The 144179-nt window shown below is 40.7% G+C and overlaps 1 protein-coding gene across 4 annotated transcripts; it reads right to left on the bottom strand.

The window, feature by feature from the left end:
* Nucleotides 1-32639: 32639 nt before the first annotated feature.
* On the bottom strand, nucleotides 32640-112673 carry EML1 (EMAP like 1). 4 transcript variants are annotated; one of them, XM_084288558.1, is made up of 24 exons: nucleotides 112502-112673; nucleotides 85234-85416; nucleotides 82476-82538; nucleotides 79278-79410; nucleotides 70425-70559; nucleotides 65196-65224; nucleotides 63783-63809; nucleotides 60478-60607; nucleotides 56175-56324; nucleotides 54172-54241; nucleotides 52318-52428; nucleotides 50363-50458; nucleotides 49701-49835; nucleotides 48088-48187; nucleotides 45659-45813; nucleotides 44880-45005; nucleotides 44500-44631; nucleotides 42071-42138; nucleotides 40711-40799; nucleotides 40099-40196; nucleotides 39892-39979; nucleotides 39616-39711; nucleotides 34406-34536; nucleotides 32640-34134 (listed from the first exon to the last, which is right to left on the bottom strand). In XM_084288558.1, exons 1-24 carry the CDS (start codon nucleotides 112566-112568, stop codon nucleotides 34009-34011), a joined length of 2538 nt encoding a protein of 845 aa, XP_084144684.1. In that variant the 5' UTR covers nucleotides 112569-112673; the 3' UTR covers nucleotides 32640-34008. The 4 variants fall into 4 exon arrangements, with proteins under 4 accessions (XP_084144684.1, XP_084144685.1, XP_084144686.1 ...); XM_084288559.1 differs by lacking the exon at nucleotides 63783-63809; XM_084288560.1 differs by lacking the exon at nucleotides 82476-82538.
* Between the last annotated feature and the right edge of the window lie 31506 nt (nucleotides 112674-144179).

Here is a 144179-nt window from a genome sequence, read left to right as displayed (position 1 = left end):
ACACGAGCACAGGTTCGCACAAGCAGGCACCACGGGGCGGCCACCTCTCCAGCCTGGTGCTTGGCTCCTCAAGCCACATCAGTGCACCAGAGGACAGAGACAGCCGTGCTTCTGCAAGATGCACGTGAGCACCCACGGGCAGGTCACAGTCGGGCTGCCGGGCAGGGCAGGTAGTGCTTGTGGTTTATGCACGTGGGAAAACGCTAGTTGTGAAGAGCACAGGACCTCCAAGCACCAGGGGCCATCAGTCCAGAGAAGGCTGCCATCTACTGATTCCTCCACTGCACCCATTGGCTCATGGGGGCTCTTCCCCCCCCACTACTCAACTTGACCAACCCTCTTCTCTTTCTCTTGCAAGATACATTTTGACCCACCAAAACCTAATACAGCCAAGGGCATGAGAATAATCATACCATAAAAAAAAACATCACCATGCAGACACAACCTTAACAAACCACCGCTGAAATGCCCAATAAAACAAATGTCATTTAAACGCTGCCATACAGAAACCACAGTGCTCAATATTCCAGAGAAAAGGTCTAGCATTCTGCACATCAAATGTTAATACTATTTTCAAAGCAAGTCTAAGGGAAGACAAGTAATTTAATAATCCTAATGGGTGTGTAATTGGCATTTGACCATTCTTGCCATAAAAGTAGGTGCCTTCCTGGCCCAAGATGTCTAGGAACACCACCGAACAACAGAGAAGGCTTTTAAAACAGATTTTTTAAAACATTTTTTTTCCCTTTTTTTCTTTGGGTAGATTTATTGGGAGTTTCACTCTATTAAGAGCAGGATCGATTCAATTGGGTGAAATACAAATCACTCTGCAGGCACAGTAAGCAGCACAGTAACTTTGGGGCCCATTTGCAGCTTAATTTACTGCCAACAATCAGCGATGTCAAGATTTGAGGCATCTCCTGACAGCCCTATGACAACTGCAGTTACACAGCATTATCTGGCCTTCCAGTAAAATCTTTTCAGTCAGATGGCATCACGCTGCATTTCACAACAGAAGCACACACCGCTAGCTTGGGTCTCCTCAGCTTTTCGGGCTGGCATCAGGACATTCGGGGGGTCCTGCAGCTGCTTTTCCTGCTTCTGACACTGATCCCTTCCATGTAGGACCGATCAGCAAAGCATGAAATAAGGCAAATTGCCAATACATTAAATGTTTGACACAGGATAGAAATAATGTTGGTGATACTCTGTCTGATGCTAGAAAGTTTAATTTGAAAATATTTGGTACAAAGTGTTCCTTGTGCATACAAGGGCAATCCAACCTCTCATCTGGTTACATACTTGGTCAAACCATCTCTTTTTGGAATCGAAAAGGACAGAGTATTTTTAAGGTACATGATGATGGTGATATACAGAGTGACATATCATGAGGTGACCCCTAATGCTGCTACAACATTGTCACCATTTGATCCAGAAATTTTATAACACAAGTTATGAGAAACTGAACACACCAAGCAAAATTAGGAAAAAAATGTGATACCCCCCTACCCTGCAACTGACCAGAAATTTTTAGAGCCCAACATTGTTTTACTGCAGATAAAATAATCAATTTCTGTAGAAATTCTGTTGCTTGCATCTCTACAAAAATTGTTGAGGTTTTAGGAGCCCTCAATACTTGCATAAGGATGGAGTTACATTGGGGGTGGGGATGGAGGAGGAGAGGGGGCAGCGGCAGTGCTGAGCAGAACCAATATCAAATAAAAGGTGCTAATTTTACACTCTAACAATCACAGTTGCTCAAATGTTTGCAAACATGAAACCAAGCCCACCAAACTCAGCCATATCGTCACTTTAAACATCGTTCCCGTGGAATTCTGCAGCCACAAGATTACGACAGACAGACATGCACACTCTGCAGCAGCATAAAATATAATCCTATACACAACCCCAGCATCAATTTTCCCTTCTCCATCACAATCCGTATTCCATCTCGCAGGAGCATCTGTCAGATCCCGAGCCACCAAAAATAGCAAAGACCCTTTTAAACAGAACGGTTCTGGTTTATATTTATAACTGCACTGTGCTCGCTGCTTCTGGCTGCACGGCTATGAAATTCGTGCAAGATATAATCAATTCCCCGGCTTTGCACTTCATCGTGCAGTTAGCTGCCGTTACCTGCATCCTGCCCTTCAAGCACTTCTCCCCATGCAAAGGGTAGAGGTTTTAAAAACCACCAGAAATATCTGCACATTGAAGAGCTAACTGTAGAGCTGACTGACATTACACAGCAAAAACCTTGTGAGAACAAAAACCGAGCACACTGATGGATAAAACAGAGAGCCTACCTGAATTCTTCAAATGCATACATGGCCTAGTAACTACACCAAGGCTCTGAAATGTAAAACGATCTTCTTAACGTGCAGGAGGACCATTTAGTTTGTCAAACCGCAGCAAAATGCATACTGACGAGACAGGATATTTGAAATATTCTGAAGAGAAAGGGTATGCAGATACTGGCCTGCAGCCTACAGCTCAGCCAGCTGCTGACAAGCAGCAGCTACCAGGGAAAGGCGATAGAGGACCATGTGATCATTCCTGCAAGTCTGATTAATGCAGCACACTCCGAGAATACAGGCTGATAGCTTTATTATCCCAGCCAAATAAGTCAAATACTCGACACGACAGGCTACGTTAACGTTCACATGCTACATCAAAATCGGTAAACGCAAGCAGAGGACGAGAAAAAACTAAATATATAGCATAACCCAAGAGATTAATCAGGCCCACTCGAGCTGATTTTCTTACCTTGCCGTGAAATTTTAGGCTGTGCTTTTAGTCATTTACACCACCCGGGATGCAACAAAAGACTGCAGCCACCAACCTCCCCTTCCATGAATGCCAGAACATTTTAAGTAGTTTATCTACTAGAAATCATTTCCTCTGTAGTCTATCCCCAACCACTTTAACTCCTTCAGCCCTGAATTCGTTGCCATCGATGCCACTGGCGATACCCGCGCGGGCTTTTTACGTTTTATAGGGTTAACCCCGACACCTCGCAGCAGTGCCGCGGGACGAAGCGGGGTGAGAGCCATCTCTGCCAAAGAGAAGGAGGGCAAGAGGAGCGAGGAAAGTTAGGGACTGGCGGCATTGCAGCAGGCAGGGAAGATGCTCCAGCCGCCTAGCAACAGCGCACGCAATCGCCACGGCAACGGCGAGGATGCTGCGGGGGGGGCACCCCAAAAGGCAGAGAACCGCGGGACCCCGCTTGTTTGGGACCTGCACGGACTCATCCGCGGGGTTGCCGGCAGCCCCAGGGGAGCTCGGCAGGGCTTGAGGAAGGGTTCGTGGGGTGGCTGTGCACGCCCGGGTGAGCCTCAGGGGTAAGGGTGTGGGCTTAGCTGGGCAGAAGGGATCGGGCGCTGCTGCTGGGCTGCTGGCCAGGTTAAGGGAAAGGACTGCTGGAAACGGTGGAGGTTCAGCTGCTGGGGAGGCAGCCCCACACCTGGGAGGGGAAGGTGATGGGGTAGGGGGAGAGCGCTGCTGGGGAAGTCAGGGGGAGGCAGTGGCTCCGGGGCTGCTCCCCACCTTGGCTCGCCTTTCTTCTCCTGCTAAAGCTCGTCCCCAGCACAAGGGAACATCTTCTTGCATGGATAGTCTGGCTGAAGGCTGAAGCATCCACCCAGACCCAGCTACAGCCCCTGGAAAGCCTCAGGTCACCCTGCCTGGCGACAGTGGCTGCCCCACTGAGCTACAAGATTCGGAGGCTGGCAAAGCAAAATACAGGCAGCAACATCACTGGGACACAGCGAACTGTGCCACCGCAGCATCTGACCCCACAGTCGTGAAAAAGTGGAGACAGAAGGGCTTAGAGTGCAAGGGAAAAGCACCCATGGCAAAGAGTCACCCCTGGGAACAAAAGGAATCTGAATTTACTTGGGACGTGGTGTCTTTAAAGCAGTAACGACCTTGGGATTGGTTTTATTTTCCTTTAAGCAAATGTGATAGTGTTAAGAGATAATAAGGGCACGCTGTAGGAACACAGAAACACACGCGGTCACACCATCTGATGCAAATGAATTATTCCACAAGCACCCAGAGAGAGAGGGACTGCAAAGTAGCTGTTTCTGGTTACAGCCTAATAAGACATTAAAACCTCCAGAGAGAACACAACCGTTAAGAAAAGTCATCTTCCATATTTAGGACGCACTTCACGACAAGTATGCTCACTGTACACAGCACCCACGCAGCCGGCACAGATGAGGTAGCCCCGTGCAAGCCACTGCTCGGCCTCTCTCTTTGTAGGAAAGGGGATTTTACCTCCAAAGTCAGAGTTAACCAAAATCCCTCCCAGGTGAAAGAGGAAAGGCTGAACCTCACTTTTCTTGCTCACCCCAATCTCACTCTGCCTTGAATTCAAGCGCAGCAGGGCTGTTTGTCACTTGAGATGTTCACGTTCACTTTTGATGCTGGTCAAAACAAAAACCTTTCTACACCACTCGCAGCAAACACAGTGTACGGTTCCCCCAAGTATTCATTCTCTTTGAAATGGAGTTTACCACATCACTGTCTGGTCTTCCAATTCCTGCAAGCGCCGCTATGCAAATAAACAGCCAACTGTTCGGCTCGAGGCGTCCCTCGTCAATGAGCTCACTGTGCTCCCAAGGCAAACACGCTCCAGAAGCTTTCAGAGCAGAGGTCAGCTGCTGAAAAGATTCAGTGGGATAACTTTTTTTAACTTTGCATTTTTAGCCAGCACTTTTACAACTGTTCACAGCGTTACAGGCAGCAAGAGCGGGGCTGCTATCCTGTAAGATAAGCGATAGTGTCATTTCTGGTTAATTAATTAGTAGGATTCCCATATTAGATTGGAAGATCTGAGACCATCATGTCACCTTGTCCACGTCAATGAGGATCAGCATGACACTACCTAGCAGGAATCACAGGGGCTTTTAAAAGTCTCATGAAAGGTAAAATACCTAAATTAATGCAGGATTATAATATCTCCTTACGACTTCTTTAATGAAGAAGACTGCAGTTTCTCGTGCCCTAGAGGTGTCTAGAAGATTCGAGGTGTCTAGAAGCAGACAGAAAGCACGTCAGAAGTTGCAACTAGCAACAAAAACGTGATGCAGGGAAGAACTGTTTGTTCCCTGCGTGGCTGACTGATCAGTCCAGACCTGCGATGAAAACGTCCCACACTTTACCACAAAATAAGAGTTATGTCATGGAAAAGGAAAACGCCACTAACCGTAGGGTGGGGAGAGCAAATAAAGCAACAGGCACTGAGGGACGCACATCCCACCTCCCGATCTAGCCCCAGGCAGATGCAGCAAGGAGGGGTCCCACTGAAGCAGCTCCATAACTTTTGGAAAGCAATTTGTGAGTCCAGGCTCCAACAAACACGTGAGACTGTGACAGAAACAATTATCCGTGATGAAAACTTGACAAAGAAGTGTGCAGAAAGACTGGAAATATGGCCAGAACAAGGACAGTGGTGAAATTTCTGAATTTGGCTACTACTTAAGTGGCATACAACAGCCTTGCGTTGACACTCTGTATAAGAACTTATTCTCCCCAAGAGTAATAGCTTGCATTATTGGTACTCAATACATCACTGCATCACTACTGGTCCTGTCACCCTGAGATTCCACCAAAGCCTTGGCCAGATGCTAGGTGACATTATCTGATCACAGACAGGCCGAGGTATTTTAATGGGGTAACTATTTATTCCCTTGCTTAAGCGAGGGAAAAGACACTAATGTAGTGGACTGCTGTCATTAAGCCTCTATTATCATTATGCTGAAGTGACATTTAGACCATTCTAAAAAAAAAAATACCGCACAGAAAAATCCAACATCCACTTCATGAGGAAGAAAATAGAAGGGGAAGGGAGAAGTGAAATGAGCCACCAAGAGCATATATAATCGGCATATACCCACGGCAGCTCCACCATCTCTGCACCGTGGAAGATATGGCAAACACAGACTCCATCCCAGAATATGCCGAAAAATCTCCTTTCAATAGGATTTTCTCTGAGTTCAAAAGTCTTTCCTGGGCTTAAGAAAATAAGATTTAAAAGGATTATTGGAGCAGAAGGAGGAATGGCTACCTGAATTTGTTCAGGTACTGAGAAAATTGTGGAAATAATTATACTACCCTGAAGTTGACCGAACAATGGTATATTCAATATTGGTGTATTGACTCAAACCTTCAGCTGTTAAAGGAAAGGGCGGAGAGGAAATGAACTATTTTTTTTTTCCTCTTTTCATCCATGGGATTTCTATTATATGTTGCCTTTAAACATTACATCAATTTTGCTGCACAAGAATAGCCTCCTTATCCACATTTCAGGCTGCTCCTTTCAATCTGTGGTCTTCAGTTTGATCACTAGCGTGAATTTGTGAAGTTAACATTCACAAAAAAAAATAATATATATATATATATATCCTACCTACGTTGCCTCCTTATTTATATAGCTTTAAATATAACAGCACATGAACAGCATAGCAAATTTCTCCCTCCCAGATTTGACCCCAACACACTTCCCACTTTGCAAATCTAGAGGCTTGGCCCAACCGTAGGATGGCCAATGTGAGGTTTTCCCCGTGTTTTTCTATGTTTTTGGCCCCCACGTTTACTCTTACAATACTGGGAGTACCACATACCATTTTCATTGCTACTCTGTTCCAGATGCAAACAGGCATACAGGATCCCACATTGCTAAAATGGAAAGTTTTCAAAACACAGCCCCGTCTGCCTTACCCTAGGGCGTAGGGAAGGCGCAATGCGGTGAATTAGAGAGAATGGGATTCTTACTGATTTCCTAATGAGCCCCTGGGGATAACACCAAGTGACAACCTGCAATCCAACAGAGCTGAGCCAGTCTGGACGAAAACTAAAAGTTGCACATGGATTATTAAATTATCACTCACTGCAACAGTGCCTGAAATATCGAGTCCAGTTTAGGGCTGCGTGGTGCTGATTGCTATATAAAGCCAAAAGTGGAAAATGTCCTTAGCAGTTTAAATACATATGACAGACAGCAGAAAACAAGCATATTTGAGATAAATGTCAAATTAGTAAAACAAGAAATATGGTCATACCACCAAACATCCCCCAAAAAAATAAAATTCAGCCTGTATAGACTACAAATATTGCTTGGTATGACTAAGACTTGGGTATTCCTGTCTGAGTTTCTGCCTGCTTATGAAGAACGATTTAAAACCATGCAAAATCTCTTCCAAGGAAAGGCATAGGGCTGCATGAATTTGAAGTGAAAGGCAGTAATGTATTATTTACACCTAGATAAACAATTATCAACCATAGCTTTTTCAATACAGCAGAGATTAATTTGAATCATATTGCACACAAAAGTCGCCTTAGCAATTACTAGTTATGCTACTTCAATATTCACCTGACAGCCACAGCATCTTATTCCTGCTACGCCTTTGCTGATTAGTATTTTAGTCCGTATAAACACCAAGCAGACGATATAGAGGACTCTTTCAGAGCAAATAAAAGGAGCTACAGACTTCCATTTGGAAACATCCTTTAAACCAACTTTAATTAGTCGATTTGACTTTTTTCCAAGTTTTGAAGGATTAAATGTAAAAAGAGAAGAGTGGGAGGTTGAAATTAGACCTGCATTATCACCACTACCAAACGAAATGCCAAAGGATATGAAAACAGTATCTGAATAAAGTGAGGTCATGCAGGTTCGTGAAAGCATATATTGACAATAAACCATTCGGACACTGATGTGTAGTGCGTACGTCATATATAAACGAACACGGAATTGTGTACTTTAGACACTAATACAAATAAAGGTATTCACATACCACATACCACACTGACTTCTTGTTATTCTCAAGGAAGCAAATGACCCAGATCTTAAAATCATTTAAATCATATACTGGCATGTTTGCAGTCAAAAGTATCAACCATGAAGTAAGCAACTGCCCACCCACAGATGAGCACAGTAATGCCTACTGAATTTGGGACCCATTACCAAGTACACTGCCAGGCCAGAAGTTATACTTGCATGGAAAATACCAGAGTTTACTTGTCGTCTTCTCTGGTAAACATTCAAAGAGTACAGCTATTAACAATTGAGCCTTCTCATATCTCTGCACTCCCTATTTAAATGGTAGGATGCAGAGAGGAGAAAACTCAAGGCTAACTTCTATACTTCTGCTTCTATCTGACCAAAGTAACCACACTGCTGTCAAGAAGAAGACCCCATGGGTGCAATGAATCTGTTGAGCATGCTCTTTCCACCACAAGATCACAGTGCCAAGGTCTTAGGAGCTGCTAGCTTGTGGAGATTTTACACAGACACAATATCAAAGCTCAGATCTGACCATAACGCAGCATTTCATCCAGGGCACATATGGATTATCCACCATGAGGCACTAATAGTACAGAATTTGTTAAAATTTACCCATGTTGATGTCACATTAATACCTATACTGCTCCTGTTTCCGTAACAAAACACTGAAGTACTAGAGCTGTACTTGATACTTGCTTGTTCTTAGAAATGAGCATGTTCAGGGCAGGCCAAGAAATATACAAGAATAATTTTTTTCTTGCCCTCATAGCTGATGTTAGAATAAACATGTGAAGGAATTATTTATTATATGTTGGGGAATCCTTTGTTCAGGAACAGCTTCTGACAGCAGCAGCAGATTTAAGCTGTGGCAACTTCAGAGTATTATTTGCTCAGTCCTATGAGCACACACAAAAGTTGTGACTGCTCCAAGGCTTGGGGATAGCCTAGCACCCAGGAGCAGTTTCACACATGAGCCCGTACTACTCTACTGGCAGGTGGGACGTGCTAGTGGTGGGATGCCCCTGGAGCTCAGCTTCCACCCAGGGGAAGGTGAGGACACGGCACTGGGCTGGTTCTGGCCTACTCTGTACCAAGTCAAGGCCTCTGGCAGCACCTCCCATCACATCCTCACAGACAAAGTCATCAATGTCCATAAAAACTTGATGAGGGAGTAAAGAAGACAGAGTTGGACTCTTCTGAAGTGCCCTGTAACAGGACACGAGGCAATGGGCACAAGATGAAATACAGGAAATTCAGCTCAACATGAAGCTTTTCCACCATGAGGGTGGTCAAGCACTGGAGCACGTTGCCCAGAGAGGCTGCGGCATCTCCATTCCTGGAGATACTCAACACTCAACTGGACAAGGTCCAGGGCAGCCTGCTCTGGGTGGCCCTGCAGGGGGCAGGGGGTTGGACCAGATGATCTCCAGAGGTCCCTTCCAACCTCATTGACTCCCCGTGACTCTGTGAGCAGGAATGTCCCTTCCCATGGGCACTGCACAGTTTGCTCCCAAAGTGTGCCCGGCTGCTACAGCAGCTGCTGCGCGAGGAGCATTGGGTCATCCCCACAACTTCTCCTCACCTCACGTGAAGTTCATTTATTGACAACGTACACTCCATAACATACACGTAGTACAGAAAGATTCAGTACAGTCTTTACCAAAAAACAGGATATATATCTGGCTTTTGAGCCAGATATAGCAAGGAGATACCTTGTATGACATTCCACAGCAAATCAAAACCAGAGAGGAAGTTTAAGTTGCAAAGTATTATTTGAAATATCAGGTTTGTACCACTTGTTCGTTCTTCACATGAAGTAAGAGTGAAGATTGAAAAACTAATTTATTTTTTTAAGGACCAGAGAAATACCAGAGCTCCTGCAGGACATTTTGAAGAGGGAGGGGTTGTCTCCAGTGAAACATTATTAGGTTTGACACTTTAATTAAAGGAGGTGTCAAAGTTAACACAAAAATATCTTTTTCACATAAGCAGCATGTTCCAATTTGGAGGTAAACACACACAAATTACAAAAATAGCATCACAGCAAAATCCTTTACAGAATCCATCAAACTGGGCAGCTTTCAGGACCTCCCATCAGCTGAACATCACCAGTGCTCCAACTTCCAGTGTCAGCGGGGAAGAGATTCAGTTTCCTAATGGAAGGACAAGCACTAAGAGAGAAGCAAAGCAGTAACACAAACCCTATCTTTAGGGCACCTTTCTTTGCTTTCCACATCCAGAGTATTCCAACCCTCTCCTAATCTTCCTGTGAGTTACAGAATATGATCTGGATTTCTAAGGTGGAAGGTGCATGATGGGGAAAGCCACACCACTTGCTCCAGGATCTGATATCTTGGAGAGAGGGAAATTTCGCACCATTTGTGAGTGTAAAATCCCAAGAATAAGCTGTAGTCCCACAACCAGACTGTGCTGACCCCACCTCTGTCTTTTGATTGCTCAGCCTCTTCAAATGCTATTATTATTGATGCTCAAGGGTACCGGTGTCATGACAGATCGTGTGGCATTATTGCACATCACTGTGCCCCAGGCCTCCAACATGAGAACATCCTTGAGGTTCTCTTCCCTCAGCACTCCACTAAGTTGCATGGCTTACATTTCTGCAACATTTCTACATTCTGTTATATTTTCATATAGACAAGGATTCAGTAACAGGCAGGGTAATTTTTAGCTTATAATCATAACTTTCTTCTCCAAACCCTCTTTCTCTTGCAACTATCTTTACAGAAACCGTTTCAAAATGCTGCAATGAAAATTTTCTGTCTCTTCTCTCACTCTCCCCACATGACTATGTCTAAAATGCTTCTATCGCTCATGCCTTCCCTTCCATTTATTTTTTTTATCTCTACAATGTAGGCTCTTTTATCCCACCACAGTTCCCAAGGAGTTACTAACAAGAAGTGTTAGAAAAAAAAAAAAAAAAAGGTGATGGCAGACGGAGTAATTTCTAAACAACCCCACATTTACATAAACCAAAGGTGGCTCTCAACAAATAAGTAATGGAAAAATTGGTAATGCAGAAATAACCGTAATAAAAGCATATATGAATCTGCTCAGGAATTCTGAAGTATCTTGAGTTTTTCAAAGTTCACCTTTGAAATCCTTCTTTCTCTACACTGGACCAGAGAGAGGTCCAGAGGGGTCTTTGGTCTCTTTTGACCACCACACTGGGTTCTCCTCCAGCAAATATTCCTGGGGAGAAAGAGAGACATGCAACACTTGCAAGTTATCACTGCACAAACACAAGAGATTCCTCGCTGGAGAACCGTATAAAGGAAACTGTCACGGAGCCAAAATATTCTCTTGTGACAGCCAAGCTTCTTGCAACTTCCCAAATAAGGCCCTGACTTTAAAGAGCATGTCTTTTCAAAGCCTCATTGATTTTCATCGCCTCATGAAGAAGCACATTGTTTATGTGTTTGGATGTGCTGATATTCAAACAGGATGAGATGGGCATAATTCAGTGGTTTCAGAGCCTGGTTTCCAGACAGAATGAACGAAATAATCATGGGAAGTTTCGAGACACTAACAGCATCCCTTTGGCCACTATTTTGGAGTCATTCCCTGACCAAGTTGAAACTAGAAGGTGTAAAGAGGCTGAGGGACAGCCAGCATTTCCCAGTACTCTGGGAAAAGACTTCAAGGGAATTTCGAAGCACAGTAATGTATTCCTTCCAGCCCCCCATAGTCCAGAGACTTTAGCATCAAAACTAGGGTTTGTGTTAGCGTTCAGGCCTGGTTTTGGGTCATTTCTCTGTTTTTCAAGTATTAGTTTACTCATCTTCAGATAAAAATAAAATAATAATAATAATAGCTACGGAATTAGACCAACTTTGCTCTATCTAGATCACATTAAAAAAAAAAAAATCTCCTGAAATCACTTTAATAGCTGAGTTTGGCAATCTGTGGACAATAATCTGTTGCTTCAGTTCTGCTACTTCTTTTACACTTGGAGCACAGCACTGTGAAATCAGAAGTCGTTTGGATGAAGCCAAAAACTTTTGAAAACAAAGCAAGTCCTTAAAAACACCCTAGGCAGAAATGTGCAGGTCTCAGCCATTCCAGTTACCCTATCTTTGCAATTACAGCACATACATTCCTGTAATACATATACTGCAAAAAATATAATCACAGAACTTTAAAGCCATGGACAGAAAAGGAAGAAAAGCTTTACGAAAGTGGGTCAGTAGAGCCTGAGTATACTGAAAGCACAAAATACTTAGGTGATGGCTATTCATTACATACATGCCATAGTACTACATAGGCACAAAGAAGAAAAGAAGCGAGAAGAAAAGAGCACAAGCCAGAGTAAAGTAATACAGGACAGTTGTAGCTAAATTCTGAGCAAATCAAACTTGGTGATATCTGATTTTAAGTAGCGTCAGCAAGACTCACGACTTCTGGTCCACGTGCGACGTAACACAACTGGGAGTGAAATTCCAGCACACAAATTCTGCCCACAGCAGGCAGAGTTGTGCAGAAAGGGCTGACCGGAGGCAGCAGATGAAATGAGTCCCCATCCTCTTCACCTAGATGACACATTCACACCCTGCCTTTACCCGGTGGAGCCACAAAACAGGTCAGAGGTGGGATAACCCAGCGGAACACTGCTGGATTTTCTTTGGCGTGATTAACACGTTAACAAGACACCCCACAAACAAATGATCATGAAGCCCCACAAAAGGAGTATGGTGGGAATTTCCTTCTAGAGCCATGGAGAATCAACCTGCAATGCCACCAGTTTAGCCATAAGTAATAAACTGTCCTGTAGGGTTTATTTACATGAGAAAACTCTAGAATGGTAATGTGAATTAACATTCCTGAATGAATCAAACCACATTAGATCCCTGCAGACACACTCGTTATTAATTAAATCAACCCTATTTCATATTTAGTATAATTTACTTTGATGTGAATTAAACTTAATCAAATTAAGGTCACGCGAACGCTGAATCAGAGAATATATACAATGGTTTAATGTAGTTTACCTAATTTACTTTACGTTCACATTTTGGGTGATTTGGATTAATTTTCCTTCATGCCTTTCTGCAGACAGCTTTAGAATAGAAAGAGACAGCAGAGAATAGATGAGATGCTGGGAAGCTCCCCCCACAACCTACAGTTTTGAGCTGTCAAACTCATTCCCCAGGAAAGGGGTCCCTGAGGTAACGTAACCTGCTGGGGACATGCCGGACAGACTACTGCATGGTCACTCTCCGTGGTGGCTTCCCATGGCTTCCCATCTTTGCTAACTCTCACCTGGAGTCCAGAGGCTGGGAAGTGAGAGTCAAACCCTGCAAGTCCTCACCCCTCAATCCTGCTGCATTTGCAGCCGCTGATCAGATGTTAACGGGCCATTGGCAGCGCATGTCCTGAGGAACCCGAGACAACCCCCACGGAGGCCAAGGCATTTGATGTGGTTATCTTTTAAACAACAGGTCACTAAAATATTTGGTGCATTTCCAATGTTGTTTTTAATAAAATAAAAAAATATAAAGGCCAACTTATTTAGGCAGATGTGTTAAAGTCACTTGTCATATTAATTCACCCTTGTAAGGTCTTATTGTGGTTACCCTGCTCCAACACTTACAAAGTCACCCGAGTCTTCCACCAAACTCCCTTCATGCTCCTGTTACGTGCCTCTGCTTTTTACCATAGAAGATTTTTCTGTGTACACAAACGCACTCTGTCATATCTAGGGCACTCGGCATCTATTATTTTCTGTGATGCAGGTACCATCTGTGAAGCTGAACCTCAGTTCAGGACTATCACATTGACACGTGTTGGGGAATCAGAGATGGAAATTGATATTAGGTTATAATCCTACTGCATTCAAATAGAAGACCAGGACTTCAGCAAGATCAGGCTTAACCACAGCCTCTAATACCCAAGCATACCTCTAAAACGTTTGCTCAGGAAACCTCCAGCTGCACCCTTTGTTTTGCAGTGCCCTGCCAGGATTATCACCCTCAGGGGTCACAAAAGGTGTCCAAAACTCCAAACCGAAACAATGACGAACAGACCCTGATGGCAACAGCAGGTGACAGCTGGCAGCAGTGTGCAACTAAGTGCGCAGTGATGAGATCAGAGACCTGTGTCAAGAAGAAGGGGCTACCAAAAGCACTCCTGAGTAAGGAAGAAATAAAATTGTTTTAGCCCTTTGCCATGGAGGTCCTTTGCAAGCCGCTGGGCTGATCTGACCATGCAGTGACTTAAATTCCAGCTCCTGTGAGCACGAAGTCAGCACTGAGAGGAGGGTGGGACACAGAAGCATTTCTGCTTGGGCTGCCTGGACAAGTGCCCACCTCCACCGCTGCCTTCCCTCCGTCCCCCCAGCACCGCTCGTGTGATGCTGACAAACATTTATGCAGCTCCACGGCAGACCTGACCTGAGGACGGGCCCAGATGAAAGCAACACAGCTCTTCATGGAGACTGGGAGCACTGGCTAAGCTGGACCCACTTCAGCACTGACACCGGAGCTCCAGCCATGCTCAGGACATCAGTGACACAGAAATGTGTTGTAGGAATGGCATTCATCCTGCACACCCCCAAACAAGCCTGAGACATGCCCCCATGTGCATTTATTGCTTTTTCAAACTTGTTTCCCTCTTCCCTAGCTTGCTGCCCCGTGTGTTTTCCCCCCTTGCTATTTCTGCAGCACTCTCATATTTAATGCCATGAAATTTTAAAGTAGTGTGCTGGCTCAGGCTTTTTGAGATTGCAGAGGGTTGCAGTCACGCAGCTCTGGCACTGTTTTTGTTTAGCAAGTCAGGACAGAGGGTACAAGGAGGCCCCTGCTGCTCATCCTTGGGCAACATCACGTAGATGACAAAGCAAGGGAGCACTCCCTTTTTTTAAACCAAACGAGATGGTTATGTTCCTATTTGTATGTGTTAGATGCCAGGACTTCCAGACACAAGACAGGAGTAGGGTAGCTTTGGGTTCTCCCTTCCTAAAAGCTATAAAATTTCCCGACTGGCTTTGCCTTCAGCTGAAGAAGCCAGCCTTCACCGCTCCACCAGCCCCCAGTCCTGTCAATTTGCATGCACGCACTTGGATTTATCACGGTCAGTGGCCTTATCACAACGGTCAGTCGGTTCAGAAACATCAAGGATGCTGCTGCCAGTAATAAGGTCAGGAACGCGTGCAAGTCTTTGCAAGACCAGGATCTTGATGCCGCAGCTCCAGCCGCTGTCCCCCTGCCTGTGGTGTGAGAGGGGTCGGGGGCAGCCCCCAGTACAGGACGGGATGGGATGGGACTGCTTGCAGGAGAAGCCAGGCACTGCCCCAGGCTACATGCAGGGATCACAGCAGCAATCTGGTAGTGCTTGCAGGTGGTTCACGTGCTGTAAACCGGTGTCTGAGAGCTCAGCACCAGTTAAAACAACTAGACACCAAGCCAAGAGCCCGCAGGTCAGGCTGCGGGAAGCTCCTTCCTCTGGCTGCCCTGCTCATTACACGCATTGCTGAATTGAGGCCACTGCCCCCACCCCACTCTGAATCCACCTGGCTGCAGGCAGGGCCCATAGGGCAGGATGCTGCCCTGCCACAGCCCTGTGACACCTCTTCAGCAGAAACATTTCCAGCTGCACTTGGAAAGAAAGTGCAACGTAGTCTGCTCGACAGCCTTTTGTCCCCAGACAGATACAGTCAGTCAGATCCACTGAATTGCACACTCTGCTTTCCTAATTCCCTCCAGTTATGCTCAAAACAGAAAACCCTCCATGCTAAAAATGGCAAGATCCCATTCTTTCACCACCACCGCTGTAGGTGGGGAGGATCCATCCTAGCACCGGGTTGCTGCTGGAGGAGGCACAGCACCATGCTGCAAGTTCAGGATCACGGCAGCAGCAGCTGACGAGGCAGCGCCGCAGTTCGCTCCTCTAACTGCAAACATCGGGCGTGCTGAAGCAAAAGGGAAGGGCACAACTCTGCTCCGCATTTATTCACGGATGGTCCCTAACAACAGACAAGCCAAACATCAAACAGGGACAGTTAAAAGACATTTTATTAAGCATACAGGTAAAATATAAACTTGTGCTCCTTCTCTTTCATTGATCTAATTAGTCAAAGAAATGAAGTGCTTGAGAACAGCAAGACTGCTACGCAGGGATGACTCAAACCCTTACTTCTTAATGTAACTGCTGTGGGATCAAAAATTAACTAGGATTTACCTAGACGATGTATTTTAGAAAGATCAGCATGCAAATGTATTGCAGCACTCACCACTAATTCATGATCAAGTCGGAATATTAAAGTTACCTCATTATGTCAAAAATATGCCAGCCCAGTATTGCTCTCACTTTAAATTACAAATCCTTTTCAAAAAGGAATTCACAGATTATGTCAAATCCTAGCACTGTTTGGCAGGTGGGAATGAGAGTGACAGACACAACAGAGTCGTTTAATAAAATAATGATTTTAGTATTAAAAACATTTTAACTGGGTAATGACAACAGTAAAGAGCTAACAGGCAGAAATACATATGTACAAACTGTGGGAAAACATGCACATGTGTAGATGATTTTAACTTCCTTGTTTTCTATTTTAAAGGATTTTGCAGGCATTTTTTGAACTCTTTTGATGTCATTTGGACCACAAACCACAAGTTGAGTAATGCTGGTCTATTCAGTGCTGAAGTCATATCCTTGCTCATCCAGCACACATGTAACAGGCTTATTTCCAGCTCCAGCTTTTTCACTTGTATTTACTTATTTAAGCTAACCTTTTATCATAAGCATTGAGCAGTTCTGGTTGCGTTTAGTTCTTCTCACTGCTGCGCGTGGAGGAGCACATGCAGACACACACACATCACTGCAGCCAACAGTCCGGCCTGTGCATAGCTACGGGGAAAAAGGATGCAGCATGCAATTAAAGGGATTATGGTGACCACGGACCTACTTCTTGCTAATGCCATTTCAGTGTATTTTCTAGATCCCCTCGTTACTGAGGGAGTGGCTTACTAACGAGGGATAAAGAGCGGAGGCACAGGAAGGAAGCAATGCTCACTCGGACTGAGGAGCAGCAGCGAATGATGGGAAAAGGGGGAAAATGCAAAGAGGAGGAAGGAACAGACAGCAGCATGGAGAACACAAGGAGCCTTACTGTAATGCTTGGTGATTAGTATACATATTACACTCTTCATCCTCAGAAATGCTTCCTGAACAGGAGTCACTATTCCAGCAAAGCAAGGACTTCAACAGGACCAAGCTTAAGCATATCCTTAAATCCTGTGCTAGACTGAGACCTAGCTGCTTAACCTTCTTAATTCCCCCTCAGGTAAGTACTGCCACCCTGCAGCAGATAAAGACCTGAGGCCACAAAGGTTAAAAGATTCAGCAGCCACGAAGCAGTGGAGGAAGCACAATGCACCTGTGATGAGGAGCTCACCACAGTGACAAGGCCCAGGCCCAAACCACTGCGGTCCCCCTGCTAGGGCATCCGTGGGATCCCACAGCATGCTACAATTCGCAGTATTATATTAAGCCGAGCTGTTCTGCACAGCTCTTTATTCATATATTTTATCAGCAAATCACAGCAGAACATGCCTGTCCTTCTCAGCACCTACGCGAGCTGGAGGAGAGAATATCGAGATCTCAAGCTGCAGGAATGACACCTACTGCCTGAGGAATGAATTGCTCACCTACCCGAGACCTGCGCCCAAAAAGCGAGGGCCTTCCAGAGAAATGGGTCACAGAACCATAGCATGTCTGGGGTTGGAAGGGACCTCTGGAGATCACCCAGTCCAACCCCACTGCCGAGGGTTGTTGAGGGGTGTTGTCTTCCCGGTCAATAGCACGGCTGAGGAACAACCCCCTGCCATGAAGGCAGGTGGGGAATGCCTTGATGGGAGTGGGAGCATGGCCAGTTGTTAAAAATGCTCATCCACACTGCTGGCTGGGCTCATGGTTTGTAATGCAAACACTGGGGAGCCTGGGCAGAAGGGTTCGTGGTGGGGAAGAGGAATGCGAGGACTACCATCTTAGTAAATGCCAAATCCTAAGTCGTAGTTATAGCATTCCCTGGGGAAATGGTTCCAAGAGCATTTCTGGTGGTGTCAGGGGACCCTTGCTACCATATACATGTATGCTCTTCATGTGTGGAAGGTGTGAATTACACAGAATCACAGCCATTGAGTCCAACCTTTGACCTAACACTAACAGTCCTCCACTAAACCATATCACTAAGCTCTGCATCTAAATGTCTTTTAAAGACCTCCAGGGATGGTGACTCCACCACTTCCCTGGGCAGCCCGTTCCAATGTCTAACAACCCTTTTGGTAAAGAAGTTCTTCCTAAAATTACTTTCTGTCTTTGCAGGCAAGGACTTAATGATCCCATTTGCCCTATCAAAGTGCGAATGGCCAAACTGGCACAGCTGGGGTGAGAGAAACCAGAACTCAAAAGGAATGCCTAAGTTAACCCTGAACTGGAGACAAACATCAGACCTTCAGGCTTCCCTCAAGCAGGCAAATCAAAACTTTCTGGCCCTCACATGTCTCTCCCACCCAACAACTGTGAAATATCCAGAAAAGTGTAATGCTTCGCTAGTTGCTGTGATGCTGCAGAATGGTGCTTCTGGCAAACAGAAATGTGAAGGAGGTTTCCAGGCTCTGATTTTTGGTAAGGGCTTGCCCTGTCTGTCTTCTTGTGATTACAAAATAGGTATTTTTAATGCCTTCATAACCTTCAAGTCAAGAATCATTTTAGAAAGACTGTCAGTATCATTCTTCGTGTTTACCTCAACGCAAAAACACAAAGTCTCGCGGGAAGAAAAGTTGTGTGGTGGTAAATATGCCAGGAATGAAACGACAGGGAACAAAATAAAATCTGATGGATTTTTGATTTCACATGGTCACAGCCCAGACCAAAACACACTTTGAGTGCCACTGGGGGATGTGCACACACACACACACACCTCGGGCAGAGGTCTGGCCTCTCCTCCTCGTGCTGCAGCTGCAGGGAGGGCAGCCTCTCTGCCCAACCGCTCCAGCGCGTCTTTTGGTCACTTCCCCTCATTATAATGCGTCAGATCAAAAAGCAGATGGAGGTGGAAGTGTTGGGGAGCTGTGGATGAAACCTGCCCATGGAAGATGGAGGGGGTGAGGCACAGTGTGGCACAGCTGCCTCCCCTCTGCTCAACACTCCTGAGAAACTGAAACCAGACACAGGGCCGAGGAAAGGAAAGGGGGAAAGGATGATGGATCCCAAGCGATCTGAAATGACCATGATGACTGCAGAACACACATCCTGAAACTCCTCGTCCTCTTGAAGGAACACCACCAATGTACACCAGAGTGGTTTCCACTGCAATAAAGGACAACAGGGGAATGATGTAATTTTATTTATTTATTAATGTAAACAGAAAGCAGATGAGATAACCCTAAGATTCAGATGGAGATTCAGCAAACAAAAGTATCTACACTGAACTTCTTAGATACAGAAAATCTATAGCTCATGCAATTTCTTTTATTTTAATTCTGTAATGATTAAGACTAAGCATTAGTCAGATTTATTTCACTTTGGCAGCAGTTTTAGAAATCTTTTCTAAAGAGGTTTGATATTGCTCATCTCGCACAGTGCACTGCAATGGATAGCAAGAAAAAAAAAAAAAACACACAAAATTGCTAGCCTGCAAGATTCAGGAAACTATTTGAGCCTAAACTGTATTTGCACTTTTGGAAAGGTTTTGATGCTTCTTTACAGTAAATGTAAATACAAAGAGAGAAGTGCTGTACTGTCAAAAGCAAGCATCTAGCTCGGCACAAAGAAGGAACGTGCAGACACCTTTAACCACGACGCTCTTCTAACAGAGCTGTTCTGCATTAGGATGCCTGTTATTTAATAGAGCCTGAGTGATCCAGAAAAGCACAGGAGTGAAACGCCACACGAAACCACGACACTAAGTTACAGACATGCACACCCTCACTTCAAGAATTATGCTCAGCCTTGGTTGTAGCGTTACAGGAACAGAAGACAAAAGATTTCCAAAAAGAGGGAATGAACAAAAAGATGTCCAGAGTCTGCGCCTCATTTTAAGGACGGGAAAGTTTATCTTTTAAGCATACAGAGTAACAATGAGAATAAGTGAGACATAACTGGCCTGCCCGCTCACATCTCCTTACAGCAAGGGCATGTTGAAGGCCAGTAGGTATCATCTGGCTGCAGAAGAACCACAGCCTCCGTGCTGCACCTCCGCAGAAGTACAGCATCTGCTGACAAACAGCTGACCACAGCCAGAGCCAAAGCACTCCTCCAAAGACCTAAGCAGAGCTACAAAAGCAACTTTCTGCCTGCAGCGTAGCATCCACGCTTGGGATCTTGCTGGTGAAACGACAGCCACAGGGGCTGGGCGTTTTCTCACGAATGACACAGGTGGAACTGCGCAGCACAGGTTTGGCTTGAAGGCCACCAACCTTCATGCAAGGCAAGGCAAGGCAAGGCGGTGTGACAGCTCGGCCATGGCACGGCTCCAAGCCAAGGCAAAGAGCTGCAGTCAGGAAAGGACAGGACAGGGTTTCTCACGTTCCAGAGTTTGACAGAATTAAACAAACTAAGCTGCAAACATACTGCTCCAGCTCAGAAATCAATTACCAGTGACAGGGCTAAATGGGACCTTATAGACGACTTGAGTTTGTTATCCATCTCAGGGGATGCTACGAGTTCCCTACAGGGGACAGTGCGCTGGGCTACATGGGCCACTAGTCCATCAAGGTCAGCAACCCCAATTCCAGCAACATTATACATGGAAACAACACATTCTCTCTAATTTGTTACGGAGAGAAACAGAAAAAAGGAGTAAAGAAGACAAAGAAACCTCAGTAACTAACGATGCATACCTATAGCTCCAGTTAGCCCCCAAGCAAATCAAATGCTTTGGCAAACCTCTTGAATTACCTCATGAACTGCTTCATGAACAGAAAACATAGAATAAAGTGAAATGCTCCACACTTTGTGTTTATTGGATCAAATGTAAAGACTTTGCTTGTTTATGTCCAAAACAAAAGGTTTAAAAAGAACGAAGCATATATGGTTTTTGCTACTAAACCAAGTTTATGCTATGAATGCAGGACTGTAACATACAGCCAACTTATCAGCATGGCTGAGAGAGAGACTCTGTGAATATTTTTTTCAAGCATACAAACAATCTGCTATTGCTGCTTTTTACTTTTAGTGAGAGACCACTGAAACACAGATCTCTTATAAACTGCATTTCTGACTAACAAATGCAAGGTTACATTTAAGTTGATAGAACATACTAAACTTATTTTCATCTACAGTAATATTCAGAGACATTGTCTCATCCCAAATATGAGACAATTCTGTTACCTGCAAGAATAAGTGAATATCTGCAGAAGAATAACCTCAATATTTATTGTACTACAGCAATATTTTTATATACTAAGAAGTAATAACACCTCTGCACTTTAGCATTTTCCACCCCGGAATCATAAACCACTTTTCAGATAAAACATCTATTATAATCTGTTTTAGTACTAAGGCCTGCGGTACACCCACTACACACATTTTATGCTTTTGAAGTTAAGACATAAAGAAATTATCAAAATACAAACGGAAATTTTTACTTAAAAATGGCAAGCATCATATAACTGCCACATAGCAATTGTGCAAAGAACAGCACCGCAATTTATTCACCACAAAATGCAATATAAATAAAACACACGTGGCTAAGCAAATGTTTTAAGAAGGTTTTTATTAAATGATTTTATAGCCTGCCAGGGCCCTTTGGAATTATATAGCCTAGATTTATTAAACAGGAATTGTCACTGAAAAGGGTTTTAGGTGATTTGCAGATGTGTATTTACTGGCTAGTAGTACCCATAGAGTAAAGACTATACAAGCAAGGAAAAAATCAGAGACAGAAACCTTTAGAAGCAGAAACTCATTTAGAAAGACAGAGCAAGCACGTACATCGAGGTGTGGTAGTGGCGAGACAGGACTGCTTTACGGGTGACACACTTGCAGACTGCAAGCATCACATGGCGAGACATGGAGCAGCTACGCCAAGAAGCACTCGCAGCACACGTGGCCCAACTTCAGGTGCTGCACCCTGCCCAAACGGGCACAGCCCAGCACGAGGGGCCTGGCCTAGAGGAGCATCCCTTCTGACTGTCAGTCCGTCCATAACCATCAGACATGAGGAAACGTGGAAGTCCCAAAGCCCTTCCTGGGGGCAAGATGCTTTTTCTTTCCAGAATGCCCCATGGCTCTCATCTCTTCTGATGGGGATTATTATTTTGTGATCTGTCTTTGGGTCTCCTAATTTCCTCCTACCTCTCCCACCAAAAAGCACAGCCACCAACAGCGTGTGCTCACGCGGAGCGGGGTACCCTCAGCAGAGCAGCCTCACAACTGTACCCGCTTCCAGCCAACCCCATGGTGCTGGCTTGGGGCACGAGGTGTGCTTACCAGTCACCTCCAGGGCAAACAGTCCAAGGCCTGGGGAGCAGCTCCGCTGATGGAGGGGAGGGAGCAAGTGGAAATTTGGCTGCCACGAGCTGCGTTTGATGGTCTCTGGGCACCCCCGTGAGCAGACCAGGTGAGACAGAGGGTGATGTGCTTCTTGTGTGCAGACCGGAGAGGTGCAGGACACCGGTCGCATGGCACTGCCCACCTGTGTGCTTTCCAGCCCTCCCCATTGACAACATTTAAAGCAAGTGAAGGAAACTGACGGCAAGACAAACACCTACACAGATGCACCTCCGAGCCTTTGGCACACGTGGTAGCGCTGGGGGTAAACGGGGCCGTAAATGCATTCAGCTGTACTTCCAGGAGCAACGCAAACCTTGCAATTTGGGCATTATGCACCGCAGAAAGGCGGCTGCTCTTTCCATTTTTAACGTTTCCCGAAGCGGTTTTACCTTAGCTCGGTGGAAAGAGCCACCGGCGCCAGCTGAATCAGAGGCTGCGTTGCTCCGAGATACTGACAGCTCGAGTCAGCTCCTGGACTGAGGAGCAAAGAGCCGGGTCTGGGGGAGGACGAACCAAAACAAGCAGCGCCTTCCTTGCAGCGGGCACCCTTTTCTATTAGGGGCGAGCCGGCCTGGGGACGGGGAAACCTGCGGGCGGGGAGGCTGCTGCCCAGAGGGGGGAGCAGAAAGAGGGGCTGGCCGCACGCCTCGCCCCCGGGGGCTGTGCCAGGGGCTCAGGACCCCCCCGGGGAGCTGCAGCTCCCGAAGCCGGGACCCCCCCGCTCCCCTCCTCCTGCTCGCAGCCTTTGTACCCGCCGGGCGGCTCCAGGCAGCGGCAGCCCCAAACCACGCCACCGCTGTCACCACCCACCCGCACCATCCATCTTACCCCCCACACACACGGCGTGACACCGGCACGGGAGGACCCGCGTGTCCCCGCACGCACTCACCTCATCTTCCCGGAGGCGGCGGGGGCCGTAACGGGGCGGGGAGAGGTCCGGGTTTGGGGCTGGGGCTTTGGGGGCCGCCCCACTCGCCCCTTACCCGGGCAGCTCGGAGGCGGCGGCAGCGGGCGGCCCCTCCGCCGGCCCGGCCATGTTGCCGGCTCCCTGCCGGCTGCGCTGCGTGTGTGTGAGCGGGTGTGTGTGTGTGTCTGTGGGTGTGAGCGGGTGTGAGTGTGGGTGTGAGCGCGGGGGGGGCCGTGTGGGCAGGACAAAGCGGCGCCGCCGCCTCCCGCCCCGCTCCGCTCCGCACCCACGCGCGGCGGGGCCGCCCCGCCCCGCGCAGCCTCCGCGGGTGGACCCGGCCCGGGGTCCCCCCTGTGTGCCCCCCCCGGCTCCTTCTTGTCGCCCCCCAGTGGCCCGACACACCCCGGGGTGATCCCATACACACCCCGACACACCCCGGGGTGCCCCCTGTCCCCAAATGGGAACGGTTTCTGTAAGGGAACACCGGGGTTTGGGTCCCCTCCCGACCCTCCCCACATCTCTTGGCCCCTTTCTGCCCACCTGGAAGAGGCGGTGGTGGATGTGGCACCGTTTGGGTTTCCTCAGGGGCCTGCCCTGAGCAAATGCTCCATCGTTCCTCAGGTGTGCCATACACAGGTCACCGTAACTTCGCCAGCAGTTCCCCAGGGAACGAAGGCCCTTCACGCTGGAAACCTGTGGTTGCAGAGCCCACAGGTCTCTGCCAGTTCTGTGTCACCCAAACCGGGCATTGAATCAGACAACCAGCAAATCCCACGCCCATGTAGTCTCAGAGCCAGGCAGGTACCACAGGTGTGCGCTTGTCTGGAGCTGAGGTGATCCCTGCCACCCCCCAGCGTGTCCATGTCCCAATTAGTGCTGCTTTGATCACTCCCTGAGACCCACCTGCTGCAGCTCCACTTCCAAACAAAAATACACTACAACAACAATAGACAACAGCAGCAGGAACCCAGCAGCAGTAGTACCCATGCCTTTCATTCAGAGCCTTGCTTCTTTCTTGGTAGCTAATGCATATCTGTAACTGCTACTTTCAATGGTCATTAAAATGTTCAAAAACTAATTAGGGACAGAGTCAGGGGCAGGGAACTGCTCCCTCCTCCTGTGCCTCGTTAGCACAGAGCCCAGCCTGTGCCGTCCCCTTCCCCAGTTCCCCATCAGTCAGCATACGCTCACTTCTGACAGAGAAGGGCTCTCCCAGAGGAGCTCCCCTTATTACTAAGGAGTCTCCTCATTTGGTTGAAACCAAAGCTAACAGTCACTTCTTACAAGCAATTATCCTAAATTTCCTAACAGGAACAATATACGTAGCTTGTATAAATTAAAAACCGTGTCAGACCACTGATCTGATACATGGCCTCCACCATCTGACAGCGGCTTGTAGAAACTCTTCCATATAATTTGTGATGGGGTTGCTAAAGGTAGCAAGCTTATGAGGAACTAATGAGCAAAAATAAAGTCTATTTTCTTATTTCTATCATCTGACTAATCCTTTAGAGTGTGGGTCACTGACCAGCTCATGCAGCATATGGGGGACAGCATAAGGCAAGGAGGATGCTTATCAGACTAGAAAGTTGCATGGTGATTGCACTAGAACTTAAATCATCATTAAAGAGTAAATCCATATGTGGGCACATTCATAATTATTTTTTTTTAATGTAATTTCCTTAAGCGAGGTTTATAACAGTCACAAATCAAACAGGCAAAGACACATACGTAAACCATGCCATGGCAGAGATACAAAACTGGAGTAGGTACAAGCGTCTCCCACAAAGACTTTTATCCGGGCATGTCCACTTCACAGCGTGAGGGACACCTGATGTTGCAGAGGGACTTGGTCAGTTCACAAACAGATGACACCATGAGCAACACATGCCACCAACACGTCCAGCCACGCGCAGCAGGGACTGCAAGCAACTGGCTAGGGAAAGGCTTGATTTGCACCCCTTGGGGCTGTGTGGGAAGAGCTGCGGGTAAGTTGCAGAACGTCAGGGGCTATTAACATGTGCAGTGTCTGCCTTCTAACAGGGCTGGGAGCCTTGATTGCCCAAGGGGTGGTTTGAGAACTGGTGTAGAAATGCAGAGGTTACTGGTCGACGATGACACCGGTCACTTCATTAATTCTCGTATTAGGAAGCAAGAGAGAAAAAGGGAAGAAATCACATGCAGTGTTACATGTGCTGATCTTACTGGTTCTTGACAGACAGAAATAGGAGATCAGTGTTAGAAATCTGTTTTATCAGAATCCATGTGGCTTTTGCACCAGCATTCCCGGGGCTGGTGTTTGACCTGCCCGCCTGATCACTTTGTTGTCTGAAAGAAATGATTAAACCGTGTTTTGCCAGGACAAATCTTACAGTACATTGCTATCACAGATCTCTGTCTCCTAAGAGACTTAGGTCGGTTTATCCGTATGAAAATGCAGGTAACCTCAGCCTGCAGACTGGCTGATTCACCTCTTTGCCCAGGGTGTACGTGGCCCATCGGGGTGTACCTACATCCCGGTGGTGTCACCTTCCCTGCTTTCCCCTGCAGCTCTCCCCATAGCACAGCCTCCCGCACAGCCCTCCAAGAGCTGCAGAAGGAAACATGCGGCCCTTCAGGACTTGTTTTTCATGGCAGAAACCTCCTGCAGGGCAAATCCTGATGGATCTGCGCCCTCCGGGCCCTGCTGCAACAACTGCCCCGGGGGGCTGCTGGTTGGTGCTTCAAAGGCTTCACCTTAGGGTGGGAGGAGGAGGAGGCCCTCCTTTAACAGACATACAGCCCGGGGCAATATTCTCTGTAAATATCTTCGTATCAGGAGCTCAAGGTCACCGAGCTGTTTTTCTGTGAGCCAACCACCCGCCAGCACAGCCAGGGCCTTGTGGTGAGTTTCTTTCCCACTGAATTTGTCTACCTCAGACTTTTCTCTTCAAAGCCTCAGGCTTTCCTGCCTGATTGGCCACAAAAAAAAAGAAAAAAAAAATAGCTCTTTTCAGGGAAAACAAGTTTCCAAATCAGTTTTCTTTCTTTTTAGCCTTGTGGAAATTACCTTTCAGAGGAATTCAACAGACCAACTAAAATCCTAGATCAGTGCAAGGAAGACACACAATGCCCAGAAACACCCACGTGAATTTAACTCTAAAAAATGTCTACACAGATGGCAAGGTGACTGGTAACTTTGCTGAAGCTGGGATCCGGTTGGGCTGCCTTGCTGGGGCAGAGGGAGTGTAATTACCAAATTCAGCCCAAAAAGGCTCCCCTGGTGCAGAGCTGGCTGCTGAAGGAGCAGACAGAGGCCGTGATGCAGGAAGGCATCAAAAGCTGCAGCAGGGCAGCAACAGGAGAGTCCTGGACAATGGCGTTTCTTCAGCAAGACTTCATCCAGGCTTGGGGTGAAAGGAGATGGGATGAAAAGAGACTGGAACAACGAGACGAAATGGCAGAAAGGTCTGGCAGGAACTAAAGGGAACAAGAGAATAAAGACTAAAGGAAAATGAGGGAAATACAGAAGTTTAGGGTTTTTTGAACAAGAAAGGGAGAGAGAACTAGGTGAAAAGGGCAGAAATGAAGAGAGGAAAGCACAAAGAAGGGGAAGAAGACAAGGAGGGTAGCATAAGAAAAGGCAGAGAGCGGGCAAGAACAAATACACTGACGATGTACTTCGGTTTTTGTTTGCATTATATTTCCTCCAGTGAAGACGGGAGATGAGGACAGGTCCAAACACACTCTCGAGACCTCGGCGCAGGATGGTCCTCAGGCCATTACATGCTCTCGGAAAGGGAGGAGCCCTCCAGCACTGTTATTTTTCCAGTTAAGCCTCAGGAGAGCATGGTTTACAGTCACAAAAAAGGCTCATGCAGGAAGCTGCAGCCTTCCAGGAAGCTGGAAGGAGCTCAGCTATGCATGGAGACCCTGGGGATCTGCTCTGGTGTTATCTGCTCAAGGCCACCAGTCGGCTTCCCTTGGAGCTTTGACACAGAGCTGGAAGCACAGATAGCAGTAACCCAAGTGCACACAGGCACTTGGGGTGTAAAGGCCAAACCATTAGGAGTGTCTCCAAAGACCACGCACCGTCCTGCGGTACCGAGAGAACAGGGGTCCAACCTCCACACTTCCAGAGATGTTTTCATTCCAGGCTGAGGGCAGAAGGGCAGGCATGGGAAATGTAAACAACCCTGGCAATTCCAGTTTTGCTTCTAACAACTAACTTTATCTACAGTGAAGAAATACGACCTCTGGTCCTAGCTAGGGCTTACAGCTTAGTCCCTGTAGAGCATTCCCAAAGCGTGTGTTTTGATATGGCATCTTCCATGCCCTCAGAGGACAAGCTGCATCTCTTGCAGAAGCAGCAATGCTGAGCCTGGCCAGCAGCTGTTTCATTCTGTTGTTCTATCATTATTAAAATCCCATCAGTCCCATTCTTGGAAAGTTAAGAGCATTTGGGCTTGAACATTTTAGGTGGAGGCCAGGCTTCTCATTGAGGGGTAACAAAAGCAGCGGTGTTCTCACCCAAATGCAGTCCAAGAGACCTCAGCACGGAGGTGATGCCGTGCTCGTGAAGCCAGCAATGATCAGGACTCTACAGGCTGCTGAACTGTGTGTGGCCAGATTTTCTGCTGAACGGGAGCTGCGCATACGGGAAATGCCAGAGGGCTTTTCACTTAAACTGAGCCTCCTGTCAGCTTGCTCTCCAACTGTTCCAACCCTAGACAGAGACTCTCAGAGCTCAGCTTCTGCTCTTTTTAGGTGCTGTAATGAGGCCAAAGCACTTGAACCTCTGGCATAGCCCCCTGCCCTGTGGTTACACACTGATGTCATAAATTCGGGATTGTGATGTCAATGGAAGTTGCTGAAAAGGAGAAGCTGGGCAGGAAGGAAGGAGCCCTGAAATGTTGACATTTATCTTAATGAGAAACTGAATCCAGAATGAACAGCCAAGGCAATTGATTTTGCAGAGAAAAGTGTTCTCCCCAGGCTGCCTCAAGCAGACAGTTCCCTCTTTAACGTGTCTCAGCAGTGCAAGGGCAATGTGAGGCAGTGACAAATTACAATAATCTAACGTGGCTGCAAAACTGATCCAGCCTGTTAATTTTTGCTTTCTAGCCATGGTGACTGAACAGCCTGAAGGAGATTTCTTTACCCTGCAGTCTGGAATCCAGAGCAAACTTAGCACATGCAGTGCTGATAACCAGACATCACAGAGCAGCTGAATTTTCCTCCCTCTGGCTAAATGTTTATTTTAGGTAATTCCACAGGTCAGGTTTTACAGCTGTTCATCTCTTAGAAGCTTCTGCTAAAAACCCACTCACTTGCACAGGCACCCAGAAAACAAGCAGCCAGCTGAGGTTATAACCTCAGCACCTCGACGAAAGCTGAAGAGAGAGACTTTAAGGTGCAGTATTTGACTAGGAATATATGTCAAAATTAATTTAATGTAGCTTGTGGAGAGCCAAAAGGTGGTAGAACAAACCTGTGTTAAAGTAAGGCTGTGGAACTGGTGAGGAGGAACCACTTTTCATGGAGACAGCAAACTTTAATAAGCACACAGACAAAATACAACGTCCAAAGGAAGCGCCTACAGTCGCAGTGACACCAACAGTGCCACGGTGCTCTGTCAAGAGGAGATTCCTGCTTACACTTCCACCTGTGGCAGGAAAGCACGGAGAACCCCCAGTGCTGAGAAGCAGCCTTGATTGACAAAGGTCCCCCAAGTGGCTTTCATAAGCGAGCCACCACTGGTACAAATGAGAGGTCTACCAAATTTAGTGCTGGGTTGGAGCTTTCTGCAAGCTGCCCTCAATACATCAGTGTAAATGATCACCTTCTAGGTTTGTCTAATGAATTCAGGGGCCAAAGTTGTTCCATTAGAAAAAATGAAATTGCAGCAGAACTGTCTGACTAAGGAGAAACATAAATCTGTCTCAATAAGAACATGAACTGCTAATGCACTCACTCATCCCGCAGCCAGCCGCATTCATCCGGAAGCAGACAGACCCTGGTTCAATTCTGTCCTTACCTCAGGAACCGGTTCCTTATCTCCCACCTTTTGGGCTATGCAGCAATCAGGCCTGGGGCATCTCGTCTGCAGGGCAGCCTGCTGCAGCGCAAGAGCAGCATGGAAGTAAGGAGACAGCTCCAGCACGGCTATGAATTCAGGCCAGTAATGGAAGGAAAAGATTTCTATTTAGGTTTCTCACAAGTCTGTTCTTTTCACTAGTAATTAAAGTGACATTTTCCCTGCCATCTGTAGAATTTGTGAGGATGCAGTCGAGTGATTTGTCAACAGTCCCAGGGATGTAGGAGAAAACACAGCAGAAAGACCTCCTGCTTCTCGGAACAGAACATGAAGAAATGAGAACTACCAACCTTTGCAAAAAAGCGTCTTCCACTTACAAACTCGTCACATTAATAAATTAATCATTTTAAGGGCAAATAATATTTTCTAAAATTATTTTTTGTGAAGAAAAAAAATTCATCCAAGCTTTTCACATATGAAATATGACCTTGTATTAATTAAAATGGTAAAAAATCAATTTTATAAAAAAATTTTCATAAAAGAATTTTTATCATTTGATTTTTTTATATATAAATTCACTTGCATCAAAATATTATTTTTCCTTTTATATTCATTTATTATTTTTAAATACAGTGGCTGATTTTTACAGAGCTCACCTGCTGCAAATTGTTATTACCTGTTAGGTTTTAACAACCTGTCAAAACTCAGCCCTACCACTAATATAAATAATCAATTTGCAAGTAGTAATTCAAACAAAACATATAATTAAGATGAACGATGCTGTAGTTTAGCTATAATATAAATGGGGCCTTTAGGAGTAAATATATGAAAACAGGCAGGAGAGGTAAATAAAATCATGAAAAAACACTACTTGAAAATGGGTGATGATGCTAAAAAACAGATTGATTCTATGCTTGTTTTATAAGCACATAAAAGGGGGGGGAGGGGGGAAAGCATTTTAAAAAGCATATGTATTGCTTTCTGAATAATTTAAACCAGGGGAATAGATGATATCGGCTCCAGCAGCCAATCATTTTGAACACCTGCACACTCAGAAATGGTATCTGATATCTGATCTCATTTTGGACAAGTGTAGCAGTCATACTTGTCCTGAAAAAAAAATCACTAACCGAAAAAATATTTTATAGTCTAAGCTTGTGATATACGTTATGGGGATGCACACAGATGAACAGAGCAACCAAGAAATGATGAGATAGTACTGATCATCCAGATACCCTAGGAGAAGCAAGGAAGGAGGGCAGAGCAGACGGGGCTAAAAGCAGATGTAAAGACACTGATATTGATGGGCTGGAGCCAAAGCAGCAGCATAGATAAGGATACTGTAGGAAACCAGGAATTCAGCCCCCAGATGAGTAGAGTTAGTCAGGGCCACTGGTTTTGTAAGCAGTCACAGACAGCAAAACCTGCAGGCAAGGGCAAAGCTGGATGGGCTCCTGCAAGCCAAAGTCACAGAAGAGCAATGCCAGAAGTGAGAGGAAGAGAAGCAAAACACAGGAACTGAAACCAAAGAAAGCTGAAAGGGACTAGGAGAATGCTCGATAGGTGACTGCAGTATGAGTGAGACTAGAGATGAGTTGCTTCTTTGAGCAACACTACACCTGCTGCAGCCAAGATCAGAGGTATGGAAGGATGAGAAGCCCAGCCCTATCTCCAGCCAGACTTGAGAACTATCTTTAAGCTACATGGAAAGGCAGGAAAAGACAACTGCTGCAGAAACAGCACCAGGTGGAGGAATGCAGGTACAAGACTCCTGGCTGCTGCTGAGATTGAAATATATGAAGTCCAGGAATAAACCACCTTTTTTTTTTTTTTTCTTTTCCCATTTTCATTATTTTCCTCCTATTATTTTTAAATTAAAAAAAAAAAAAAAAAAAAAAAGGAAGGCACTCCTGAGAAAACATGCAAGAACAGAGGAACAAGGGTAGAACAGGAGAGTTGAAGATTATACATAACAATGGTTGAATTGTGTAGAATTTCCCAGATAATGAAAGACAAATAACTTCAACAGCCATGAAACGGATATTTGCCTCTAGAAGTTACCCACCGTTTGCCAGTTCTGCTAATACACTTGTCTTGCTTTCACAGAGAACAAAGACATTTAACAGCAAAAGTTAGAAACAGAGGAGCAGCAGGAACTCATATGGGATGGGACTGTTGAAAATCCCCTTTGATCAGTAGCCCTAGGGATGAACTTGCAGGATTCCTCATCTATTTCTTCTAAGGAATAATGACATAAAGCGAAGAAGAGGATCACAAATACATTACCACCCAAGACTAGCACAGCAGGAGAAGGATGAACCAGGAGTGAGCCAACCCAATTTGTAGCTCGTTTTCTCTGTCATAAGTACTGACTAATCATCTGCAATTCTGAAAGCAGAAAACCTGAAAGGACTTCATATGCAAAACCCCCCCAAAAATAATAATAAGCATGAAGTATTATGACAAACTATCTAAACAAGATCACAACCCATCATTTGAGTATTATGACCTCATTGATTTAACATTAGGAAGTGAGTAAATTCTATGCCTTAGTTCCATGTACTTCAAGCAGAGGGAGACTGACGTTACCACCAGAAGTTGTTCCACTGCTCCTCCATCCATTTACTTCCCTCTTCACATCGCGGCTTCTTCTACCTCAGTAGAAGCATTCATACAGCTGCACAGCTAAACCTGAGGAGGCAACTGAGAAGTGTTTTCTGTTTTGCAGTAGTAGCTGTTTGCTTGCTTGACTTCCCCTCACCTCCTCCCAGGTCCATCCCCTTCCCAGCTGGGTTCGCTCTACAGCTTCACCAACTGCTGTACAGCTGCACGGGATGGGAATAAGCAGCTGGGGGTAAGACCTCATCCTTCAGTGACAGTGCTAGGTAACAACAGCCTACAATGACTCTGAAACCACAACTTCAGTCTTACCTGAGGACAAGTTCCTAACACAGAGAAGTGCTAGGAGCTCTTGCCACAGACATAACCCTGTCCAGTGGAAAGACATTGCTCTACCTGTCAAGTACTCAGAAATAAATGACATTTACTTGGAGGCAGACCAAAAAAATCTGTAGGTGAATGCACGCAGTATGTACTTCTTCCCTTCTTCTGTGAAGCCAGAGCTTCACTCTCCATGTGTGAATTAAGGTTTACATTCTCAGTCATGCTAGCACATGAAATTACGTACCTCAAAATTTAGATTTTATTCCTAAATATTTTCAACAGCTATTCTAATCTACAATTCACAAACTTGAGACATTAAGTAAAAGCTTGTCTATTCTTCTAAGTATTTAGTGTTAAAGCAAAGATATTTTACTACACAGGAACAATACAGGAAGAATACAGAAAATTTGCTTTAATACATGTTTATTGGTGTCCTGCACTGCCAGTGTAGGAGGTTGGAGATGTAATAAAAAAGTTTCAAAATTTATTGATTCCATTTCATTTAAATCACTCTAAACAACCAGTGCTTTAGAGTTCAGAGAATTAACGTTTACCGTCCATTACAAGCAAACTTTTAATATTATCTTTTTCAAGTCCACTTAGGACTCCTCTCTTTTTAAAATTTTTCAGATACATTCCTCAAAGTAAACAATACATTTCAATCTGTGTCACAATCACCATTGGTAAGGCCTTCTGAACCATTTTATACCACCTCCACTATTACTTCATTGCAAAACACAGTCTTATTTCATACTATAAATATCCATCCATGCACAAAACACAGGGGGCAGAAGTTACACATTAATATCTCATGTAGGCTTCCAAGACTTCCTTCACCCTCTGCAGGTTTATGGTACACTTAAAAAGATATCTTTAGACTTGGTCTACTTGGTCTTAAAATACAAATATACAATATCCATAAGCATAAAAAAGTAAAGCTGGGTTGCCTTACCATTTGTTATGAACTGCTAAAATCTTATACATGTACAATATAGCATCATGCTGATTAATATACATATTAATTAAATATATCAACCAATAATGGGGATGTGGCCAAGCTTTTTTGTTTCATTTTCAAAAAGAAATTGTTCATATACAAGTAAAAAGATTTTTAATTTAAACTCATCTGGAATACCTGAACCACATAGCCATCTGTAAACCCTGCTGAGATAGCCAGGTCAAACTGGGGCATAACCTGCTGCTTCACTCATCTGAAAGGGCATATAACTCCTCACAGGTGATATCTAAAGTGTGCTACACTCCTAAGAGAATGCAAATTTACCAGCATTCACATTTGCAGATCTAGAAGACTAATTTTGCATCTTACATCTTCATTTATACCTTCTGCATCAATTCGTCGTCCTCCATCAGAAATAATTCAGTACCTCAACAATGCCATAGGTTTTTCTAAATAAGTAGATATACAGTACAAAGTGTAGATAGTGAAACAATTAAGCACATATATACAGTCTTTGAAAGGCATTTTTGTGACCACTTTAGCAGTGTTTATAGAAAACATTTAAGATAGTCACATTCCGCTGATACCACTGTATTGCAAACTGTCAAGCCACATTTTTATATTAAACTTGTACTGCATTGTATATTGTACAACAAAAGAGAAAACAATCATTCTTAAGGTGTGACACAATGAAAAAATCACTAAACTGAGTAAAGTAACCAGCACAGGGCTTAATTTTCCTGAGGTTTGTAAGAATTTTTTTAAACAAAAATCACAGTGACCAGGCTAAACTGCAAACATACTGTTAAGTTTTAAATATACAGTTTATACATAAGTTCTGTGCATGGTCGACTCAATTGTGTATGTTCATACTGACGTTTCCTCTAAATGACTCGCCACTGCATAATACTTGTGTCTTTTCCGCCCGTGGAGATGAGATGGGTGTCTTCACAGAGAAAATCTACATTAGTTACATGACTACTATGTCCACCGTACACGTGGCTTGGAGCCTAGAAAACACCATATTAGTGAGAAGATGAAGTGTCATAAAAACATACCATTACAACATAACATTCAGACTACAGTGAAACCAAGGCATCACATTACTCTCAAAATATTTTAATATTAAATTAAAATTTAATTGTAGTCTCAATCAAACTTAAGTAAATCCCTTAGGCATACATACATTCCCACTTTTTTTTTTTTTCTTTTGTAAACAGGAAAACACCATTTTATGCATTTGTGCAGGATACAAGACTGAATTTTTTTGAAATGCCTTACCCTAAACTGTGAACAGGGATATGAGAAGAGATGTACTTTGCCAAAATCATCCCCTGTTGAGAGCAGTTTTCTCCCGTGTGATCGACAAACAGCGTTGATATCTGTTCCATCTGAACCTTCAGGCCATACACCTGAAACATGAATGGCCTAATTAAGTGTTTCTATAACGGAAATAGAAGTGACAGCTTCGGGTTTTGTTAAAATATTAATAAGGGGTTACTTGTTTAAAAAGCAAAAAACAAGAAAATCGTAAAAATAACTGCAGCTGAGAGTATGCACACTTCAGAAGCAGCAAAAGACCAGATCCTAATAGGAAAGTACACAAATATTTTATTTCTTCTAGTCAGCAGAGTGCTTTTAACTCTGAAAAAGCACTTCCATATGGTTATATAGGAAATAATGTTACAGCTTTTATTTTCCTATCAGCTTATTAATGTATGCACTAACATAGTTTCTTCACATTACTATACGCTTAAAAGCTATGTATGATTCAACATACTTTCTTCATATTACTGAAGTCTAAGACCTAGGACAGAAGAAATTGCTTAGTTAAAAATGTTATTTAATAATTAATGAATGCCTTGAAAAGAAACTGAACCTACTATAAAATTTTAAGTAATTATATATGAATAAAGTTATTTATGTAAGTAGTAATTCTTCCTTGTGTACTGTACTTCTTGCTGTCCTTGCACAAAATATTGTTCTAAAATTAAACCATAGGCTCCTCAATGTAAGGACAAAGTCTTTGCACCAAATCTTTAAAGCTTCTGAATACTTTCCTGCTGAAACTGTAATAAATTCCAGTCAGTTATTGAAATGTCAGCTTTTCTGTATGCAAGTACTGTACATTTTTTTAAGATGATTTTCATAATTCAGATTTTATCCAACCCCTGCTTTGCATAAATGATGCCAGGCTTTCAGAGGCCACTGACATAATTAGAGTAATAAGTGTGCTGATATTATGATGGAGGGGTGTGAGGAAGCTGTATGAACTCTGCTGTGTCCCTCTAAAGTCCTACTACTTGAGTGCAAGCCCGCTTAAATAGTATTTTTAGTGTGTCAGGAGGAGACAGTTGCCACTCTGTCATGCTTACCCTACTCTTTTCCAGGGTGTGTCTATGGGCAGGGCAGGCACACACCAGCTTCCCTTACTGGGACACCAAAATGAGAATCTGCCCTGTACTGTGGAAGCAGCTAGCTTGGATCTGCATGTAGTTCTTCCCAAATATAGTCTTTGAATCATTCCCCAGAAGCTCAAAAGCACTAAAAGGAAGTGACTTTATGTCTTTCTGCCAGTGATTTTAAGGAGGTACAAGTTACTGTAAATAAAATGAAACACGGTATTGATTTGTGGACTGCCAGTAACTCGCCTGACCTGTGCGGAAACCCCTCTTTGCTAGGCTGGGGATGTTAAAAGAGAGGCTGGGAAGAACGAAAATGAATGTGCAAAGAAGAAATGCAAGAATTGCTACTCATGAAATTATGAATACTGAAAATGAAAAGACATAGAAAAGCAGTTTTAAGTAACTGCTTTGACAAAAAGCAGGCTGTATAAACATCAAATGTTAGCTGAAAACCAGACATGAGTCTTCTCAAGATGTAAATATGACAAGCTGGAGATAACCCCTAAAGGAAATGGTTTAAGGAACAAGATTGCCATTTTAAAAAAGGTAAGGAATTATATCAGCATGTTTGCTTTGAGATTCCATACTCTTTCAGAATGATTCCAGTGCCCCATTGTCAGTTTTTCTAGTAGCTGAATCACCTTTGCTGAAAAATTAGCCAACATTCTTCCTCTTGCCCCTCCACTCCTCTGCAGACATGGAAAAAGCAACCATTTCCATTCTCCTGTTTGAAAATTGATGCCATGCCCTTTTCTTCTTCTTTCTCTAAAATTCATTCATTACATCTCTTCTCACAGAATAATATTCAGATGTGCAATTATTCCTGTTAGCGCTGGGACTACATTATCTGTTGGTCAATATGCAAAACCCAGCAGCAGCATTCCAGCTGTTACTGGAGCAGATACTGACAAAGGATGATTGCCTCACATTTTGCATGGCGTCCTTTTCATTATGTATCCCTCTAATGCATCTGCCTTTTCTTATAACTACATAATAGAGTTGATTCATGTTCAGTTTGTATGCAAGAGTAATCTGATCTTTCTGTGCTCTCTGGCCTCCTATCCTCTCTTCTGTATTTGTACAACTGGCTTCTACTCTTCAGGTATATAACCTTCTCTTTGTCTCTACTGAATTGCCTCCTTGTTTCATATGTTTCCTCTGACTTCAGACAATTTTCTAATCCTGCACCTTCATGCCTCCTATGAATTATATGCACTGATTTATCATCCATGCTATTAATAAAAATATTCAAACAAAAATAATATTCAGTGTAAAGCCTTCTAGACACTTTTGAGCCCAACTGATCTCAGCTCTGCTTTGCTTGCAATGCATTCAGGCTTTTCACATTGTCTTACATGTCTTCTACTCCTGCCCTTTACCTCAAAGACTAATTTTTCCAAAACCGGGCATGTAATGTGACCTGATGCCATGGCTGTGTATCCAGCAGACCATGGCTCTTTGCAAGAGCACACAGATCAGGAAGCGTTTTATGGTCATTCGTCCTTCACATTTATATGTGCCTGTATCACAAATATCCACCATAGAACACATTTCCTTACATGCTGCTGATTTTCAGTTCAATCATCTCTATGCATTTCCAGGCTGATTAATCTGCTCCCATGCTTGAAGACAGGTGTTCAACAGATCAGTGCTCATTTTCCACCTTGCATTGATTACGCTCAGCTGTGAATGCTACACATACTATTTGGGATTTTTATGTGGTTCTACCTGAGGGAGAAAATATCCCTAGCTTCAGTAGTGAGTAGTTACTGAAAAATGAATGCTCTAGATGCCTCATGCCCTTGATGATGTGATTCATTCTTTTATGGACAGGGAGGCAACCCCAGCAAGCACTTAAAAACTGTGGCTGCTCTGAGACCACAATGTACGGAAGAACAGTGACTTCCAACATTATAGACTGGCTTCCAGTTTATAATTTATGAGCTTCTTCAGTTTATTATTCTAACCAATTTTAAATCTTCCCAAACAGAAAGTTTGCCTTGCTCAAGTCCATTATTTTCATTTTGTTGCTCCTCTCCTTCCTGTAGTAAGGCTCATGACCTCCCTGATTCCACAGTCATTCCTGCACAAGACACATTCACATTTTTCAGTTCTTTGCACCTCCATAGAAAGAAATCTGGAAGAGAGTCCCCTCCAAGTGCTTATCTATTTTCTGTGTGAAGAAAATTCAGAGAACTTGCTAGCTAGCCAGTGTACTGCAACTCATTTCCCAAAAGACATTGGAAGAGTAAAAATCTCACATCCTCAGCAGTTCTTTGCTTTTACTGATTCTGCTACCTATTAAAAATTTAATTCATTTGATCTTTTTGGATGGGCAACAGTATAACCCTGCTATCATTAATATTCATTTTTTCGTCAATAATTATAAAGCATTATCTTTATAACTTCCCCAGTCTGAACCTGTGTATCTATCAATCCTCACTATACATGGCACTGTAGTTCGTGTCTTTTTTTGCATTACATATCCTCTCTGAATAAATTATACCCTTTAAAATTTTGACTAACCTCTTCACAATCTCTATTATATTACTAAAATAATAACTGTGATAATTATTCAAACTACTAGCTACTTTTATTTATTCCACATACTTGTTGCTTTAGCAACAATATATAGCTTACAATAAACCTGTTCAGCATGGAGGACTAAGCATAAAAGTGTCTGTGATGTTTCCAGAGGTGCCTCATTGGCCCAGCAGGACATTTAGTTCCACAGTATGCTCCTAAAGCTGACATGCTGCATGGGGGAAGGAAGGGGGGGGAAACCTCTCAGCTGTGACACCCTATGTTATGATTGTCTATGCACCAAAAGCAGCCCCATATTCTAATAGTACTGTATTTTCCATGAATCTAATTTATAAAGGTATATTGATTCGAAGTATACATCATTTCAGAGTATGTGAACCTTTGATGCTAAATACAAAGACTTTGTAACTTTTTGTCACATACACTCAAATCTCAGGCACTGAGGACTTGAATATATTATTAGTTCTATTAGGGCCTTCATCTCTCATATGAGAAACATAGCCAGTCTCCTAGGACTTCCTCCTTTAACTAAATCTGTGGTATTGTGATAGCCAAGCACTGCCTGTTGGTTAAATATTAGATGTAGAGCTTAGGGATATGGTTTAGTGGAGGGCTGTTAGCGTTAGGTTGGAGGTTGGACTCGATGACCTTGAGGTCTCTTCCAACCTAGAAAATTCTGTGTGTGTGTGAAATTTGAATGTTTCTTCCTAGCGTATTGCTACTGCCATCCCATCTTTTAGGTTGCAAAAACACGTCCTTTCTGTCTGCTTTCAAACACACTATTGCATCTATTCTACTAGAAACATGGGAGAAAATCTTCCCTGCTTACACTAGAACAGACTCTTTGAATGTCTATGACGACTTCTTATTTTATCTTAAGGATTCAAGAACTTGAAGGCTCTTGTATTCAGTTTTCGTAATGATCTGTTAATTCTGCACATGTTGTTGAATAAATACAAAACTTTTGAGCATGCTATGGAAAGCAGCTCCTTCAAAACTGTAGAAGTCTCATGGAAAAAAAAACTATCATGATTTTGTTAGATTTTTACTTCTTTTCCCTTGTATTCCTTTCATCTCATTCACTTGTTATATATTCCATCAAATTGGCATCAAATTGCACTCAAGTACTTAATGACAGGACTGTCATCTCTTGTGCTTGCATAGTAACCAGTGCAAAGGAAATTGGTTCCGATAAGGGGATTTGGCCCAGTAGCTGCGTAGATAAATGATAATTCTGTAGAAATGGAATATTAAATTGAAAGAGACAAGCAGCAACACTAGTGTGACAGAAAGGACAGTCTGCAATTTCTTCCTTTTCTTCCCTTGTGTTGTAATTTAAAATTTATACTTGAAGCTAGCAGGAATATTAAATCAGAGTCTTTCTGGATTGAAATAAGAGGACAGATTGTAATAAGAATGGCATAACAGAAGTTCTGTGTTTTCCCCTGAAATGTGAATAGTCATGTTTCATAAGAAAAAATTGGCATTCACAGTATTTGTGAATAACAAGTGATAAAAGCTTCTATGAGGAAAAATGCTTACCAAAAACATGGAATCCTAAAGTACAGGTGTAAGTGGCCCATTCTATATCTCTAGTTGTTTCAACACTCACTACTTGTTTACAAGCTGATGGGATCCCTACAAAAGAAGAAAAAAAAGCATAACATCTTTAATTCTCAAATTGTATAGATTTTGATTGCAGCAGATGAATTAAAACATATGGTCTATCTTGGCAGTTATATGGTCTCATTTAAATTTTAAATCTGAATTAGACTGCCTGAACTTTGTACAAAATGAGTAAATATAATTTTTACTCACAGTATAGGATTTCATAATCTCCTGAATTAGACACAAGATACTGCGAGTTAACAGACCAATCCAGATGAGTAATAAAGCTGGAATGACCCTATGATGAGAAAAATATAACATTAACTAGCATCTCTCAATGTGACCACATTAATACAGTGCTGCAAAACATACTTAAGTTGTTATTATTGAGAAAAAAAAAAAAAAAAGATTACTTACCGAACATTTGCCAATTCTAGTGTACTTTCTTCCATTTTCATTAACACCATATATATAAATACAGTTGTCGTGGGAACCTATTGCCAAGAAGTTTCCATCTATAAATGCAAAAGTCAACTTTAATTATTCCAGTAAGGAAGAACTTAGATTAATTTTGAAAAGTTAGTACCATGAAGAAACTGTTCTTAAAGGTTTGAAAAGGAGAAAAAAGGTGATTTTTTTTTTTCCCTTTGTCAGTTGCATTTGATATATGTTTCAAGATTATAATACAGCAAGTTTATATAGAAAGCATCACTGTTAACACATGGCACTTCTGGAAGCATCAACTATCCATTTAGGACTAATCTGATTGCAAAAACCTGCACAGTTAAATTGTGTTTGTTTTTTTCTTCCCAGTGATACCACGACAAATAGGGGTTGGAGGAGCTGAGGCAGTGGGACCTAGAGCTTAATACATCACATACTGTGTTGCCAGTGTTTCACAGTGTATTTATTTTTCAATTTAAGTATTTCAAGTGGGAAATTATTGTAGAAGCAAACCCCAAACTTAATTAAGAAAATTCAATACTTTTTTTTTTTTTTTTAAAAAAAAGTAAATAAACACTCTCAAACCTGGCGAGTAACGCATTACAGACAGCTGCTCATTTCCATCTGTGTGTACAGTGACCAAGTCTTTTGTTTCTGTGTCAAACACAAACCACCTGTTGTAAATACAGAAAGAGGCCAATAAATCATTCCATAAGGAATTTAAATCTACTGTAATCTTGACCAACTTTTCTTCTGTCAAAATAGCATAAGTTTTACACTAGAAAAAGAAAAACAGCAACTGCTACTCATTTTCTTTATTTTTTATTTTAACAGGAAAGTTTCTTTCCAGTGTTTTTTTTAACCAGAATAACTATCAGGCATTGACCCTGATGTTAATCCTCAGATTTTATTGTTTTACTATGTGTCATGCATTAGAATAAAGGAAGAATTATATATAGTGACCCTTCTCCTTCAAGACAGCCGTATGCTATACTAACATTTAAATTGATATTTATATTATGTCCAAGAGCAAAAAAAAACAAAAAACACGGAACCATAAAAAATATCACAGAATCTTGGCTCATGACCTATAAGCATTCTATGCATTTTCAGTTGAGTGCAACTGCTTTCAGCACTAACGGCAAAGTCTGCCCTCAAGTGACATTACAGGAAAGGATGAAATTATGGTAGACAATCAAGGTTAAACCAACGGTCTGCACTGATCCAGCATGTAACCAAGGGATCCATCTTCTCTGTAAAAGGCAGAAACTATTTTTCACGCTGTTTTTTTTCCTGCCTTGTCTATTACACTCTTCAGGCAGAACAAATGTCGTAATATGTATTTTAACACTATGTCTAGCAGTGGGACATTTGCTAAAATTTTGTTAAAGCTTCTGGATATTACTGCATTAGACATAATAAGCCCCTTGTTAAATTTAGAATGAGCAACCGTTTTCTATGTGATTTCTTCTACACAGCTTTTCAGGCCTCAGGGAAGCTCTCTGTATATACATCTATAAAGTTAATTCTTTATCTCAGACTCCTCTGTTAAACTCTCCTTTGCCACGATGGAAACAAAGATTTAATATCTGGGTCACCGGTGTCATGAGAACCCCTTCTGTCCACAGCCTAACACTCAGCTAGACTTCCTGTCCTGTCAAAACCCACCTCCTAGCACTGATCTTAGACTGTCACTGCCCCAGGGCAGAAGTCTTCTCTTCATCCTATGTCCACACAATACTCAACAAACACAGGGTACCGGTCCAAGACCAGAATTTCTAGGAATTATGGGAATACAAAAAAAAAGTCATTCTCTAATCCAATTCAATTCAATATGGGATGAACACACATCACATATCTGCAAAACAAGAACATTTACTTGAATGTGGTGAGCTGGAAAATGTATTGTGTGTTGGTGCCCAATGTGCATCTCTGTGCATCTTACCTTCCAGTTAGCGTTCCTACTGCAACAACAGATGCTGAAGGATGAAAACCTGAAGACTGTGCTGGATCCTAAAATGTTTTAGAAGAAAACACACATTTTTAGCAATCCAAGTTATAACAAAAACACATTTTAGTTATCTTCTGCAAGACCACAGTAACCCTCTCTAGTGGCTTTCAAATACAAACTTAAGGGGGAAAAAAATCACACATTTTTAACTGATTGAAATATTGCCCAATGGATTTTTCCCTCTATACAAGGCTACTGTTTTCTTCTCTATCTTATCTAAAATTAATTAGTCAAATGCTTTCATTAGAAAATTAGGCAAAGGCAACTTCTCATCAAATCACAAACAAGAGATAAAAATAACTTGTTAAATTAGAGTTGACCTAAGAATTAAGTACTAAAGCTGCAGTTTGCCTACTGTCTAAAGATGTACTTGCTTGTCCTTTTGACAAAGGTATGTATCACTGCATAGCGGGGTAAAACCTAACTTCTGCCCACACCAAAAGACTTTTTCAGCATCTGCAAGTTGGAGCTTAATAGGAGACTAAGGGCATGAACTGAGTTTTTGATATGCAATTTTAAAACATCTTACTTTGTATAGTATATTATTCTGGAGACATAAGTAGAATTGTAGTATTGTAGTGTTCTTGTCATTTAAACTTATGCCTAAAAGAAAAAATCAAGTATTTTCTTTCTAATAGCCTCTACAGTTACGAAGAATGAGCTCCAGAACCCTTAGGCAATAGGAGAAAGTCTCAAAATAAGCAGCTTATTTCTTTCTGACACCTGCCAAAAATAATTTTAAAGCGTAAGCAAAAAGAATGAGTACCACATCTCGCAAAAATGCTTATATCCTGGATTTTCTATATTCCAGAACAGTATCATATCGTATCCATCTTAGTAAATCTGTTTACATTTTTATCAATTTGTAATTACTTCCCCTAGTGGCTTGGTGTGAGGTATATCCTCATTAGTTTAAGCAAGTGAATAATTTCAAAGTTAACAATTTTTTTTAATGGAGTTAGTTGTTTTTTGTTTTGTTTTTTTTTTCTCAAAAAATATTTTCTTCATTAAGCCAGAGGTTCAAACAGCAAATTTCATTCTAGCAGTAACCTCTACTCATAACTATATTAAAAAGATTTTACATAGATTCTCATGGCAAAAACGGGTTAAAGCAAAATGACTTATTTACTCTAGATAAGCAGTCAGTGATCTACAAAACACTGTCTCAGACATTTCAAGTGGTGAATAAGGAGAATATTTTCAAGACTGATAACGTCTTAACGAAGCAGTGTGTACTTGGAAAGGAAAAAAAATCTAAATGTAGTTTAATGGACCTCCTTCTATTGCCATTAAACTTTTTCAAAAGGATAAAGTTAAGTAAAGCAGTTTCTTAAACTGAGTCAGTTTCTTCAATTAATTTAGAAGATTCTCTTGTCAACAAGAATATAGATCTTAGAACATATGACGTTTGTTAGACAGAATAAACTCCCTTTTCCACATTCATCAAGCAAGTGTGATTTAACAAGTGTATACAACTGGCACAGGATACTATGAGACAGAGTATGGCAAACACTACTCTGTTCAGACTGTTTCAACTTGGTGTAATGGCTTGCAATTACTGCAGATGTGTTGCATTCAGCAAGTCTTATCAATACTAGCTTTAACATAAAATGTTACACAGGCCTGAGTAATTAGCAATCTTTTTATGAAAAAAAGTTGCGTAATTAGGAGTTTTGAAAAAAATGTGAATAGAAGACTGCTTGGGGGAAAAAAATAGTGGCATGTCACAATAGAGACACTCTAAAAATCAGTTCCTGCAGATGCATATAGTAATGCATCGTTATCACAAAGCCAGCAGGAGTTTGCAAATGAACAAATGAGTGCTTAAGTACAGCACAAAACTGAGCCTTCACTTGTATTCCTTCCATACCTAAACATGGAGTTTCATACCAGAGAGAGGAAATTAAATTCTAAAACATACATGTTCTTTCGTGGATAGAACGTATTAAAAATCCTAACAAAATATAGAAGACAAATAAAGGCTTAAAAATGTCACAAAAATTATTGTCCTTATGAAGTTTGACTATTACCATTCTCAGGACTGTAACAGTAATCCTGATCAGAACTACTTTTAAATGATAAATACTTCCTAACTTTATATTTCTTCTTCTGCTCCTGGTAAAATAAAAATTATGAAAGTCAACAGCACTGTATACTTCTACACAATGCAGCACATACATCAATATAATCTAGGCCTTAACTTTTTCGTTTATAGCAACATTATGCCCACTTTAAGAAAAAAAAACGTTACGTGTTTCTTCTCCTTCAAGTTAGTATTTTAAGGTACTTTGTTAGTAATTATATTTAAATCACAAATTGAGAAGTTCTGTTAGAGGAGTAGACTTGTGTTTATAAATTTATACCTCTATAATCTTGTTCCAGATAGGATGATGAGTAGTAGCATCCCAGAGGGTAATGTGTTTGTCATGCCCACAAGTGAAGAACTGAGGTTTAGAGGAATGGACTGCTAGTCCCCAAAGCTCATCAGTGTGACCCTGCATGAACAGAAATGTTTCTTAACAAGGAGGACAATAACATCAAAATATTTTTAAACAGGATTAAAATGGCCAAACTATGTATTAAAGCATTAGAGAAATATGTTGTTTTGGATAGATGCTAATAAGCATGTTATTTGTTGCCAAAAGTATCAGAAATATGAATTAATCTGTTACTGCAGTACTTAAGTTTGACCTCTACCTTTTTTGCTATGACACACAAACTTTCTTGAAAGGCAATAGCTTACCTGGGTAATAGGGAAAAAATCTCCTGATAGTGTGCCTTGTAGGACGAAGTTTCTAGTAGTCCCTATTAGCACGACGTCACCTTTTCCCTCAGCTACCGTTCTTATTGGGCCAAACTGTTCTGGAATCTGTGTTCATAACAGACAAACAGATAGAAAAGTGAGAATACAAACTGATTTGTCAAGCATGACTTTTTTTTTTTTTTTTTTAAGGCATTTAGCAATTGCATTTTAATGTGTTGCACAGAGAAGAAATAAAATGGGCGAATATACATCCTTGACTTCCACGAGTTTGGAACAACTTGCATCAGACAATCCTTATCAGTGGAACATTACATTTGTACAGATAAACAACATATTTCAACAGAAATGGTTCCTTCATGCAATGTTCACTCAATTGTATTTTACTTCTGACCATGATATTTGATTAAGCATTTCCATTCAGTGTCAGGCTTTTTATTGCTAGTACTTTTTTTGCAAGGTATATTTCTTTAATCGCAAACTAGGTTTTGAAAAATTCAGTGCTAGTCCCCAATAAAAAATTCAAAAGAAAATGTAATATTTAAAATATGAAGGAATATCAGCGTATGAACAGATTTTAATAAACAGGCTCTCAGACTCTCACAGGCTCATTATCACAGAATATGACATTTCACCATTGATTCGTTTTTTGAAAGAATGTATATCCATAAGGAAAGAAAAAGATTTTAAAAGATTTCTTCAGAAGACAGTTAAAATTTCACTTTGAGTGGCAGAGGAAATTTAAAGATAGGTGATATCACCTCAGTTTTGTGAAGTTTTTGGTAATTTCCATTCCAAGATATTAGCTTTCGGTCTTTTCCACCTCCTGATACTAATGTGCCATCTCGCAGCATACAGAGTGCAAATATTCCGCCTTCATGTGCCCCTTGAACTGCGTGGCTTATTCTATTGGTACCTGGATATAAGGAGAACAGATCTACTAGTGAAATACTCAGCTTAATGAGTCCTTTTACACCAGCTTTGTTCTTTTGTCCATTTCTCTACTTCCCAAGGATTATGTCTAAACAGCGCTAATGGTGGGAATAGTGTTGCACCAAAATGCTCAGACCCACAAATGAGAACACATCAGGCCATCTCAAAAACATATTCCCCCTTCATCTCAAAACCATATTGCCCTCATCTCAGAAATGAAAAGTATACATATTCTCTTAGTCAAATTCAAACATCAAGTAAAACAGGTTCATTTAAACCTTTTATGGGGGTTTAAGCTAAACTCTTTGATATCACACTTGAACTGCAGTGTGATGTCATCACACTTGAACTATGCATGTTATTAAAAAAAAACAAAAAACAAACAAAAAAAAAACATAACCCAACCACTTGGTATCCTCCAAGGATGTTCCTCAGCCATCAGACACCTAACTTGTCCTGAAGTCTATGTTAGAAGTCCTTTCTGGTCTGGCAGAAGATGCTGAATCACTTCCCAAAACAGCTTGTACCTCTTTATTAATGAGCTTAGTGTCTTCGAGCACCTTCTTAGTCTTAAAACATGTTCAAACCAGCTACATTAGATTGAATAACTCAAATTTGATACCCATTACAATTGCAAAATACAAAGAAGCTATTGTTGGTGATTCCCGTTACTTAAACATGCACTTTGCATCAAAACCTGGCTAACTTTAGCACAAGTGAGGGGCTGATGCAAATTAGGAAGACAAAATGCTTTTTCCATTATAGAGTCACATTTGCTTCTAGCCACATCTACGGATATGTATGTCAGTTATGAATGTTTTCAGTTCAGAGAACTTCTTGCTAAGGGTTCTCTGAAATGGTGGAAGCAGCCCTCACCTGAACATGCAGCTCTAAATCAAAAATAGTGAAAACACAGAAAATAATCTGTAATAAAATAGAATATCAAGAACGGACTTTTGTTCCCATCTGAAAAGAACCACTAGAGGTGAGGAGATCTTGCAGCATACAAATAATTGTCCTTTGTTTCTGGGAAACAGGGAAAGACCGCTTGCAGTTGAAGCAGAAATAAGTCTACTGGCACAAAGGCAAACCAGCATCTGAGCACTGCACTGACCCTGCCATGCCAGCAGCTGCCACTGTCTCCCTTGTTTATTGGCAGTCCAAAATAACAACCAAGAACAGGAAGGAGATGATACTATGCAATTTCTAAACTTTATTTGGAAGAAAATGTGTTCAAGTATCTTGCTTTAAAATATCAAAGGAAAAAAGAAATGAAGAATAAAAGAGAAGCTGAGGTATAAAAATGATACCCATCCCTTTCCACAGCAACATCATATATACCGATTGCTCAAAAGCACAAACAGAAAACTAACAGTTTTAGTAGCTGGTAGTCTTCAGATGAAAAAAGTCTACAAACACAGCTCAGTAAGGTCCAGCTGTGTAACTGATTCACCATGTTGCTCCCAGGTCTTCTGTCCTTCATCTTGAGTATCCTGGGAGAAGGCACAGAGTAAACACGAAGCTCTTGTCCATATCCTTTTCTTTTATACTAATAAGGCCTCCTTTAGGGGATTCTCCTTATTTCTATGCATGGCACCTCACATACTAACTAAACGTTTAAGATGTTGTTGCTGTTTGCCTTCCGGCAGGAAATTATCTTCTGCTGCCTAACATAGTCTTTCCTTACTAGAAAATGCTTTTTAAGAAGTTTGTCCTATCCATCTGTTCTTTTGAAATAAAACTGAGGAATTCAATTAAACCTGCATATATTTAACTTGGCTCCCTAAGGAAACAAACAAAGCTATCTGTTGTCTTTTTTAAAGTATATATCAATAGGCATAATTTTTGCCAACACTGCACTGAGTGATGATATAAGAGATTTGAGATCATCACTTCGGTTAACTGTGTTTCTTGCTGTCACCTTAATTAAGGAAACGAACTTCTCCTTCAATTACTTATTACCAGTAAAATCCATGATTGCTAGCACTGCTCCATGATTCACCACTCACAGAGAACACATTCTATACAACTTTGTGCTATGGCAGTCAGGTGTATGTTGGAACTAGATGATCTTTGAGTTCCCTTCCAACCCAAGCCATTCTATGTTTTTTAAGAGCTGGTAGAGAATTCAGACTGAATTGGTTTCAGAAAAGAACTCAAAATAAACAAAATCTTTTCTTCTTAAAATGAGATTATGTTTATGTAAAATCCAGTCTTTTACAATAAAGAATCACTATTAGCTTCAATCTTGTCTTACCTTTCCCCCAAACCAAAATGTTTCCACTTGAGTCTCCTGTAATAGTATCACCATTTTCAGAAAAGGTCACACACAGGACAAACTTTGGCTTCTCTTGTTTCTGCACAGTTATGAAAAATACACAGTCACAGCAAAACCCAGTCATTTTAGCTGTATGCGTTTCAGTATTTTAATGGAGTCTTACACAATTCTGTTACTACTTAATTGTCTTCACAAGAGTTAAATACATTACCACAGTCTAAACTGCTACTTTGTGCAAAGGCAAAAGATGTACCAGTTGAGCTTGGTGTTCCAAAACTACACACTTTAACTACAAGTTATGGATACATTCCTGCAGGGAGCGAGAAGGCATGCCAGCTTTTAACACAAGACCAGGAATGTTCTGACACAAACTGAATCCCCCAACTCCCTCCTCATCCCAAAAGCTTTAAGTATTTAAAATGGCCGAAGATGCAAGTAAATTCTATATTAATAGAGTTTTTAACTCTACAGTTTCTAGGAGAAAACATATAATGGGAAAGTCAATCTGCAGTGTAAAAATCCAGAAATCGTCTCTTGAAAGAAGGCTAAGGTTCACTAATGGAAACGTTGCTTTGAGACCCTGCGTTTAAGTTACTGACAGCAACAATTGGTGAAAAGGATAAGAGGACAAAAAAAATCACTAGCTAGTAGTGTTTAAGGACATGATTTACAAAGTTTGTTGACTACTAGTTTGTATGGCCTCTTTTCTTCCTCAAACAAGGAACTGTTATTAAACTAGGGCCACCACAGCTTTACATTTGCAAAAACCAAAATGAACAACAGAACCATAACAGAGGCAGAAATCTGTCCAAGTAGCCTAGAAGTTAAAAATAAAAATGAAAAATAAAAACTAACAAAATTTAAATGCTTTATCTCTGCATCTCGACCTTATTTCACACAAAGTACATAAATTGACATTGCAAAATAGTTGTTTTGACTATACTTGCAAGTCACAACTCTGCAAGCAGTTAAATTGGCCCTACTGTAGTTATCTGCAGTCATTGCGACACCCCTCATTTGTGCATGCCACTGCTGTAAAGCTTAGTCTGTATTTAAGAACAAAACCAAATCAAGGCCTTGAAATGAAAATATTTAACAGATAGTGTCCAGCTCAGTCTGTATTTCAATTACATAAGTCTAGGTATCTGAGCAGAACAGAGGTAAAGGAAAGAATACTCAGTCATGTAATTTATAACCGAACTAGAGGAGGTTTTGTCTTTCCTTTGACAAAATATTTTTTTTAAAAGGCATATGCCACTTTTTTTTTTTTTTTTTTTTTTTTTTTTGTAATTTAAAGGAAGCATAAGGAGTATTAAGGTATTTTTATTTTGTTAGAGTAGGGAACTATAAAGAATATAGGAAGAGGAATGCAAGGAACAGAACGGTAACTGCACTCCAAAACTTCATTGTGATGACAGCCCATTCAAAAGTCTCTGTGCCATACCATGAATGCTATCTAAGGTTCTATAAAATTTCAAATTTCAAAGCAACATGGTCATGTTGCTTTGATTTCCTCAAACTTTATTAACTCTTACTACTGTATGACTGTACCATTACTATAAACACAAAACTAAAGAAACATGTTATTTTACCTCAAATAATCCTTGCTTTTTAATAAGGGAATTCCCTTCTAGTGTCCAAAAATAAAGGTGTGATTTTCCACAAGTAACTATTATATTTGTATCAGTAGGGTGAAAATCTGCAGCAAATACAGCTTCATTAGAGCACTTGAAAGGAAAAAGAAAAACATTGTATCAAAATTTAAAAATCAAAGAAAACAAAACAATATGAAATTGTTCTCTAGTTAGATAAATTGATCAACTAATGTAAGAAAAAAATTTGAGCCATTCACTTAATAGCATAGATTGAAATACTTTGACAGGATATTCTGAAGCAAAAAAGACTAAAGTCAAAAAGATTACTATTTTTAAAGATAATTTTGAAGGATAACTTTGTTAGTATCAGATAACGAATCATTCTTTAGTTTAAGGTGCTTCTTTTCTGCACACGGTCCTACCATTATTTCCCAGACTTTTCTAATAAATTGTAGAATGAATACAATAGGAAAATAAAAAAGAAGAAGAAAAAAAAGAAAAGAAAAAAGCTATTAGGATAATCTCAACAGCAAGAGGAAACATGCATGTTCTTCATGTTCTTTGCCTTTTATATAATGGAAATGCTAAAAAGTCACAAGACAAGAAATTGCAAGAAATCCAGATGTCCATAAGTAGTACAAAATATCTTATTGCAACACCTTGACATCTGCCAGCTTTTCTTCTTTCTGCCAGTCCCACACTGAAAGCACGTGGTCATTTGAGTCATCCACTGAACACAGGCTACTTCCTCCATTCTGAAGCAAAACATGGAAAATATTAATACATCCCCCAATAAACATTAGATATGTAATTATATGTTTCTAAAATACTTAAATAATCCTCTGTAGTTTAAAATAATTTGTTTACATTGTTATACTTCTACTTATCCCATAGATCTTCAAGAAATATAATTATTTATAGTATCACTGAAAAATAGGGCTAAAAAGGGATCTCAAAAAGGAACTCTGGCAAACTGTAGACAAATAGACTTTGGCAGGAGTAAGGTATGAATCTCTTTTTAAAAATTCAGTGATGCAACTTCCCAAGGCAAACCACACATTATCCATATTATTAAGAAGGCTTTTCTTCATGATTATATGGAGTTTGTTTCTTGCAATTTAATCAATTACTTCTTGTCAGATCTACTATGGACACAGGGATCAATTTCACTCTTCATATAGGAATAGTGGACCAAAATCAGGGAATATTATAAAAAAATAAAAATGACTTATTCCTGACATGTGTCTTGACAAAGATGAAGATGGAACTATGACAATAGATAGAACTATGACAATAGATCCATCTTCTATCAGTCTTTCTCATCGTAATGACCCTAATTCATTCAGTCTTACTTCATGCAGCATATTAGATAGACTCTCCATACCCCTTCCTCTGGGGTGTGAATCCCGAGACTAGAGGAGGAACTCCAACCGGGACTCTACCTGAACTGAGGGGAGCTGACTGGTAGCACAGGTCTCACTAGTGATGTTAAGTGCTGTATAATCACCAGATCTTTTTCCAAGTAGCAACTCTCTAGAAGGTAGTTTTCAGACCTTTTTTTTTCCTAATTTGGGAGGGATTCATTCCTAGCCTTCTGTGTACAATGGAATAAACCATCAAGTAACTTCTAACTGCTTTCCAGCCCATTCAAATATGATTTATTTATTTATGTTGTTCCTGGTATTAACCATGTCAGCTTTGACTGTGGATAAGCTTGCTGGAACAGGCTGAGCCTGTGGATACATGAGCCTTCTTTTGGCAGCACTGCTGACAGTCTTTCTCCTGCCACCCATAGTACAGCCACGTGTTGCTGCCTCTTGAGATGAGCCAACACAGAAGTTTGCACTATCACAGAGTTAATCTTTTCTGGAAATAAATCAATTTTAGAGCGGAAAAAAAGACCCAAAGAAACTATTTGATTTTGTTTATGTATAATTTTGCTTGGTCGTTTTTCTAATGCGTTAGGTCCCAATACGTATCTCAGGCACAGCTACAAAAATAATTGTGCCAACACAAATCAAGAGGTGAAATGAACAGGAATTAGTAGCCTGAAGACAGGGCCGTTTGAAATGAGAAATACAACACTGATATAGATTGGGAAGTGATACTCAAAACAAGCTAAGCTATGACTGTGAAATCATAGCATAAAGCAAATACATTAAACACTTGCTTTCTTGTATAGCATCTGCCAATAGCAATCCTCTGCAATAACACATTTTATCCTTCAAAGCCGACCTTGATCTGCATTCTTTCACCTTTGTAGCGAGCCAGCTCTCTCAATTCACTCCTCTTTTTTCTAATTCATTTAAAATATTGTCACCCATATTCCTGCAACTGTTTGTCCCTGAAGAACTTAATTGTGTGTTATGGTCTGCACGTGGTAGACCTGAAACTGCTGAAATACTGCTAACTTTAATAATGACAAACCATTGGAAGCAACTGGGCTACAAACCATTGGAAGCAACTGGGCTACAAGGTTTATTCCACTAAAGAAGCAGCTAAAGGGAAAAAAAAAAAAGCATGGATATTTGCTTTGGTCACTGAAGCTAAATTTGCAAGCCTTCAAAGACCTGTTTGGCAAACACTCTTGGTATGACTCTTTTACTTTACTTACAGATTTAGAAAAAGCAATGCAAGTGACGGCTCGGTCAAAAAACCCCATTCCAATGACATGCAGTGTATTCAGAGTTACAGAATCCCAAACACGTACGTGTGGTGGTAATTGCTATAAAATAGACACAGAAATAACAGTTGAGAGAATGGCAGCAAAAAATATCAGAATTGGAAAAAAAAAAAAAAGTGAATGGATACAAATAACATTTTAAAACTATTTAAGGTATGAAAGCTATCATAACTTCTCTAGAGCCAACTGTATAAGGACTGAGACACTACAAATGATTTACTGATTACCATGCCTAGGATCAATATCTGGGATTAAGTATCTAGAGTTCACAGCATTTCAAGTCTCAGTGATCTTTGGTAGCTCACTGAAGTTAATGAAGAATGTCTTAAAACATTAAGTGAAAACCACTGATGACCTTGCAACACGAGACCTACTGGTACGCTGAGGACCATCAATGTAAAGCGAACAAAATTATTCTGGTCACCATCAAACGACAAGTGCAAAAAAGATAAAGAATTTCTAAACTGTAGGCAAATAGCCCAAGAACAATTCATCAAAACGTGATTCCTCCTTCCTCCTCTCAATTCCTGACTTGTGTAACAGAGACAGCCCCACACGTTAAATGTGAAGACAGAAATGCATCTCAAAGCCACTAGAGGGCAACCCCAGGAAGTACATGCTTACTAAGTTTTATTTTAAAAATGGCTATGTTTAAAAACATAGTGTCTTCATACTTTACAAGAAAACAACGAAGGCCATATTTTAGTTCTGTGTTTCCATGCCTTTTCAAATGAAATAGCTTTTATTACATATATAAGTAACAACCAGTCGTCCTCTCATAAATCGTGAAATTATCCTAAAAAAATATCTATTTCTTTTAGAAATAGCATTTATATAAAGATTATCTCTATATATACATACATATGTACATATACATATATATGTATCAAGCTTTCAGATTTTATTTCACAAATACACACACAGTCATGAAAAATTGCACTTACGAAGTTTAAAAAAGTACCAGAGATTTCTCCAACACACAGTAGAAAATAATATTTTATGTTACTCAACTAAGTTATCTTTAGATAAACATTATACTGTGCAACTGGATTTTGTTTTCCTAATTTACTTATGCTATCCATATTGAGGATTTTTTTTTTAAATCCTGCCTTAAAATTCTTTTGACATCTACCCAAAATTTTGCAATAGTTTTGCTATGAAGTCAGCTGCGTTTATGCTGAGCAACTTTTTATTCATTCATTTCCTGCCCCTGCTTGTATTCATTTTTTCTCACTTGTCAGCTCTTTGAGGTGAGGTTCATCATACTATATTCAAATAAATTCCTAGCTTACAACTAAGCTTTACAATAATAACGATAATAATAAATGATTATTCTTGTCTTGATGGTGGCAAGAATATTTTTTTTCAGCAACATAAAAACATAAAGCCTTTTTTATTTGTACTTTGGATTTGGTAGCTGTGGTCAGAAATGAAGTGGTGTAACATACAATTTAATCTCCTTTGCTTCCCCTCTTTTCCCGACATCCATTTTCACTCTCAGGTCTCTCTTACAGGCTTATCCTTTCAAGTCTCTTTTGGAGACCAACTCCCAAATTACTTTGGTCTTTATAAGTAATGGAACCAGAAACCAGACTGATCTTGATAATGGAACAGGATAAATCTGATATTGTGCAACAGGCACTCTCAAATTAAATTTTGTTTGTGTTCAGTTGTAAAATTTTAAACCAGTTTAACTGCCACATGAAAAGGATACAGCATTTATCTTCTCGGTAACATATTCCTGTGAAATAAAACCAGTTATATGTCAGCAAAGGAGTTACTCACTTTTCCATCCTTGGATGTACCTGCAACTTGACCTGTGGCTATAGTGATCCTATCAGGATGGACAGCCAGGCTAAAAAAAGCAAGACAGAGGGCAAACTTATAGGCACTTATTATATATTCCATTAGATTTTTGCTTAAGCATGTAGTAAACAGACTTATTTTAGTCATACAAAACAGAGCACACACATTAATATTTTAAAATCATAAAAACAGAACTGGTAATTATTTTCATGCTCTTTCACTCCAAAATCTTATGAATAAAGTGGTAATTTGCTTAAGTCCTAATACCTCAAAGCATGTATCAGACAAGCACCAGTCTCATGCTGGGACTCATCTCACCTAGATTTAACTGCTTACAATGTATAAGGACTTTATGATTTCAGCTAGTTATCTAATTTCAGCTATGTCTCATCAAATGTTGCAGAGATACAGTCAGCATCGTAAATGCAGTCTAGTAACAGTCTTCCAGACCAAACATATTTATCCACTCAAAGATAAAACAAACTGCTTGCTAGACTTTGTTAACCAATGTACTGCAGCAACTCCTCTGGGGTGATACCAAATTCTTCTCTGTAGTATTTTTTAAAAGGTTACTAATGGAGTTTTTTCGATTGGTTTCTTTTACAAAAAAGTAGTATACAAAAATTAGAAATCTGATAATGTAGCTTCTAAAATTAGAACTGTAAAATTTACCAGTATTAATGTCTCTAACTAGAGTACAGCCCACTTTTGCCTAAATTCTATCTTAATTCTTCTTTCACTGCATCTGCTTTGCATATAGTTCTAGAGGCGAAGTACCCTGAAAAAATGAACTGTGGCAATAATTCATTTAGCTTTATGATATAGAAATGTATCCTCTTTCTAATAAAACAAAGATTTGAAATATCTAAAGAATCAGAAAATTTTAAAGAGATGAGATGGAACAGGTCCAAGTTAAGACCTCCTTGTAAAAGGGGTAGATTACACAAATAATTCAGTTTTATGAAATGTGGTCACAATGCAAAGATTTGATTATCAGTTCTATTTTTGGTTTTCAGTGACAACAGGTGTTTCATAAACCTTAACTCAAAGAAAGGATGTCAAACTCAGTTTACACGTTAGGGCCCATCAGATAATCTGGGTGCTCTTTTTCAGCTACACTCAGCAAGTAGACAGATACAGTCAAGATAAACCATATGTTTATTTATATTTCAATTCAATGATGCTGATATTTCCTGATATCTAATATCCTCTAAACTTAAACACAGCAAAATCACTTTGAAGCTCAAGCTGGCATGTCTGAATGACAGCAGACAAACCAGACTGCTCAGGACAAGTTTGCAGGATATTTGCCATGATGTACACATGCTTGAAGACTACCAGGGAGACTGCAGATGAGATTAAAACTGCTTTACTGATTAGACTGAGCCTAAAGGACCAGACCCAGATAAGATGAATAATTCAATCCTACTTCAACAAGGATGGTGAGTAAAAACAGAGCAATGAAAATTAGCAGATCTATAGTCAGATTTCTACATTGTTGTATTCTCAATGTAGAAAGTATATCACTTATTGAAAATAAGTTTTCTTGGGTAAATACAAGTAGGAATTGTTAGCAACTGAGAGAGATAAAAGCGGTAACTTGAAGTACATCTATACAGCAATTGCATATAGACACCTCCAAAGTAAGTAGCACAGCACATACAGGAGCACAGACTTCAAGGCAGGCTTTGCAAGCAAAGTCAGGCTCTGCTGAGGGACATATCCAGATATCCTCAAGTCTTTGTGACCAAATCTTCACAGCAGTTGCTTTGTGATGACTAGATTAGAGCTATGAGACATCCTTACCATGACTACTATCAGAGCTTTATTTAGTTGTGCAAATGCATTGTCAGGCTTAAGGAACAAACATACGCCAGGTTAGACTATATGAAATGTTCAAAACTGTTACAAGAAAAGAACAAAGTATTACCAACCAAATACTGTTTTATGAGAGAAAAATAAAAGTACAGTGGATGACTTACCACTTCACATCATCGTTATGACCAGTGTAATGTCTCTGAAGTTGTTCTTCAACATTGAATAACACGACTACAGATGCAATAAAATATACAGTTTCGCCCGTTGGAAGAAGATAGAGGTTACTGCGACAGTCCCGACCCCGATATCCATAGCTAGCATGTTTGTCAAGATGCAACAACATTATATATGAATTTAGAACATTCAAAATAAGGAAAAATGAAACAGATTTTCTGTCATGTATTTCCTGATAGGCAGCATCCCTTGGCTTGAGCACAGCTTTATCACTTGAGACCCTTCAGAACTCCCTCCCTTCCTAAAGCAGGGAGAGCTAAAGCATTTCACCATCTGAGTGCCTGAAAACCTACATATCATATAGAAAATACATGGTAAAATAGACAGAGGCAGGATTTTGTAGGCGTACTATCCCCTCAGCATCTTCTGAATTTCTCTAAATGCCAGACTAAGGAAACATTAATTTTGTCCCAAATGTATTTACTATTTACACTGGTTAACCAGTTAAAATAAAAATTTGGACTTGGTGAAAACATTAATAAGTCCTTCAGTACATCTCTCTGTATTACATTAGGATTGATTACATTATCCTCTGTTCAGGTTGATTGATTTCATTATTCTGGTCATTACCAACCAGACGGATAAAAAAACGTAGAAGGGTTGCATCCTACGTTATTTTTGTAGCATTTAAAAGGCAGTGGCCCAGATTCTTATGCTAGTCATATCAACACTAATCTAAAATTAATACAATGAACTAAATGGAATTAATCCAGAAATAAATTTCATTTAGACTGAATGTTAATTCAGCCAAATTATGTAGTTTTATTCTTATGAAGAGTCATTAGGGACTACAACTATTTTGGCTTTCCCTTTTTATGGGAACAGAGAGGAACAGTATCAGCAGAATCTTGGCAAAACAGCAGCGTTCTAACTCAGTCAATATGGAGAAACTGGCTGTGGGAGATGTATAGGAAGGCACTGAAACACCAAATATCTGATATTAAGAAGATATTTGTGCACTGTTCTCCATGGCCAAGGATAATGCAGACAAACTAAAACACCCATGTTAACTATAGGTCCTTACTGTATGATCATGTTATGTTATTCCTGAAACAGGAACTTAAATAACAGCTTGCTGGGTTTGTCTGTTTATTAAATATAATAGAAGTAGTGCTGCATACTCAACCATTAAAATACACAATCAAAAATAGAGTTTTTAAGCTCCCAAACTGGAGTTTTTCTGCCAAAGTTCCTTAAAATTTCACATATTCAAACCTGAAGAAGTGAAAACAACAAATATTTAGGTTATAAAATATTTACTATCAATTTCTAATCATAGAATATTGAAGTTATAAAATATTTATTATCAATTTCTAATCTGTCTGTAAAGATTAGAGTTACTACTTTAGATTGCAGGATGCTTTATTTGTTCAAATTTATTTTTCTTTATAAAGCCAGATACCATCATTAACTGAAGCAAAAAAAAATCCCCTAAGTTTAGCAAAATATAAGCAAGTTGATGATGAACTAACAGTTTAAGATAGTGTAATAAATAAATAAATAAATAAATAAATAGACACATACATGAAGAAGAAATCTGTGCATAAAAATAGCCATTAAATGGAGAAGATCACATTCTTTGGGGAAAATCTCCCTTTTCTACCATTCTTCCTGTTGGGAACAATGCTTCATTCAGCCCTATGCATAACTGCTGTTGTCAAATACTCAGTTTTTCCTAACAGTCTTTTATTCTCAAATTTAAACTCCTAGGGTTGATCTCTCCTTCTCCTTACAGTTTCCCACCCTCTGATTTGGTGGCTCCAACTTTGATTTGGTGAGTTGGCACTTCAGCGAACGTTATCTTGACCTTTTCTTTTCACTCAGCCTGCAGCCTTTGTGTCAAATCTGCTTGCCAAATGAGCTAGTCTCAAATGGCTCTTTGCAGATCACAGCTCCCTCCCTGATGTCTCCAGTGCCGATGTCTCGCTCGGATTGCCCACTCTGCTCCAGCCCTGCCTCACACTTCATTATTCAGCATTTCTGTTTCTTCATGTCTGAATATATCTGGTCATCTGAAGCTTTTTTTGACTTACTCAGATATCTACTAATAAGATTGTAAAACCCGTTTATGTTTCAGCTACATAGATTAGATTTTCTTGCTTCTGTTTCTCATCATAGACTGCTTTGCCCTTTCCATCTCTCCATCTCACCTGCAATATCTTGTTCCTCTATGCCCAATTTTACATTACAATGCATTTCTGACTATAATCCCACAGCCAGGCTGATTGGTCACTACAAAGATGTTTTCTCCTACTCCAGTTCTCTTATCCTCCATGCAAACAACTCGGCTTCTCCAATTTAACTGGAATGAATGCCTATGGTATTTTTGTTTTGCTCTGTTTTCTCTTTTTCCTCAAATTATCTTAGACTCCTGTCCCCACTTTATCTTATCATCATTATAGTCTCTATACTGGACATTATTTTACTTACTAATTTATTCCTCTTTGAGTCCTGTAGGTACCTAGACATAACTTTTAAGTATGGATATCATGAGTCAGTTTAATTCAAATGAAAAAAAAAAAAAAAAGGAAACCATTAGCACAGTATTTTTAGGAAAATATGCTTTCTCTTTAGTAACCATTTATAGTTAGTTGAAGCATTTTATTAATTCATACCTTTTCTATTAATAGAAAACATTTGTATTTTGGATTTTGCTAGGTACACAGATGCACACCTGGGAAGACATATGAATACTCAAACTAAAAATAAATGATTATTTGCCAGATGGAGTATTAAGTAAGCTTAAGTGAGAAATTAATGAAACTGAAATCATGACTTAACTCTAATTATCATTTCTTATAATAGTCTGAAATATTAACTTCATGTCACTGCTAATGACAATCTGCTTTGTGCTTTTTGCTTTATTGTTTCAGCAAGCACCTTAATGCTTTCTCCCGCATCATTTTTATGCCCTTTTTTACAGAGGACCTTGCAAACCTGAAAAGACATCTTTCCATTCTGTTGTCATGTATGGTGAGAACCTGCACAACGATTAGATGGTAGAATGCTGCAAGCAGTATTTATCACTGAAATCTCATCCATTTCATAAGTTTGTGATGGCTTTTTTTTTATATTATTTTTTTTTTTTTTTTGCTTTTTGTTTTAATTCATCTTCAAGTTATTTCTGTATGCATCATCTCTGCAGTTCCAGCAGAGTGGGGTTGAACCCACAAGCTCAGCTGCAATAGGAATAATAAGAATGGTTACTAAATCTGTCATTAATCTCTAGTGAATACAATGGGACTTTTGGAAACTCTCCGTGTGCATTCAGAAACCACACACAGTTCTATTTATACAACTTAGAAAAAGAATATTTGCAGCCTGCTTTCTTTTTTATGAAGACAAAGCAACTTCCTATTTGCAATGCTTGGGACCAAAAATGTATTTGCTTGAAATAGAGGTCATTATGAAGACTTCATCTCTTTAAACACAGTGGATATTACAAATAGACTCAGATCTTTTTGTGTTTATAGTTTCTTGAATCATCTATCACATATACTGACATTAAACAGAAACGAAAGATCATTTTTTTTTTTCCCCCAAGAAAGGATGGATTTTCTTATTATGAATTAAACTGAGACATGAAAATTTCTGTATGTGATGAAATACTAGATGTTTTTCAAGTCAGAACTCTGTAATTATGTCTACTCAGATATTAATAGAAAACTCTGGTTGTTTGGCATTTACACAGTTTCAAATCTAAATGTAAGTATTATGTTATATACATATATATGTATATCTTATGAATTTTATTGCTTAGTACCTATCGATTGCAATATGGTATTCAATTCAGGTCTTATTCAAGTACTGAAGTTGGTTAAAGCAACTCCTATATAAGACAATGGTACACTCTTTACAAAATACAGTTTAAAATGATAAATTACTGCTTAGAATTAGCAAAAAACCCTGAGCTTATTTTATGCATACTCTAATTAATAATCACAGCTCACTACATTCTTACAATATGCCTCATTTAATCTTCAGCTAATTAGCATGCTTCAAGCACAACCTTCAGGCAACATTTAACCAAAATCTTCAGCTGCCACCCTGTACTTCACAAAGCACAGCCTCGAGAAATGAACACCTATTTGAATGGAATGTTGCTTCACACCTCACTAATGAAACAAGCCCTATTAATAAAGATCTTGCTATAGACTAGTTCTAAAACATATTTTAAACAAACCATTAAGAAATGACTGATTTCCCAGTAGTCCTCCAACACCAAAAGGATACACCCATTCCAGTTTAAGCCTCTTGGCTGGTAGCTCTACTTTTGCTTCCAAATTGTAAGATTCCACTTGCTCTTTGGGCATGTACATGGTAACAGGACGTCCACGAAGAAACATTTTTACGTATCCTTCCTCTATAAAAGGTCAAAACAGTTTAGAGTTACACAAAGAAAACATCAGTGGAGAACTCCAGTGCTCCTCAATCCCTTCCCACTTAGTTTGGTGCATTACAATTACAGAATGACATGCAATCACAAACATATAAAAGAAGCAGCTTATTTTTCCCTAAATCACAATCACTAGGCAGAATTATTACTTTTTTCTTTTTTTAGTAAAGTCCCTTTTTCCTCTCAATATTTTGAACAGAAGAATAAGAACTAAACAATGTCATGAAGAACTAAAAAACTGAAAGAATTGAAATTGAAACTTATTTTTGTAAAATGAATGTTACATATTACATTTTTAAATATTAAAAATGAAGTGGAAAACATCAAAGATTACAATTAACACAGAAATGCCACTTGAAATTAATTTTATTTTTTAATCAGTATTTACAGTGGAGCATCAGCATCTAAAGTATTTTCCAACACTCAGTCGCATTCTTTGCATATCAGTGTAAAGATACGCTTTACACTTGATACAGTGTTAGAGATACATTTGAGATAAGGAACATGAACAATTAGTAAAAAGAATCATGCTGATGTACATGCAAAAAAAAAAGGTGCGTTAAGAATTACTAAACATTGAAAAGGAACGACAACATTGACAGCACGTTATAGAAAGGAAAATGACATACAGGAGAGAAGCTACAAAAACTGTATTGGCTGACAGAAGTACACATTTCTAGAAGAAAATACTAAAAATAATGTGTTGAACTTGGAAGAAATATTTTGGGGGGAAGAGAAGCAGGGATTAATAACAGATCTGGAAGTACTGACTTGGGGACTTCATGGGGCTTATAAAACTAGGAGATCTGGGAAATGCCATGAAGGTCTGACTAGGACTTTTGGGAACTGGCAAGGCCAAAGTGGGTGTCCTGTGAACTTCTGGTGAAGTTTGTCCAGATTCAGAACGTGCTGGCTCTTGCTGCTCCATCGGCAGATCAAGGAATTCAGCCTTGTTCTCATGCGAATCAAGCAGTTTTGGAGTCAGTGACATCTGTAGAGTTACTAGACAGAATAATCACGGGCACAAAGGAAATGGAAGGGCAAAAGTAATAAAATCATGTAAATGAAAAAAATTATACAATTTAGGACTGTTAAAATTATGCTATGAATTGTTAAGTATCATTACAAGTATACCATTAGTTTTTATTTTGAAAACTAAGGCTTTATTTTAATTGGAAATGCATACATTAAAAATCCTGATTAAATTAACAAAAATTATTGGCTGAATAAATAAACATCATAGCTATGTTGCATTACCCAGACACGTGTATTCTGCCTTTACGCTAATTCATTTGGGAAAGATCTACTTCACCTGTCACAGTAACATTACAGATATAGCTCTCCAAAAGCCCTCTAATTTACAGAATTCAGAGGTGTAACGAAAGCAACAGAAAACAATGCTAAAAAATAGAAAAAAATACACACACAAAAAAAAAACACAACAGAATAATGATGGTGATAGATGGTTGGAGCTCAAAATGAATGTTAAAATTGCCAGAATACTGAAATAGTTTTTAAAAATCTACTCTGATAGAACTGTATTGGAAAATAAACTAAAGAGGGTAGAGCATTAAATAGCAGAGCATAACAGCACTATTTGTATGCGCATGCAGCATCTATTTAATGAGCTTGAAACACATGCCAATGCTACTGATACTGATGCACTGGAAGTTAATAGATTTTCAGCAGTGACAGCTCTTGACTGTGCTTATCAAAGGCTGGGAATGAATGAAAGTTTAATTCACTGTGCTGCTTTTCTCACTTGAAACATCGTGGGACTCATACAACTTGCATTGAGCCATATAGAGTGGAACTACCCACATTTGACCTAGTCACTCAAAACTCCTTTTTAGAGTAAATAGGAAGAAACAGGTACTTTTACAGGAATTAATCACACTTTAAAGCAGGTGTCCAAACCCAAAGTATATAAATTACACCTTCAGTATGCCTGTATCTCTCCACTAACTATAAAGAGGAATTCAGTATGACTAGGCAAGGCACAGAAATCTATACTGTGTAGTTATTTCTAAAATAGGTAATCTAAATTACATTTGTTCTGATTTTTGATAGTAATATGAACTTATTATGTTCCTAACCAATCTACAACCCTTTTATTTTTATAACTAAATAGTTTAAGACAGCAAAGTTCAGTATGTGAAGATACAGTTGTAAAGACAGACAAACTACAAAGACAGACCAATGGTGAAACTTCTAAACAAATGTATCTTTTACATCTGCAATTTTGTAAATTTTGAAAATGTTGAAAATAACAGTAAAAAAAAAAACAGCTATAAAGAAGCTCTTAAGAAGGCATTTGAAAGTTCCTAGGATCTGCAAAGCAGACACTACTGATCACAGGCATAAAATTGACAATGAATACACAGAGGCAGAAACTCTAAAAAACTTTGCCCTAAGAACTTTTTTTTTGGCGAAATTTTAGATCTGTTGCAAAGCTGAGAGATGCTGATTAGTGGAAAAACTGTTAGGAATGAACTATCTCTAAACAGCAAGACAAATCTGTGATCTGTGATTATATCACAGACATAAACATGCATCAAAAATGTGCATATTTACGCTGCAAATTCGCTACAGCTTTAGAAAACAATATGGTATGTTTACCAAATTTAACTCTGCAGTATGACATTGAGCAAAAAGCACTGATAAATTAGTTGTAGGCCTAGATCTGCTTACCCAGCATTTAGGATAATCTATGCTCTACTCAATATGAAAAAGCAAGGGAAATACCAAGGCTTCTATAATCATGTTAGGCTACCAGCAAAACAGCCAACAAAGGGGCAAATTCTATATGAATTCCAGCAAAAGTGCAGAACACCATTTCAAACACAGTGAACATCCACGTGTTGCCATATAGCTCTCTCAACATAAGTTTTTCTAATTCAAATTCTCCTGAAAAAAATCCACATGACTGAATTATAACCCGTTCCTTTTTTGTACCTGAGGGTTATAATTTAGTAAATTGTATAATAGATGGTGTAATATTTTTGTTCTACTCAAAGAACCAGAAAAGTTTTAACATTGCAAAATGCATGCAAGTAACAAAATAGCTGTTCAGACATCAAGCTTTTATCGTGCTAGTACCATTTTGCTTCGAGAGCTATGAGGTTTTGGAAGTGACGCCTACCTTTGCAGTGTGTCACACGGCGCTTCCCTTGTGATTACAGAGACAGAGACAGAAGGGCTAGATAAAGATGTGTTTGAGTACAACAGTCTCACTAAATACCTGCTCTATGGGCTGTCCAGTGGTATTCTGATGGAGGCTACCTTGTTTCTCGTGAAACCCTGACCCTACTCCAATTCAGTAGGTTCTTAATTAAAGTCAAAACCCTTTTTCCTCCAGTCAGTGGCTCTGTTCACTTCCTCTGTCATTAAAATACCAATTGATGCTTAATTATTCACCTACATGCTAGAAGTAACTAAAATATCAAGTATAACTTTTAGAAATCATTAATTTCAGTAGAAATTTTGTCCATCTGAGAAGAGTAGAAGTAGTGACACATATATTTAATTACTGATTTTTATTTATTGGAAAAGTGCCAGAAGAAAAATTATTCCAAACACCTTTGCATACATAGTGCAAGAGAAGATGAAATGTAATTCAACAATTATGTATTCTGTATGAATCAGAAACTTTCATTTATTTTTTTTTTTAAATGTTTTTATGAAAAGGAGGTGGATTGTGATTGTATTGTCACAAAAGATTGAAGCACTTAGTTTTATATGTTACTGAGTTCAAAATCAGCTACAGTAAATCTTGAAGTACAGCTTAAGAGCTTTGTTGGATGCTGATCAATCAGCTTGATAAACAAGGGATTTTCTCCTCCTTCAGCTTAATGTATGCTTACTGTTACAGAACTATAAACAAGAATATGATAAATTTGAAAAGTTAACAGTTTTTTCCCTTCGTTTTTTATAAGGAAGGTTTTATTTTAATTCTCTGTTTTTCAGGACAAAAATAACTTATGTATACTATTCAGTTTTGTATCTTCATCAAAGACAAGAACAAATTGTTTCACTTATACCTCCTATTTTGCTTTTTAAATCTTGTTATATATGTAATAAGTAAGGAGGAAAAAATGTGATTTTCAAATTAAAGAGAGATTTCCAAAGCTTAGCTACAAAACACCATCTTTATTTGCAATTTGATAAATATTATTATAAGGCATTGGGACAGATGTGGAATTCTTAAAAGGGAGCAATCAAATACAGTTAATAACGTAAGCTGACAGTGTCATAGCTGGAATGTAGCAAATGCTTTAATTAACAAAACATTAATACTGCTTTGAAAGGAAAGACATATTCGGTGTAAGTCACGGCCTTTTTCTTCGTCTTCTTACAAAGAAGAAGAACTTCTAACTGTAAAATAAACCTGCTGGGCCGACAAAAACTGGAGCAAAGTGCTAGACTTTTCTTTTTAAAAAATCATCAGTAGCCTGATGTATCATGCTTAGAGGCCCAAAACCATTTCCTGGACATTCACGGATAAAATCTATTATGTTATCACAATTTTCTGTTTAAAAATTTCAGAAGTTCTTACCTGCACTGAACATTGGTTCCTTAGGTTTGCTGTGAAAATAATGAAGACATTTCTATGTTACAAAGCTTACACAAAGTCTCCACGTGTAGAGCCATAAATGTAATAAAAAATAAAAATATGGAAAATATTAAATAATGAAATTTTAAATTTAGTTATTCATAATGTAAATCTCTAACCAGACAAAATTATAAACAGCATTCAGTATGGCTCCCTGATGACAGATACTAACACCTTTTTTTTAATCATTCAATTCTCTTTCCATTCTCACAACTATGGATCCAGATCCTCTTCTCCTGCTCTGTGATTTAAGGGGCAAAACAAAGTTTGAATGGTGCTTTTCCAAAGAGTTAACATAAGACATGGTTAACATAACCCAATTGGTTCCAGGTGAATGACAGCATTTGATAAAACCCAGGAAATCCAGCCATCATTATTAAAGCATCGTCTTTCTCAATGTAGTGCCTGGAAAACAACCTAAAATCAGTTTGTCTTTTTGTCCTCAGAAGACTATTTGGGAAAACTTGAGGGGAAAATACATGAAACATGGAGAAGGAAAAGAGAAAATATGAGTAACTGTGTGGATAGTAGTACCCTCAACAGAAAAAAAAAAAGAATATATATATTTTTTTCCAAGAAATGCCAGTAGTTTGTTTTCTTTATCCTTTGTCCCTCTATAGCTAAGCTTGAGAGCATTGTTTCTGACAAAACCTAAAGGAGACATGAAGCAGTTGTTTTCCTCCCAGTTCCATTTTCTTTGTATTTAGTAAAATATCTGAAATATCAGATTACTACTCTATGGTTCTTAGAGTTGTTCCCAAAAGGGCTGAAATGCCTCTAAGTTTGGTGGAGAAATGCATGAAAAGGATGAAGTATTCACAGAGCTTTGACATGCCATCTCCATATCAGATCCTAGACTGCAGTGAGCAGACAAAGAGCAGATTAAAAATAAAAAAAAAAAATGGAAGAAATTAAACCTGCTTGTATTTTTGCACAGTTTTTTGTTTGTTTGTTTGTTTTTTTAAAGTGTAAATGATGATTCTCTCTCTCTACAAAAGAATTCACAGCAAAGAACTTTGGAGTATTTTTCCTTTTCCTTTGACTTGACATTGCTAAATTAAGAATGATACATTTACTTAATAATGTAACCAACCAAACTAAAAAAATCTGTTCCCATGGATATAGCAACTTCTCATAATACAGGCCTTGGTATTAATCATGCATCAAAATTCATGCTCCAAGCTGGCCTATACACAGCCAATCTACATCAATAGAAAGATGTGTTGCCATTGTTAACACCAAGATTAACATTTTTTTCTTAAGAAGATATTTATAGAAAATAAAAACTTCATGGGATGCAGCATTAGTCAGAAATGCTACAATATTTGACAAGAATCCCTAGCTCTGAACAGTCCACGCTGACTTACTCAAGCTAATCAAGCTAATGTGAAAGGCTGACTCACGACAGTAATAGGGCAAATCATGTGTACTTTTTAATTATAAAAACCCTAACCAGACACGCAGCTCAGAGCTCTGACTACTCTTTTTCCTTCTCGTGAACTTGAATCACTTCTTACTTAGCTGACACTTGAAAAGGGCTTACCCCTTGCTCCGTGATAGGGAATTGGGACACCACATAGTAGCACGGCAGATTACAGACACCTCCTTACTAATTATTAAAGCTTCTTATAATGTCTTTCTATAGCATTAAGGTTTTGCATACAACTAGTTTGAAAAATAGTAATTTCATGATTGCCTTTTTATATTCCTGACATGCATTCTGCTTGAAACTTCACCCAGAGACCATAGTATGAAAAAAAAAAAAAAAAAAACACAATTCTGTAAGTAGCTTATATAATACCCTCTTCCTCACTCTTTCACACATGCAGCTAGTTTCAGGAGGACTTCCTTACCCCCTGACATATAGAATCACACTCATTTTTCTTCTAGTCCCATGACTCTTGCCTTATATTCTGCACAGTGGCCCAGCCTCAACAGGAAGCATAAGCAAGTCTTTACCCAGACTCTTCCATGGGATAAGGAAACTCTTCAAGGAGTTGTGAGCTGTGGTTTTGAATGCCCTAAGGCTGCATGGGATACAAGTCAGGTCTTCTAACTCCTGGGAAAATTCTCTAACCATACAATTATTGCTCTAATAGTGGCATCAACATCACTAGCTCCAGCTAACACAACGTGACATGCGCTCCCAATTAATTCCTTAGGAAACTTGCACATTACTTAAGGATTGCGTCACTTGAACATGGGGCCTCCTTTTTGACTCCAAATTAAGTGATCTCTAATCAATGCTGTTGCTCAACCATCTGTGGCCCAACACCTGCAGAATTACACAACCATCAGATTTCTGTTAGATTAGTATGAAAAAATTTAAATATGTTGGGAATATCTTGATCAACCTTAAACGAGAAACAAACTAAGTTTGTTGATAACCATTATTTACATCAATGCTTTTCTCTCTCAGCTATTTTGGAATTAATCTTTTTAAATGGACAGTAGCACTACGTAGCTGCTAGAAGTCATATCCTTTCTTCATTGAGATAGTCACCAACCCAATTAATATTCTCACCTTATTTCTTTAGTAGCTTTAATATTAACTGATTTCAGATAATTAGCACCTTATGCATGCAGCAAGAAGTCAGAGATATCATTAAAAAAGAGATTTTGTGCAGCACTGTAGTTTTTTACATATCTTCCATTTAACAACACAGATCAAATTCTAAGTTTTGGGAAATTTTTCTGATGATTTTTTTTTGGTACAAAATAAAATACACAGAGAAAGTACACTGCTGGATTAGTGTACAATCATTAAAATGTTATTGAGAAACTATAATAAAATGGAAAAGCAATGAAAACTCACCATTGGCAGGTGTACTTCCTGTTCATATTCCAGAAACAAAAATCTTTCCATCTAATTATACAAATCTAAGTTTTTTAACAAAAAGTTTCCAAGTAGTATTTGTTTCATTTATAAAAAGACAGGGTTTTCTGAATGAATGAGGTCACAATGTAAGGGCTGTTGCTATAACTAGATAGGTACAGGGAGGGAAGTTACACGTATATGCAAAATTTAGAAGTAAAAATTCAGTCTTAGAAAAAACAATTGGCTTTACAAGATCAATACAGAAAAAAAAAAAAGCAGCTCCTTGTTAATAAATTCACTGACATACTCTCGCAGCATAAAGTTATGCAATGTTGCAACACTTCATAGAATTTCCAGTTGAAACTAACAGCAAACTTTTACCATGTCAACAGTCCCTCCACTGGTGGTGGTTGTTTTTTTTATTTGTTTTTCTGGTTTTGTTTTTATCATCATCCTCCCCACCCCAAATGTTGTCTTCAGGCCCATTTGCCCCTAAAAGTGTTGACAGTTTTTGTTTTTTCCCCTCTTTCGTGGTATTCTATCAGATACATCGAGATATATATTTTCTGTGCTAGAAGGTTCTGAAATATTTAGGAATAGCTTTGTCCAAGTTGGCACATGCAGAAAGAGACATCACTCCTAAGTAATCTAATAAAAGATTGATTTTCATGTAAACAGTGTTTAGGGATTATTTACAGTTAATTGCTACAGCATGATTGTTTTTGTGTGTGTGTTTTTTGGTTTTTGTGTTTTGTTTTTTTTTTCAATTATATATTGTACTTTTGGGAAATTTTAAGTCTAATACAAAATACTTATAAACAAACAGAAACCCACACCTATTCAGTACCATTGCAGCATTCTCATCTCTTCAAAACACACTTCTGTCCCCCAAAAGGTTATCTGTTGTTTATAATTATTTTACCGCCCAAAAATTAAAATAATCATACTTTGAAATAAAGTCAAATTTCCAGATGTACCAGAATGCCCAGTCCTGTAGAATTCTGACAGTTTATAAAAGCACATGCATAGATGCACAATGCCAAGTGGATCTTACACTGGGTAAGCATTTAGTTTATATAAATAATTACATCTTCCTTGGATACAATTTTATCATCTTTTCTCTGACGGTATTCTTAATTTTTGCACTATTTGCATAATTACCTAAGCCTCCAACAAAGCCTCTTAAACTTTGCATACTTGCAGGCTTGCTTCATAGCTGAAAACTTAAGCCAGGAAACAAACTATTGGTAATTTAATCACCCAAACTTAGGCTGCCCATTAGCTCACAGCAACAGCCAATCCCCACATGAAGGGAAGATGCCAAAGGGATTAAAGGCAGAAGTTTTGTGCCATAGCATTGGCTCATGAGCAACCCAATGACTCATACGAAGGCACTGAGGCACAGACAGAGCAGGTGAATTACAGTATTGTGTGATCTTCGTTAACAGTGTCTCTCTATGGTCGCATCGTCTGGGATATTGTGAAACTGCATCATCACCACCACTTTACATAGGAAACTGGAACAGGACAGAGATCAAGAGAAATGGCCACGACTAAAGTCTGTCCAGGAAATATGGAAAAAAGCCAATTGGCCAGTACCGTGACTTCACCACAAACAATGAATCATGCATTTCTTCAAGACCATCCTAGTCTGCAACTCCTGGACAAGACATTCTTTTCCATGTACCGCTGGCAGCACAGAGAAGCACCAGAGATACACAGAGGTATGCATTGCTTTATTCTGCTACTTTGGATAATGCCTGTGTGCAAGCCTCTCCCTCTTTCTCATTACTCTGACTGAAGTAATTATTGCTTGGAGGTTGGCTGGGTGCTATCTTACATGTGTGAGGTGGTGAGTGATTGCTTTTGCATCACTTTTTTTCATTTCTTTTTTTTTTTTTTTCCCCTTACTCTTCCCTTCACTTATTAAATCACCATTATCTTGACCCATGAGTTTTTCCTCGCTTTTGCTCTTTCTATTCTCTGGTCCCATACCGCTGGGGGGGGCAGTGAGCGAGTGGCTGCCTGCTGCTTAGCCGACAGCCAGGAACTAGCAGCACTTACCAGGCTAAGGGAAACCACTGAGATAATGGAAAAAAAAAAAAAAAAAAAAAAGCATGTTTAACAATTATGAACTTTTTGGGGAGGAGCTCTATAGGAACTCACATAACTGATAGTATGGAACCAAGGAAAATAAATTTCACCTAAACTTGAAGAAATGCTTTAAAGTGTTTATAAAAAAATAAGTATTTTAGTCCAATTAATAAACTTTCAATATTAGCTGAACTGAACAAACAAATGTCATTGTTAGGGCAGAATGCAGAGAAAAGAGACAGCCATTTAAGTGCCCTTACCTTTCGCTGTTCTTTTTACCACTAGATGAGCTGCTGGTGGATCCAGTGCGGTTGCGACTCCCTTTGGAATCTCCATAGCTTTCTCTCCGGCCTCCCGGGGACACGCGCTCAGTTGAACTGGTTCTCTTAACAGTGCTAATAAAAAAGGGGAGTGAGTTTTATAGAAGGACTTGTAAAAGCACATATTTTATGACAAATATTTCCGAGATATGTATCAAGTAGAAAGCTGACCATAATGTAACCGTTTTAATCAAAATTCAATGTATTAAAGACCCTACATAGGAGTTTTGCAGAGTAGCTGGTGCAACAGACTAATGTACTGCTTTTGCTCAGTCATAAGATAGCAGATGGGCCACACCAACATCAGACTAATCTGTAAAATCTACTTTCCATGTCACATTTCATATCTTTGAATATCACTCTACACTTCTGGACTTTTGGATTCTCTCAAGAAGGAAAAGATTAGAGCATATTACCCAGCACCTGCAGACTACAGAAAGTGCCAAGACTAGGTCAAAATTTGAGCACCAGTAAGCTAGCTTCGTATCCAGACTTAAATTCATTTATGCAGTGGTTTAAAATTAGTTTTAACATACCACAGAGTAAACCTTATGAAAAAGTGCACACTAGCTCTCTGTTAGCTTGTCAAAAATATGTGATCCCCACATGTAATTTGGAAGCATATTTCCCCAGTTCCTAACAAGGGGTTTCCCAAAGGTTTAAATCTTCCCAAAGGTTAAAGTCTTCCCCTTCAACCATGCTTTCAGCAAAGATACCTAACAGGAGCCTCTTGCATGTCTTATGGCACCCCTCAGACAACCACCTCTCTCTGACTGAGCACCATAAGCCCAAACAGTAGCAGGATTACCTAGTAAAGGGAAACCAGGAATCGCTTCCACAGCATCAGCGGGACAGGACTCCGTGTTTGGGTCCCTATTTCCCCCACCCCAGCCCTCTACTGTTTTACCTCCTCTGAAGATCAGAGCAGGAACATCCCCTTTACCCATCGTATTCCCACAACTAAACGTTCAGCAGCCTCAAATACCATGGACACTGATGATCGTTTCCAAGCCCACACTTCAATACTCACACACCTCCCTCTCCCCAGATCCCAACCACAATCTGCCCCTCCACATGAAAATTTCAGTCCTCCCTGTCCCTGCCCCTTCAAGTCCCGGTCAGTCCTTTCATCACCTCCCTTTACTTTTGTACACCCAGAAGGGTGGTCTGCTTACCACAAGGCTCACCTCAGGTATCTTCGAGCACTATTCCCTGCCTCCCCCTAAAAACTATCCCTCCTGTATTATCTCCATCAGCTCCTCAGACTCTCCCACTTCATGCATAGTGTGGAAAAAAAAACAGTGAGGTGTTAACTCTTCATAAATGAAGGAAATGAGATGGACTTTTCTGTTCAGTCAAAATACACTCTGCTTATCTACTGTACGACAATTGATACTGTTGTTTTTTGTTTGTTTTTTTTTTTTTTTTAAAGAATATTCCTGTTCCTTTAGGGCTTTTCACCAGTGAGGTGGGGAATGCCTATTCCTTAGTTCACCAGAAATGATGGAACAACTGAGCCAGAGTCTCTCTGCAAAGCAACCACTTTTCTAAGAGGAAGCTCCCACCCACAGCAACCTCCGCAGGGCAGACACATCTTATGATGCATCTCAGGTAGCGTCACAAAAATCTTTCTGGATCATGCAGTGGTAGAATGGATGCTCAATGCTGCATTTTTGTGTTAAAAACAAGCATCATTCAGATGATCAAGCTGAGAAAAATAACTTCCTGTGGAGAGAGAGACGTAAGAGGGCAAACAGAATGCTACACACAGGGACAGACTGAAAAAATCATGGAAGAAGCAAAAAGGCAGTGAGAAGCATTTAATTCTGTTGTCACTTTGGGAATTAGTATTTCCTAAGCTAGCCTAAGACTCTTCAAATCATCTCAATGTCAAATGCATGGGGAAAAAAAAAAACTCTTCTGATACATTAAATAATATGCTGCAAGCACTTAACTCTGCCTCTCATCATCCCATGTAATATTTCTCCAGTTTAACATAAAAGAAGCCCTAATACCAAAAATACTCCACATAAGATATCTCCATTAGTGTAAGTCCTTCCACTAGATTATACACACTACTGCAGAAACTCTCACTTACGATTTTGTAGGATCAAACCTTTCTTCCTCTGTTAAGGAAAAGATGCCGTAACAAGAGGCAATATCAGCCTACATTGAAATTAAATTAAGGAAATCACCAAATTATGCTAATATTAGAAACGCTGTAGCAATTGTTGAAGCAATTTTAAGCTAATTTAATGTTGCATGGGGTTTTATGTTTATAGCTATCAACATTCAAAAGATGAATGGATGGATAAAAAAATGAATGGGACTGAAGTTTAAATGTGCAATGCTATCTGCTTACTGAAGAAGTCTCTTGTCACTAGAAAACCTGCTTTTACCACATCAGAAGAAAAAAAATCTTTTAAGCTCTTTTATTACCATTAAACTAATTAGTAACGCCACCTTCTGACAAATTTTATTTTACATTTTCAACACCACCAGCAAAAGCCCAGTGAGAAGCATTAGCAGGTGATCAGGAAGAGGACCGCAGCCGGATGTTTTGATTCCATTACATTAACTCAGTTTTGGCATAACACATTTTGGTAGCTACAGAGTTGAACACCGACTGTATCCATTGCTACAGCAGATACACTGTCACCTGAGGGAGAACTTTAAATGATAGGAAGTATTTGTTTAACTTCCAGGGCTATAAGAGTGTAACTGGATTCCAGAATTTGGCTTCCAGATTAGTGATGCAAAAGGAGAGGCATTTGCAAAATTGTTAAAAAGATAACATTTGTTAACACAATTTTTAACTTAAAGCAATGTGATTTAATGAAATATTGTTTTAGTAAAAGTGACGTTAGCATAGAAGAACAAAGATATTGTATCTGAAACTATCGTCTAAGTATAGCAATGCATTTATCATGATGAGAAGTTTTAAATTTACTTCTGAAAATGTTAAAAATGGGAATAATAATTGCAGTTAAGTTCTACCATGTTAATGTTGCTACTGAAACAGCCACTTTCTATGTGTCAAAACAGAACAGAAAGGAAAAACAACTGAGCTTCAACACTACAAAGCTATTAAGGATCCCTCACCTTAGAGCAGGCTTTTTCAGTTTGCATGCATTGAGAAGATTCACAGACCTGCTTAATCCAGATCGAGAGGTGCGTAAACAAAGCAGAATAAAAAGTGAATGCAACAATAAAACGTGGAAACAAGACATATAAAATAAACTTACATTAAAAGACATTCGCATGCGTTCAAGATATGAAGTCACGTGCAAGAGTGAACAACACAGCGCTTATTGACTCGGATAGATGTTTGATCATTTCAAACCATACATTTCAGAACACCAATGTATCTTTGAATGACAAAATCTTAGCAATGCTCCAAATACACTGACCATTTTGAAAGCTACTAAAAACAAGAAAGAAAAAAATCAAAGAGGCTATCCGAGGAAACAGACAGATGATCCTGCTAGAAGACAAAAGACTATTTAAAAAAAGCAATGGTAAACACAAGAAAAGAAATCCTCACCCATTCACACACATACACACACAGCACTGCTCAGCTTGTTTCAAATGGTTGCATCACTGGATTGCAGAGAGCAAATCTGGCCAATACATACATAAATATTTATACACACACGCATATAAGTATGTTTAATTAACAAATATTGGGGGGGAAAAAATAAAGCTTTCTAATAAATACATAAAAATAGTGCACAATGCTCTTAGACAGTAGCCAACAATATTAATATTTTGAAACTTGTCTAGCACTCTTTCTGACCCTCATTTAAATCAATTAGAATAAATTCAAGAATAATATACGACTTCAATTTCATTATGCCTTTGAGCAAAGCACACTAATAACTTTAATTGTTCGAGATACAGTGAAGTGGCATAATAGTTTGCCACTTGAAGTTCAATGGAGAGGTTTTTTTTAATTTATACTCGTTTTATTTAAAAACATTTTCTTTGAGAGTGTTAAACAGAAGACTAAATTGAAGGTTTGATACAGAGTGTGTGTGTGCCAGTTACAAATCATTGTTGCCCCCAGAACAGAATGGAGAACATTAATTCCAGGAGACTGAACAATTTCCTAGGGGCCATGTGTTTAGAGTTTAGAAGAACAGGAATTCATCATATTAAAGTATTTTATTCTCCCTACAAACAAAGCTTTTTTATGTTTTCTTTGTTCCAGTTTCTTCCTTTTGATCTCCATTGTCAGAGTTTTGCAGCATTGTAATGCTTTACAATCTGCTCAAGAAGAAAGAATGACTGATTGTCTCTTTTTGAAAGGCAGAGTATATGCTAGCCTACGGTCTGCATCAGCATCCCCACTGGGAAAGGTACTGTCTGCACTCTCCTCCCTTACATTTTTCTTTTTTTTTCTTTTTTTCCTTTTTCCCCTTCAACTATTGGAAACAAAGCTATCCTAGATGAGTCACAAAAAGCTAGATTTTAATAGGGAACACAAAACATTACTACTGAGTGCTGGACACATTCCAAAGGCAAATTTAGTGTTAAGCAATGAACTTCAAGCCACATTACATCTGAAAGGAAGAGTGCTGGGGGAAGGGAAAGTTCTGTTCATGATACAAAAAGACCAACTTATTTTGAATGAAATTTTCAAATAATTATCCTACACATAAAATTCAAAAATAAAAATATGGCAGAGTGTAAAAAGCTGGCACACAAAATAGCTCAATTCCTGACTTCTACAGCATACACTAAACACGTGAAATTTAAAATCACATTCCCTGAGATGAGTTTCTTTGTGAAGACGACTTTCAGACACTTTACAAAGACAGGCAATTCTTGATTATCTGTGTCAGGTGATTATCCAGTCCATCACTAAATCACTTCAGCTCCGCAGCAGCCAGCTTGCACCTGGCAGCCGTGCAGCTTTGCAGCACGCGTTGGTGCTGGATCAGAATCACCAGCATCACCAGGTTTTCTGTTTTGCACTGCATTATTGCTGTGTATTTTTATCATCTGATTGACCTGTGTCTTGTATTTTTTCCTATTCAGGTTATTTCATTCCTTCCTCAACTTGGATAATTGGGTTCTGGCTATACAAGAGCTGAATGCTGAAGGGGGTTTGGTGCCCTCAGTTCTAATTGAAGTCGGAGTCAGTTGAGGTTACTCAACATTTTACAAGATCTGGTTCTAATTAACACATTAGGCCTTATAACAACCTACTGATACCCAGAGATGCACACTTTACATATGGAAAACCAATATGCATAGAGGTTAAGTGATTTGCATAAGGTCATTGAGGGAATGTGGCAGAATCTGAATAAAAACTCTGCTAGTTCCACCCTTTCAGCCTCAAGCCTTTTTTTTTTTTTTTTTATCTGCAATTTTATATTCCTGCCAGAAGAAGTCATTTCCATTTCAGATATTAAATGGGAAACTGGAAAACATAGTGAACTCTGAACTGCATCTCCTTGGTAATCCAGCAAAGGGGATGAACAGTATACCAACCTGCGGGTTCAAATGAGTTTACCAATACATTTAAACACAGCTACTGTATGAAATGAGATTGTAGACTTATTGATAAGCACATCTATTTCTAAGCAATGGCATGTATGGACGCACACTTGATCTCCACAGAGATTATTTGCATGTATTTATACAGATACACAACATGCTGTTTCAAGGGACAGATCAAAATCACTGCAGTTGGATACCACACGTTAGGTAACCTCATTTTTTAAATGAGAGAAAGGAAGAATCAGAAGTTACTTATTTGTAAATCCCCTTTTCATAACAGTGTTCAGATAAACATTTGGCAGGGATTCCACTAACCTAGGTGTATGTCTCTTTTGAAAATATGCTCACAGTAGAAGATGATGAAATTTTTATTATATTAACCATAGCATATATTTGTAGTTCACAACAGCGGACTGAAGGTTTAAAATAAGATTCATAAAAGAAGTTTCTTCTTTAAAAACAAAACAAAACTTTTCTTTCACTTTACCTCTCAAATTTTACTTTTTTTGTTTGTTTGTTTGTTTTAAAGTTCTGAAAAACTGAATTTTTTCATTCTGCACCTGTATTATATAGGAAAAGTATTAAAGTATCCAAGCTGAAATTAAGTTTTAAAGCATCTATAACCACTTAATACTATTTGGAGCTGCTATTCCACAACATCACGTTTTGGACTAATAGAATACCTACATTGTGAAGTAGTGGCAGTTTTAGAATCACTTTATATGAGAAGAGCACTATAAAACCATGGCAGTGGGTGATATTGGCAGTAGGGTGATGGTTGGACCAGATGATCTTGGAGGTCTTTTCCAAACTTAATGATTCTATGACATTAGTAGAGATGATAATTTACAAAGTTATTAAAAATTACACACTATAAACTCTTCAGCATTAAGTGAAGCTTCTTAACAAGTTCTACCCACCTGAAAAAAGGGAACTATTTGACCTTGCCGCTATATTCATATTACCTTTATGCATACCCACATACAGCTCCTGAATGCAGAACAGCCCGTTATAAATACAAAGTATGAATTAATTTATATTAATGAACTCATCTACTTGACTATTCGCAAGTAAGCTACATGGAACAGTTAAGACATAACCTTTGAATACTGAATACTTGGAGCATGCTATACTACAAAACACAAAATCCCCTAAATTATTTTAAGGGTCGTTATCAAAAACTAATGATCGTAGAGAACTATTTACTAAACGTTTTGTACAGTAATTCATTGAGTAGGTCTTTTAACACTCCCTTTCTACACTTCCTCTCAAACTGTATTTATAGCTAAGGCACAGAAATATACTTTAATATAGTTTAATTTAAAATAAACTAATAAATAAAATTGAATATTGAATTAAATCAATACAGCATTTTAGTGTTTGAAGGGAATAGGAATTCTACAGCACCTGGATTTTTTTCAGGATATAAGCATGCATTCCTAGATTTAAGCACTCTAATAAGCTTCTGTCTATAACAGACAAACTACTCATATGTATTTTTTCTTTCCTAAAATGGAATATACATTTTAATATTTCATATTTAAAGCACCTTCAGTTCAGCCCCCATAGCAAAAAGAAACATATGAAAAGGACATTAAAATCCTTATGCTTTGGAAGATTTCACTCACAGACGAGCCAAGAGTCATTAAACACTCCCTAAGGAATCCCCTAAGGACTTTCCCACTAGCACAGAGGGCATCCAGACTGCAGGATGTATTTATCTACGGGGACTGGGAGCTCTGCAGGCACTGTCCGATGGATGGCTTGAGTTATGCAAAGGCTTCTCAGCACAGAGAAAGGACAAGTGTGATTTTCACCTCCATTTGACCCACCCTGCTCTGGAGCAGAAAGTCCTCCGTTGAACCTTGGATAGCGAGCGTACAGACTTGCAAGTCACACCCTTTGTACACAAGTGAGGCAGGGCAATACTTGTGATCTCACTTTGTTTCATAATTACCACTTAAAACGATGTGTTTAATTAACAAGAATAAAATTAGAATTATTGAGAAAAAAAGCTTGCAAAGAACAAGTTTACTTCAAAATTCACCATAGTGAATCAAAATAGTGACTTTTTTAATACTAATAATTTTTCTCTTTAAAAGACAGGTTTTTCCACCCACTTGCTAAATTCTGATAACATAATTCTGATAACAGAAATGTTTATACAGTATTTACCTTCCTTCTCTTATCTTAAGGGCTGATTCAAGCAAACCTACCAAAACCTGCAGCTGCTGTGAGCCCCGTTTCATAGAAGCCCAATTCTATTTGGGTGACACTGAAATAACTACAGTGCTTTCCACTATTAATTCCGCATGGCACAGCCTCTCTATAACAACAAAACCCAGAGCTTCTGGAAAACCAGTTGCCTTCAAATGAGTAACAAAAAGAGTTGCATACAGTCACCATCTCCCCTTTAAGGAAGACGTCTCTTTACAAAGGAAGCCTCAGCCCTTAGCATGTTAATACTCTCATTTCCACAACTTGCCTTCCTCAGAGTTGAGAGCATCATCTCCACAAAATGCTAAGGATGACACACAACAAAGTGTTAAAAAAAAAAAAAAAAGGCAAAAAAAATCCCCCCATAGTATTATCTTTTACAGGCAAACTGTACAACAGACCAACACCACAACTATCACACACAACTTGAACTTGCTCCACCCAATCCGTTGCGTTTCTTATAACCTACGTGTACAAAACAAGCATACATGTCGCCCGCAAAAACACACACACACAAAGCAAACTGAGTAATTATTAAAGGGCATAAATACATGCTAATGGTAAGATACATAAAACTTGATATTCTCATTTTCATGACTGTCCTAGGCATAGAATTCTCTTCCCTGAGATGCTTATAGCATTGTGCAGGCAGTTTCAAGATAATTTTTACTGAGAGAAAACAACCATAGGTGACATGCTGATCTGTAATGATAGCACAGTTACTCTCCAGACTGTTTTCTAACAGCTATTAAAAGAATTGCTGCCATACTTTTCATGTCATGTTACACAACAGTAGAAATATGTTATTTTGTTAGACTACAGCAGCAAGAAAATAATACAAACTAGTAGATTAAGCATTGTGTGTTCTTTCAATATTCGCAGCAATAACCTCAATTCCAATTAATCAGATCAAATAAGTTTAAAGTTTATTAGAATGAACTCCATCTCTCTCTGAACTGAATACATATAGACCATTGCTTTGAAAGTAAGAAAAAAAACATGTATTTGGATGCTTGAAGGAAGAGATTCATTATTTTCTCAGTTTAACAATTATAGTGTTACATTATGTACCTTTTTGCTGCTGGTGATACAGTTTCCTTTCTGGTTCCTGATGGGGAAGGTAAAGAGCCACTTGGTTTCTTTGGTAACACAGTTCCATTATTAACAGTAGTCCTTAAAGGCAGTGTTTGTACCAGAGGTCTTGCTGTAAAACAAGCAGAAGATGAAATCATTGGTTTTACTTTCTTTTTTTTTTTTTCCTCCAGAAAACAACATTAGAATATTTAAAAATATGTCTTGTATGCCATTTTTGTTTCATTATTGCCAAATTTACTATGGATGTGGACTTTAAAAAAAAAAAAAAATCCTCCTTGTTATTTATAATGACATGAAATCATCTGCATATGGATTCATCACACAATTCCATAACCTGTAAAACCCTACTCTAGCTCAATCAGCTTACTGGTAAGTGCAAAGGCAGCTATTGCCACCCAAACCAATCCTGCTTTGCTAAAAGAGCATCTGTCTTTTGCCCACCTGGATGATGCTCAGAAATGTGCTAGAAATGAAAGCAGGCTGCTACCCCAGGAACTCCTGCCCTTTATTCCTTAACATTCATACAGGTTTTCCACGAGCAAATAATCTGTTAATAAATCCTTATTCTCCATCTACACACACACACATCTCTTATTTGAAAGAATGTGGGCTTCTGTTTGACAAACAGGAATTTTATCCCTCAGTCAGAAAAAGCTATTGAAAACACCAAAACTGTGGACTTCATAATAATTTGACACTATCTATTTATGTTCTGACCAAATGTTGGCTCAAAAAAAAATTATTATACACATCTAACCTGTAACTACTATTAGAATAACTGAGAAGTTCCATTCAAGTACGTTAGAAGTTAGTTACAAAACCAAACAGTGGTTAAAACTGCAAGCAATGAGTACTTACATGAGAACTAGGGCAGAACATACCCTGGAAACACAGACACAAGCATGACTAGTGCTCTCTGCACAGCAAGGATGAAAACCAAATCTTTGTGTAACACTTGAAACTTGACAGCACGCTGTATTACAAGCTATCTTTGTAAAGATGCCAAAAATCTCTGGGGTCAAAGAAAGAATACCCAAGGGAAACTGAACAGCCATAAGCCACTTAAGAAACACAGGAGAAAATATCTGACAACCTTGTGAAGTTCAGTGAAAATACCTACGGAATACTCTGGAAAAGAAAAACAAAAAGATTGCTGAGGATAATCTAAAAAGTCAAAACAAAGAAAAACTAACAATTACAGTTCTAGATTATGTTATGATAGCATCTTATTGCAGCAGACTGCAAGCACGTATTGACTTGTTCACCTGAAGTCATATGTACTGAGCAAACAAACAAAAAAATGAAAGCCTGTGCATTGAAAAGATTGCATCAGTAAATATTATCTATTTGAGTGCAAGTTTCAAGACAAATTATATTTGCCTGACATGTGTACCAAAGCAGTTAATTTGATTAAAATATATACTTGCTTGTTACGTATTCATCATATAGTTACTTCCCATCAGTAAATATTGAAGCAATAAGGACTGTTTGGCTTAAAGGAGCGAAGGATGACATGAAACCAGGTCAACAAAGGAAAAAGAAACAGCTCCATGCCCACTGAGACAGCCTGTAACTGCGGAAGACTGAATGGGTTGACCAGTACCATTCTTAGCAAGGATACAAAAAGCAAGAGCTCTCTTTTTACAGGCAGCTTTAAGGAAAGACTAAAGACAAAAGTGGGGTACCTTCCAGCCTTGTTTCCATGATCTATTTTAACAGACAGCTTGCTGCCTTTAGAGCTGTACTGATTTTTCACAGAGACAGAGTTAATTTTCTTCATAGTAGCTTTTCTGGTGCTATATTTTGGATTTGTGACCAAAACAGTGTTGCTAGTGCACTGATGCTTGAGTTATTGCAGAGCAGTGCTTACAGAGTCAAGGTCCTTTCTGTTTCCCACACCATCCTGCCAGCAAGAGAAGGCTGGGGGTGCACCAGAAGCTGGGAGGGGACACAACCAGGGCAGCTGACCAAACTGCCCAAAGGGATGTTCCATGCCTTAAGGGGTCATGCTCAGTAATAAAAGCTGGGATGAAGGGGAAGGGGTGAGGGAGCACGTTCAGAGTGATGGCATTTGTCTTCCCAAGCAACAATTACAGATGACAGAGCCCTGCTTTCCAAATGGCTGAACATCTGCCTGCCAGTGGTGAGTAGTGAATGAATTCTGGATTTTGCTTTGCTTGCACGCACAGTTTTGCTTTAGCTAGTGAAGTGTCTTTATCTCAGCCCAGGAGTTCTCACTTTCACCTTTCCAACTCTCTCCCCTGTCATGCTGGGGAGGAGTGAGTGGCTGTGTGGGGCTCAGCTGCCTACCACGGTTAATCCACAGCAAGAGGCAATACAAAACAGCTAAAACTTACTGTGCTTTTGCTTCTCACACTTAAAATAAAAATAAATTAAATCAGACATCATGATCCTATTTACTTCTACTCTATTCATTCCACAGCTCCATGCTGAATGCCCTACTACGTTTCCTGACTAATTACTGTAATGCCATAATTACTTCATGTATTACTGTGTATTTAATGTATAATTAACATATAAAACAGATTCTGTTGTATATTAGAGAATCAGATGGCTGCAGTTAAGCAGTTGTATTCTTGTTTCCTGTCACGATTTCTGTAGCTCACAAAACTTTCATGAGGCTTTGAGATCATAAGTTAGAATAATAAAGTTAAATAAACAAATGATTAAAACATTTTTCCTTCTTTATTGTTATATAAAAAATGCCTATTAAAAGGTAGCTGAAGTGAACTCCAGCTGGAGGTTATTCTCTTAACCTTATGAAATTGAAGCTAGCAACAGCCAGTAATAAACCCTGCAACTTTTAGCAGTCAGAGGTTTTTGCTTCAGATCCAGCCCCAGCCCAGAATCCACGCCTGCTGGAGGTTTAAAGATTTAGCCACATGAGTAGATACTACAGAAAGCAACAACACAAAACTCTTTCATGGCACACAGAAAAAAATACAAATTATTCAATTAATCCACTATTTACTCTGGCACTACTTAGTTTTTTTACAAAGCTGTTTCATACCAGTGGTAATTGATGTAACAGTCAAACAACTCCAAGCGTGTCATTACTGTTAGAAGAAGTGGATGTCAGCAACTCAAACACACTCGTATTATTTCTTTGTCAGTAACATTTATTTTGGAAGTTCTGTTGCTTCAAGGTCTTACCTGTGGTAGCAGTACTGACATGTTTACCAGCCTCAGCAGCAGCTTTTTTAATCATACTCTGATCTATGGATTAATAGGGCCATTAAGTTTACAAACAAACCAATAATTGCAAAAGGAAAGAACAACAAACAAGAGTAAAACAAAGACAGGAAGCCATACTGAACTCCACGAAGTAGCTGAATTAAATAAGGAAGGGGAAAAAAAAAAAAAGCCACCATTAGTGAAGGAGCTCCACAAACAGCAGATAAGCAGCTCGGCGCCTGTGACTTACACTGCTTTTAAGCTGCCCAGCTCAAGTCTAGAGCAAGAACGCACACAGACTGAAAACAAGGTTGAGCTCTTTTCCACTGTATGTTTGAAAGCCTTAAGCTTGAAATCTTTAAAGCAATTTTAATTATGAAGTACTGGGAATATGTTGTCTTCTGTCCCATGAAGCTTCTTGTTCCAGACTTTAAACAGTACATTGGGGATCCCAAAACTGCCTCAAAGGGCAGAACCGCCCTAGGTCACGCACACACTTAATTCTGGACTGAACAAATGAAACAGCACGTATGTACTGTGCTTCAAATACCAGTTGTGCGGATGAGATTTTGACGACGCTTTGTGAGACCAAATTCCACTTTTAAAAATTATAAGTGTGGAATTGCTCATTAAATGATCAATGGAAAGAAAGCAGATCAGGTCACACTTAGCCCAAGAGACAAAACACAAGAAGCCACAGTTCCAGTTTCACCCATGCCCAAGCAAGTGTCTCTCCTACCACTCACTGTTAGGAGCCACTGAAATGCTAGTCCAAGTTACCAAAATGAACTGAAATGGAACTTGGTCTTCTGGGCTAAGTGATTGCATGCGGTCTCTTATAAAGTAGCTGGGCCTACTACAGGGAAAATGGGCCATCATGGGAAATGTACGTGACAAAACAGCTGGAAGAAACAAACCATCAGGATACCTCACATTCTTTCATGTTTTAGAATATGTTTAATAAGCCTGACCATACACTAATGGTACAAGCGCTATATACTAGGTAATGGATGAGCAGTTAGCCTTTATAGCCCCCGGTTTGCATTGTCACATGTACAGCTTCTTACACTGCAATTTCCCACATACAATCAGAAGTATTTATGCCACATGCACATTTTAAAAAACAGCCATAGAAGGCAGAAATATAGGCTTATAGAAGTTTTTTATGAATGTACTTTGAACTATGGCTTTAACTACCTGCCATAACCATGAAAGTCTCTCCCAATTTACAGTTCTGTTCACAGAACCCATGAAAGCTCGGCTCTGTATTTTGATAAGTAAAGCCAGCAGGCAAGAAGAACTGATCTGGTTACAATTCAGCAATAATAACTAGACTTTATTTCCTCCACACATCAGATAATAACTATTTTACAGGCAACATAAAGCCTCTTTATCCCTTGTACAACCACATTTGATGGAACAGACTACCTTCAGTAACATTCAACTTATCAGATATTTTAAATATTTTTTTGCAATTGAACAAACAAGGACAAAATGAGGAGAATACAACATGAAGGGAACAGAACGGGAGAACAACATCACGGACATTTAATATATATTCTATCCAAAAAATAGCATCATATACAATTAACTAATCTGGCTCTGAAATTCTGTTCCTTTCTCTTTTCCCCATTTCCAGATCCAAAATATTAAAACAAACTTAAGATCTCAGTTCAGCAAAGTAAGTAGTTCCTTATGTATTCTGTTAAATCAATGCCTAAAAGTAAATATCTTGCACAAAGTCACAAAGTAAAACAATTTGTAGCTCTGAAAAAGTTATGAATCCATAATTAAGTGACACTTCCTACACGTATTAATACAAATTAAAATTTTAATTCAAGACATCATGGTTTAGACAACAGAAAGACTACAAAGTCAGCCATACTTCTTTTTCTTATCTAGGTTGCCATCACTCTTACTCCGAAGATTACCCAAAAATAGCTCACATTCTTCCACTAAGCTCCAAACAGGCAATTTTCCACGCCTTTACAGACACACCGATGACAGTACATCACATCAGTAGGGTTCTAATAAGCCCTTGCCTCAGTGAAGTGCTGGACATTTAACTCAAGCCTTTCTGATTGCCTACAAGCCAACATATTCGTGTAGGAAATGGACCAGGCAAGAGCACTCTGCAGCGCATGTGCACAACACAGGACATCGCAGAGTAGCAACGTCTGTTACAGCTTTAATCCAGCTGGCTCTGGATCTGCTGTGCTGTAGCTGATTCAGGCACCAACTGCAGCTGTACTTTTCCTTTTTTTTTAATCAAGCAGCTGGTGTTGCACCATCTCGTTGATCGTATCACCGTGCCTCCACCATCCAGAAACGCTTAAGTTATTTTTAATTGAAGTTGCATTTTGCTTGAATTTACAGTTATTTTTTCCCCCATCAGAAAAACTCTTACAAGTTTCATCCACAGAAGATGAAACATTCCCCAAAGAGTTTATAAACTAATTTTGATAAAAAGTCAGGAAGTGGTAGCCAAAGTTCAAGGTAGGCTGTGGAATAAGCAGTAAGAATATGAAAATGCTTCAGTGACTCATAGGAACTTTAGAAGGCTTGCAGATTTAACCATTAAGATTTGTATGTGTTCTCTTTAAGGAGCTAAATTTCAAACTTTTTTTTGATTTGCTGATTCTGAGCATTTCAAAGATCTAAAGAATAACCTAGTTTAATACACAAAATGTTTTTATTGACTTGCACTACCTATTTTACATATATCTGAAATGCAAACCTTTGGTAGGTCCTTTCTTGTTCTGCATGGCCTGTTGTTCCTCTGTAATATTCAAGCGTCGAACCACATCAGCAAGGGCAGATTTAAGCAGCTGGATGTCATCTTCTTGCATCTGGACACGTTGCTCCAGAGAGGCAATGCGATCCGTTACCTCCATACTGCTTGCAGCAGAGGCACTGTCATCTAAATTAAACAACAGAAAGAGATGTATTACCAACAACATATAATATCAAAGATATTCCGTTATGGTTAAGCAGCTGCTGGTAAAAGCAAGGATTTTTTTCCTCAAATCTGATGACCTCTGGAGGAAGAAAGTTTTTAAGCAACCAAAAGGAAGAGATGGAAATTCAACAACTGAACAGGAAAAAAAAAAAAAATAGAATACCTAAGTAAGATGAGATAATGAAGTTGGCCTTCAGGACTACTGATTGTGAATCAGACTATCTGTGTGCTCTGCAGTTCTGAACAATCACCATTCAATATTCTACTTAAAACAACTTTCAAGTATCAGCAGTCATTTAGATAAAGACCTACACTTTCTGATATTTTGCATACACTTCTAGATTTTTCTCTCTCATATATGTGATAGAACATGTGTATCAGACAAATAAAAGCAATGAACAAGCTTACATTTTTTCAAGCATCATCTACAGACCAGAGAAAATATGTTAACCCATCATAACTAGTATATACTTGCTTGATATTTAAACTAGTAACCACAATCATAGTTCACTTCTCCCTAAGTCCTCATTAGAGTCCACGGCATACATCTCTTCTGCCTGTTAAAGCCAACCTCTTTATGAAGAAGCTAGTATTTGCTTTCATTTCTTGTGTACTTTATTTCCTTCCATCCCAAACCAGATTTTTCCACTTCACATGTACAAAGGCATAAAATGAAAGTTAAATGGCTTGTGCATAACAACTAGTGCTGAACTTTAAAACAAAGTCCTTCTAACAGGAAAATAACAATTTCAACTTCTGAATGCATTTAAAAGCACACCCAAAAATGTTTATACATACAAACATTTAATCAAAAAGGTGTGGGGAAAAATAGCATTTAAAGTTAAGAACTTCTATTCATCTCTGATCCAATCAAATGCAAATTGTTTTCAAAATCTGTTCATAAGCTGCTCTTTGGCTTACTCACTCCTCACACCCCCAGCAGCTATCTGTGGTTACCAAAAGCAGACTTGGAAACAAATACTGTAACAATACTGACAGTCCATAAATAATTACAGGCTAATATCGCTTAGGCTGCTTGTTAATTCTGTTACAGAATTTTCAGAGTGTATTTTTAAAACACACATTAGGATATTAAAGCTTTTATGCTGAACACAACGGTTAACGCAAGTGCCCAGTTCTGACAAACTAAAACAAAACTCGAGCTCCTGAAAAAGTTTCCTCGTGACACGACCAAAACGCTTTCCAAACTTTGGCACAGTCATGGTTCTGCTCAGCACAGGCTTCTGTAGGGCAGCTGGGACAGGTAATTAATCCCCCAAATCAGATGGGCAGACATGCTGGCAGCAGTATGAGCTGCCTGTAGAACTTAACCTTTCCTTGTACAAACAAAAGGCCCACGCTGCTCTAATGACTTTACACTTTAACTCAGCTGGAAATAACACGGATTAGCATACTGGACAATAGGCAACCAAATCAAAAGCTTGATTTAACCAATATGAGCCAAATTCAAACTTCAGCCATTCTGCCAAATTCAATATGTTATGGCATAGTTCTCTTCTGAACTCCATAAACAGCCAGCTCCCAAGATGGGGGCAGAGAAGGAAACCCAAGGGGATATCTGTTGATGATAAAGTGATTTACCCGTCACAGAAGAAAGACATCCTCATTGAAGTATCAATTACTCTAAAGTGTAAAGCAACAGTAATTTTGCTTAAACATAACTCTTCAAACAGTAAAGAAACTGCTGTATTTGCAGTCCCTGACAGAATCACCGCCACTAATCACCACCAGGACATACATCTCCTCCTCCCTGCCCACCTCCAGCTGTCACCTCAACTCTTCCCCTTGCATCCCTGAGGACCGGCAAGGAGGAACAGCCCCCTATCCTGGGCACAGCTTGTCCCAGACTTCCACAGTTATCACTCCTCCAGCTCCACCTGCACCTAACTCGTGTTCTTGCTGCAGCCTACAGCTTGCTCTTGCATGGAAGTTGCCACACTGGATCCAGTGCCCTCCAATGTATTTAGAAAAAAAAAATAAGTTTCTAACAGCTTTCAGTAAGATTATGACTGAAGACAAGGTGTGTTAAGAGTCCAGCTACAGTTAACTTTTCCTTGTCTTTGCATACATGTACAAGTAAGCTATGAAAGGAATATATGGAATATAATAAATATAATAATATTCCATATAATATATGGAATACAATAAAGAAATGTTTTCTGAAGAATGTGAAGTTCAATTCTGAAACAAGCAGGACCCATGCATTATGCAAGGTGAGGATGGCATGTTCTGGCAGCTGGGATCACCAGATCCGAGTCTGTTGAGCAATAAAGTTACAACTGAAACAAAAGCAAATAAGCAAAGCGACGTTGTACCAAAACAAGAAGAGACTAATTAATTACATAAACTAACCAAACAACCACAAAAAAAAGGTCACAACAGATGTTATCTCCTCTGCTCACAAAAGCAAGAGCTGTATTGTTGTCTTACTCGTGCTTTGCCCCTGCAGCATACAGCTCTTTGTCACAGCAGAGAACAGTCATAGGGCAGTTCCTAACAAATATATGTAAGGGAATAGAGGCTGAGCAGAACCATCTTGTTATTGCTCCAAAGCCAATATTAAATGTAAAGCAACTACATGTTTCATAGCTAGAGTGTCCAAAAGAGAACTACAAAGATGATGAAGGGTCTAGAGGGGAAGATACATGAGCAGCTGGGCTTCTTAAGCCCCGAGCAGAGCAGGCTGAGGGGAGGCCTCATGGCGGCCTGCAGCTCCCTCACAGGGAGCGGAGGGGCAGGCGCTGAGCTCTGCTCTCTGGGGACAGCGACAGGACCCGAGGGGACGGCATGGAGCTGGGACAGGGGAGGGTCAGGTGGGATATTAGGAATTCCACATTTTCTCCTATATAAAACATTCTTAAGCATCCTGCCCAAAACAGGCCACGCCAGGAGCACGAGGGGCACTGAGAAAGCACGCAGTACCAAGAGGTGACAAACTGCCTTGCCTTGGGATGGCTCAGTCAGAGCTGCATCATCGCTTTCATGGTCCCCACGCATGCTGTCATGGCAGCTGGGTTACATGGATTTTCATGGCACAGTTAGGTTAAAGCAACTGCAGGACACACACTTTATCGTAAGGACATAAAAAGCCTCAAAACACTTCATGGTTATCCCAGGAAACACAAACCATGCTTTTAAAAGAAAACCAAAAAGATAGAATTTGTGCAGTGGTAATACACAAATTTTACTGCATAGTTTTACAATCTTATAAGAATACCACTACGTCAGTACGCGTTGCTTTTTGTGACCATAAATCCAATAACTCTAGCAAGTTCTCAACACTGTCCATATACTTAGATTTGGTGCCCTCTTTGCAATCAGCTATCATAAAAACTACAGCTGCTCACGATCTTGAAAGGTACACGAAGGACACCGTAAATCCTAACAACTTATGCTGAAGCATTACGTATTGCATCACGTCTACTCAGCAGTCACCACCCCCAGTTTTGCCCACGGACCAGCAGAACAGCCATCCTATCGCCTACACCAGTAGCACCCATAGCCTGTTGGAATTAATCAACACCCTTTTTTTTTTTTGTTTGTTTTTAAAGAAGAGGAAGATGGGAAGAAATAAAACGAAAATAGGAATGAGAAGAAAAAAAAAAAGTATTTTAAGTACTTTTATTTTTAAAGTGAAATGTATGCAATTTGTTAGTTTTTTGTTTTTTGTTTTTAAGAGCTCTTAAGTGAATCATATTCTACATGTGCTCATTTATTTTTATGGATTGTAGTGCAAGTCTAGATCACTATCTCATGAGATTAATGCCACCTACAGTGTCCAAAGTTAGATAAAATGAGGAAGTATCAGTTCAGATGCCTGTTTTATCATTATAATACACATTTATGTTAAAGCTTGGAAAGAACAGTCATTTGTCATTCATGCTTTGCTGAGATTCTGCAGGGTTTAGAGAATACACAAAAAAAAAAGGGGGGAATGTTCTGCCTGCACTCTTTAAATTTTCCAACCAGCTAATCCATGATCTCATAGATTGGAAAGATTTCTTGTGGCAAACTAGAAGACAATACTGAGTCAGATGATTAATCTGCTTCCAGAGCGTCTTCCAGTTTTTCAGCAATTTATTACTTGAACTTAGCCAAATGTGAAGAAACATCTGAAGCACAGCCAACAAGAGGATGTGCACACTCTTTGCAAGTCAGAAGGATTGAAAGATTTTTTTTCTTTGTATGTAGGGTAAAGCAAAATGACACGCTTCCACTACTAGTTAGAGGTAGGCATATTAAAATGAATGCTATTTTCTAGTTTTAGCCTGACGGAAAACCTAAATATGAATTGTAAATTAATGATGTAGGAAATAAAGGAGCTCTCAGAGTTAAAAGCATTTCTTTTCAGAAAAAAGAACAACAACAACAGGAAACATTTATTTTTGCATTGTCAAGTGTCTGTAGATTTTCAAGATGAGTAAGCTGTACAAGTGTTCACTTATTTTCCGCACATTGTTAAATACAAATATAAAAAAGCTAAAATTAAAACAGACTTGGCATTTTTCCCCCAAAGAACTACTTCATTAAACAAACATATTTCACCTTTGCCTTATGCAGACATTAATTTTGAGACTATGCTGTCCAGCTCAGGCCATGACAGCTGATTAAGTAATGGAAACATTAGATACTGATTCTGACTGGTAAGCAAGTTTGAGTTTATTCAATCTACATTGTCTCCTTAGCGTACCAATTAACAGGATGAAATTGTAAATGAAGTACTTCCCCAACTTTTCCGGATACATTCTGTGCATTATGCATTTGGAAAGAACCTAGCACGATGCAGGTGTGCTTGCCAGACACCATTAGAGTCCTCACTAAAAGCAGCCTCTTACAGCCTTGGCCAGATCTGCCCCTGAACTCAGATGCACTGCAGAATATCAGAAGAGAAAATCTAAGCCTTCTAGAGATGGCACATTTCAGCAGTGGTCTTCTGCAGAAGTTAAATGATAACATAAATGATGGAAACCATGGCAAAGGATGGCAGAGAAAAGTCAGCATCACCCACACACAGAGATGCCTTCCTTCTAAAGCAAAAACACAGACTGTCAGCAAGCCTGATCTGAGCTCATCTGGTAGTAATACTTTGAGATATCAGCAAGTACATCACTCTCCACACTTCTCCTGAAATGTATTGGTACAAGTATTTACATTCCTTGGAAATCACTAACTTCAGCACCCCTAGAGCCTTATGAAACGTGCACGTGGACAGAGTTCTCTCCCTTCAGCCAGGCGTATGTCAGAGCACAAGAGCTGCTGAAAAGCCCATGACACCAAAGCACGGCCCCACAGCTCAGATTAGACAGGGCCATCCATCAGTTTTGACCTAGTATGCTAGCAAAAGCAGGTAGGAATACTAAAGATGTTACACTTCCAGAACAATTTTTCGGTTTTCAGACTCCACTAACTTTGCAAAGCTGTCAGAAGCTGCACATGTCACTTGGTACACATTTGGCAACCTCCCCTTCTCCTGCCCACATCATCGCTGAGATCTCATGCAACAAATCAAGTTACTGGAACTATTTTCTCCTTGGGAGTCACATTAGCACTAACTTTCAAACGATCTCTCTGCCTCACCTCTCTCGATGCCATCTGTTTAGCCTGGAACTATAACAGTGCAGAAAAAAATCCCTATACGGCAGGCACCTCCCACTTTAAATCCTGTCCTCCCTTTTTGGTTCATTTAATGCATCTTTCAGTCTGGGGCACAAAAGTCAGCCACATAACCCATTTTATTGATGCAGTCTGTCTGAATTGTCAGCACCAGAGTGCTAAAAGGAGAATTAGAAAGAAAAACAACCATTAAAATCTAAGGTTTAAAACAAAAAGATCTTTCAAAATGAAAATGAGCAATTCGCTGTGGCACTTAAACAGTGGAATGCAGCCACGACACAGTTGCCAGGCTCAGACGCAAGATCTGGAAAGTACCAAGCATTCTGGTGGCTCTTTCTGCGGCATAATGTCAGCAGTCTTTGGCAGACCAAAAGAATCTCTGTGCAGGAGAACAATGGGAAAATAAAACAGCAGTTTGGTTTCCTTTGACAACACAACACCAAGCCCCTTTGTTTAAAAGATTAGTGTCGACAGCATCACACAGGCTATCTTTCCTCCATCCACTTCCCTGATGCAAAGCATTATACCATACCTGAAACACAGCAGCAGCTTTCCAGGCTCGTCTCTGGGGAACAATGACAACACATATGTGCAACAGCTTATCCGAAAGTCTGGTACATACTGGACTGGTGTGCTAGACCCTGATTTGACCAGATTAGAGCTTTCCTCTGTGCGAAGCAAGTGGATTTAAAGCCCAAAATAATGTTATCCTATTTAAGCTTGTTATTTGGTGTGGTTAAGAGAAAAACCAGACAGAAATCTTTAGCTACGGTTAAAGCTGTAAAACTGTCTTGCTTTACGTGAAGTCCTGGAAAGCAAAAGTGCTTGCCAGCTGAATGCTACAGGAATGAACTGTCAAATCCTCAAATTGCATTTTATTATAAAAACGTATGATAGGATAAGAGAGCAAACGCCACTTGTCTAGCTGGAAAGCTTTGATTCTGGGGAACAAGAAGTTGAGTCTAATCTTTAAATTTGATAGCTATAGACCCAACATACCTGTCTCTAAGCCTGTATAGGTACAGCTGCGTGCAGTCTGTGAACGGGTAGGACAACTTTTCAGTTCAATCCCTATTCAAATCAATGTGCTTAAGAGCGATTAGCATCGCAAGGAGCTGCCCTGGTTGGATACAATCAGGTACATCGCACAGCAAAGTAATCTGAACAGACCAGATTAGTTTTTCCATGTCCTCAGAAGGTATGTGTGTGTAGGAGGAGGGAGGACAGCACTATCCCACATATCCACCTAATGCTGTACTCTGCATTGCACTAGGAACACATGAGAAAGGTGATGTAGCAGGGACTATATTAAAAATAACATAAATCATTAAATGAGAACAGACCATGCTTAAACTATTCTAGAAGTTGTAACCCAAATACGTGTATTCTTTATATAGACTACAGATGGTTATTTTTGTGAGCAGTATTTTCTCTTCTCCAACATAGCTAACTATTGTAGTCCAATATCTGTAAAAGTCTATTACTGTATTTCCAAACATTCACTGACAAATAACTTGTCCTTTTACAGCTTCACCACTAGAAAGTTAAAGAAAATGAATATAACTTCCTAAAATTAGAAGCAGAATGTGAAAAGAAGGCAATCTATAAAAGCAATCATCACTGAGAATCTCACAGCTGGGTGCTCTGTATTCATTAACAAAATGAGAAAGAAGAAAATGATCTTAACAGAAAATTCTCAGAAAGTTCCTAATGGCTAACAAGTCAGCGATTGCTACAGCAAAATTATAAGCATGTGCCCTTGACCTGCCACTAGCTGACAAGCTGAAGCCAGCAGCTCACTGTTTTCTCCCTAGCAGATGGTAGATGAGATGCAATTTGGAAATCAACCAGTTAAAAATGATCTTCCCCAACAGAGCCCTAGTGAAACACAGAAGAAATTTTCAGCATGTCAATAAATTAGAGGAACTTTCACGAGAAGAGCTTCATCAATGCAAACGCTTTACAGCTCGGAGTTACTGTGCAGGCTCTGTCAAGCATGCAAAGCAATCGGGAATGGCTTACCAAATTATCATTGCTCCACGTTTTGCTGGGAGCAGTCTGTACAATAAAAAGACATTGTAAACAAAACCCAGGAGAGCAAAGACAGCATTCTGTAGCCATAGTATTACTACAAGGTCAGTAGTTTGAGAAAAGTGACCCCATATGATCTGCCTGGAGTTAAAAAGCTAAAGATATAGCATAACAAGAGCTTGCAAAGAAAGGCAAGGGTGGTGTCATTACCAGAGCTACCTAAGGGCAGCAGAGCCAGGCAGAGCATAGCTGTGTTTTACTGTTTTGCATTCTAAGTGATGCTCTGAGGAACACGGCTGTACCACCACCTTAGGGGTAAGGGAGCAAAAGCACGCGTGGAACATGGGAGAGCAGCTCCATAACTCTGACCTTAGTGGCAAGGTTACTGCTAAGTGTTCAAGTCCTGTTACCAAAACCAGCAAAGGATGAGTTCAGATTTGTCACATGATGCACGCTAATAAGACTTTCACTTTTGTTTTGCACTGTCAGACAAAATGAACCAAACGATGCAAGGTTTGCTTACGCGAAATGTGTTTTAAACCACATGCAAATAAACTCCACACACTGGTACATACAATACGTTCTTAAAAACTTTACCAGTACTCAGTTCAACATATTGCCACTGCCTTAAGAAAATTGGATGTCTCCCCTTGATTCTTCAACTGCTTATCAAGCAAATAAAGCAGAAAGATCCGCTTTTACCTGCAATCAAGACAGACTTAAAAGGCAAGAAAGCTCATTTAAAACATCTTTTAAAAGTTACTGATGACTAGATAATTTTAGAAGTTACCTGTGACTGTGCATTACATACCAGCATTGTATTGTTTCCGTACTTATGTATTTCCCCAAGGAGATGTTGATCCCCACTAGCAGGAAACCATTAAGAGGCATCAGCCACTAGCTGATCAGCAATTAAATGCAGCCTTACAGTACATTAGAGGCAGCACTATACAAGCATCTCAGCAACTACTTACGTTAGCACACAGTTTTTTCCATTTCCAAACTTCTGCATTAGATATTGGAATAGTACCTGACACTCAAACTTCCTTGGTCCATTAACTCTTAATTTAACTTCTATAATCTGAATTTTTATGAAAACTGTAATCATATATGCAAAAGTTTCTCAAACAAATTTTAAACAGTGTTAAAATTTAGAAATATATAAGCAAACCCATCTTCCTTCTAAGAAATTAAAGATCTATTAAAACTGAGACAACACCAACAGTAAGAAATCCAGAGTTATCAATCTGAAATGATTTATGTTTTGTCATGTTTCGTAAGTGGATTCTTTGAGAGTCAGAAAATCTCAGCCTCCGATCAATACCTTTTATGAATAAGACATAGCCACTACTAAACATTTTGCTTTTTCCTGAAGATTTATCATCTTTCCAAATTGTTTTCTATGGACTCAAACCAAGCAGCATAATACAAAAAGAATAACACATTCCTCCTGCACCTGCAGAAAAGGTTACCAAAGTCAAAGGCAGATTCATCATTTTTTAAAACTCTGGTTACTTGTTCTCAGCTAATGGCTCCACTTCCAGCAGTGGTCTGACTTGTCTTCAGAACTCTGAACCTCCTGAATATTTTAGAGTCTGGAATTAATGCAGTATAACATTAGGTTTCATTATAGGTTGTCAGTAAGACGAGTTACAATTTAAATATTAAAGGAAGAAAAAAAAAGTCATTCAGTTTTAGAAAACTATTTCCAGGCTTATTCTAAAACACATCTTGTTCAGTGTTTCCTTTCACAGTAATGTACAATTTTTTCCACTACTGCCAGTTAATCTAGTGTTTGTGAGAAGCACTTGAATTATCTTGTGGCAGTCTTGCTTGGACGGGAAAGGGGAACAAAAACCTGCAGGAAGGCCACAACAGAGTGGAATATTTCCCATATTGTCCATCTTCAGTGGGGGCTAAATCTTCCTTCCATTTAATTCTGACAGATATCAAAGCTACCACTTCAAACTATTTGATATACAGTAAAACAATAATTTATGCCAAATATTTTTTTTTATTTTAATACTATGATCAGACATTTTAGTGAATACAGAGAAGGAAGACAAAACACTCTTTCTTAATTCTTTAAAAAAAATAAAGATGATTTCATGTTCTGTTCAGGAAACAGAGAATCATCCATCTGAAAAGTTACTTGGTTTAAGATGCAACTCTTCTATTTAAAGGAGATTTGCATGCCCCCCTCCCACCAGCAGATTCCCTAGCATGAGATCATGTTTTTATTACAACAGGGTGCACAGTATTGTCAGAAATGTCACCCTGCTGTGGTGCCATTTGCAGCACATTACGTAAGCGGGGTCCTACCACCCTCACAGAGCGAAGGAGTTGTGCTCCAAGGCTTGCCCCATCCGCCACGGCGTTTGGCTATGCGACAGCAACACGCACTTGGCCTGTTTTATAAAGAAATTCCAGTTTTCATGGAGGAGGAAAGGAAGGACTCAGGGAGAATCTATTTTGCAGACTTTGCATGTGTTGAAAAAAGCCTACAAGTATGGTTTGACCGACTAACACAGCCTTGCATCTCCCCAGGGCTACGTATGGGCCTCGGCAGGAGGGACAGAGCCAGCAGATGCCCGGTCTGCCCTTGGGGAGAGCAAACCCCCAGAGCCCGGTGCCCAGCCAGTGCTCTGCCTCGAGGGCCTCCTGGGGCTGAGCTCCTGCTGGTGGCAGCCAGGACTTCTCCTCTGAGAGTTTCGCTTGAGAGATTAGATGGGCTAAGGGTGTGCTGAGCACATCCTTTTCTAAAGGCCATCTCCTAACGGCACTGAGCTGAAACGCCAGTGCCAATAAAACACGCAGAAAGCCTGCCCAATAAAGCTCGTCACCTCTGTGGTTGCCGCAGCCTCTGAGCTCCAAGCTTCAAGATATGGCTGAGCCGACTGGCGAAGACAAACCTTTAGGTTTAATACGGCCATATAGCAGTAGCACAAACGTTCCCTTATGCTTTCTTGGCTCTGGGGAACCTCACAGCACTTGGACCTCTGTATCCAGCTGTACCGACACAAGCTAGGGCAAGTACAGCCACTTGAATTAAACTCATTTAGTATTTTGATGGTTCTCTCATGAAGCTGGAAATTTTTTTCTTCTTCCCTCCTCCCTTCTTTGATCCTTCTTTTTTCTTTTTTTTTTTTTTTTCCTTTAGTCTATGATTTCAGAAGGCAAATTCAAAACATGCCAGGACACCATTCAGCATTACGATCTTTATGATTCAAACAGGAACATTTTTAAAAGCAGTCCTGAACACGGATTAGCTGCCTCCAAGCATGTAACGTTTATTTCAGTGATGAGACTCACCCTAGACAATACCTGAGCACAATAAGCTTCTTCAGTGGCACACAGCAATGAATTCCACGGGCAATAAGGCGAGCAGCACACTGAACCTGGAAAATTGCTAGATTTACGAGAGGTGGGAAAAAGGCTGAAATTCATTGGAAAACATTTCTCCCAAATGCACCGAAGAGATGCCGCAGAAAACAATATCTGCTCTCAGCACAGCAATTTTCTAGGGCAGACAAGGCAAGCAGAAGATGCCTTTTTTTTTTTTTTTTTTTTTTTTAATACCCTTCAGTTCAGCAGAAGACAGACAAGAATGAAAGCTAGTAAGGAAAAGCTCCAGCCAGAAAATACTTAAAGTTATGTAAAATATACAAACATAATAAACTTCTCATGGTAACGTACACAGATCAAGAGGTCACATTGCCAATATTTAATGGTAGCATTTAGTAAAAATATCCCAGATGTCAGGCTCTATCCACAGCAGAGAAGGCCCAAATCCAGAGCTACACTTCTCTGGGTTATAGTGGCATAGCTCCACAATCTAAATGGTTTTCTTTGTAACCATACTTCCAAACTTTGACAAAACCAAGCATTTGATTTTTGTTTTACTCTTCTCTTAAATGTTTTACTTTGCAATCTAGTTGATCAAGCATCCCATTATAGGCAAGCCAGCGGTGGCTGTAGCAGGAAGCATCACCACAGCATTCACATCCCCAAGTCTCTATATCCAACCCCACCTCCTCCCCTTTTTTAATGGAAACGGGAAATCTTCATAAGCACGCTATCAACTTATGCCTTTCTAGATCATCTTGCCAGAAAAAGCGAGGCTTTTGAACCAGCTATTAAATTTACAAGCTTTGTACTGACTGGATTTAAATTTATGATAAATTCATTTACTGTATTTATTGGACTCCAGGAAAGCCTAGCTTATGAAATGAACAAGGCACAGTTCCCACAAAAATTACAAGAAATGATAAAGCAATTTAAAAAACCTGCAACAAATGCATAAATCAGTTGTACTTTAAGCTTCATTACACAGCCTTCATTCTAATATCTAACTTTCAAAAGCTTAAAAAGAAATGCTTAATAATCTTCCTAATTTTTCCATAGGTGTTAACCTTTCCAACTGTGTCTCTTCAGCCACAGCAATAACTGACAGAAAGAAGATGGCATCAGCCTGTGGATCTGCTCTTCAGCCCATTCAGTCTCCTCACCACCTGTCCGATTATTCCTCCTTTTTGTGGTTCCTAGTATCCCCCAGCAGACATGCCCTGCCTGCTCCTACCAAGCCCAACCCGCCTGCAGCTCCCCAATCCCGGCTCACTGCAGCTCCCCCAGCTCAGCTTTTGCACCTCCTGCTTCTTCCATGCAGCCAGGAGCTGCAAAGCAGCTGGGAAAGAACAGCAAACACATCCACCACATCCATCACAGTGGCTCAAGGGTAAAATCTATCCAGCCTTACCCCTACAGCCCTAAATCGGGGTTTCCTTAGCTGTTCTGTGGGACTAAAGGTAACACATGCCAGTCTGGGGGCTAGGGGCTGGAGCACATTCAGTTGTGCTGCTACAATGAAGCCTGATGTGTGCACAGGCACAGTTTGATATTGTGGCAGCTCAAGTCTCTACTGCAAGGTCTGACTTCTGAAAGACTGGTGGCTTGGCAAGCGGGATGGGCCAGCAGTGTGATGGGGAAGGGGCCCTCCCTGACGGTGTCCAGTCTTGGAGAGCTCAACCCGGCATTCTCTCAAGGCACCAAACCAGTGCTACACAGACCACTTTTTCCTCTCTGCAATCTTCAGAAAAGAGTTGAGCTCTTTGAAACTTCCTGTTAAGCAGACCCACATGAACACATCTGGGTGCAGAAGCTGTGCACTAAGGCAGAGGCTGACTCCCGGCTACGCCTGCACCCAGCCAAAACACGGCACTGACAAGTGAACTACTGCCAGGCACTCGCAACCAGCTCCCGACTGCTGACGGAGAAGCCACTGGACAAGTCCCTGCAGCGCAGGTAGTTGCTGCTGCTGCTGCTGATGTTCTGTGTGGAAGAGCTTGCCCCATACCTCAAGTCAGTACACGCAGGGTCACAATTACCTTCGCGAGGAGCGTATGGGAGTCATCGGCGAGTGCCTCCATCAGCAGCTCTGGGAGCTTGGAAGGGAGCAGAGCAGGGAGCGGGTCCCTGTTTGTCGTGTGAAGGAGCTGGGAGCTGGTGGGCAGGCACAAACTGTGGGATTAGGCTCACAGCAGGCACAGTACCCAGAATACATCCATTTTCCTGGAGGATGATTTAAGATTCATACAGTGTAATTAAGACCCTTCATCCTTCTTCTTTTTGCCCATTCCTCCTTCTCCTTGATAAAAAACTAACAAAAGAGCCATCGTCTTCAGCTGCTCTTTCCTGTGACCTCAATAGGATACAAAGGGCAGCAAGGATAATGCTCAGAACATACAGTGTAATAAAAAGGTGATTATTCTAGAAATTAATTTGAACATGACTAAATAAGGCACTGGATTTAACTGGAAGCTAGCGCACAGCTATATGATTATATGCATAATATGCTGTAGTAAGAGCTGCTTACCTGGACAAAAGGGTTATTCTGAAATAGAAATGGAAGTGCCAGTAGGTTTCTCCGGCTAGTCTTGGATTATTTCAAAAGGGTACAGCTCTATTCTGCTCTGCACAATTGTTCAGAGGGTTGCATCTTCAGTGCAACAGTGTTGCTTAAAGAAAAATGCATATGAACGAGCGTATCATTCATACCTCCTGTCTTGCCAGCCCACACCTTTTTACTAGCTAATTATCATGTGGAATCTGTCAAAAACATCAAGAGCATTTTTTTCCCCTGTTTTTTTTTTTTTTTTTTTTTTTTTAAGCTGCACCTTTTAGCATTAAAAATAAATAAATATGAGAAGTATCTGGAAAATGCAGCATTCATTTGTTCACAAGGTTTGTGCCTACCAGCGGTGCAATGACACCCGTGGGCTGTTTGGACCCGACGCCAGCGCTCCCTGGGAGGAGCTGCGAAGGTTGGCACTTGTTTCACTGCCCCAAATTTCCACTCCCACAGCCATGGAAGTGGGAATTCAACGTCCAAATGGCAAAATATGATCGAGGTTGCAGAGATATTTGGGGCTGGCTACTGGAATAATTTTCTCTTTTTATTTCAGAGAAGATATGAGCTCTGTTACCTTCAGACTGGCAATAAACGTTTCTGCGTGGTACACAGCTCCTAAACGCAGAGCCCTGAAGGACGGGTAACTGGGACTCGTAACCAACAAACCAATTCTTCCTGGCAGTTCACGGTCAGAAGAGGAACTATTTCACCATACAAACCCCTCACTTGTCAAGAGTCACAGAACTGCTCCTTCCAGCACAGAACGTTCCAGTTTATTACTATGCAGGTCTAACATTTAATTTTAGTATGACGAGTGGTTATATCCAAAGAGAAACTGAACACATATCTGTGCAGCAGAACAAAAGGTACTACAACAAATGGCAAGTAAAAACAGACCATTTACACTGCTGTATACAAGAAGTGAAATATCTACTATAAAAGCTACAACGGCATTTACAGTAACGATAAATCTTCCCCAACACATAGCAGTCAGGAAAGCAAAGGCAGTTATCCTTTGCTGGGTTACAAAAACAGTTTCCACTGCTGAACCCTGGGGGTCCACAAGGATTGATTAAACAGCGTTGGCACAAAACCCCAGCGAGCTGCTGGTTCGACCCAGAGCCGGGTGGTTCGGATGAGCTGGAGAGGGAGCACCCCTCTCCTTGCACCAGGTTTGTGCCCCCGAGGGCAGAGCGAGACAGCACCCCTCACCTCTGTGTTCTCTGCCACAGATGGGCCTGGACAGCCTCCTAAAATGAGCAATGAGGGCTCAACACCAATTTTGTTATTCATTTTAGATAATACCAACTCTAGTATCTCCTAATCTGAGTTAGTATTAACCTCTAGCATCGGAAGTGCTCCATAGCACTTGGCAGCAGCCCATAGAGCATCGTGCAAGAAAACTGGGCTGTAACACAGTACCTACCTCTTGACTCTCATATTCCACTTCTTACATGGATTAACCACTTTCTAATGCTAAATAATAAAACATTTTTCCTCAGTATTGATTTTAACAATTGTTCAAAATTCAAACCAAACCAGAAAAGAGATACCATCTTTGCAATTCTCTACTTTTTATAGACCCTAAATGCAGCTTCACTTACTCTTGTGTATTGTTTCAAGCTGTTAAATATCTACATGCTGGAAAGGAAAAAAAAAAAAGTCAAATGCATGAACTGTATCATCCTTCTCCCTGCCCCTGGAGAGGCTTCAGCCAGGCAGCAGCTACTTCAAAGCTCCCACTGCACGTGCCTAGAGACTTAAAGCAAGAGAAGCAACTGCCAAATGCAGGAGGCAGTAAAAGGCGTAGATTCAGAGGCCTCCCTGAGGCTAAACAATTTTTACATTAAGAACTCAAAAATAAAAACTAGAAAGGAGACAAACCCTGAAGTAACGCCCTCCTGGAACAACACACACCCGAATCTCTCATAACTTTCTGAGGCACAGCCACTGAGGTTAATGGCCCAGCAGCAGCCAAGTGGTTTCTGGGCTTCCCAAAATCCTACAGAGCCTCGTGGGAATCACTGGAGCTGCTTTATACATTTACTTCAACCTTTTGGAATCAAAGACGAGCAAACCAAGAGGACACACAACAGTTCAGGGTTCTTAACCCAAGCCTTTCTACACGAGACCAATGAAGGTGGCTGTTAGCTCCCGGAAGAGCATTTATGCTTGAATTATCCAGCGCGCAGAGATCTCGCAGATCTCCCCCTTCCCCTTTCACCAAGCCTGCTGTAATCAAGTGAAACACTTCGCTTACAGCCATCCAGGCACAATGCTGAGCAGAGAGCGGCAGCAGCGCGTTGATGTTTGTTACTGATTAATTCCTGCTCTATTTTTAGGGTACGCCTTTTCCTGCAAAGCTGTGGAATAATCTGATCAATGTGTCCCCAAAAACAGTACGTTCCCAAAAAAGGCAACACAAAGAAAAGATCGTTCATCGTTTTTTTGATGGAAGTCATACTTCTCGCAAAAGTACAAGAGAAAATTCTAAGGAACACACAAAGTTTCAAAGTGCAAAAATAAGAGCATGATATGCAATTAAGAATTAAAATTTGTGTATAAGAATACTTTGAGTACAACTGTGTGCTGCAGCTATTACATTGCTATGAATCAGACATGTCATATTCTGCAAAGAACATAGGAATTACAAAATACTGAGATTCATAATTTCCAGAGGGGGAACCACACAAACGCACGAAAACGACCGAGGAAGCTAAACATCCCCTACAGAAATGCAGGAATCTCAGCGGTAAAAAATTTATCTTAGTCCACTGTGCCTTGAATGGGTAACTGAATTGAAATTGAAATTTATGACCCACGTGTTATTTTCCACCTCTACGAACTTTTAATTCAATTATAAATCACGTTTCCTCCGTATTGCAGTTTTTTAGTGGCTGTCTGCCTTTCCCCTGCATTGCCTCGCAGAGTGTTTTACAACTTTACCTTCTGCCACCATGCCTGGCACAAGACAAAAAAAGGGGGGGGAGAGGGAAGGAATCACTTCTGTCTGCCACAATACAGCAAGAGTCGGGTATCCCTTCTAACTTGAATTAATTTATTGAGGCTGCTCAACACATGGTGCCACGAGCAGCTGCAGTGACAAAGCACAGGTCCAGGTCTGCAAGGGGAGATGAGACCATCTCGAAGCCCGTTTTGTCTGCAGCACCATTATTCCTGCAATTTATCTTCTACTGCCTCCTGAAGCTGATTTAATTCTCTGACCTGGCAGAAAACGAGCCCAGCAAAAGCAAAAACAAAGTACCACACACAAACACGGCGCAGACTTTGCTGTTGGGTTAGCATGTTAAATTAACTCTGACAAATTAGTCTGTCAAGCGTTCAGTGGGTAAAACCACACAGAGCAGGAGAGGAAGCAAGACCTCTCTCTGGAGCAGCAGCATGTTCACGTTCGCTTATCTGCCTGAGGTGCTGTGGCCCAAAAATGAGAACCTCGGTCTCCTGGATATTCCACCACAGTCACCCAGCTTCCCCAGCTCTCTGGCCCGTTAACCTTCACCGCCGAGCAACCCTATAGGTCCTCTTATCTGTAACACCTAAAGAACCAAGCCTGTTATCTTACACATCCCTTATCCACTCTTCCCCCGGACTACGTATGTTGGATTATTTAATTGAAAAATTGCAACAACACAGTGTTACTCACTGCTGTAGTAAAGCCAGTAGTTCAAATAATTTCCTTATTATATAAATACACATCAGAAACCAGATAAATTTTATCAAAAGCAGCAGCTTCATTCAAAAAAAAATTCTTTTTCCTTTTTTGTATCTTTGCCCTGGGGGAACAGAAGTGGTAGGTTGCCCTGGTATTTAATCCCCTTGTTTAAACAAATTTTAGAAGTGAGCACATTATTCACCCAGGAGTATGTCTTCATGTAAGAGGTTCAGGTCCTGGCAAGAGCATCCTACCTAGGAATCGCAGCTACAGAAATGCTTCTCTCAAATAACTCACATGAGACAACATCAGAACAAACCATTCTGTTCTGTTCATTGCTTCAGAGTTTCACCTAAATGTCTTATCACTGAACTCCATAAAAAAAAAAAAATGAGTAAATAGAAATATATTGCTCCTGGGAGACCATCCATGTTTTCCAACTGCAATTTATTTTGGTTATAAAGCATTTGCTTAACACATCAGCAAACATTTTTCAGCTCCGTATCTGAATATTTAATCCCATGACTCAGTTTCTTTGCTGTTTTCAGAAACCAAATCCAAGCACCCAGGTCGTAAAAGACAGTTGAAGTACAGTTCAGATAACAAATTTATAGCTGAGTTAAACGATTAGTTCTGAAAGACTATGGGTATGACAAAAACTACTTCCAAACTTGTGCTGATAACGTGCTTATTTCAAGTCTTTCAGATAATGTCCTGAAAAAAATATCAGAGCAAAACCCAACATACACTAAATAATCATATTAGGAAAAAAAAACACTCCAAACCCCCACTAGCATTGGGACTGTGTTTATTTAAAACAGGTGTGGAAACACCGAGTTATTAGATAATAAAAAGGCCCACTAGTCTGTTACACACATACTCACACCCTTTAAAATGACTGAGCTTAGGTTTTCTGACAAAGCTGAACAGTTGTAAATTTAAAGCCTTGATTTTCGTTCTGTCCAATGCATTAGTATTTGCTCAAAGGAGTCAACAGCATTTAATTTTCAGTTCTGAATGCCATCAGTAACCTTAATAAGCTTTGTGAAAAACAACTGCGAATAAATCTTTGGACCTGCAGAACTGTTGCTGAAGCACAACACAAGCCCTGTGGTGACTTGTTCACAGGATGAAGAATCCCAGAAAAAAGTGCAGACTGGAACAGTGAGTAAGCAACTTTCACAAGCAGTGTACCAGACCATACTCCTTCCCCATTAGAAAGGCTGACAGTAAGAAATTAGAGGCTAGGAGACATCATCTCTCAAAGGAGGAGACAGCACAACTGCCCTGGCGCTAGCTGCCACAGCAGCGACGCCCACTGACTTTGGTATTTCACAGAATCACGGCATGGCTGCGGCTGGCAGGGACCTCTGGAGGGCACCTGGCCCAACCCCTGCTCAGGCTGGGCCACCCAGAGCAGGCTGCACAGGACCACGTCCGGGTGGCTTTTGGAGATCTCCAAGGAGGGAGACTGCACAGCCTCTCTGGGCAGCCTGCACCAGTGCTGTGGCACCCGCCCAGCACAGAAGCGCTGCCTGGCATTCAGAAGGAACCTCCTGTGTGCCCGTTTGTGCTCACTGCCTCTTGTCCTGGCACTGGGCACCACTGGGAAGAGCCAGGCTCCACCTTTATGTTTGAGTTTGGACCAGGAGTGTGCCTGTGCAATGGTCATGTGCTCTACAGATGTCTTCCTACTGTCCCACGTTTTCTGCCAATGTGGAGTGCTGAAGTACAACATAGCAGACCTAGGGTATCTTGTAGTATCTCTTCTAAAGTGTCCTGCACTTCAGCTGCACATCCCGCAGCACACCATTCAAGAAAAGATGCATCTGCATGCCACCAGTAGCTGACCCCACCTGCACATCTGCCATCCCACATGCCAAAAGAGCAAGTTTTATAACAGGATCTCTTCTCATTTCTTAGTAGAGAAAAGCCTCAAGCCAGGGAAAACATATAAATGCTTAACTTAAAAGTTGTATGTATAAATCCTTTAGTCCCAAAGGATCCCTAATTAGCTCACTAAGATATCTGAACAGAGGAAATTACTAATTTCCAAACTGAAAAACAGCCACCACAGGGATGAGACACATGCACAAACTGTCTAGCATAAAAAGGAAAAAAAAAAAAAAAAAAGGAAAATGCCTCCCCTCATACCTCCCCATGTGCATGGCATTATACAGTTAGCTAAATTACAGTGGTGTCTTTTTTTTCCCTCCTATGGGACAACATTTGTAAGAATCCTTATTTTCTCAGACTCAACTAGAGTTTGACCGTGAGCATTTTCAGAGTTTGAAATCACAGTCCTACTGAAGTCTGCAGCCAAACTCCTGTGAGCTGTACAGCACCAGGATTTCACCTCCTGCCCCCAACAGATCAGCAATTCTTTACTGTGTTATGCTCTGAGCTATTTTAAATATGCTTTAAATCCAGGCATCCAGGCCTCAGATAATCCATGTACATAGACTCGTTAGATTCAATTTTAAAATTCAATTCTGTTCAAAACTCTATTTTTTGAGTTCACAGTTATAAACCTAAAAAAGATGGCCTGATTTTTCACATTAGCTGAGCAAAGTTCTGGCTGTCACTACCCTATTATTTTGGCCTATATTTGGAAGAAGTGCAGCAAAAAAAATGAGATATTCTTTAACATAAAAATGCAGACATCGGTTCTAATAAAGATCAGCCTGAGTCTCCGGCCATGCTAATGCCTGTGAGGTTTTGAACAGTTTAGATAAAGACCCCGTTGCCCCCTGTGACCCAGCCAAGCTGGCCAGACCACCCATCTAGCAGCAGAGCTTGCTGACATCCAAGCAGCCACCTTGTGCCACTGCATTCACTAGATGTTGATTGTTAGGACCACGTTACCTAACACACGAAGCCAAACATGCTAACTTTGGGGTCAGAAAGAGGACCCACCTGCCAGACCCACCAAGCTATTTCAAGCAGCATCGCCATTTGGGAGCTGGGAGGATTCTTTCCAGAAAGTACAAGGTTTGCAAAATGCTGGACAGGGAAAGGAAGCAACAGAACAGTATTAGTTTCTAGCAAACATACAATAAATATGAAGCTGACTGTCTGTCAGCATCTTTTGCACGTTTCATAATGATTTTTTTCCTGAAGGAGAGGGGAAGATGCTCCTAATGCTGCTGACCCCAGGGAAACTCCAGACATTAACTCACCGCTGCCCTGCCATGTCACCTTGGTGAAGGGGAGCTACAGCTGCAAGTCTCAAAAGCTGCTTCTGTTTGTTTTGTTTTACCACAGTTGAAAGAACACATTGAGTTTTCATGAAATACAAGATTTGTTACAAAGTTTTCATTTAAAAATATTTGCCTTTAGTAGCTTGAAACTATGATTCTTTCTTTACCTTTTTTATTTATTTATTTACATACTGGAATGTACTAAGATACTATTCTGTATCTTACAAACTTCAGATTTGAAAGCTTCGCTCAACCTTGTGTTTTGAAAGGGCTCCTAACTCTCAGATGACTACAAGCAGCGTTTCATATATTGACCTGCAACAGATTATAAAAGTTATACTTAAACCAGAGAATAAATTCTTCTTCCCTTCTTGTAGGAAGCTTCCACAAGTTTCCAATCAAACACAATGTCTATGCTATTAAGAAAAGCAAGCTATTCTATCACTATGAGCTGCTCATTTCAGATTGAAGACCCAAAAGGTAATTTTGTATGTCACATCATCTAAAAAATAGCGTTACAGACCTCTCTTACTAGTTTTCAAATGAGCGTTATATGTATTCAATAAGCAGTCATTTCAAAGCAAGACAAGAAAATGATGGACCATGTCAGATTTTACTCTTTGGAAGTAATGGAGTGTGGACAATCTCACTTAATTACTTTCCAAAGAATTAATTTAGTGAAATCATGTTAACATATCATTATCCCACCCCATCCCCCTAAAAAACCTCAGGGAGCTACTTCCCCATTTTAATTATGTAATGAATGAACATTCATTGTGTTTCAGGGAAGAACAAAAATCGTCCCAAGTTCCTTCCGTACTCCCTCTCAGCTTTTGCAATACCTTATGGCTGCCCAATTAGTGTCATTTGCAAACAGCAAACACCGACAAAAATACAGTCATTATAGCACTTCATGCGACCTTCCTACTTATTCTCTCACATCTTCCTCGAGATTTTAATGATCAAAAGACAGGTTCTTCATTACAGCTTAACAAAACTTCTTTTGACAAAAGAGCTGCAGCATCAACTTTAGGATTTTCAGCTTGAATTTCTAAGGAAAGAAGAAACAAGGGAAGTCAGGATAAAGCCTATTAAAATGTATGTCACTGACTGGAGAACTCACTCTCTCCCTCCTCATGTATTCACTTTTTAATAATGTACTTCTAATATAATTTTAAGCCTTATTTGAATTGTTTGCACGTGGTTTAAGCTTCAATAGAAGAATCTGAGTTTGGGTATTCTTAATTAGAACTTAAAACACTCACTTCATCAGTTCTGTAAAGCACTATTAAATTTTTTAAAAACCTTGAAGATCAGATAAAGCATGTTTTTCTGCTGAGAGCCCAATGCTTTAATTTACAATTCCGTATGTTGTTTTATTCATGATAAAATACTTGATACTTGCAGTTTCTCTCCATCCTCCTAACACTGACACAGCCTCTCTGTTGAGGTTTGACTAAGACAGAAGGATTCTCTCACAACTGATCTATATTTTCATTTGTTTTTAGAAGCTTATTAAAAAACACCCCCCCTCCCCAACTCTAGTAACTACAATTAACACTATTCATGACTAAAAAGGGCTTTAATAATTTATGATTTGGAAACACATAGCTAATTAAAGGGCGACAAATTCATTTTACTTATATAGTGCCTTACTAAAAATAATAGTTTGAGCTTTAATAGTCTAACAATATATATTGTGAAAGCGCCCATTACAGCAAGTTATTTTTATTTCAGAGTGTATGATTTATTCTGCATTCAATTACTAGGCACACAAAAATATGCTATCCCTCCCCTTAATTCCAGGATAGAAGAAAATGAGTTCTAGAAGCTGGTTGATCAAAGCTCATCTTACATGCTACAGAGCTTCAAAATATGTGAAACAGACATTTAATGCAGAGTCCAAGCCACGGTTATATCTAAGGTTTCAACTGTAAAAGCCAGAACAAATTGCAATGAAAAGAAAAATGAGAAAACGTTCTCCAAGCAAGTCTGGCTAAGAAAGTCTCCTGTCCTACCAAACTGGCAGATGCTTCATGTAGGTTACCTCCACGAGGTCAAAATGTGCCCCTGGCCTGGAGAGAGCAGGTCCAAAGACAAAGTATGAGAAAGTCTGGTACGTCTGCCTCTCTCAACACCCTGTTGTATGCTTCTAAGAAAAAACAACAAACTTGAGTAATGCTATTGACAAGTTCTTAACATTGCTTTGAAGATGTATTCAACATCTTTTCATCTGCATGGGGTATGAATCTGTCCAACGAGACAATCCAATTTCACTTGGCATTATTCCTAGGAAGTGATCGCAGTGAAACAAATCGCAGTCTTCTAACCTTGACGGATTTGATCTAGTGACCTGAAAACTACAAGGCTCAGCTTACTGCCCCTCACTCCCTAATCCATACGATATCATGCAATTTTGGTCCAGCTGTAGGAAGAGAGTAACTGGACATGTTTTGGAAGGTCAGGGAGAGGAAGTAAGAGAGTCACCTGCAAAAGAAGAGAAAACTGCCAGAATAATACTGTCCATAAATGTTTCCTGTTTGTGGAGTTCACTTCCTCACCGACAGAGCATCCTTCCACTTGCAGATAAATGAGTCAGAGAAAACATACACATATTCAACTTATTTTCAGGAAAGGCAGATAATTACAGAAGCAGAAGGTTCAAATTGGAAGTAAACTGACCAAAATTAGGACATGAACGGATTTACACAATTCACTTCTCCCGATTTTGGGGAAAAAAAAAAGGTGACTGACAGTTATAAAAACTATTACCAGTCAAAAATCTAAATAATGGAGATTGGGGGAAGACTGAAATGGAGATTTGGGAAGGGGAGAGGGAGGACTGAAAAAGAGTTTTTACTCCTTTAAGTTCAAAGGTTGTTTTTATGTTTTTTTATTTATTTAATAGATGTTGATATAGTTGATATCACTTCAAAATTTCCTTTACAAAGAAATCCATTTCATTTAGAATTTGTTTTCCACTTTTTTTTTTTTTTACTGCCTTATCCAGGTATTCTAAATGTGATGCTTCTGTCAAACAAGACACCCATGTTTGCAGAGGTGACCATTTGACAGCTACGATTTCCCCACTAGCCAAGTGAAGAATACTGAGAAGATGCTACAGGTTGTAAACAAATCAAGGGTAAATTCCCACTTCCATTTCGAAGTCCACACAGGCATTTTGTAGAACACAAAGCACAAATTCCACCCTTTTTATTTTACTCACTTAATAACCAAGTCCACATCTGTCAGCAGGCCATGTTTCTTAGATCATGGTTACAACTACGAACAGACAGGGAATTGCAGGCAGAGGATCCACAAACCTCTGCCCACATCCATCCCACCTGTGTCCCTGACTTGGTTATAATCGCTACAGCTGATTTACTGAGTGGCAGAGTGACCAGGAGGCAAAACGAGCCCTGTACCTAATTGCAGTATGCACCTTGCTCTGTGGGGTTTCATGCCCACCATGATTTTCTCTGCAAGTTCTTGTTCAGACACTAAAAGCTTAACACTAGGCTGCCTTACTAGCATTGTACCACTTGTGCCGTCAGTTTAAGGAATACATTACTAAAGCACTGCCTGACTGTGGGTGAATATAACAGCTTTCTATCCAAGAACCACATAAAAGTTACATCAATACCAGGGAGTGGATCTATAAGCTGGCATGGTTAATAATCCAAACTCTACTTTTCAACATGCAAAATAAACCAAGTGTTCTTCAATACCTGGGAAGTGAGATGCAAGCTGAGAACCATCCCTAGACAGGCATTAATGAGTTATTTTAGTGTTGTCGTTTAAAAAAAATAAAATAAAAATAAGCAAACAGAATAGGCATACCAGCTAACAGAAATGTTTTGTGCATCCGAAGAGGCTGTCCTCTGAAAGGGAGATGGCAAATGAGTGTGATAGACTCCATAAAGTAGACACACACCATTTCCTCCAAGTTCACACCCAAGGAAAGCAGAATGAAATAACCTAAAAATCATACTGCAAGTTTGTGTTTCTTGCTTTGATGCTGCCTCTGAGTGACACCTGAATCCATTAGCACAGTGGCTCTCAAACGCCAACTCTACCCCACTGCTCTGCAAAACGGAGTTGAAGAAAGTAGGTGTCTTTGAACTAGCTGTGCTAAATATTTGTCCTAGATTTTCGACATGCAGCTCAAAACGCAACTATTTTCCTTGCCTCTTTCTTCTCTCCCGTCTCCCTCCATTTCTGATATTCGTACGCATTGTAAGCCGTAAAACCACGCTACTACACAACCACGCAGACCAGATCTGTATACGGTTAAAGAAGAAAACTCTTCTCCTGAACGCTGAGTGGTTTCTAGAGAAGAAGGGCGGCTTGGGGTCAGTTTGCCCTCCTGTTGCCCCTTTCCCCCCAGACCAGGTCCCTTGAGGGCCAAGACCCCGTTTCCTTAGCCCACCACAAGCCCACCCTCCTCCCCTCCATCTCCCCGCAGCCACCAGCTGCCCAGGGCAGGGAGAAGGGACTGGGCAAGGGGACAAGCTGCAGCCATCCTCATGCCAAGCCGAGAGCCTGCTCGCTGCCCTGAGCCACCTGTGCAGCCACAGGTTATCTGTGGCTGTTCCTACAGGAGTGCTGGCTCTGCACCCCGATGTGTCCTGACACAAGACACGCAGGCAGTCTCTTCACTGTTTCTCCGATTCTAGGTGATCAGAAATTTCCATTATGGCCTTCCTTGGAAAACTAACCCTTTCTTCTATCTTCAGAACAGAAATCCTCTCAGCGTACAATGATGATCACTTCAAGTGCTTACCAGCCATTTCTTTATTTCACTTTACCCCATGCTGAAATCACATTTGTCTTCAAATGTCTATCACCTGTTCGCTCTGTTTGGTTCTTCTTTATGCCTACCCTCCTTACAACTCCGCATCGTCTTTCACAGCACCCATTCTACTTGCAAGAGCTTTCCACTTCCTTCCAAAGCAATTTTCTTTTCCTCTTTCAATCTCAAAACCTTCACTGGCACCCTTCATCTGTAGTTTTTTCCTCATGGGTCATGCGTGTCTGTGTGAAATATCTGATCACCTCAAGGCACTATTCAAAGACCCAGTTCTCTTGTTCTGCTTCATCTCGCATAATATAGTCTCACTGAAGGCTAACTCATAAAAGGAAAGGCTTCTGAATCAAACCACTTTCTTTTACAAACACAGAACAATACAGGTTTACAACAGTCTCTTGAGCTCGCTATCTACAATTATATGACAAGTAGGCAGGTAATCTCTTCAGTAACCCATTCTAGAGCATAAAACTTAAGGATTAACGAAGATTTTAAAACCTATGTACAGCGTAAATGGGGAGGGGATATTTTCATCATGTATGCTATGTGCTTAGAGTTACAAAATCAGCAGCAGCGAGAGTTCTCGGAAATAAGATCCTCTGCTTATTCAAACTATTGAGTGTTGTTACTCCTCCTGTTCCCACATGCATGCTGCTATCATGAATAGTGGAAAAGCAGAGCCCAGAGATTTTGCTAGGAAGCCAGCTTGCTTATAAATGGATTAGAGTACAAAGTTTGCGAGAAATTGATGCATGTTTTCTTTATAAAAATGCTTGCAATGAAATATTTACCAAGATTAGGCAAAACAGGCATCTGCTATTAGCGCACAACCCCCGTACCCAGTCATAGTTTCCTCTCTTGAGGAGCTGGGAGAACACTGCATCCCCGCACAATGCACAGCCCAATCCATCACGTTCTGAAGAATTACTCCCAAAATCTTAAGGTCCAAGTTTTCTGCTAGCCTACCCCTTTCTTGCACCATGCCACAAGGAAAATCGTGCAAAATCTATCATCTTCGTCCTCTCCGTGAGGAGAAGCAAGCTACGTTTGATGCAGCTGCTGTGGCCGAGCAATTTGCCATTAACCTGACTCCAGCTGCTCAGGCAGCAGCCGGCCCCAGACCACGGCTGAAACCTGGAGGAAGCCGAGCTCCGCAAACCAGCGCCGACCGAAACACGGGGCTGCGGACGCTCATCACCTTGCTGCAAAAACACAAAGCAACAGCTAACCTCAAAATAGCGGGTTTTGTTTCCCAAGTTCTCCAGGAGGCACTCGCGGGGATGTTCAGCCCCCACAGACCCACCACCACCACCAGCACCAGCAGCGAAGGGCTCCCGCTGCCACCCAGGCCCCGCTCCCCAGCGCTTCCCCTGCTGATCCTGACAGTCCCTCACTTCCTTCTTCCTCCTCTCCCATCCCGAGCCCAACTGCTGCCTTTCCCCGCTCCCACCCGGACCGCAAACGCCCCCTCTTCCAACCAAAAAAAAAAAAAAGGACAAAAATAACCAGCTCACAACAACCCGCCCGCCTCAACTCCTCCCAGCCCTTCCCAACCCAAAACTCGCCCTTGCCGGGCAGGGAAGGCCGGGGGTCACCTGCCCCGGGCCGGGTGCTCCCCAGGGGTGTCCCCAAGCCCCCAGGGCTGTCCCCAAGCCCCCAGGGGTGTCCCCACAGCCTCGTCCCCAGCCTGCGGGGGCCGCGCTGCGGCGGAGGCGAAGTTTCTCCCCCTTCTCCCCTGCCCCGCGTTCCGCTGCGGGGCCGTGCAGGGCCCTCGCCCTCCTCCCCGGCCGTACCGTTGCAGAACTGGAGCAGCGAGGAGGTGTCGTAGAGGCTGCTGTAGCTGGAGAAGCCGTCCTCCATCCTGCCCGCACCGCCGCCGCCGCCGCCGCCGCGCCCGTCCCGCCGGCCGCCCGCTGCCGCCTCGCCCGCGCACTGAGGAGCGGAGGCGGCGGGGGCCGCGGCGGCCTGCCCCTACCCCTGCCCCTGCTCCCTGCCCCTGCTCCCGTCCCTGCTGCCGCTGCTGCTCCTGCTCCTCCTGCTGCTGCTGCTCCTGCTCGCACTGCTGCTGCCTCACTCAGTTGCCATGGCGACACATTCACTCCGCCGCGGCCGGGGAGGCGGCGGCGGGGAGGGGGAGGCCGCGGGGCGGGGCGCGGCGCTCCCCTTCCCTTCCCTTCCCTTCCCTTCCCTTCCCTTCCCTTCCCTCGTCCCTCCTCCCCTCAGCCGGCCGCCAGAGCGGGAGGCCCCGGGGCTGCGCTCGGTTGGAGCGGCGAGAGGCGAGGGGCGGCCCCGGGGCAGCGAGGCCGAGCCAAGAGCGGCCGCTTGCGGCCGGTGCTGGGCCCGCGGGGGAGCCGGGACAGGCCGCACGGCTCAGCTCGGCTCGGCTCCTCACGGCTCCTCACGGCTCCTCACGGCTTCTCCCGGCTTCTCCCGGCTCGGCTCGGCACGGTTGCTGCCGCCCCAGGGCCTGTCCCGACGCCTGGGATCCCCAGAACATGGGCCCGCACCTCACGGCCCGCACCGGGCCCCTCTGTCCACATAGCGTTGTGGCCGCTGCGCCCTCAAAAAATAAAGATGTCTGCTGTAATTCATGGTGCTGTTCCATAGTGTTAGCTATTCGTTCAAACAGTGCTGCTATCTGTACTCTTTCACCACATATGATACTAAAATAAAGTATCTGTACATTCCTACACTGTCCATTCATGGTGCTGTATGAGCAGTGGTGCCAAACTGATGGTTAGTAATATTGTAAAATTATGCCCTATCAATTTTGGTTCCTGTGCTGAGGATGCTGACGTGTTCAGTGATTGAAAACCATTTTTATTTCAAGCTCCTCTAGAGAAAAATAGTGCATTGCATATCTACAGCACCTTTCATCTTGAAAAATGCCAAGGCTCTCACAGTGTTGTCCTCACATCTCAGTCCCTTAAGGAGCTTTTTGCATGGCAATTCCATCATGTGGATCCAGTTACAGGCAAGAGCTCTGTATATGTGAGTCTTTTCACCAACCACTAAACCACGGCACTGCTAACACAAAAATATGCTATAAAATTAGGCTGAGATATCAGTTCCATATTAAAACAGAGTGAAAAGTGCTCCCTCCTGAATTGCTGGTGCCAATATCGGTAAAGTTGAGGAGATCTCCAAACCAGTCTGATGGTGCTTAACTTGTATCTGATGAAAACAACTGCCTTTTATAGCTGCAGGCTATAAAATAAGGGAAATTTGTGGTAGCTTGGTTTTAGAGAGACAGACAGACAGAGAATGACTTCAAAAATACTAAGGACAATATATTTTCTTTATGTTTTAAGTGAGCCATAATTCTTTCTCATCTTCAAAGGTCCCTTAGGTTTTCTCATGACCGCCTTATGCATAATCTATCAAACTTTTCCAAACTATCATATTGTTCTGAAAAAGTATACACACACCAACACAAAAACATGCATGAGATTCCTGGCAGACAAGTTACAATATTAGAAAAGTGGAACTCAGTTTTAATACTGATTTTAATTAAGAATTTCCTTCATTTTAAAGGATTATTGCTATGATTAGGTTATTTTTGAGGCTCAGAAGTGTTTTAATGTGCTAATTTTTCACTAGCTAGAGACAGTTTCAACACAAGCAGCATGCTTTCTCTAAGATGTCAATGTTAGCTTAATCTGTACCTCCTTAAGATGTGTAAATTTTGGGGAAAAAAAATCTCTGAGATCTATGCTGTGGTGTGTGATTTTAATGTCAAAACAGTTTCTGTATAGGTCTGTAGCAATTACAATACCAGATTAATTAAATGGAAAAGGATGTCCAAAGTATTACATCAGTAGTAAGAAAAGTGTTGTCAATGAGAGTACTACAAAGATAAGAGAAATAAACACCCAGTAACTTTTACAGTGTCTGCCAGTGCAGAAGAAAGGACAGAAAGGGGCAATACAGTTCCATTTTGGGGAGGGGAAATTAAAATCACTTCGAAAATAAAATCTGAACCTGATCTGAGCATGGCATCATTGAAGGAAAATAAATACCTGAACTTTACAATAGATTACCTACTGAAATTAGTTGTGAAGGTGTTGTGAAGCTGACAGTGAAGCCTATCAGATCACCACACTGAAAATCAGCTCAGTGATGTGACAGAAAATAATCTCAGCTCACGTCTCTACATGCTGTTATGATGCCATTATATTCAGAGGGCAAGGGTTGGAAAAGGAAAACACTGTCTTAATTTAATTGCAATGATTTCTAGACCTGTTACAATCTTATTACACTAAACTGCACTACAAGACACAAACAAAAAGAAATTATATCTGGCTGTGTGAACAATGGAACAATGGATCTGAAGGATTTGCTAGTGTGTCAGTGGGAATTCTGGTGGTGCATCTAAACAATGAAAACATTTCTTTTTATAGTCCATTTTCAGTCAGCAATAGTTTTATTCATTTGTACATGTCCAAGCTAGTGCACTGGAAAATGTTAAATGATATAACTGGGAATTGCATCCTAAGCAATACAGTGGGATTGGTGTATTTCGAGGGGATTTGTTGTATGTTTGTGTGTCTTGCTGTTGACAGTGTTAGAAACTCTGTATGACATTACCTTTTTGAAAGCTGCATTTTGTAACTAATGATTTAAGTTTCACATGTATTGAGTGGTGTATTACAAATACCTATTTGGTACATGAAAACAAAAGAGCTTTTACACAACCCTAGCAGAATTTTCAGGAGTTAATACTCCAATTTCAGGACAAAGAAACCTCACTTACACTCCCTATTTACATGCAGTGATCAAAGCATTTTGATGTTTTATATATTCCTCTTTTTTTTTTTTTTTTTTCTACTTCTTTTGCATTACTAATAAATACCAAAAATACCCTGTAGTAGTTTCATATCAGAAGCATTGCAATTCATAACACTCTACAGTATAGGATTGTGGAGTATTATAATGTGATGTTACAGCTAACAATACTCTCAACTCAATAGCAAGCTTTCCCAGTCACAAAGAAGTAAAGAAAATCTGAGCTACAGTATCTTTTTTAAAGTCACTAAAATAGCAGGCACTGGTTATAAACCTTATTCCAATACTGTTTACATTTAGCAATATCATTGAGAAAAGAAGCACAACACAAGCACACTCCATCTGGCTGGCGGAGAAGGACTGTTGAAAAGTGACTTTCCCTTCCAGGTCATTTTTTTGGCTCTGTAATTCGACAGCATCAGGATGCTTTTGCCGTTCGGTGACTGCTTTGACAGGCTACCTTTCACACTCTGACTACTGGGTCTGTGCAGGATGCCATCGCCTCCAGTGAGCTTGTTTGAGGAATGAGGTGGCTCTTGGTAAGGGATTTGGATCTCTGTGGCAAAGCCTGCTGTGCAGAACTGCCAATGGGATTGGGCACATCGGACCCTTCTTTGCTGAGTTTGCAAGAGGTGAAGGCTCAACTAAACACAGAGGATGAAACATTTTTCTTTAGGTTCATGTAATGCATGTCCATGGAACAGATCAGAGAAGTTTGGACAGCTGCTGCCCATGCTGAGCCTATTTGGTAGCTAGAGATAACTTCAACATGCAAAGCATCTAGCACTGTCAGCAGATGTGCTGGTTTCACTAAAATTTATCAGAGAGTATGATTATAGCATCTATTTTATAGTGACTAACTTTTGAAGAGCCACTTGAGCTGGTTGGAAATCATCTGATTGATAGATCACATTTACTGCCATGTGATCAAAAGGAGCTGAGCTCTGTTGTGTAACTCATTTCATTTCAATTTAAGGCACAAGTGTCTGTTTCACCATTTGCAATCTCACTTAATGTAGCAGTCTCCCTCTGCTCTGGCCTGGGAGCTTTAAATTGCGTGTTTGTTCAAGTTTAGGTTTTCTTCCATGAGTCATAGCTTTCATCCATGAAAAAACAGCAGTGCTGCAACACCTGCCCTTCAGGTGCCTGGCCCCAGAGCACAACCTGAAACATAAGGTACTGCACGTGCACTTCTCCCTCAATAATCTGTTGTCACAGAGGATGACAGGCCCTGGATTGCAGCTGGGAGCGAGGGAAGGAAGCAGAGGAGCTGGTGGGTGATGCTGAGGGCAGGTGTGGGCTCTGCACTGCCACAGAACCGAGGTGCTGCAGTCCACCCACAACCAGGTGTTTTCATCCAGGCAGTGTGCCCTCTCCTGAGAACAGCTGCTTAGGGTTTGTGTCTGGAAGAACAGAAGGTTCAAACCGGGGCTAGAAATGGGGATCTCCTCCCGCTGAGGAGGGCTCAGGAACTGAATCGCCCCCCCTCTCCAGCGGGTGCTTTAATCACTCATTTAAAACCAAAAATGGGCACTTGTTCCAGCTCTTCATCCTCCGGGAGCTACGTGGTCAGGAAGCTCGCACAGGAGCATAGGCCTCATTTCACTGCGTGGTGCTCTGCCTAAATTTTGGAGGACGCAGTGCAGGAGCCTGGTAGCCTCAGGCAGCCTGGGCGTGAGGAAGAAGGAGCTGGAGGTGGAGGCATTTTCAGGGTGAGGCAGGCACATAACACAGGCAGACTCTGGGGTTAAGTCTTAGATTTAGCTGCCTGAAGCCTGCCTAAGTCCTGATTAAAACAGATTTTATTATTATTATTTGCCTTTGTTCTTCCTCTTCAGTGAGCAGCAGAAAGCACAAAGTAGGGTTTGCTTTATTTTTCAAAGACAATTTCTTGAGGTGAATGAATTGTCTTCATTCTTCACAAGAGGCTTTTCCTCACCAGCAGACTTTCTCCAGGTATTAGAGCGGGGTTCTCTGTCAGGGTCCTATCACAGGCTCAAATAAGGATTTCCTTTCCTACTGCTCTGTAGCAGACTTGCCTCCCGGTCTCCTTTATGAAAACACTTCAACTGCTGGAATAATCACTCATCTAAATAGCAGGACTCCACTGTTTCAGCCACAGCAGGGGTCTTTATGAATGTCACTACAAAGCGCACTTCATGCATGTGGGAAAGATGGGATGTAAGGGGAGAATCACCATTACACAGGCACAGTCTGAGCACATTAAAAATACAATATAACAAATGTGGGCTGAAACCATCAAAGGTATGCATGTTTTACTATCCAAATGAAAACGCGTTACAATAAGTCCGTCTACATCATGTTGTTTTGAATGGCATATATTGGAATTGTGCAATTTTCTCTATAATTAATAAGATTGTTCTTAATTATACTGCTCAGAAAAACATAATATCGGTTTGCAAATTGATTGATTTGCAAGTACAAAAAGAGTGCTTTGAAGATGGAAAGAATAATGCTTTGCACATCTGTGACTCTTCCCGTCCAAAGACAGGAGGCGGCTCAGCAAACGGTGGTGCTTTCAGACTTGCACCAACTTCTTGAACTGAATGTTGTCATTATTTTACACATTTGGAAAATGAGAGGGAAAACATGACACAGCCAAAGCCACGTGGGGAGGTAAGAGACAGAATAAAACCAGAATAACTACCACTTAAGTGTACTAACCATTAGGCTATCCTGCCTACAAACACTGAAGGTATGTATTACTTATACAGTGTATTATGAAATGCTTTCAAGCATAGTATCTGCAAGAGAAATATCCTTATTTTTGTAAGGTCTTCCAACACCTTAGGTTCAATGCACTTCAATGTATGTTATGGCTAAATGCAGACTTGTTATAGCCATGGATATAGTGTTATGATAGTAAAATGATACTATGATGAGAAACAATGTGCACTACAAATGCAAAGGAATGCAACTCCATTTCCACCTTCTAGGCAATCTGTGCTGGTGGGGACAGCATTTCGGAGATGTTAATACTCTGAGAGATTGAAGTGAAGAGGTGCAAGATGGATGGCATCAATAAAGAAACAATCTGTTTGCTCTTCAAAAAAAAATATTTATTTATTTATTTATTTATTTATTTTCTCCCTCAGTTCCTGCTCTACTCTGCAGCCCTATTTTTGGTGGCTTCAGCCCTACGTAGAGACTGAAAGCTTCAGCTCTTCAAGATCCCACTTCATTTGTTTTGTAGTACAGTTTCTTTGGCACAGGTTGGGCACACAGCATTTCACTGCCAGGGGTGCAGAAGGGTGATCCCCACACATCTGCATCACTCCCTGGGGGAATTCCCTCTCAGCAGAAGGATCTTTCCTGCACCTACTGAAAACCTGGGCAGCTCCAGACATCTGGGTATTCAGAAATGCTTGCAGCAATTGTCCAAAAGGGAGAACAAGGGCGCTTCTCTGGCACATGGCTGAGATAACTGTGACAATAAATATTCCAGAGGTCTATTTTATGCATATATTTAAGTCATATTTTGTTGGAATTTAGCATCTGCTTTATACAAAGCCATAAGAATATAAATCAATGCATTCTGAATTGTATTGCAGAAGAACAAGGCTAGAGGAAAATGTAGTGTTTTGCGTTTTTTGTTTGTTTGTTTGTTTGTTTGTTTTTAATGGTAGATACAGTATAGTAAATTGACCTTTTGAGGTGTTAACAAAATTCACCACTTTTTAACAAGGAGGTACTAAAATACTCATTCTGATAAGTTCTTAGAAAGATTTTTAATTTGATGATAAGAATTTACAAGAAGGTGTAAAATACAGAAGCAGGAAACAGTAAGGAGCGAAGGGTATTTGTCAGCTACATTGTGAGAGAGAAGCTCCTCTGTTCTGTGAACGTATACCCACATGCCTGTGAACAGAGGAAGGTATCTCAGCACTATTTAGTTCATTTCTCAGTCAGTAGATTGATTGTCTAAACTTGTGCCATATCAGGCCTGACATTTGTAATTTCCCACCTTCCCATGTCAGTGTTTCACTGTTTTCAGGATCCAGCACAATGAAGGCATCATGGGAACCAATGCACACTAGGAAAATTTACTGTCAACCACGTAAGTAATAAAGCACACATAAAAATGTATGTATAAGATGAAGCACCACATCACTTCAATATATTAATGTTACAAATGGCTAGCCCATCTCATTTACGTCACTTTTTACATTGGCAATAAGAGCTGAAATTGATAATTTATGTTAGCGGAAATTTGCCCAGATAGGACATTCTAAAGTTCTTTTGGGTCTGTGGAAAATGAATGATGGCAAAGGTCTTCTCAGAGGTAACGGGAAAAATACTGCCTGTCTCTTAGTGACTTTATGTTATGCTTGCCTTTTCTTAGGGGTCTGTTGGGAAAGACAATTTGCACTAGTGAACAAATCACAGAAAGCGGAGGATTTACTGGTGATCTTAATTCCTGCCATCACCCCTGCCCACTTACTACCCCAACTGACCTAGCTTATTGTTTTGCTTATCCATCTCCAGTGCCTTTGTGTAATTATTAATTACACAAAAAGAAGCAGGGGGAGAAGGCAGACAACAAGGCAGACAACATTCTGTTTGTACCATACGGGTTAGCCCTGTGCAGGACAATAGCAAGGTGACTGGTTCAAACTCCTTAAGTCTCCATGAACTTCTCCCGAGCTGGCAGAAAGGATGACCTACAAGGAATACGCGGGAAATTCAGCCCACTACACTCCCAATTCCTTTGATATCTGTCAGAGCCCAGGACCACCTACATTGAAACCTTACATCCCTCCAGTGCTTTTGCTGCCTCAGCCCATTTCTGCATTCCCAGTACAAGATCCCTGGGCACAACCTGGGGATGGAAGAAAACAGTTAAATCATCAGCTAATCTAAACTTGGCTGGTTTAAAAAAGAAAGCAATAGGGAACAATCCTTTCAGACAGTTTTCAACATCACTTTAAGGTAATTTCCATCATGGGCTGTAGCTTTTATTTTTGTGGGTAGCTGTAATTTTGTTTTGAATTAAATATTTTTTTGTTGTTGTTATTTACTTTGGAGCAGCATTTGTCTCAGAAGAAACTTTTCTGTTCTGGTCTGAGCAACAACCCCAAGGCCTGCAATGAGATCAAAGCAATTTGTGTTACACGTGTTTGTTTTTTTTTTTAGAAAGCAATTTATTTCTGCAGATTCACAGCCAGCATATCCAGAAACCTTGAAATTCCACTCTTCATCTTCTTTTGACATATGTAAAATAAATCAGATGCAACAAAAGCAGTGGTTGAACCAAAGAAGCCTTCACCAAGTTGCCCAGGAATGTGAATAGACATAGTGGTTTGGATTAAGGAATCAGGCCCATACAGTAATGAAATATTTGGCTTTTGAGGAAAGAATGCAGTTTGTCTTCAAACACCTCTGCCAGGCAGCGCAAGGTGTAGGATTACTAATCCGCCCCGGGGGAAGCCATGCGTGGCATTCTTCTCTTCCGTGGTGGCAGTCAGCAGTCTGAGTTGTGGACAGAGGAAGAAGAACAAGGGGCAACAATGACATTCCCGCAGAGAAGCCCTGAGAAATTGTCCAGGCCCTGCTGCCTGGCTGCCAGCCATGGCAGCATAACGAACAATCCTTCATTTGTTGCACATACAGTCGCTTAATTTTAAAAACACTTCCTGATGCAGCGTTTTAATTCTTAAGTACTTCGCCACCTGACATTTCTCTCTTGAATTTACAAAGGAGCAAGAGAAAACCACAGCTATGGATAAGGGAATGGAGAGAAACTAAAAGGATTTTATCACTAGTGCAGTCATAATTCAAGGAAAAAAGAGCTAGAAGACAAGTTCTTTTCAACTCTTTGATGCCTGACAACCCCTCCTTGTCCCACGACTCTCCGACGGAATAAATACTGGAATAGAGAATAGAACGGATCTCAAAAGAAAAATATGTATTGTGTGCCATAAATTACACAAGCAGATGCAGCCATGAACGAAAGAATTAAGAACATAAAACCCCCGCGGTGTGCACTGGCTGATGAAGGGCTGGCGGCTGCCAAGGGACACTGCGTGACCAGGGGCAGGCCAAGCTGGGATCTCGCACAGCCCCTGTCACGCAGCACTCGCTGCCTTCTCCTTAGCATTCATCCTCTTACACAGCTCTTCTGCATATTGGTAGCTGTTTAATGAGTGTTTTGGCCATAACCAGCTTGTGGTACATCTTACAGATGCCTGAGAAATTTGGTGATGAAGGATTTTGCACCTTTTCCCAAAAACATCTCTTCAGAGGAATATTCTCACCCAAAGGTGAGCAGGTCCACCTAGACCAAGGGCAGAATAGGCCGAGGGCCAAGCCTGAAGCTGTTGCAGCCTTGCAGAGTACTATCAGCTTCAGCTTGGTTTCATTACTCTTTGATGGAAAAAATGTAATATAGCATTATTGTGTTATATACTGAAATAATTACAAATAACCTAGCTAGCTGCTTAATGCTCATCTGAGATTGGATCCAGATTTTTCATATTTACACATCTAGAATACATTCCCATTCCTTCAAGATATCGCTTCACTTATTAAAAGCTTAGCAATATTGGTGCCATTTAGCTTCACATGACCAATTAAGAAGATAAAGCACTTGATGCATTATCAAGGGCATAAAATAGTTAGATGGCATTCACTTGCTATCTGTAAGATGCTTTGAATAAAACCCCTATAAGACTCTGCAAAAGGACATTTTGCCAACTTCATTGTTTTAAATGTTACTTGGTGACCACCCAAGAATAAGGAGTAAATAATACTTTATGCTGGAAAAGTATACATATGACCTATGATTTTCAACTGTCATACATGTGAATTTGCAGAAAATTATGCAATTAGAGACCAGAAGCAGAGTAAAATATCTGTTTGCATTCAATTCTGCTGAGCAAATCAGAATTGCTGGAGGACTACAGGACAAACATCCTTTTCTCTCTTGCTTGTGCTCTCCATAAGCTATGCACTGCTTCAAGTTGCATCTATTCAAGCAACACAATTAGGGGACAGTCAATATAATTTAGCATTTTGTCCTTTTTCCATTTGTTTGATGAAGAATTTTTGTTTTGTCATTCATGAATGAATTAATTCAATCATGAATTCCCCCACGTGAAATTAGGAAATATGACACATAAAGTTTGAAAGCCAGGGTTTTTCCATCCTTGCATGTTTTCCCTTGGAGCTCAGAAACTCAAGTTATCCCAGTGCAGAGGAAGGAGACAAAATGGAGTAATAAAGTCTCTGGCTACATCACAAGCCCCTTTCTGACCTGGCCATAAGATAATATACGGAAAGTGACTGAATTATTCAGGATAAGTATAGATGAGCTGCAAAAGTATGTTGAGGCAAAACCAGAAAGACAAAAGCACAAAATGAGGTGCATGCAGGGACAGAGAGGCAACAAGCTGTCACTCCACAAGTGCATGTGAAGAAGGCCAGGGGAGCACTGGCCCACTGCCTGGGTGCAGGACAGGTACTGGCAGATGACACCAAGGAGGTACAAGTTATGCCTTTTTTTTTTGTATCTGTCTTAATTCAACATGTATTTCAACAAACACATTAAGTCGGTGCTGTTGCTGAATACTGCAGTTACATCCCTTCTGCTTCACTCCATTCCCACCTCCTTGCTCCCTCCTGCATCCCACTGCCACAGCCAGTGGTAAGGGCACACAGGGATCTGGATGGGGGAACAGATCCAGCTGAAAATTAGCCTAGCAAAGAGGTGATTGTTAGCAAGATAAATTAGTTCCTCGGTTTGATTCACCTCATGGCAGCACCGTATTCAGATAATTTTCTTTTCAAATTGGCTAGACTGTTTAACTTCATCCCACGGTGCTTAAAGCGCAGGCTGATCACAGAGCTGGTCGTTACTGTCTCTGAGAGACTAGAGGCACAGGGTGACAGAAGATCAGAAATGCACAGTGCCTTAAAATGGGGGAAAAAGAAGGAGCTGGGAGATTACTGATCAGTCTAGGTAGCTTCCTCCCAAAAACAAATCCCTAGGATTTTTTAAACAAACTGTTTGTATGTACCTATAAGATAGTGGGGATGTGAGCAGATTCAGCTGCAGTTGTAAGAACAAAGTTTGCCAAACCAGCCTAGTTCTTTCTATGACTGCATTGTGTTGTGGACAGGGGGAAGGCTGTCGGTGTCATATAACTTGCACAGCCCTGGTGACCCTGCTACACCTGTTCTAACAGGTGTAAAACTGTAGGTAATTATACCTTAAATATAACACAAAATGAGGAAATGTATGAAATACAATTCTGCATGGTTTAGTCCTTAGTCCCATTATATTCAACGTTTTCCTTAACGACTGAAAAAGGCAGTAGAGCTTACTTAAATGTGCAGGTCGCAGCTTGGGAGCACTGCTAGTATGCTAGTCAATAGGCAGATTAAAATTAAAAAAGAAAAAATAAAAAGACTTGAAAGAACCATCTGTAAAGGCAAGGTAACAGGTAATAAGGCTGGCCCACTGCAAGAGACTACATTTAGGCAGTAATTGTCTGATGGAAGGCAGATAATAACTGATTAGGAAGCAGTTTTAAAAGGGTAGACCACAAACTGAACATTTTGTCAGCTGTGCTGTGCAAATTGGAAAAGGCAAGCATCATACTGGGATGAATAAATAGTCCTCCAAATGCATGAAGTAATCCTTCCACCTTACTCAGCACTGATAATGCCTTAGCTGGAGCACTAGGGCCAGTTCTGCATGCCATATCATAAGTAAATGTGGACCACAGAGAATCCCCAAGACAACCAGAATCATCTGAGAGAGCTTCAAAGCGTGACCTGTGAAGGCAGGCTGAGCAAAATTTGAGGCTGTCAAACCCAGGAAGGTGGTGTGAAAGGGGGTGATAAATTCCTTGAGCGCATAAAATTGTATCAAAAAGGAAGAGAGTTATCACAGTTAGAACAAGTTTAGATGGTGATTAAATTGTGTCAAGAAAGGCTGTCATTCAGATTAAACATTAGAGAAAAAAATCTTTCCAATGGTAAAGGCAGTAGAGCACTAGAACAAGTTACAGAGCATCCATGGAGTCTTTAAGAACATTTTAGACAAGTGTTTGATATGATATAGTTGGCCCTGCCTTGGGTTACATTGACTAGATGAACTCTCAAAGTCTTTTCCAGTCTGGTTTTCCTGAGATTCACCTCAGTGTTGTTGTTCAGACCTTTAAGCTTCCCAGGGAACAGTAAGTACAGGTCTGCTTCCTTGGACATTGCGCTGCTGTTCTCACACCTATTTTATTTCATTTACATGATGTGAATCGCACAAGTAATTGGCTGGAATACTTCAAATAACCCTGCTGCACTTACAAACTCTCTCATGTGCTAACTGGAATAATGGAAATTGAGATTTCAGGTCTAAAAGGCCCTCTGCCTGCTTAACCACCAAACAGCAACCCAATGCTCCATCTTCTGCTCTGAGGAGATCAGATCTTGCCCCCGCTTCAGTCATCAACAACAGATTCCTGCCTCCTCAAGGGCAACTGATGGAGCAACTAGTTTAGTTAATGTCATACCAGGAAATAAATTTCTCATTTCCTTTCTGAGTACTCATGTATGTGGTGCTACTATTTTGGGGGCTGGTGATGGGGAATCAGCTTTTCTTCTCACAGTCACTTGTGAATGTCAGGCCAGGCCAGTACTAAGCAGTTCTGTTCACTAGGAGCTCATTTTACAATGAGCACTGCTCCTATCCCTGCTATGAGGAGATAGAAAGCAGAGCTAAAATTTGGCCAAAAAATCACTATCACAATCACAGTAGTGAAATACCAAAGGACTGAGTAGGCATTAGGACTGAGGTGTCCCCACTGTCAGCTTCCAAAACAATACGTGGGATGGCTAGGATTTGGGTTTTCTACTCTGTTCCCTTTTTTGGACCCACTCCTACACTGCCCATATGGACAAGCTCACAAAATAAAAAGGCTATTCACACTGGCTGCAGTACTTGCTTTCAGTTAACAATGTCTAATTGCTGTTTAGCAGGCAAATGCATACAGCTATGGAAAGGAGAGCTCCCTTTGTGTTTGATGCTTCTCTGCATCTGAAACCAGCACATCTGAAAGTGTTTTAGAGTGAACTCAGTCTGTGCTTGGCTTCGTATCATGAAGTACTGCAAAGGACAGAATCAAATGTTTGCATGTGTTTTTATTATTTCCTTGTATGAGATGAAAGACATTTATGCCTCTTTTCTCTTTATTTACAGAGTGCTACATTGCAAAAGCATGCTGTACAACCTGTCCTCCCTTCCCCTCCTAAAAAAGTGATATTCAGATATGATTTTTTTTTCTAGGAGGTACAATCTCCTAAACAGGCACTGAAAAGATCCTTAGCCTTGAAGTCTAGACAATTGTTGTTCTGAACTTACAGTTCACATTGTTAACAGAAGTAGTTTCTGCAAGAACAATTTGACTTTTACATTATCTAAAATACACATTTAATATATACATTATATACATGTATAAAGAATGGCTAGATTAAATTAAATTTGTACTTTTATATGATGTACATTTATATATATCTTTTATTCCACAACATAAGCCATAAATTTTAAAATGGTATCTTCACATTTTTGAAATTCAGGTTTGCCGTTCTGCTTAGACGCACTCCTGTGACATTTGAGAATGCTGTGACATTTGGATCTGCGTCCAACAGAGGGAGGTGTTTAGAATTATGGAGTTGGTCAAAACTCTTTCTAATTTTAAGGAATTCAGCCTAAGGGAGGGGGGAAAATGCAGTGGAACAACACATAATTTACCATTGCAATAATATGCATTTAGCTACTCTGTTAGGATTCAGCTGGGCTACTTTCAGCTGCCCTACTTTCAGAGAAGATTTAGGATGAGAACGACTGGCATTATTCAGAGGGAGGACTATTAGACCTGACAGGTGACAATATCTTCTCTGTCTCAGAAAGGAACTAAGATTCTCTAAAAATAAAATGCAGTATTTGGTTTGTGCTGCCTGCTTGATGTAACACGAACTGAAGCAAAGGTCCAGTCTGGTAGGCAATTTGGGTTCAGTAAAAACCTGAAGTTACTCAGCTGTGCTTTCCTCGCAAGCAGTCACTATGGCAATGGGAAAATATTGTGAGGTATAGGAATGATGGGAATATGACTCAGAGAGCACAGAAAGGGAACATTCAAAAACGTAACTCCCAGCAGGCAGAGAGTAGGCTCTTCAAAAATAGGCACAAACGGAGGATGACAGTGTGTAACTGCTCCACACCACTGTGCTAACGGGGCAGCACGGCTAATAAAGAAAGCGTCACTTTGCTGTATAGTTTCACCCCCACGTTGCGGGGGGAAACAGCAGCAGGGGAAGCTGTGGCTGGGTGCCATGGTCCTGCACCTCTCCCCACTGAGATGTTGCTGGGCAGGCACAGCCAAATCAGTGTGCAACGTCTGCCTACTTTCCAGACAGAAAGGCTTCTCCTTACACCTGTGAGGCCACAGAAGCTTGCAGGAGGCTGAATCCTGTATGAAACCTCCCTCGTCACCTGCTCAGCTCCCACAGAATTAACCCAGATGCAAAGGAAGGAGCCCGAGACAAGAGCCAGGCTGCAGGGGACAGCACAGTGCTCCCTACAAAACATCACACCAGCAAGAACTACCAGGTGAACCCAGATCTGCAACAGGGCTAGCCCAGCACCAGATGGGCCTCAGCAAGACACAGTAGACACTTATAAAACAGCTTGTCCTTAGGAGGATTTTCTCCCCAGTTTTGCTATTCAGTCCCAGGAAGCACGAACATATATACCTTCATCAATTGCAGGAGGTGGAATTACATATATAATTTCCCTTGTATAAAAATATGTATTTATATCCTGCAGGTAATGATGATTGCATGGCCTCTGTTAGTGCTAGCCATTTTCTGAATCCTTTATGCTTTTGGCCTCAGTAGTACTCTGTTGTAGTTAACTCTACAGATCAATTATGCATTGTGCAAAAGCTTTTATTTTAATCAAATTTATGTTCTGCCTTTTACTTAACTTAATGTGACTATATCCTTGAACTCTGAGAAATGCCAAGCTCACTACTCTTTTTTTTTTTTCCCCCTACATCCCTCTCAAGCTTCCCCTTCGATCTACTCAAATTGTTCCACCTTTCACACCCTGATGGAGGTGAGAGCTGCCTTTCCCATGGGCTTCTGGGACCCGTGGAGTTAAGACGCTGTCCTCCAGGCTTCCCTTCCTGACCTGCCAGCCGCTGCTTCATGAGAAATTCAGCCTGCTGGATCCTTTGATCCGGGTCCCCCGAGGTTTGCTGCGGGAGGTACAACAGAGCCCTGAGGCATCAACACAGTTATTCTGTATTCTTTTACTTTAAATATACTGGCCATCAGTATTGTTGCTCAGCAACATGAAATTGTGTATCACTGCTGGCTTCATTAAACTTTAAAAATATTTTTTCTTGCCAACTCAAATAAATAATTGACAATGATTTCCGTGTATATTTAGCATGTCCATTGGAATTCCAGTAAGTAGGTAAAACAGCCTTTATATATGTAGAATTAAGAAGAAATAACTAATACTGGTTGTAAAATGAAATGCACATGAAAAAATACCTGCATATACATAGCAATTTGTAAATCATTCAAAGAAGCTGTAACAAATAAATGTCAAAGCCCTGTAATTATTTCCTTACCGAACACATTGCACTTTTTCTTTGCAAAGATCATTAAATCTTATTGCATAATTTCCTCTTAGAAAATATGACAATAACTGATCCTTTAACTTTATTATACATATATTTGCTAATATAGGCAATTGAACACATTAAATATGCGTAAATGGAGAAGAACAGATTTCAACATATATATTTTCTGGCTGAGTAACAATGCCTGAGGTTATTAACAGGGAATGGATTGTAAAACTCAAGAGCACTTTTCATCATCTAACTGATGGATTGCTTGTTATTCACCTCCAGCATCAGCCCCGGCTATAATAAATTGCTGCAATCCTTATCAGCAGATTCTTTTCTATTATCCGTGTGAAGTCCCAGTTTTATCTAATTGGTGGCATTACCAGAACATTTTTCTGCAAATAGAGAAGCCTCCTGGTAAATGCAATTGCTGCCTTAATCCATAAGAGGCGCATTTCAATGCACATCTGTGAGCAGAATGAGGAGAACCTGAGCTAGGGAACTCTGGAGATCTCCAGTCATGTTTGTTTTTGCAGTCATTTAGATGGGAGATAGAGGGATTAATCCTGTAATCCTTACTTAAGCTAAACTCCTGCTATCTTCAGTGAGATTCTCACTGAGGAACAGCTGTAGAAATTGGCCTGAACAAAGCCAGAATGAAAAAGGCCAAATTCTGCCCCTGGGTATGCGTGTTTGACTTCCTTAAAACCTGAAGGGTAACACCCTTGGCCTGGGATAATCAGCACACGATTTCCCACCCAGCACTATGGTGCCAAGACATCACTCAGTATAAATGCCAGGCATATCTGCACCACATGGGAAAAATATTTCTATCCAATCTTCACTAAGAAGCAAGAGAACAAGTGCAAACTGAAACTAACGTTCACAAATAAAATGTGTATTTTATTAAAAAAAAAAAAATAAAAAAGAAAGTCATCCATTTTAACAAACCTGGCAGTGCTCACAACATTCATTTTCACTGAATTCAGAGTTATTGCCCCCATTTTCCAGCTGGAATGGAAAATCCACATGCAAAGGTAAATGATTTTCCACAGACCACACAGCAAGTGATGAGTATCATAGGGACAAATTAATCTTGGATGTAAATCCAGAAAGATTAATGGAGCTCTAACAGGGATTAATTTGGCCCATCATCTCTAAGAATGGCAAAACCAATTAGGCCCTGTCACTAATCTTTTGTTTAGCTCAGGACTATTTCTTAAGCAATACTGGAAAAAAACACACCAGAACAGAAATGACCAAAATAGCCACCAAAAGTAGTGACTCGGCCATTACTTGGCAACAGGACACTGAAATAGTGACAGCAGCCCCAGTGCACCCCGTGCTCTTCTCCCTCCAGCTCCCATCCCAACAGGGATGCTCTACAGAAATCACTTATTTGAGGACTGGATGGAAAGCCAGCCCGGACTTCAGTTATCAATTGGGTTTGGGTCTTTGGTCAGGACAAGACTTCAATGAAACTGATTTGGAGTTAAATATATTTATTGTGGCCCTAGGATCTTCAGCTCTTTGGAAAATACAAAATGAATGACCTATAGAAAGATTCACTTCTCCCAAAACTTCTCCCAAAGTGCACACTGGACAAAGTGTGAAAAAAAAAAAACATTAGAAATAAGTATGAAGAAGCAAGTATTACAACACAGAAGAGTCAAAACTGGCCAACAACAGAGAATGAGCTTTCCTTCATTTGGCTCAGAAATTTTATTTTAAAGACAAGTTAAATTAGACCAAAAAATTGTTAAAGAATAGTGACCACCAATAACAAATGCATATAAAGCAAAGATGCACTGAACTATGAAAACCATGGCTTCCAGACCATGGTTGATGGAATTTATGGAAAACAAACATGTGATATTGGCAAGGTCTAGCATGAGGACACTGAACAGTGGAATCAATTGTGAATTTGTACCCCAAAATTGTGTGCGTTATCTAATAGGCCTGGCAAAAATGTTCCACTGGGGTTTTGAAAGCAAAACTTGGCAACAGTGAGATCATTAAAACCCTACTGCATAGAAAGACTCATCCAAAATTGTGGTGTGTAGTGGGTTTTTCATTGTTATTGAGAGAAGAAATATTCTAGGATCTTTCCATCAATAGTCCTCTCTGAGTAAGAGTTTCATGGACGAAACTCCAGAAACAGTGAGATAACTTAAAACCTCTTTCATGAGGATGTTCCTGGATAAAACAAAACCTCCTCATTCTCCGTGGTGTGGGAGCTGAAACCAGGTGGCCTGCTCAGGCTGACGGTCTGGCCTCGTTCCCAAGGGGAGATGTAGGGATGTGCACCCTTGGATGGGAAGGCAGGTACAAGCTTTGCAGTGCAGGGCTTTCCAGCTTGCTTTACACCCCAGCTGGCTGAGCACTTCTTAGTAATTTAATGGCACACTGTTGAGTCCATCTACTAACAAAGGATGATTAAATAACAATTATAAAAAGAACAGAGTAAGCCCCTGCCTAGAATATGAGAGAAACTTCAGTTCTGGCAGAGTGACTTGAGTGAAGAAGATGGAGTGGGACAAGAAAGATTCTGAGTCAGTGCTGCTGTGTCAGCATAAAACCAGTCAGGAGTATGTACTTCCACATACCAGCACTCATTGGTGTAGAAATGGTGATGTGGAAGTTTCACCAGCCAAGAATAGTAAATAAATGTACCGGGGAGCATTCCTACATGTATTATCTGTGTTTTAGGAAGGCAGTGAAAACAACAGGAAATGTGTTTAAGAAAAAGCTGACAAGTTAAGCCCATAATGTATAAAAAGATAAAAGAAAGTCTATTCTAGTGTCTTCCTTTGACAGATGCATCCAAGGATATATTCTGAGAAGTGTTCCAGCACAAGTCTGCCTCCAGAAGGACTTTCAGACTAGAAAATGAAAATGTTTCTCACTGTTTCTGACAACCACATTTAGTCATTAGAGGAAGAAATGATTAAAGATCTCTATAATTTCCAATTGTATTGAACGTAATTTCCTATTATATTGAACATAATTTCCTACTATATTGAACATAATAATCTCCAGTCAAAAAGAAAGGTTTGATCCCACCTGAATACAAAAAGCTGTATTTCAGCAGACTGGCCACCAGTCACATCACTATAAAAATACCTGACATTCAAATCCAAGTCACTTCATAAAAATACATTCCTCACTAACATTATAGAGAGTCTAGTTCATAATCTTTGTCCTACTTAAAACAAACGCATCAGGAATAATTTATGAAGGAAGACACATGCATATTTATAGTAATTGCAGTTTTACAAGCCCTGTTCACCAAAGCTGCAAGATTTGGGGAAACAGGAAAAAAAGCAGTGACAGCAGCTGCTTCCAGGCAGCGTGGCACACGGCAAAGGCCAGACTTTGCCCCACAAGCAACGCATTAGCCTTTTGCCCATCATCTGATTGTCAGGGGCTGTTGATTTCATTAGCAATCAGCCCTGGTTGTGTGCATTAAGACCAGGGTAAGAGGCAACCTTTAATGCACATAGATATGGACGAGCCCTTCATAATCTGATTTGGATACATCTGATGCTATTCAGACGTTTACTGGGTTCTCTTTTCCAGACTGCAAGTGTAATAATGGAAACATTTACTCACTGAATTGTGTACATGGTGCCCACTAAGAACTATATGAAGAGCACTCTGGAACAGACTCCACGCATGTATGTGAAATCTGTGGTCATTTTCACATACACATTTTAATTAATATTTACACCAAATTAGGGACAAATTAGCTCCCTGCCATGTTCATGCTAAGAAGAGGGAGCTTCAACTGTGGTGCAGTTTGCCCAACCCAAATACATCCCACAACACTCAATGACATTGAGGGACATTTAAAAAACAAGAAATACTCATTTCAGCCTGCAAGCATCCTTTCTGATATTTTGGCAGATGGTACCAGCTCTGCACCCTGCAGCTCCCTATGGCAGTACCACCTCCAGCCCCATTCTGCAGGGAACACAGGTGCAGCACAGCATGCCTGAGGACTAACAGGGCTCCTCTCGCAGGAAACAAAATATGTGCCCCAGCAGGTAGAGCTGGACACCATCCCCTTGCTCCAAGCATGCAGATGTAGAGGGGGGTAAATACAAAGGTGAGACAGACCAAGGTCTGAAATACATCCCACAGAGTCAGTGTCCCAAAAGCACGAGCAGCTGGTTAATCTGATTAAAGAAAATGGAAAAACATCTTGATGGTGACACAGCCACAGGGTGATCAGTGTGCAGTAGAAGCCAGAGAAATATGTATCACCCGCAGAACTCAATTAGCTAACTCCACCGATACCAGAAAAAAAGCAGGATGCAACCCAGTGTGGCTGTTCCATGCACAGCTTGGTGGCACCCACCTAAAGCCACTGTCCTCAACTCCTCCTGGGACCCAGCATGCTGGAGGTTCCCTTCCCACACATGCTGGACAACATGGACACCAGCAGTATGAGTAGTGGCATTATCCATGTATAGGTATCTCATCTTTATTTTGAATGAGAAAGAGCCCATGAGGATGGATTCCTCACTCGATCTATTATACAACGTGGGCAATACGTGGCCCAGGTTCTTCTCAAAGTTTTTTTTTTTTTCTATAATGGAAAAATATTAATTCTTCCACAAACGCTGGCATTCAACCTCCCAGCTGGATAGTTTCAGGTAGAAGTACAGTGAGATCTCTGAAGCTACCTTTCTAACAACTCATGGGTGTCTGACACAGCCCTTCGCTAGGCTTGTGCAGGGAGGAGAGCCTTGGCTCCCTAACAGCCCTCCTCCACCTTCAGCCAGCTCCACGAGAGCAAACATTTTTGTAAAGCTCCCTTCGAACAAAGCAGCCAGCTCCAATGCATCTTTCCACCTGGGCTGTCTCAGCTGCTCCCCATTAACAAGTCACACACTTTATGACACAGCAACAGGGCTGCCAAAAAAGGGCTTTTTGAACCTATTCCTGCTCTGCAAAGCTTGATCATCTATAATGCTTGGTACATGCATTATTCAGATAATACTATTTACTGCTGCAATGCCAATTGCCAGGCTAGTGCAGCTTTTTGGGACTGAACTCAGAAGTGAAGGGCTGTTGAGGGCATTTGGCAGTGCACAAGAAGAAGTGACAGCACCTCCTGAGAGCAAACCTCCAGACCTCAAAGCCAGCACCATGGGCAAGCAGCAGTCCTGGTCCCACAGAGCTACTGCTTCTGGGGCAGCCCCAGGAGCTGGGTAGAAACGCAGTGCATTCTTCTGTTTTATATCTGGGTTTGGCTTTTGGAGTATGCTGCCAAGCTGTATACTTCAGGGAGAAAGACAATACAGCTATTTAATCTGCATAGATTAGTCTCAGCATGAACTTCAATCCTGGATTTTCTTGGGTAGATCTAGGATGCGGATTTCTTTTGTTAGCTGATGAGTAACATAAAAAGAAGGTCTACAAGTCTACTGCTTAGGAAAATTAAAGAAATCTAAAGTCACATTTATGATTTTATCTCTCCCCCCCCCACTCCCTCCATTACTGACTGAAAGTACAGTTATTTATAAACGCAAGCTAGTAAGCAATAAATCCCTTCTTGTTAAGTTAAACCATTAATGGCATTACAGCTTTTTTTCCTTTAACTGCCACCTGTCTACTTTCCAGGTTGTAATGTTGTAATTAAAGAAAAAAATAAAGATATTTTCTATTCTAAACACACATTAAAACACTCACTGAGAATAGGTAATACTTAAACAGAAATAACTCTATGAGTTCAGAGCTCAGCATTGAGTCAGAAAGATTTTTTCTTGCTGTAAGCATGATATTTAAAATAGGGCAAACCAGAAACAGATGCTATCTTACAGTATAACAACCAGACTACAGAAAACATCATTACAGTAACCCTATCCATCTTGCTACTTAACACCAAGCCACTATCACACTTAAAGAAAATTAATTACTTTGTAGATGGAGGTAAAAATCCCAGCTGTTATAGAACACAAGGTAATCCTCATGCCAATGGCAATGTGGAGTTAAGTTATGGAAGAAAGGAGTGACCTGCACAGAAATCCGCTGCTCCGCTGGGGTCTGCCTGGGCTGGTTCTTCGGGGATGGACTTCATGTTCCTCAGAGATACCCCTGAAGCAGCTGGGGGGTTATGGCCAGGACCCACAGGGCTCTGCATGAGAGGCAGCTGGGTGCCTTATCTTCTTTTTATTTATGTGAAGGTTACAATGGCAGCAGACAGCAATGCATAGACACTAAATTAATTAAGCTGTTTTTAAGCCACGGCATTAAGGTGATGTCATAAGAACCTGCTTAGGATGGCAAGGTCACTGCAGAGGGATAGCACATGCCCAGCAATAATAGAATTTGTAGTTTGAAGGATTTATCTTGGATGCCTTGAGTGGATTTGTCAAACCACTCGTTTTGCAAAATAGACACCACCTAGAGAACTTTTTCCATCCATTGACATATCCAACAGCATCTCTGATTTAAACAGGAGAAGAGCTGATTAACCTAATTCAGCTGTGAGCAGCATGCATTATATGCTCAGGAATGCCTAAATAGATACCTAAACACTAGATGTCTGTGGAAACACAAAGAATTGGGAAGAACAAAATAGTATAGCTCATTAATTTAGTCCAGAGTGAGTTTGTGTTTGCATACAAGCAGGCTCAGGCATACATATGCTGGTGGACAAAAAATCTGCTAAGCTTTGTCTTGGGATATTGTGTTATCATTTTGCATTGATAGCATGATCATGTTGTACAACTGATCGTGGGACATTTTCTCTATTTCCAAAGCAACTAGTTTTGGAGAAATCAAGAAAAGCAACAATTTGTTTTGATTTTCATCATAACCTTACAAAAATCTATATTTTAGGGAGGCTCAATCAGAAGAAATAAAGCTTATGGTGTTGCCTCGCAAACTCTTAATGATACTATTGCCTCATTGTGAAATGCTTCAGCTAGGAAATGTTGAGCATCTGAACTGTAGCCATAATCCCCTCATACAGAAGCCTTTTCTGCAGCTCATATGGAGTAAGTACAAGCTGTGTCTTTGGCATTAAAGGAATCGGCTGAAGTGAGTAATGCTTTGTGTATTCTAGGGCTGCGATCTTGTAAACGTGGTAAAAAGATGGCAGCATTGGTTTTTCTAAGTAGTCGGTCCCACATGAGGTGAAGTGAGTCAGAGCATTTGAGAGGGATGGGAAGCCTTCAGAAAGGGGCTTTTGTTCCTTGTCTCCAGCCTCTAACAGTCACAGTGAAATCGTCTCTGCCATCTACCTCTTAGCATCGACATCAGTGGGGCTGTTGTTTGAGCAATGCTTATGAATATAAGCAAAGGTCACACAAGGAGACTTTAAAATCAGGATCCTTTTTTTTTTTTTTTTTTTTTTTTTTTTTTTTTTGCCAAGCTTAAAATGGCCACATTGATGTCCCACCACTGTCTCCCATAAGGAAATGCTGGAGGCAGCTGGAGACAGAGACGGGGATCAATTTGTCACCAGGAGCTTTACAGTAACAACTATTTATCCCTGTCTGCAGTCCTCATACAAACAACTGAAGAGAAACATTTCTATTCACTGCATGGCAGCCTACTACCCTTTCTTCTCCTGATAGCTGTTACTTGTAATTGCAGCAAGAATAATATCCTGAGGGCTTTATGCTGATCTGCTGGATTTGAACACCAGTCTCTCAATTTACAGCCTCTACATCCCCACCGCAAGACGATCCCACGCCATCACTGCTGCCCAATAAAAGCTCATAAAATAAGCTTAGGCCTGCGTATATTTTACCACCAATTTCACACGAGGAATTCAATGCAAAATCTGCATGGTAATCTCTGCTCTGCTTTGCGTGCCACGGGGCAGATTTCGTGCCGGTTTGTGTGTGACAGAGCAGCACCGCGGGCGATGAGCTGTGCGAGGCCTGATCTCGGGCAGCGTGTGCCAGAGGAGGGCTGCACTCTATTAAGTGCTGCTTCTCGGAGCATCTCAGCATTTTCGAGTGCTTGGAGGTTATGTGCTAGCTGTGCTTCAATGGTGCGTAAAAGCACTTCCCATTCAAGGTGAATAGTCATCGAAGTAACAGAGAAAATTGTTAAGTGCTGTCACTGGAGCCATCTTTGCTTTTTTATATAAGCGTTAATGCAGTGCCCTGCCACACACCGTGTGGGGTTTACAGCCCGTTACTTCCAAATGCTGACTATAATGATAAAAACAAATACTGCATTTCTCACAGGTTTCCATCACTGCAGTAAAATACTGGATTACGTCATGATCCCTGGGGCTGAAGGTGGAGGATTTTGCGCAGAGGAACAACCAGACTATCAGAAGATGCAATCCCCCTGATCCCATGCTGGCACTGAGGGGAAACTGGGATCAGGGGTTCAGCAGCACAGCAGGGGGTGAGCACCCCCGTTCTCCCTTCTCTCATCACCTGAGGATGTATGAGGATGTATGTATAAGCAAATGAACTACCCCATATATATATATATATACCCCATATATATATATATACACATATATACCCCATATATATACATATATACCCCATATATATATATATATACCCCATATATATATATATATATATATATATATATATATATATATATGGTGATAGATAATATATCATATACATTATATATCCACACACCTGTCTGTGGGCACCACTGCACATGCAAGCCAAGGGCACTTTGAGCTGTACCCATCCGTATCAGGAATCCCAGCATTGCCCCATTTGGATTTTTTTACTGGCTCACACATAGTGCTTCACACAGGTTTCTCGAGGTAAAAGGCCAAAGAAACGTGGGCACTGCTGCTAAAAATAGCCAGTTACGCCCTCAGTGATGCATTTGCTGGTGGGGAGTGCCCATACGTGCCTCCCTATAAACAGTCTGTTCTCTGGCTCGGTATTGTCCGTGCCAGCTTGTGTATGGCTCTCCAGTTCTGTTCAGTCTGTTTTTCTATGGGTTATATCTTCTTTAGCTAAATATATTAGGGCAGTCTATTTATCTCCCTCCATGGCAGCAAGACCCAAGCATGACTTCCTCCTGCTCTAGTAATGTCATAAATAAATCACTGTCCATTAATTCTCTGGGAGCATATAACATTTCAAAAACAAAAACAAAACAAAGCAAAACCAAACCAAACCAAAGCAAGGAGCTGTCCTTTTCTCAGGTTAGATTTGCTGCGACAGTAACAGAAAGAGGAGCATGTCGTTAAACTTCGTTGGCAGACATCTTGGCATCGCTCTGATTTATGCAAGTAATAAATAATTGTACCGAATGGCTTCCCAAGGTACAGCTAATTCCTTGAGAGAAAGAAGCCCTCACGTGATTTAACTCCCCATCCCCCAAACAAGCACAGTCAGGATGCTGACCAGGATTTAAATCACAGTGCTGTAAACTGCCACGGATGGGGAGAAAATGAAATTGGGGCCTCTGGCTTCACTGGTAGTGCCAGAGACTGTTTATGAACGTGTAACTCAGCTTATTGATAAGCATTTTGACCCTGAGATGGGCCCTTCAAGGGACAGCTTGGATGGCTGCAGTGGCATGGCACGGTGATGGCAGAGAGCAGGGTTTTGGCTGGTGTCTTTTCAGAATATGAAGATGGTGCAGAGAATTCACAGCCCTGTGACACCAGGACCAGTGGTTCCTTCTATTGCTCCTGGCTCCTGATAGGATCTCATGTTGGACATCTTTTACCTTTTGATTAGTTGCTCACTCATTACTAATAAAAGCTGGTTTCAATTTTTGTTGCTAAGGGTCATTTTGGAAAGTATTTAGGGTTGGGTAGAACTGGGGAATAATAATGAAATCCTTTGGGTACAGACTGAGTATCTTGTCTCTTCAGTTTAGACAAGCCACATAACCAGATTTATTTTTTTCCTGTAACAAAATAATATTTTACTGATACATTCACTGATAATATTTGGCAGCTTCCTTTCTTATTTTTCTCTGTAGACACAATCTGTGTTATGAAATGTCTTTACTGCTGTCAAGGGTGGTGATTTCTGTAGCAGGTCTGCACATAACATTAAGTGTGCTATTTGGAGCAAAATGAGAGATACCAGCATATTTGTTTCCCCATTGGTAAAAGTTTTCCCAAACACTCCGTTTTCCAACAGCACGTTCCTGATCCATACTGTACATGCTCAGACTGCTAACATCATGTTAACAAGGCAACATCAGGGAACTTTTGATGTATCCAAGTTTTCCCTCAAGAGCTGGGCATACACATTTCCAAGCTCACAGAGAAAAGCTGCTGGCTTCCAGCAGCCAAAAAGCACAGCAAGACTCATATGCTGTGGCTCCCTCTGAATGAGTAAGCAGCTGAAAATATCTCTTGCATTTTCTTTGGCAACTGGGGTTACAGAGAATATTTATCCTCCTTTCCATATTTTCTGTGAACCGAGTAGTGGAAGATCACTGCTAACACAAGTGGAACACAGACTTCAGTTTTTACGTGCTGTAGCTGGCTTCATCTCACACGGAACAGCTTTGACACACTGATAACTTCACTCGTGACGTACTCTGCTCTCTTCTTCACAGCACTGGATTTTACAGCAAGTGCTTCTCTTTTTGTGTAATCTGACCTTATCTTGGTCCCACTCTTAATGCTCTTCACTATCAGCCAAGGCATTAATCTCTAGACTGTGTCCTAAAAACATTCCTGGAGAGGCGATGGAAGTACGTATCAATCCCGTTTTTCAGTCCATGCCATAAAGATTACTTTTGTGCCAGACACAACAGGACACAGATACACTTGTCAGTTGATGCGTGTTTGTATGGAAAAAAAAAAAAAAAAAAAAAAAAAAGAAAAATAATAGATGATATTTTGAGTTTTTAGGAATGTAGGAATGAGAACTTAATACAGTAAGACCAAATTAAGCTCACTGAAATCAGGGAAAAGATGTGAATGAGCAATGAGGCAGAGTCTCAGTGACTATCTTCAGACAAAGAAAACTAGGCAATGTCCATGCATTAGACCCTTTAGCCTAGACTGCTAATTGCTGCCGAATGGGTTCACTTTAAATGTGGAGCTTCTTTTCTCAGGTCCCCAGAATCAATTCTCCAAACCCTGATATCCAAAGCTTATGTGATAGCTTTAGTGTTTACAGTAAATGAGAAAAATGTTTGTCTGCTTGCTGGCACTTTTGCAGCAGTTCTTCCCAAATAAAAAATATAATAATTGGATGTATTATTATATTAAGTCAGTAAGTGAAGTTCATAGAAATTCCCTTTCCAGAAAAATAAAAGAAAGTCTATCTGCCTTGTAACAGCCAGAGCCTTTTCCAGCAATCAATCGCAGGCAGCGCGGGCTAGCAGGCAGGGCAGGAGCGCCAACGTCAAGCCCTGCAGACAAGCCAAGAAGGGCTGGGGCCTGGCAGGGGACCAAGTCTTCCCCTGCACAGCCACACAGGCACCGCTAGGGAAAAGGTTGAGGGGCTGCTAATTTCTGCATGGCTTCCTAAACGCTGCTCTGCTCAGTCTTGGCACAAGACGCAAGCCAGAGCCTGCTCCTGCAGGACTGTGACTTGTATGTCAGTCCCCTCTTTCCTTTTGACAGAAGGAAGGAGGCAGACGACCCAGACTCACACATACATGTGGCAGTAACATGCCCCAAAGCAGTCCTTAGCCACCCTGCCACTTTATATCCCAAACGTTAGGATACCTTCTGCGGGAAGATTTGGACCCTCTCGGGGTGTGGTAGGATAAACACAAGCACTGATCTGCCCCATCCCTTTGTCAGTGAATGGAGCAAGGTCTAAGCATCCCTAAAAATGGGCTTCTGCCCTTACTCAGGAAAACCTCCCTTTCGTTTTACACAATTTATATTTGTGAAAGAGCCAAAACAAACAAACAAACAACAACAAAGGATTGGATTCATTAACTATTAATGCTGCTAGTTATTAGTATTTCTACAGTAGCATTTGCATTCCTGAATCTTCAGATACAGATGAAAATGTATCCTTCCTTCACATATCTTACAAGTTAATTGATATGTGACGTGCCTTGTCAAGGGATGGCAAACAAAAGACCTGGGAGGAAGGAGATTTGCTCTGAATAAGCCGATAGCTACAAATGATTCTGAATCATACTGGAATTAAGTGACTTAGTGCCACTAATGCCACTGGCACTGCTGCTAGTCCTGACACTGGTGAGGGGCTTAATCTAAGAGTCTCTTTTGATTTCTCAGAGGCTCCTAGTGGTTAATTTTCTATTCCTTTTCCTTTTCTTCTTTCTCATTTCTCCTTCTTCAGAACTTGTCAGAGTAAAAGGCTGATGTCTGAAAGGATCTAATCTAGGCTATGGTTAGGTTATGACAGGCAGGAGGTAGAGGAACAAAAGCGGAACAGGACAGAAAATGGGGCTGATCCACTAAGATTTGCTAATTGTAATAAATATGAGACCGCACAGAAGCTTCTAATGAGCTTACATAAAGCATTTTAAAGGGACACTGTCAGGTTAAGCATTGTGTTTAAAAATATAAATTTTGTTAATAATTCCAGATTAAAACGGAATTAAACTTTAATGCTCAATTAATTTCTCACCCTTTGTGCCAGGGTCTGACCTGTGTTTCACACAACACAGTCACCAAAAACAGAGGGGGTTTTATTCTGCTGCTTCTTGGCTGGAGCACACCTACACCCTAGGAGGGAGGGTGGGCCATGACTGCCCTGTGAGTGATGGAAATGCAGACAGAAGGATGTAGCAGGGACATGTTACACCCTGGCTTCATTGGCCAAGCTCTGAGCTCCCGTGGAGCTTGCACAGAGGTCTCTCACCAGGCTGGCAGGGTTGCAGTTCCACCAGGACCAGCCCTGGGTCCTCACGCCACCCTGGGTCACACTGTGTAGCTTTGTCCACAACTTCATTTTCTTGTTTTAGCGCATTACTTAAACGTTTCCATGTTTAGATTACAGGCTTTTCAGAGCAGAGTTTGAAGCCAGAACAGTGACCATGCAGAGTTTAACTGAAACTGAAGGAAAGGGCTCGTGGAAACTTCACAAAGAAGTTTTGTAAATAGAGGTTTGATACTATGGTGATCAGTCCTTAGAAGTGTCGACTCCCTTCTCCTCTCTTCTCAATTCCTTAATGTTCTTCCAAACATGCAGATCGTAGTCCTGGCCTACATGGCAGCACTGAGTGCATGTTTATGCACTAAACGATTGCAGTGAAGTCGTGCTCACAGAACAGCGATGCTGGATCTGCTTCCCAGCTGAGCCTCTCCCAGAAAGTCTGGGAGGGAGCAAAATGCCTTTGCCTGCCTTTGTATCTCCAGGGGTCTCCGGACAGAATGTGGTCTCAGTAAACCACAAAGCATGGTCCAAACCTGAGGAGGGTGAGAGTGCAATGGGGAGAGAAGGCAAGAAATCTGTTCCCAGGCTGAAAGGCTCAGGTATGTTGCCACGTGGAAGCCCGCCAAGGATGTGCTGGAGGTCATGTCCTCTGCTGTTTGCATTATCTGCTCGCTGCGGCACCCCCCGGTGCTGCCCTACAGCCCCACAGCTCATCCTCCCAGCAGGCTGAACCCCAGAGAGGCCCTGCTGCTGGCAGCTGTAAGAGGAGCTGGAGCAGGCTGCGTGGATTACAGCGCGTCTGATCCCAAAAGCCGCTGGGCTTCAGGCCATGATCACCATGGGTCTCTTCTGGTAGGTGCAGCCTCCCTCCAGCATCCGAAGCATCACAGTGTATCCGTTCCCACCCACAAGATGCTGCAACAAACACAGTGGGCTTCTGCTTTTGCTGTCTAGCAAATTCTCCTACCCCAGGTGGAAAGATCCTCTGTTTCTTTTATACTGGAGAAGCTGAGAAAATAAATTCTTCAGAATAACCCACAGTCTGCATCAGTTCAACAGAAGCAAGAAGAAGCACTTAGAGTGTGATGGAAGAATTACTGTCCCCATGTATCGTTACCTGGGGGAGGACAAGCCCAACACACTAGAAGCTTTGTAACCATCTCAGACTACTTAGGGAATTCGCAACACAAGCTGAAATGTTTGAAAATGTATTTTTTTTTCCTCAGCCTTACATTTCCCAAATGAGTATGGACAAATTCAGGTCTGGAACAACTCCAGAGAATGTGATGAACTACCATCAGAAGAACAGAGGCAATTGCTTTGTTCCCCCTCCCTCCCAGCGTGATGCAATATCTCTTAAATCCAGTAGGGGAAAAAGAAAAAAAAGGTACGCAATGTAATAAGGACAAAAGTTTGTTCCGATTTCCTCAGCCTCTAAGCCCGCTGGGCACAAATCTGTGTTCACTATATGCTGCAGTCTCATGGCCCAGCAGATTGAGTGATGGATTGTGTTTTTTGTTTACCTCCCTTTCCAATCTCTTCTGTAAGCCAGAGATAAAGCCAGCACAGCTCTAGCTGTACTTTTGAACCCATGTTTAAATGGGGTGGAGATAAATCTTAATGAGATTGTCCTGCCCTATTACCTTAAGTAGTATACCTCAAATGAACCCTGCTAAAGGCTGTAATTCCCTTCTGAGATTTCAGTGACATGAGCAAGTGGCTCATATTTCACTGTTGTGGTTTGGGTCGTCATCAGATACTTGGTAGAATTCCATCTTTATTGCATAAGTATTAGAGAAACCAGAATTTATTAAAGATGTGAAAATAGTAGAAGACGTTTTCCTCAAATAAGCACTAAGAAATTTTCCCTAATCTCTGCTCCAAGCAGAAAATGATTTTTGCATCTCTATTTCATGAGTGTTCAGTCGTAAAAACTTCACTCCTATAAATTCTAATGATAGATATTTTTTTGCTTCCTATTTCATATCAGGATAAAAGCCAAGGTGTCTTCCCAGGACTTGCTGCTGGGTGGAGTGAGGAAAGTGGCAGCAGATGGGCAGGACTGGAAGAACTGAGAGGAGGGACCGGAGACGTCTCAGCCTGGGTGTCCCCAGTGAGCACCATACCGCAGCAGGGACACCATGTATTTAGGACCTCTTGAGAACAATGTGCAGTTGAAGATAGAGAATTTTTAGGAATTATTTAGCTAAAGTAATAAGAAAGGACTATCCCTAACTGCTGATCTAGCTCAGGGGAGAATTAGCCTTTCTGCCGATATTTCACACCACTTTGTAGATGTCTCATACCTGACCAACACACGGAAATTCAACTACCTGAGGATCTCAGTGGCCTCATCAGGTGCTATTAACTGTGAAAGAAGAAATCTGGGGCTCATCTGAAGCAGTGAGCGGTTGCTTGTAGAGGAACAAGACCAAGCCCGTAGGAATGCACTGGGATGCGCCTACCCTGCTGCCTTTGCTGCATGCTGTCCTCCAGGAAGGGAGTGTAAACACCCCAGCCAGCAGCAGTGAGTAGTGGAAAATAAATGTGGTCTGTGTTTGCTGGCTCCTCACTCCAAACAACCCTGAGCTCCAGTCGGGTTAGCTCCCAAGAAAGCATGCGTGCTGGATCGCAACGAAGCAGCTGGTGGGGCAGGCTTGGGCTGTGCTGGGGTGGACTCGCTCTACAGCATTGCCTTGTCCTTCATGTCAACTCATTAATTTGTCCAGTTGCCTCCAGTTCTCCTCTCTCCCTGAAGGGAGCTGGATTCCATAAGCCAGATTGTCAGTTGAGCAACTGCTTCAAAACAAGGAAATCTTTAAAGATTTGGCACCATAACTTAGGATAACCCAGCTACTGAACCTCGTTAGGGAAAGAAATCAAATTCTAACCATGCACTCAATGTTGAGGCACATTTCTGAAGGAGAAAGTAAAACCAATTTAGCAAAACTGGATATTTTCTAAGCCTTTATCTCCTCCTTGGACAAAACCAAGATGTTCAGCCCCTGGTTACCTTTGTGTCTCCCAGACATGGAGCGGTGAGCTTTTTTGTGCACCTTGGGGTGTCCCTCTCCCCTACAGGGTCTCTGGGCTGTGGGATGAGGGACACAACACAGGAACATGTTTGTCTTCTCCAGGAGCCAGCCCTGCCCTGCTGAGGTCCTGACAGCAGCATGAAGTGGCGAGATGCTCAGCCCAAAACCATGCTGAAACCTCTCTGGTGTCAGTCATGCTTTGATTGACCTGAGTATTGA

Source organism: Netta rufina, assembly GCF_964035555.1.
Source record: "Netta rufina genome assembly, chromosome: 5".
NCBI classification, from domain to species: domain Eukaryota; kingdom Metazoa; phylum Chordata; class Aves; order Anseriformes; family Anatidae; genus Netta; species Netta rufina.
This window is presented reverse-complemented; position numbering and strand designations above follow the sequence as displayed.

Coding starts and splice junctions, on each gene's coding strand:
- EML1 (XM_084288558.1), bottom strand. CDS start 112,568: ATGGAGGACGGCTTCTCCAGCTACAGCAGCCTCTACGACACCTCCTCG. Junction 52,429..54,171: donor GTACATCCAAGGATGGAAAA/GTGAGTAACTCC, acceptor TCTATTTTATAG/CAATTACCACCACACGTACG. Junction 48,188..49,700: donor AAAAGCAAGGATTATTTGAG/GTAAAATAACAT, acceptor ATAACTGTGCAG/AAACAAGAGAAGCCAAAGTT.